The sequence below is a fragment of the Arvicanthis niloticus genome, chromosome X (genome assembly GCF_011762505.2).
Source record: "Arvicanthis niloticus isolate mArvNil1 chromosome X, mArvNil1.pat.X, whole genome shotgun sequence".
NCBI classification, from domain to species: Eukaryota; Metazoa; Chordata; class Mammalia; order Rodentia; family Muridae; genus Arvicanthis; species Arvicanthis niloticus.
Genome location: NC_047679.1, coordinates 63,339,624 through 63,461,519, shown reverse-complemented (window position 1 = coordinate 63,461,519; position 121,896 = coordinate 63,339,624). Strand labels below are relative to the sequence as shown.

Sequence of the window (121,896 nt, the reverse complement as noted above, 5' to 3'; positions counted from 1 at the left end):
ATATACTGTATGTTGTCAGTTGGGTCCATCATTCAAACTGATTACTCATATTGATATTTGTAGCATCTAAATGTTGTATAATTAGGGGGGAATCTAGTTATTGGTAGAAGGAAACTGGCCAACTGGCTGGTAGCCAAGAAGGTCTGAGCTGATGTGGAAGGGTATATTTATGACAGGAACTGCCCAAGGATAGAGACAGTTCTGAGATGGGAATGCCAAGAATTTAAATAAGAAAGGGTAAATGAATGTCCCAAGAGAAAATAGAGGAAGAGAGAATAATGTGGCCTATTTTCTTTTTCTGAGTCTGAGGGACATGTGAGGCTAGGTTTTGTAGGGGTTAGACTCTCGTTCACCATTCTGTTCTTCTTTTCAAGAAAAGAGGTAACATGGGTTGCTGTGGTTTTTAGAAAATATACTACAGAGTCCCCAGAGAGCAGGGGTTACGGTGAAATTTCAAAATTTTAGAACTCCCACCGTGTGTCTTCTCCTTCCTCATGTATTAAATTGCTTGCTATGTTTCACAAACCTTTCACTGTTTCACCCCTAGTCAATTTTTTTTTCCAGACAAACCCACTTTGAATCATGCTGAATTTTAGAAGGACACGGCACACACCATCTGGCCACAAGTCCAGTTCTAACTTGAACCTGTTCTGCCTTCCATTTTTTGGATGTCGTCGACGATCCAAGAGTCGGGTAAGAATATCTAGAAATATGGTATTGAACTTTCATAGGCTATGGCTAAGTAGTAGAAGGGTGTGTAATGTAGAATGTGGGATGACTGTGTGCAAAGAGCAGTATATTTGCTACTAAAGAATTTATATATGTTCAGTCCAGTCTGTCTTTTCAGAGTTGGGGTTGGGGAAATGGGTTAAGATTGGTATTCCAAACAATGTCGACAAGCTGATGTGGGTAAAAATAAACATGACAAAGTCTATTAAAGGCAAACTCAAATCCAGAGGAATACCAGATTATGGAAATGAGTACAAGATGGTCCTGAACTGGGTATGTATCAATATAACAAATAATTGTGTAAGGCCCATGAGAACTATAGGTCAAACATACTAATAAAACAATGTCCTATGGTCACAAACATGGTCCAACATATAGTTATATTATTAATAACATAGAGGGTCTGAGATATAGTCATGACATATTTTGTATCTAAGGTTTTATCATGCCTTTTACAGGAAGTCTCAGCACCTATGACCTATCTATGTAAAATATGGAGTATTTGGGGAAGGTCTATGGAAAACAAACCAAAAGGATCCCTTTCAAATTCTTAGAAAATTGTCTTTGTATAAGACAACAAAAAGACCTGAAGGGTTAACTGAATTATAAGTCCTTAAATAGTTGGAGAGGCATTATATGAGGGTAGAAGGAATGGGTCAGACAACTCCTAAACATTTCTATTCAAATCAGCCTTAATGAGATGACTGATAACATGTAGTAAGTCAAGGTTGCTATAGCATAGTACAGGTCTCACTTTAAAATACTGAAAAGTTAGTATTACTTGAAATATAGATGAAATTTCCCCCTTTGAGCTTTGTTAGAATAAGACAAAAAGCTACCATTATGAAATGATTTTAGTACAGACTAGTCATATAGCAAAGTGGACAGTGTATTAGTAGATTTTTAGAAAGCTGTTTAAGTAATATAAGTCTGTGAAATAAGGTTCATTCACCAGTTCAAAGGGGAAAATTGGATTCCTAAACATCCATTTTGTTTCTCATTATAAGTTTGATAGCATTTGCCCTTGGGGGTTTTTAAACAACTTCATAGACTTTAAGATTTCCCAGACCTCGTTTACATTTGTAAATATTTAACACCACCCTCATTCCGTGCCCCTGGTTTCCAGTGTGCCTACACATTTTTCATTTGTTTAGCTTAACATCCAAGACGTATTCTAGCAAAATGAAGATGATATATATGAAAATATTTCTAGTTAATCATCACATTTTTGTTTTATCAGATTACACTAGTTCTTACTTAGATAATTTTTCTCTGCATGCAAACCAAATGTTTGTGACAATTGGTTGAAATAAATTAGGCTGCTAAGCTGTTCTCATTTTTTATTATATATAGGCATAAGTTCTTTTAAGCATTTATTTTAAGAGATGAAACCAGAAATTGGAGGAAAGTGGCCATTTTTAGTGTGCTATTAACTCATCGAGTGCATATGATTGAAAGCTGTGGTAGGCATGCTGAAGTGATGTTTATTTTTCTTTCTCCAATTTCATCATAGATATGTCTAAATGTACCAAGGTTGCATGACCAAGCAACTGGTAATTTCAGGCAATTAGCTACTTGTTTGGGCTTAAAGATAATCAACACTCATTTTTGACTTTTTTTTTCCAGTAAAATGTTCAGTTGAAATTTCACTCAATTACTTACTTCACACAAAGTGAAGTGGAGAATTGAAGCAATTATCTACATGATTCAAACAAAAAGATGACCTCTTTGACCTCAATTATAGTACCTGGATATTTTAAGCAAACTGTGAGTTTTGCCTGAAAACTGGAAAAAATGTGGTGTTAAATATTTACAAATGTAGCATTTGTTCAGAAAACTGCTTAAATCTTCAACTTCTACTTTGATTTGGCCTGAACATTGACTGAATTAGTGATAAGTAATTAAATAAGTGATTTGCTGAATTTTCATAAGAAAAAATTCTTGAAAAATAAGTGTGAATTTTAAAAATTTGTTATAAGGACAATTAAGAAAGAAGGAAACATGACAGATTCCAGATGTTTCTTGTATTTATTGTAAAAATGTTTAAAGGTATACAATAACAAAACATGAGACTCCAAAATTAGCATTTAAAGTAGAAGCAAAACAAAGAATCTGGGACATACTAATAGGAAGCTGCAAACACGGGTAGGTGAATCCCTTCCACATTGCAATATGCATCTTTATTTATTTATTCTTATATATATTACATCCCCAGTTCTTTCTCCCAATCCCTCCTACCTACCTCTCCTCTCCCCCAGATTCACTGTATCTCTATTTCTCTTCAGAAAAGAGTAGGTTTTCCAGGGATATCAACCAATCACAGCATAACAAATTACACTAAGACTAGACACATAGCCTCATATTAAATCTGGAAGAGGAAACCTAGTAGAAGGAAAGGTTCGCAAATGCGGGTCAAGGAGTCAGAGAAACACCTATTCCTACTGTTAGGAGTCCCACCAGAACACCAAGCTACTCAACAATAAAATATATGCAGAGGACCTAGGTTGGACCTATGCAGGCTCCCTGATTGTCATAGTTCAGTCTCTCTGAGCTCTTATGAACCACACTTAGTTGATTATGTGGGCTGTGTTCTTGTGGTGTCCATAATCATCATCAGAGAGGCTTCATTTAGATATTGATAGGTGTAGATACAGGGACCAACAACCAGACATTAGGCAGAGCTCCTCGAATCCTGGTGAATAGGGGAGGAGATTATAGGAACCAAACATTAATTTTATTCTAACATCAGTTAGCTTAAATTATGAACAGAAACAAACCAACAGTAGTCTTTTATTGACAAAAGTGCTTTAAAACAATAGAAAGTGTAACATGATTAACTTTTTATCATTAATAAGAAAGCAGGCATCCAGGAAAGCAAATCTACCCTGATAATGTGACTATGGCACAAGGCACAGATTCACTGAATTTTAATTTTAGAACTGAGGATGTATTTTGACTATAAGAAACAGACCATATGACTATTTGGATTTTGTACATGTGTGATCACGCCAGCCAATGACAAAATGGATAGCCATTGGAATATTACACATTTATAAAATACCCTTCATCATCACCTTCCTTCTCTGCAAAGTAATGGTAGGCATTATCTTTTATAGTCCTCAAAATTACTCTACAGAATACTTATAATTAAATCAGTTTAGAAATTTAAAAAGTGAAAAGCAAGATAACAAAAGTGACCAAAGCCATACAGTATATGGTGAAAACAATTTGCCCACAAGTATCTCAGTACATCACCCTGCTGATGAGAAAATTGATTGGTTAGGTTTATGACACATTGAATTAAGTTGAATAAGTTTCTTTCATGTTTAGCAGACATCCAGAAAGCATTAGAACCCGAGAGATACTAACATATACAGAGAAACTCTCTCTCTCTCTCTCTCTCTCTCTCTCTCTCTCTCTCTCTCTCTCTCTCTCTGTGTGTGTGTGTGTGTGTGTGAGAGAGAGAGAGAGAGAGAGAAAGAGAGAGAGAGAGAGAGAGAGAGAGAGAGAGAGAGAGAGAGAGAGAGAGAGAGAGAGAGAGAGAAATTTAATGCTTATGTTTGAGAGATGCTTAGAGAGTCATCATTAATTAAAGACAGGCTGGGTCAGAAAGTTAGTAGGGAGAATGAAGGATTTACTGAGCTAGAGACTAAGATAAAGTAAATATTGTAATATGTAAACATTTTTTAGTCTTTTGGGTACAGTTTGAAATGGATTATTATGCTACATGTTTTGTTTTATTTTATATTTTGAGATGAGTTCTTACTGTGTACATAGGCTGGCATCAAACTCATGGATTTAAATGATCTTTAGTCTCAGTTTTCTAAGAAGCTTTGATTATTTACTTAGCAGATGCTGGGGACTGAACCTAGGCTCTCATGCATGTTTCTTAGCTGCATACTCAGAACTCATTTTTTATGCCTGGATAACTCATCCAGCTCCTGAAGTTACCACTGAATACTTTGACTATAGATATTCATAGTTATTTTTCCTAATGAAATCTGTAATCCTCATTTTTCTGAACTCTTTCTAAAATCAGTTCATCTCTAAATTCATATTTCATTAGTTTTGTTTGGAAAATTACCTGATCATTCAATCTGGATTAAATAGAATATTACAATTGTGTAACAAATACTGCTAATTTTTTACTTTTTGAGACAGGGTCTCTATGTAGTTCTGTCTATAATGGAACTCTCTATGAAGACTAGACTAGCTTTAAATTCCTAGAGATCTGTCTGCCTCTGCTTCCCAATTGCTGGAATTGAAGGAATGCACTACCATGTCCAGCTTTAATATGTGTTAATTTTAATATTTTAACTATTTAGATAATTATATGTGCTTTGAAGAACACAGCTGTCCTCAGTTGCCTTTGTGTAGGGTTTTTATGTCCATATTGGCACATTCATTGGTATCATCCTTATTCAACTAACAGTTTGTCCTGTTGTCTCGTGGTACCAGTGCCTGGCAAAATTGAATAAGTAACAAGAAGGAGTGCAAAGGGACTAAAGGAGCCTGGATCAAGATGGAGGAGGAGGACAGTGTCTGCACATGCTCATGAAATTCTGGTTGAATGGATAGAAGAATAAATACATATATTGTTAAATGATAATATGCAAAAATTATCAAATGTAGTGATGTTGGATTTTTGTCAAGACAGCTTTTATCTCTCAATATAACTAGAAAACAGACCTTTGACTTATTTACTTAGAATTTTATTTTTTGTATTTTAACATTTATGATTGAATATCCTATTATAAAATTAGATGTTCAAAGTGATCATGAATGTCAACTGGAATAATGATCCATTGAAACAAAAAAATTTAAAAAAAAATTAAATGGCAGAATACTTTCTTGAATTTGTCAGATGATATCCTTTGCAAGGCTTTTCCATGGTCTCTTCATTCCTTCCTCCTCTTTCTTCCTAATATGTCTCCTCCAGTTTCTTTTCACTCAATTTCTCTCGGCCCCATACTCTAGGCTCTGAGCATGCTGGGTTCTAAGTATCCTGCATTGCATGCTTATATTTTCTTAAACACAGAATCTATAAGAACAACACAGGGGGCTTGTAACACAGTAAGTGCTAGGATTTTTCCTTTGCATTTGATCTTAGGCTTGGTCAGCAAAGAGAAATGAACAAGGAGGAAAAGTAAATGGATATAGAATAAGATTTGACAAACATATCTTCTCTTGTTGATGTTTTCTATAGGAAGATCAGATGTTTCTAGATCAAATGTTGTTACGAATAATTTCCCCATATAGACAAATCATGCTGACTTATATTTGTAGTCAAATATTCCTGGCAAGAAGGTATCTAATTATTTTCTTTAACACACTCTTTAAGCGTTTGGAAACAATCCTCTCCTTCCCTCCCCTCCTCAAAAATATCACATAAGGAGAAAAATAGCACTCTAAAGATTCTGGAAGAGCAGGAGAGAGAGAGAGAGAGAGTTACTGTGCTGGGAGTTGTCAGTTGTCATTTTGGACCATGCCAACCTCTTTGCAACATTGTATTTGGGGACTATATTGATAACTTAGGTTCATTGGAGGAATATAACAGAAATGTAGGATGAGTTTTATATTCTTTATGTAAACCAAACTTGCTCATTTTGTTTAGTTCTTGGGCAGACTAAAGCAAGAAATAATCATAAATATTTTATCCAGAAATAATTCTTCTTGCCAATATTGAAAAAGAAACCTTGCCAGAGCCTGTATTGGTGATGATACACAGCTTATTTCTATAATGGGTATAAAGTCAGATTGATTAAATATTTTCTGGCACTTTGATTTTTATCTCAGAAAACAAGACAGGATTATTTTTCATGATGACTGGATATTTCTAAAGCAGATACTTATTCAAGTAAAGAAGATGTACCATATGTAATAGACCTAATTCTATTTTACCTAATATACATGGAAATAAAATGCAGATTATTTTTAGAAGTTCAGGCAGAAAAGCAAAAGTAATCTGCTTTTAAAATTGGGGGCATATTAGCTTCTATGCTAGATGGAAATCATGTAATCTAAACAGAGTCCCATGCCTCTAGTAAATGTTCGAGTGTTGGTTCTAATCAAATTGAGATCAATAGTGCACTGTTCCCTTTCCATACTGCACACTAAATAAATGTATGACAGTAATTCAAGTCTGAGTAAATAGCCATATTAGAGGAAGACAATTAGGACTGATAAGTATCATTATTTGAGATATTGACAGGAATGCAAACACTCACATATCTAGTCATTCCTGTATGGTTTATAAAGTAACAATGGCTTGAATTTGGCTGGAAAAGAATGAGAAATAATCATTATTCTATGAAGAAAACTGTGTGTGAGCAAATGGATGAGTCTGTCTGTTGTTTATAATAGATGGTAGTCAGGGGTGAGCTTATGTGGCCTAATACTCTGGCTGTCCCTACTTATTTGTTGATAGACTTAATATTTTTACTGGATAAATGTGTTGCATTAACTTTTTTGGCTATTGGAGCTTAGTATTGCCACACTAAGTGATTTACTAGAGATAATATGCTGGCCTGCATGCTTTCAGGGACTTGCATCAATGTATACTCAAAGTTTATCTATTTTTATAAATATTGATCATTTTTCTTTTTTCTGTAGCTTAGCTACTACTCACTCATTAATAAGTATACGAGAATATTTAGATTTTGTGGTACTATCATATCCACATGATATAAATCCTTATTGTAGCACATAAGAAGAATAGGAAAATTATGATATGTGATGAGATATTGGATGAAAAATTGGCTTGTTGAAATCAATATCTTATATTTAAAATCCCAATCCCATTCCTTGTACTAAAACCATGATCTTGGCCAACAAAGATATATATGCTTCCTGTCAATTTTATAAACAGAGTTTATCATATGGTAAAATTTTCTAGCACCCTCATTTAATATTAATATGTTGTAAGGAGGATAGCAAAGAATATATTTACTAGTTTTCAAAATCAGAATAGGAACTCAGTCAAAGGCCTGATGAGCCAAAGGCCATAAAATTTGAGTTGCTTGAGTTTCATACATCCAGTAAACTAGAATGTCCACTTTGGAATAAGTTCAACTGCAGAAATTAAAAAAAGACATCCTGAAAAGGAGGTTGAAATGTATACAGGGTGTAGTGCCAGGTGGTAATTATTAGTAAGTGGATCTTAAATTAGAGGAAAAACTGGGAACCAGGAAAGTGGACAAGGTAATAAAGGGTGACAGGAGGCAAAGACGAGGCCTGGTAAGGATACAGAGAGGCAGTAGGAAGAGAATGCAGGGAACAGAAATCGGGAACTTTTGAGGGCCAACAGGTAGTAAGTATGTCAAAAAATATTACAACAAGAAATGAAGATGGAGTGAGAGGCAGAAGCGACAGGGGCTTGGAAAGAAGGAAGAGAAGTTGAGGGAGTTGGGGTACTATGGAGGCATTCAGCTGGTTATTACAATTTGATATATTCCATGTAGAGGGGATGGATGATATCTGTGGATAATTTAACTTCTATTAAATTGAGTCATTTATTTAATTTCCATTTCTTTGCTCCAGTGAAGATAAACAATGTGGCTTCTTAAATTGTTTTGGGGCATATGCAGCCTAAGTAAATTACATATGTATATGCAAGTGTGTGACTATGTTAATAAATGACTACCTCTTCTACTACACATTTGCTTTCCAAAAAAACAGGTGTAATTAAGATTAAGCAATTGGATAATTAGCAATGGCACACAGCCACCTGATTGGGAGGTGTGCTAGTTACTGAACAGACTAGTCTTATGGCTATCATTTCTGTTTGAAAATATTTAAAGTATTACTTCTTTGGGGGAATTACTTCAAAAAGTCCATAACAGACCCAAATGGTCTTAAGAAATTATAAAAATCAGTGCAAAAGAAGCAGCATTATTTTGTACTTTTAGAGAACATATTTTCAGAATTAGTTCTATTTGTATTTACATAAATATCATATAGTGATACTGCATTTTAAACGATTGTTTTCCTATATATACACATTTTAACCACCTTTTTTCATATTAAAACAAATGAAGTCTAAGAGAACTCAAAGAATTATTTCCTTTTCTCTTGTATATTAAAGAAAAGCCAATGAAATATGTTTAAGAGATATAGGTAATTTCTCTACCACTTAATAAAGCAATTGAAGGAATATGTAGCCACATTCTAATAAAATATATAAGTTAAAATATGTAAATTTTAGTATTTTTTAAATTGTATCTTAAAATCTATCAGGTGGAGTGTATATCTCTAGGAAATATCATTTCAGGGCAATCATTCTAGCCTTCAATTTTCAGGTGCTCTGTATAATTGCAGGGAGCATGTTACTTGTGCTGCACAGAAACTCTGGAAGTATAGTGACTCAATATGTTAGTGGGAGGGGAAAATCAGGTGACAGAACAGGCTATTGCTAGACAGGAGTGTAAGTATGCTTATACAATTAGCACATAAACATCTCCACCCATAGCTAAGGTTGCAAGGGCTAATATGGTTGTAAACATCTCTACCCATTAAAATCTTGTAACTCAGAATATCTTTTTTCAAGTTCCCCTGTTTTTCTCCCTACTCTACCATCAATACTCTTAACATTACCTTTCATCATTTTTTGAGACAAAGTCTACTGTATAGTCTTGGTTTCAGAGACAGAGCCTACAATGTGATCTATACTAACCTTGAATTCACAATCCTGTCTCAGCCTCCAAATTACTAGAATAGCAGGTTTGTACTACTACATTGTTTTTTTTATTAAATTATTAGTCATACTTTGTGTATCTGGGTGTTCCTTTTGTTTATGCAATGCACATTCTTATAAGACAGACTTATTGAGAAATACTTTTGATATACTAAATCACATTGAGTAATGTAAATAGAACCAGAGAGTACTTTCATCATTCCACCAAACTTCAGGCCTTTGAGTAAGATTCATTTCTTTTAGCCTCTAGCCACCACTTAGAATGTTTCCTTTTCTGAATTTGCTATGTTCCAAGATCTTGTACATAAATTATACAGAGAAGCTTTTCATGTGACTTTTTTTTCACCTGAAAAAATGAATTTGTAATTTGCCATTTTTTTTTGTTACCATTTAGTTCCATCCTTTTGATTGTTGAATTTGTTCCACACATTGTTTATGTATTTTCAACTTGGGCTGTTTGGGGATTTCCAGTTTGAAGAATTATTGGTAAAACTGCTAAAAAAAACTTTCACATGCAGCCAAAGGTCATAGTTCAAATCTGTAACCCAAGTTAATCTGGAGGCTAAGGCACAAGGATTCTAAATTCAAGGCCAGTCTGGACCACACAGCATATTCAAAGCTATCATGGGCAATTTAGTGAGTCAATTTTTAAAAATTCAATGCGGTATAGATGCATCTTAATGATAAAGTACTGATGTAGCATGCCTGGGACCCTGAGTTCAATTTCTGGTACCAGAGAACAAAGCAAAACAAAACAACTAAAATCCTGTAAACATCCACATAGTGGTTACTGTGGGAACATACATTTTAATTGCTCTTAGTAAATGTGTAGGAGTGGGATGCTAAGTCAGACATCCGTACATTGAACACTTTAGGAAACAGGCAGACACATTTCTGAATTAGCTGTGCAATTAGCTCTTTTAGGAACAATGTAACAATGCTCTGTGTAGGCTCATACTATTCAGAACATTTTATTGCCTGAGTTTGTGGTTTGGTTTTTAGTTACTCTAGTAAGTATGTAGTTGTATCTTACTGTGATTTTAATGACTAATTTCTAATAATGTTTAATATTTCCTCATTTGTTTTCCTCTCATTAGTGTATAATCTTTGGTAGAGGGATTGCCAAGTTGTTTAAACATAAAGGTTACATATAATTTCAATTTACTTTTTCCTCTTAGGTCTGTCTTGTCTTTTTCTTAACAGTGTATAAAACCAAACTTTTAATTCTATGTAATTCTATTTGCCAATTCTTGTTAGTATTTTCCAAGAATCTGTTGTCCCATTCAGAAAGTTTCTATGTTTATAGTTTGAAATATTAACAAGTCTCTGGGTTTATATTAAGGGCTTTTTAATCCAATTTGAATTTATTTTTGTGCAAGGAGATAGATGTATATATCCAGTTTCCAGAACCACTTTTTGAAAAGCTCCTCCCCTCCGTGAATGCTTTTGGGGATCTCTCAAAAAATCAGTTAGCTGTAGCTGCATGGGTTTATTTCTAAATTCCCCATTTTAATATATTGGACTGTGTGCCTGATTTGTGCCCTGGCTGTCCTGGAGCTTGCTCTGTAGACCAGGCTAGCCTTGAACTTAGATACCTGCCTTTGTCTCCATGTGCTCAGATTAAAGTTGTGTGCTAACATACCAGTTTCTGGAAATTTTATATAAACAGAAAATTATTTACACCAAATGGATTAAAATTTATGAGCCAAGAAATACTACTTTGGGAGTTTTATTGAAGAGTAAGGTTTCATCTTTATTTAATTTTCATTGAAACACAATAGACTAGTCAAAAGTGTGTACATCTGAGAAGTAGGACTGAAGTTCTTTTAAAATAGAGGGCATTTTAAAGGACTATTTAAAAACTATTTGTTATAAAAATTGACTTTGAAAACATCTCAAAATTGGAATTTAAGTCAATTTTTTAAAAAGCCATATAGGTAGTAGAGATGTAGCTTAGTTGTAGAATGTGTACATAGTTTCTGAAAGGATGTGAAGTAGATGTGCAACCTCCCCAAACACATTGCCAAATGAACATTGAATTTCTACATATCCATGTACCTCTGCATTCATGGATTCTGTCTACAAATTCAGTACAAAACCTTGACAGGATTGTTATTGTACTGAATAAACTGAACTTTTCCATTTGCACTCACTAAGAAACACAGCATATGTATTTATGTAGCATTTACATTTCATGAGGTATTATAAATATTTTAGACATTGTTGAAAGTACATAGAGCATATATACACATTTTGTGCAAAGCTCATACAATTTAAATAAGAAACTTCAGTATTAACTTATGGAAGGTCCTGCACTGAAACCACCATAGATACCAAGAGACAAATATGTTTGGTTTTATAAAGACTTATATTTTAATTTTCTTCTTTTATTATCTATCTATCTATCTATCTATCTATCTATCTATCTATTTATCTATCTATCTGAAAGTCTTACTATATAGCATAGGCCAACTTCAACCTTGGTATCCTCTTGTTTCAGTTTACTACATGTCAAGATTACAAGTGTGCATTGTTATGCTCAACTGTACTCCAACCCCCATGCTTTTAAGACAAGGTCTCACTATAGCCCTGGCTTGTCTTGAACGTGCAATTGTTCTTCTTTTTTTTGGCTTTCCAAGTGATGGAGTAATATGTATATGTCACTCTGCTAGATTCAATACCTGTTTTGAAAGGTCTTGTTTTGTCTAAATACTCTCATAGGACTCTTTGGGATTATAGATATCTCTGTGTTGCTCGAGTTATGCTAACATATATTTATCATTTATTTGATATTCTAGATCAGAGGTTCCAACCTGTGAGTTGTGACTATCAGAAAACACATTTCCAATGGTATTGTAACTGAGACACCTCTCAGTAGCAAAATTACAGTCACAAAGTAGCAGCGAAAACAATGTTATGGTTGGATTTAGCACAACCTGAGGAACTGTATTAAAGGGTTACAGCATCAGGAAAGTTGAAAACCTCTGTTAAATACTTGAGAATGAAAATAGCTTTTAGTTTTGATTTCCTATGTACTTGGCATGACATACATGCATGGCCTTCATTAATATCAAACATTTTAATAAGGAAAATAAAATGGGTGCTGGTGGTATGATACTTAGATGAGTCTTGGACTCAAATCTGAGAGGCTTTCAAGGATCTATCCAGGGTGCTAAACTGCATCTCCCTGAAACCCTAATACTGGGCAAAATTTCAACCTGCTGTCTTCTGACACATTGGCCACAAATAACCATGTATCACCTGCCCAACCTGTTTCTAGTATGAATACATACATACATACAAGTGTGTGTGCGTGCGTGTGTGCACGCATGCTTGCATTTGTGTTTGTCTTCAATTTTGCCTAAATTCTCAGTTGAACTGATAACTATAAAGACACTTTTTAAAGTTATGTTCAGCCACATATAGTAATATAGAGTACCAATACTTTATACAATGAAATCTTAAAATGCATAAGTAGTGTTTGCTTTTATAAAAGATTTTGTTTGAAATTTCTTTTGTAGTTTAAATTTCTAGCAATTTTATAAATTCCTATTAGTTTTTGCTGTGATTTGGCTGAATTATCTATGCTTTTGGAACCAAAGCATTTTATAGGGTATCTTTTTTACTTTGACTAATTGTGACATAGAACAAAGTTCCTGGAGTCCATTCTCTTTGCTTCATCACAATCACAGTATCTTTTGGTAGAATTGTAAAATCTCAAACCTCAACCTGGATTTTATGTACCAGGAACACTGGGGAATACTCAACAATCTGTGTTTTGATAAGCTTTGCAAATGATCCTGACACATATTTACCAATCACTTACAGTAACATCTTAATACCTCTTAAATTATATGGTTCAGTTTAAGTTTTATTTATAAACTTAGTGAGTAGTGGTTAGAATTCTTTTCAATTAAAATTCAGATGTGTGTGTACATGCATGCATGCATGTGTGCAAGGTGTGTCAGAAAGAAAGAGAGAGAGAAATAGAGCGATACAGAGACAGAGATAGGGGAAGGGAGAAGAAAAGAAAGGAGAGGAAATGACAGGGCAGAACAGAGGTGAGGGGACAGGAGAGAAGAGAAGAAGAAAGGTGGCAGAGGAGAGAAGAGAGGAGAGGTAAGGAGAAGATATGAAGGAGAAGAAAAGAGAGGAGACAGGGGAGAGGAGGGGAGGGGAGGGGAGGAGATGAAAGGAGAGGAGAATAGGGGATGGGAGGGGGAGGAGAGGTGAGGAGAATAGTGGAAGGAGAAGAGAAGAGGGAAGAGGAGGGAAAAGAGAGGAGGGAAGGGGAAAGGAGGGGAGGGGAGAGGAGGGGAGAGGAGAGGGGAGGAGAGGAGGAAATAGGAGGGGAGAGGAGAGGAGGGGAGGGGAGGGGAGAGGTGAGGAGAGGAGGGAAGGGGAGAGGAGAGGAGGGGAAGGGAGAGGAGAGGAGATGAGGAAGAGAAGAGGTGAGGAGAGGAGATTCGGGGAAGGGAGGAGAAAGGTGAGGTGGGAAGGGAAGAAGAGGGAAGGAAAACGGAGGGGAGAAGAGGGGAGGAGAGGAGAAACAGATTGTATAGTCTAGTTTGGCTTATATCTCACAGTCCTGCCTTTGCTGAGTGAGAGACTTTAGGTAAGTGATTCAACATTGAGCCTCAGTGATTAGATTTCTTGTTTTTAAGATAGGGTCTTATTTTGTAGTCCTGACTGGCTTGAAACTCTCTGTGTAGAACAGGTTGGCCTCAAATCTACAGAGATCTGGCTTCCTCTGCCACCCAAGTATTAGGATTAAGGGAATGCACAATCAGGCTAGTGGTGAGAATTCTAAGCATATATTTTAATTTAGGTGATAATTTTTTGTAAATTATATGTAAAAGACAATCAGAAATGAGGTAAGTTGATAGAAGTACACGTTTATAAGTTTCATTATGTTATTATAGATTTAAGAGGTATGTTTGAAGTTCGTACAAGGTTACATAGGTACTCCCATAGTCTTAATTAAGGAGTTGTTCATGCTTAGGATTTTCCTCAATAAAGGTCAGGATTTAGAAGGGACTTAAATTGAAACTGTGAGTGTGGACTAAATGACCAGTCGAGTTTCCTCACTCAACCCCAGTGAACAATGCTGTAAAGGATATTGCCTCCAGATTAGCTTTATATCTGATGTTATTGCTTTGACTTATAAAAATGTATCTTTTTTGAAATATGGCTCACTATCATCTTTATTTTACATCATCCTAGAAATTCATTTCCTGTTCAGTAGATCAGTCATTTTAAAATTTTGACCAACCTATTGCCAGTAGTCTTGGAAAAACCTTTAATATTTCCACCCAGAAAATAACAAATATAAACATGTATTTTGTTCTGTCTTAAAGAGATTTAGAAACAAAGAGAAAACAAGATTTGGTTTTTATATTTTGCATATATATATATGCAAATATATTATATATAATATATATATATAATAAAAGAATTATTTCGTAACAGATACCACAATTAGAATGAAGAAAGACTGAATTTTTAGATAAATCACATTAGTATTTTTCTTAAAAATCTCAGTAGAATAGAAATGAGGGTTATCATTCTACTCCTCCACTCTGTCTCCAATAATGTAAAAAATTCCAATCCAACATAATATATACCTTAGTAACTGTCTAAAGATAAAATTTATTAAATTATCTTTGAAGTTACTTATTGTTTAATATCATCCATTTTATAATACAGACAATATAGTAAGCTTGCACTTTACTAGTGAGTTCTTTTCTTTGTGCAATTTCATTTGTAGTCGCCCAATATTAGCATATTTAGAGTAAAAGTTTTCTGAAAATGCTAAACTTTGCTTTAAAAATAACTTATTCACATTTAATCACTTAAAATTTCTATTTTTCTAAATACAAACTTCTTGTTTATATCAGGAAATTTCAAAACTAAAATATTTGAATATTTTAGTAGCATCTGTATATATTTGAATATTTTATTTAAATATATACTTCAATATTTGTATATTGAATATTTTAGTAGCTTCTTAATGATATATATATATATATATGCAATCTTTTCTAATTAGTTAGATGATAATATTTGTAGAGGCAGTCAGAGAATACTGCAAGATGATGTGGCTCTTTCTGTAATCATTTACCAAATATTACCTTGTATATGTCAAAGTTTAGAAATCACAACCACAGTGAACTGTGGGTGGTCTGTGATCTGGTGACCAAAGACTGTCGCTTCATATTTCACACCCCATCCCAGAAGTGGGGCCAAGAAGTGGGGTCAACTTTTTTTTCACTTAAATTACCAACTTTCACCTCTGACCAGGTCATCCAATGTGAGTCATTTGTCACAGAATAGAAGAGTCAGTATGGAGGTTTAAGTGCACCCTTTCTCTAATTCTAGAAATACTCAGAAAATACATTACAATGGTGGTAGAGACTGTAATGTCAACTTTTTAGAAGAACAATTTATTTAGAACAAGATATAGTGGGTTATAATCCCCAAATCACTAAAATATTTTCAATTGTTTAAAAAATTCAAATGCTATTCTATGTAATTTAAAACCTGAGAACACTTTCGGTCTGGGCCAGAGTACTGAGCAGATCCTGGGCAGCAACTCTGCACCCAATCTCATAGAACCCAGAGGAAGCAGGCCTCCAAGGAGCTCTAACCTGGGAAGTACCTTAGGTAAGGAGACAGCAACACCTGCCCCAGACTGGGTGTATCTGGGACCCACTAGGACCCAGGAATTCACTCCTGGCTGGAGTACTGGTTCCTTCCTGTCTGGGCCCAAGCACTGAGCAGATTTTGGGCTTCAGCTCTAACTTCAGCAGCAACACCAAACCCACACAGTTCTTACACAACCAAGATAATAGGAAAGACAGGCTCCAGTCAGAGACAGGGCAGGTAGCATGAAGGAGATCCAGATGGCAAAAGGCAAGTGCAAGAACATAAGCATCAGCAACCCAGGGTACTTGGCATCATTAGAACCTAGCACTCTCACACAAGAAAGTTCTGAATTGCCCATATCACTAGGAAAGCAAGATTCAGATTTAAAATCACTTCTAATGATGATGATGATGATAGAGGACTTTAAGAAGGACAAAATAACAGTCTCAAAGAATTTGAGGAGAACACAGGTAAACAGGTAGAATCCCTTAAAGAGGAAACACAAAAATCCCTTAAAGAATTACAAGAGAACACAACCAAACAGGTGAAGGAACTGAACAAAACTATCCAGGACTTAAAAATGAAAGTAGAAACAATAAAGAAATCACAAAGGGAGACTACCCTGGAGAGAGAAAACCTAGGAAAGAAATCAGGAGTCATAGACACAAACATCACCAACAGAATACAAGAGACAGAAGAGAGAATCTCAGGTGCAGAAGATACCATAGAAAATATTGACACAACTGTCAAAGAAAACGCAAAATGCAAAAAGTTCTTAACACAAAACATCCAGGAAATCCAGGACACAATGAGGAGATCAAACCTAAGGATAATAGGTATAGAAGAGAGTGAAGATTCCCAAATTAAAGGGCCAATAAATATCTTCAACAAAATTATAGAAGAAAACTTCCCTAACCTAAAGAACAAGATGCTCATAAACATACAAGAAGCCTATAGAACGCCAAATAGACTAGACCAGAAAAGAAATACCTCTGGTCACATAATAATCAAAACACCAATTGCACAAAACAAAGAAAGAATATTAAATGCAGTAAGGGAAAAAGGCCAAGTAACATATAAAGGCAGACCTATCAGAATTATACCAGACTTCTTACCTGATACTATAAAAGCTAGAAGATGCTGGAAAGATGTCATACAGACCCTAAGAGAACACAAATGCCAGCCCAGGCTAGTATACCCAGCAAAACTCTCAATTACCATAGATGGAGAAACCAAGATATTCCATGACAAAACCCATATTTACACAATATCTTTCCACAAACCCAGCACTACAAAGGATAATAGCAGGAAAGCTCCAATACAAGGAGGGAAATTACACCCTAGAAAGAGAAAGAAAGTAATCCTGTTCCAACAAATTCAAAAGAAGATAGCCACACAAACAATGCCATTGCTAATAACAAAAATAACAGGAAGCAACATTCTCTTCTCCTTAATATCTTTTAACATCAATGGAATAAAAAGACATGGGCTAACAGACTGGATATGTAAACAGGACCCAGCATTTTGCTGCATACAGGAAACCCATCTCAGTGACAAAGACAGACACTACCTTAGAGTAAAAGGCTGGAAAACAATTTTTCAAGCAAATGGTCCTAAGAAACAAGCTGGAGTAGCCATTCTAAGATCTACAGCCTGAGAACACAAAGGGAGGGACTCATGGCTCCACCTGTATAGGCACTTGAGGGTGTCCTTGTCAGGCATCAGTGGAAGTGGAGGGCCTTGGTGCCTGAAAGTTTGGATTCCCTAGTGTTGGAGAATGAGAGCAGGGAGGTGGAAATGGGAGGATGGTGGGAGTACACCCTCATATTAATTGGAGGAGGGGAGATAGGGTAAGGGATTTTGTAGGGGGAATGGGAGAGGAGATAATATTGAAAGGTAAATAAATAAAATATCCAATTAAAAAAACCCAAGAACAAACATATGGATGAATAGACAATTTCAGAAAAAAAATTTTTTTCTGAAGACTGAAGAGAAATTAAAAGCCTCCCTTCCATACACTTTGCAGAAGACTGAGCAGCTCAAATCCAATGCCATTCTATTTTCACCAACACTTCAAGGTCATTTGGGCTAGTAGAATTGAGGAAAGAAGAAAATAAAATTAAAAAGAGAAAATACCAAACCACATAAGGATGTCTGAGAAGGGAAAGAGGCAATAACATGTGTATGGATTTTACTAGAATATGTCACCATGAATGGTGAAGTTTAAGATGAAGGCAGATAGCAAAACATTTACATTCAGAGCTAAGAGATTTGGACGTTTTTATGGAGATGAGGGAGAATCTTTCAGGAACTTTGATCACTGGATTGACATACAAGAGATAACTTAAACTTATATCCCAAAAGATCAGTTAAGGAGGTACATGGTCAATTAAATCAAATATTATGTGTTAATCTGAAGTAATTCCAAGGGCTGAGAGCAAAATGAACAATATTGAAAATAGGCTAAATAATTATCACCCCCAGTCTAGTAAAAGTAAAGGATTGAGAAATATATATACATTTGTGTATATATATATATATGTATATATATGTGTTATATATATATATATACATATATGTATATATATATACATATATATTTGACTATGTGCTAAAGAGAATGTTAAATGATGAAACACAGAGCGAAGTTAAAATTTATTTATTTATTTGGTGGTGAAAATTGAACGTAGAAAAGTGACGTATGAGCAGCAAACTTGTTGAGTAGTGGAGGCCATTAATTATCTTGTGGAAAACTCAAAGGTACAGATTTGTTGGATTGAAATTAAATTATTTTGAGTAATCTGAATTTGAATGAACTATTAGATATTTATGCACATACAGATCTGGATAGAAGGAAAGAACTAACTAGAAAACTAGGAAAGACAAAAGTCAGTGGTTGAGTATGGGAGTATCAGTGGTTGGAGATTATAAAGACAAAGAACAATATAGCAAACCAGCCAAGATGCAATCAATGGTGTAGGAGGAATATGTACAAGGTTTTATTTTGAATGCCAAATGAAAAATATTTAAATTAATAGAGAGGTATAAAATGCATCAAATGATAGTAAATAGAAGTTAGAAACTTTGTTTTTGCTGATGGTAACAATCCAATAGGAGAAAAAATAGGTGATTCGGAAAAGAGGAAAAAGTTCTGAACTGAGATGGTAAGCAATAGAAACATGAGACTTGACTCAGAGCTCAATGGAATGGAATTAACACTCAGCTTTGCCAAACATAAATCTATTTACTTATCACACACATACACACACACACACACACACACACAGAGAGAGAGAGAGAGAGAGAGAGAGAGAGAGAGAGAGAGAGAGAGAGAGACTTTCAAGATTCAAAGCCTCATGTTTTCATTCAAAGGTATCACTGTTGTGGAACCACATTCCTTAAGGTTATTATTCTTTGGATTTTAAGCAGAGTCAGAAGGCATTATTGGTAATTCTTATTTGAATTCACTGCCAACCTCTGTGGCCTCTTTGGTTTCTTAGCACTCCACACCAGATGGTGACATAAATTGAAGGCACAGTTCAGTGTTCTTTAGTAGCACAGCACAAGAGCTCTAGATGTAGAAGGGAAGAGGAAGTGGAGTGTTATATGCAGTATGTTAGAAACCTCTCCAAGGTACTGAGCTAATTTTGCCACTGTAGTGATTTCTTTCAAGCCTCTAAGTGTCAAAAGGTGGAATAACTTTATTTTTTTACTTTAAGTACTAAAATGTTTTGCTGAGGGTTTTGATCATCCTCCCAGTGTGTAAGATGGAACTTAATTTATCTGTTACATTATGAGAGCCAAAGAACAGCAAAGGAGTAAAGCACAAAGTGAAGAATAGCATTATTGTCACTGCAGATTTTTTTTTCGGGGAAGGCATTTAGCATTAGACACCCTGACTTTGCTGCTATGGCTAGAGTCTGCTTAGTGGTGTGTGTTGGGTGCACTTGTTTGGGGACATGCATGAGATCAAACCATTGTGAGTTCATCAGTACTGTGAGGGCAACCCTCAAGAGTGTGTTAATTGAGACAAATCTGGTAGGGGTGGGAAGGTGGAGAGTATAGTTCTACTGAGTCCTTTTAAATAGATTATCTGCTGCCTCTGGCTTCTAGGTAGCTAACTTGAGTCTTAAAATCCCCGCCCTGATAGTATTTGTTACTAGGTATTGAAATGGGCGTGGCGCAGAATGTAAGACAGGCGTGTTTTCTTGGGCCCAAGAAGCTGGCCCTTGGGCAGAGTCAGGACTCCTGAAGCACTCTTCAGAGTCCCTGAGTTCCCGCATCCTATTTGGGAATCCTCCCGCCAGCCAGGCAGTTCGGTAGTCTTGGGAGGGCCTGCTGAGCATGTGTAGGGAGCATCGCGCATGCTCGCTGGAGTGGGCAGGTTTAGCAGGCGCTAGCTGTGGGCTTTACTACTGTTCGCCCGCCTCCCCCGCGCAGCACGCCCCCTCCCCGTCTTCCCGCCCCCAGCACGCGCTCCCCGCAAACCACCCCGCCCTCCACCCCCGGCTCCCACCCCCCCCTCCACTTGGGGCTGGGGAACCTCCATTGACGTGCGGGTGACGACGCCGCGCCGCTGCCGCGGGGGGTTCCAGGCGCCGCACAGGTAACGCGGCGGCAGCCGCCATATTGGCGGCGCAGAGAGCGGGGAGGGGGCCGGGGAGGGGGGGGAGCGGCGCGGGCGGCAGGGGGGCGGCCCCGCGGAGCCTGGCGGGGCGGGCAGCGAGAGCCGTGCGGCTGCTCTAGGGGAGGCAGCACTGAGTTTGTCTTCTCTTTCTGCACCCCAGCAGCGGGCGGGGACCCCTGTGGTCTCTCTTTTGAGGTACCCGCCGCTGGCGAGGTCAGCAGTCACCCAACGGGAGTCCTGGTCCTACGAAGAAGACCACGAGCCGGCTCATCCGACGGGATGCATGCTGGCGCTGGGGGCAAGCAGCTTCTTTTTGAGTGCTCCTGAAGCGGCGATGCTCCCATTCGTGCCTGCGGAGGATTCCTGGGACGAAGAAATGGAGGTGTTCGGCAGCACGAGCAGTAGCGAGGTTAGTGTAGTGGGCGGGACCGGCTTGCAAGTCTGCAGCCCGGTGTCCGGGTGGGCGGGAGAGCGGGGTGCCTGCTAGCCCCCACCCCACCCCCTTCCTGGGGGCCCAGACCTAGCTCTGGCAGAATGAGGGCGGGAAAGGGGTCAGGACAAGGAGCTCCAGCCTGCAGAGCTGCCTCTTGGCCTCTGGAGCTCCGGGAGGTGCAGCCACGCCGGAGTTTGTTCTGACTAAGTTTCTTCACTTCCAACCCGAAGCGGGACTAGGGGACACGCGGGGTGCCGTGCCTGACTCTGTGCGTTCCTCTTGCACCACGCTGCCTCTGCTCTCTGAGAATTGGAGCTGAGGACCAAAGCTTGCTGTTGAACTCCGGTGCTTTATGAACTCAGGGAAACAAAAACACACCAAGGTGACTAACTCTGGGGACTTTCACCCCAGGAGACGAGTATTCCTTGGTAACAGCATTCTCATTTCTTTGCAGCCTGCTATCTTTCTTCTTTTAATTTCCTACCTGAAGTAGAGAACTGACAGCCTTTAATCCATGTGCAGGTGAATGGCTGCTGGCTGTTCTCAGTTCCCCTTACTCTCCTTCAGTTTTACTTCAACCCTTCGCCTTTTCCCAGCCTTCATACCTGACCAGATGGTGGGTACCAGAGGCCGAGTGCTGCTCAGAGCATATGAGACCAGTTTTAGTAAAGCTTAGCCAAGTTGAACCAAAATACTTCTGTTCTCCCTTTTCCCGCCGTTCATTCTTCTGAAATTGTACTGGCTGTGCTTTGCAGTTGGGCTGCGAGAACTTAGATGTGCACAGGTATTTTATTGTTTGGCTACAAAAAAGGGGCAATATTTGAACACAAAAACCTACCTATTGTGATATAAAGTTAGATCCTTTCGTAGCCACTTAATCATAAGCATAGTATTCCAGTAGAGGCCACCATACACCTCCTAAAATAGTTGAATGCCAGTGTGATTCACAACAGAATGTTTTGAAGACTCAGAATCCTCAAAATCTCAAGGGTGAGCCTTTGTCTTTAAATATTGTTCCATCTTAAAAAATATATACCTTGGATTATTGTATGATTACTTGTCATTTTCCCTTTATGTTATTTTAAGTTAAACTAGGGTTAGATTACCTGCTAGAATAACTCGAAACAAGAGATTTTGTGGAAATAAATTGAGAAATATTGTGGAATCCTTTATACAGATAAGAAATATTTCTATATTAAACTGAGTGATTACAAAATGTTTTAATATTTTACATCTCTTAAGAATTAGTTAAAAATGAGATGAATGAAAATGTTAATTTCTTATTAAAATGTGGACATTCTAACTGCATGTATAAAATGTCTATCCATACTATCCGGGGGTGCGATTTTTGTTTTATTAATGAATCACAAGATATATATATATATATATATATATAACCTTGCAAATATTTTGGTTTTAGTTAATTTTGAATGCAGTATCTTCTAAATTGTAATTAGTACACATGATTTTTTTAAAATTTTGCAGTATGCTTTAGATACTGTAGAGATTTAATAGTAGGTCTCTTTCCCTCTGCAATTTGGAGAAATGCTCCAGTGGAAACCATTAAAACCTATGAAGTAAAACAAAAGGTGAAGGTAATGTGATGAAGATAGTATTTCTGCGTTCTTTGTTTAAAAGCATTATGATTGGTTAGATTTAACCCTGCAAGTTACTTTATTAAAAATATTCTGCTTGAAATTTTAGCACTACATGTTGGCAGACTAATTTTGTTTTGTTTCTTATAATGATATTCTGTTCACAAAAAGCAGTTTTCCTTTATAGAATTTATATTTATTTTCATCACACCCTTTGATAGTGACTTTAGAAATTCTGGCTTTTAAGTTTTAACTTTATAACTCAATTGTGGTAGTTTTTAGAACAAAGGTGTTTTCATTATATTACATATCTGAGCATATTATATATTATTATGTATAATGGAATATAAAAATTTCTGGAATGCGTGAAGAAAATGTAGGTGTATATTTGTTAATTTTGATGTCAAAACAAATAATTTCTGTGTGTTGACTACAGGTAAAACTAAACATGAATTATTAAATTATAGTCACTCATGTAGTTTAGAGTGTTTTTCTGTATATTTTGCCTTTCTTGCTTATATGTACAGTAAAGAACTTTAGAATTACTCTTTAAGCAGTGTGTAAATTGGTTGTTTGAGAATCTTAACATATTTTCAAGAAAACCGTAGGCAGCAACCATTTTAGATCAATGGACAATGGCAAGCCATAGAGATGATGAGCCTAATTACTGTTTGAAAAATTTTTGTATGGGAAATGTGTCAAGGTTTCAATCAAAAACTAGTTTGGTTCTGGGGAATAGTAGAAAATGGGCCTGCAGAAGGGAAACATGGGCTCCATTGGTTCTTGGGGAAAAATTCCTGGAAACAGGGCTATAAGGTAAACAAGAAGTTCTGGTTGTGAGAGTCTTTCAGGGACTGTCTCAATTAGGTCTGCTGGGAATAACAACTTCAAAGGGCATCACCCCTCTGGCAGCTGCAATTTAAGCTCTTGCCTGGATTCTGTCAAGATCAGGAAAGAGGTGTTACTTGAGATGGTATTGGTTGTTCCTGGGCAAGGGTCATAAAGAACAGCCTGTTTGGGTACTATGAATTCTTCATGAATTAGTTCCATGAACATTATAGTTTGCAAGAATAACTTTTCTTTATTGTGTGTGAAGGAAAATATTTAGTTCTTTTTTGGAAGAATTGATTATAGTATCTTGAATTTGTATGTCATATAATGAATATTTTACTAGAATTTTGGTACTTCTATATTATTATTATTGATATGTTTGTTTAAGGAATTTAGTTTGGGGAGTAATTTAATTCATTGATGAAAGGAGTTTGAGGTTAAAGCTGTAGCCATTAAAATTTTCACCAGGATAAATTGAGAAAACTTGTCAAGTTTTAATTAATTTTTATGACACTCTGTAGTAATAAAAGAAAGAATATGAGCATTGAAAGCAGATGAATCTGTATTCCAGCACCCCAATAAATATGTGATAGTACATGTTATCTTAGTTCTTTAGATTCGAACTGCTTCATCTGCAAGTGAGAAAAATAATATTTTCAAAGTTGTTATGTAAAAGAAATTCAGCACTGGGCTTAATATACTTAGCAAGTTGACCTTTGTATAGAATGTGTCTAATAAATAACAGCTACCTTTATTTTTTCATTAAAAATTGAATTCTTGTTATATGTGTGTGTGTGTAAAGCCTTGGAGTTTAGATAGGGATAGCCATAGCCCCAGGCTTTCTACAATGATTTTTTTTAAAGACCTCCTTAAATTTGGTCATTTCTTCCAAAGTTATTGAAGTTCTCATTTTGCATCTTTTTAATCACAGGATGATACAGAAATAAATGGGAGGTCATATTCAGGGATACTTAGAGGGATTTTAAAAAAACCACAAATTTTATTCTGGCAAGTAGTTAATTAGGCATTTCATTTATATTCTGTTGTTGTGTTTGGAATTCTTACAGTGTATATGGAGTACAATAATGTGAAATGTCCAAAAATGCATTTCTGAATCCTATCTTCTGAATCATAATCTTCCCTCAGTGATTTAAGTTAAATGAACAAGACAGGAATTTGAGAAATTGTTGCTGTAAATGGCACAGGACCATTAAAGAAGGGGTGTGGTAAGGGCACTCATTGTTTACGGATATAGATCTGATAAGGCCTTATGAAGGAGGTTGCATTTGATCAGGGTATTCTAGAGCAATAATATTTTCATTGTGGTGAAAGAAACAATTCAAATGGATAGAGACAGTGTAAGCAAAACTGTACTCACTTTGGAAAGGAGAGATGTGTATCACTGAGATGTAAGTTTATGTTGGACTATTGTGTGAAATTGTATGAGTCCAGATTGCATTGGTTCTTTTAAAGCAAGTTTATGGGTATAATTTTATTTTGTAAATATGAACTCTCTTAGAACGTTAAGTGGCATCACATTTGTGCTTTGAAAAATGACTAGTGATAGTTGGAGGGGGATTGATTGGAATAGGGAAAGTACTAAAGGTGGTGAGCGTCAGTGAGGAGACTGTTATAGTCATAGATTTTGTGGAGGAGGACTGAAAAGGGGAGTTGATCAAAGACATCTTACAAAGAATAGGTAGAACATAGTAACTGATTAGGTGTTGGAAAAAAAGAAGGTAGACTGAAGAGCTGGCATTAGGGGTCTGATAGGAGGAATAAATTCAGTTTAACAGGTAGTTAATGTGTGCTAGCTAATCTAAATCTATGCTAGGCAGTAGACTATTACAGAGAAATATATCTTTGAAGTAGTAGATGATAGAAAAGCAAGGTAAACTTCCTTCCTCTCTTGTATTGTCTTGAACAATACCAGACTATTCTTAGTTGGCCATTTTTGTTATGGTTTAAAGTATTTAGTACTGATGCACTTATTAGCTAAAATTATTCTTGCTTTAAAAATTATCCTGATATACATTATTATTATTTCATGAAGATTCATTTAATGTGGTAAATAGTCATGCATGCAGAATGCTTTCCTAGAATCAGGGAAATAGAGTCAAGAATATCCGAATTTCTCACTTGATTTTGCCATGTTTATGTTGATTCTACCCCTCTATCATGTAGCTTCTTTCCTGATTCTTCCAAATTGACTTTTAAGCTAGTCTGGTCTGGAAATATTCAGGTCAGTTCATTCTAGGGCAGGGCCTCTACATTTCCCTACCTTGACTACTTCATCAAGAGAAGTAATTATGACCTTGATGTTCCATAATAGGGCCTGAATGATGCAGCTGCTTTCTTGGAGCACATTATTTAAAACTACCCTACACCTAGTTTTTCTCATTTCTAACCTTGAGAAGTATGTCAAGGTATTTTTTTCCTGTGATTATTTTCTTGGTTGGTTTTATCACTCACTGTATTTAGTGGCAATTCTAAGTAAGACTGAGTAAGCACATGAAATTTAGAACTTTGTCAGAATTTGACCTATGTGTACTTACATCATTTCTAAGGATTATTTACTGTCCTTGTTGATAATTATTTTATGTGTGCATTCTTAAATTTGTTTTTAGATGGCTAAAGAGTTGCATAGATAAGAGACCTGAGAGGTAAACTACATTATTAGCTTTTGCTGATCATAGAGATTTGTTCTGAATTTTTATGCAGGTGTCTTGTGTAACTGATTTTTCTGCCATGTTTTAACCTGCACATTTGAAGTCAGTCTCCCACTTCCACCTCTATGTGTGTGAGACAGAAAGCTAGTTTGCTGCTTACTGTTTATTTCATAGAGTATTTGAGATGGTTTACAGGAAATATAATTAATAAACTCTTACTAGCTCCTGAAATGGAAAGGAGAAAATATAGAAAATGCAGAGGGAGGGTGGAAGTAGAAGGTGCTACACAACACAGCTTAATAAACTTTAGGCTGTTCTCTATTTTAATAAAAGCGAATTATAAACTTGGCCTTCAGTTTCTTTGTTCTCAATTTTGGTTGTTTATTAGATAAACATGGGCTTTTGTTTTCAAGTTGCCCATGCCAGTGTTGTACTCTTAGGCATGATGATATTTTAACTTCATTGGAAAGGACCTGAGCATCATTTTCTAGATAATTATGATATCGAGACCTTGTAAAGAAAATAAGTCTAGGCCAAAGTAAAAAGAAAAATAGTCCTCTAGTTCTTATTAGCCAATAAAAGAAAAGGTTAATTCCTAGGATAGAAATTAGAAAAGTAAATTTTCTGGAAATTGGGATTTGGTTCTGAGGTTTTTTTTTCTGTTGTTTTAAAGATGTGATTGGGATTGAAGCAGGTGTTTGAGCTGGTTTATATAATAGTGCTGTTTAGTTTTAAGTGATTTGCTTTTTATTACACTAAAAAATTTTTTTAGTATTCTTGCTTATTTAGATATAGTGTAGCCATATAATTAGAATGTCGTTATTAGTCATTTTTCTGCCACTTAATAAAATACGTGAAAAAATAACTTGAATAAAGGGAGGATAGTTTGCTTCACAGTTTCCATGAGTTCAGTTCATAATCATTTGGTCTCATTGTTGTGGGCCTTTGTCTAGGTAAAACATCACAGTGAGGGGCCATGGATAGATCAAGGGTACTTTCTTGTTGTTGCCAGGAAGGAAAGGAAGGAAGGAAGGAAGGAAGGAAGGAAGGAAGGAAGGAAGGAAGGAGAGAGAGAGAGAGAGAGAGAGAGAGAGAGAGAGAGAGAGAGAGAGAGAGTCAGAGTCCTACTTCCCCTTACTATGTGTCACGTCCTTCCACCTGCTTCAAAGAACACTATTACGTAGTAACTAAGTCTTTAGCATATGGATTTGGGGGTTCATTCCTGATCCCAAACACAGTTAAGGAAGAGAATGGTGGCCATTTGATTTGTAGTAGCTCCTAAACAAGTAGAGGAATCAATTGTTTTAACTGACACTGTCAGGACTTCCATCTGCCATGGCAAGGAAGACATGCTAGAGAAGCTCGGTGTGTCGCTGTGAGAGTATGGCAAATCAAGACTCTGCAAGAATAACTAAGTCTTTGAGAACCGTTTAGAGGAGGCACAAATGGATTTCCAGAAAAGACCAGCTCATGTAGTAGAGCAGATCTTTAAACAGTGTTAGTTTGATTTCATTTGTTTTTGTACATGTGTCAGATCTTTTTTCACTGTTGTGCATTGTTCTGATATGTGAATAAGTTTGGCTTATCCATTATTCAGTTAAAAACATTAGTTTGTAGTAATTATGACTGCTGACATAATTTTGTGTAGTGATACTAATTTAAACAGAATTTCATTTATTTTAGGAAAATCCTTATGAATGAAGTTGCCATGTGAAAGTCAAGCTTCTTTGAGTTTTTCTTAGTCCTTGATATTGTCTGTTAAAGTTAAAATATTTATTAATTCTGATAGGTGTATAGTGGTATCCCATTATTTTTGAGCTTCCATTTGCTTTATTACAAACATTGATGGAGATTTTGTTGAAACACTTGTCATGTAAATGTTTTCTCTAGTGAATTGTCTTTTAATTTTTTTTTATTTTTAAATTGACTCTTAGTTTTCTTAAGAGTTTTAAGATTTCTGGAAACAGGCCTTTTATCAGATATTAATTAACATATAACCTTTGCCTTTCATTCTGTGGTCTGTATTTTTATTATATTCTCTTAATCAAGAGTAGAGGTTTTAATTTTAATGAAGTCTAGTTTATGAATTTCTTCTTTTGTATAAGAAAAAGTTACCTGAATCCAAGGTCACAAAAATTTCCCTATTTATTTTATTGATGTTATCTGAAGTATATGTCAGGTTTTTTTGGATTTTTTATCAACTTCTGATTGATTTTTATAAATGATGAGTAGTATGGATTATAGTTCAATGTTTTCCTATATTGATATCCAGTATTCTTGTTTAAAAGACTACTTGTTCTCCACTGAATACACTATTAATAAATTAATAGATTTTCAAATTAAAAAATTAACTATTAGATGATTTTTGTACATGATAGTTTTTAAGTGTCCTATGTAACTATGAAGTGATTATAACTTTTTTCTTTTAAGGTATTTTATTCACAAAGAGTATTTCTTTAATATTTGATTTTCTGTATGGCTTGAATTTGTAAACCTTTTATTCTCAAACTAATTACAGTAATGCTTCTTATCCATTCTACAAGAGGCTGGCGATGTTTTTGTAGAACATCTATTTTCTGTTATCTCATATTTTTTTCTATAGACAATTGAGTCATGATTCCCTCCAGTTAATATTTGACACCAAAGTTTACTAATGAAAAAAAACATTTTTGGTAATATTTTTTCTTAAGCTAATAGTTTGTAGTAGCTTTCTGCAGAAACTCATCTTCTTTTTAAAAATATTATCATTTTTTCTCTATTTTTTTTCATGAAATGAACAGAATTTGGTATAGTATGTTTACAGACTGAGTTGGGGGCAGATTTGGTTTTATCTTGTAACTAATTTGCTGTGAGTTCTTAGATGTTAATGAATTTGACATTTTTTCATTTGTAAAATGGAAATTAGCATATTTATAGTTATTTTCAGATGGAAATACAACAGTTATATTTTATATATGCTTGATAAGAACAATACAGTTTTTTGAACAAAATAAAAATATATCACTCATAAACCAAATTTTTTAACCTCAAGAAATAACTCAATGGACAATTATACTCATTTTATATTCTCAAGGAATTATAATGTAATTATATGTATATTATATCTATAAGAGGTTATTTACAGTGAGAAGAATTTTTACAAAGAATACCATGTATATAAAAAGGTTTTATGTAAATGGGTACTCATGCCACATATAGTACATGTTTTTTTGCAAGTAAATTTTCCACATGTGTATGCTGTAGCTCTTAGGAAATTAGCAAGGTGTTGTATGCCTTGACTTTGGGAATACATTGACCTCATTCAGACACATTCAAGTCATTAGCTCTGATGTCAGCTAAGCATAGTAAACAAATTCCTGCCTGGATAGAAAGAAGATCAATTGTTTTTTTCTGTCATTAAATTAATTTTAAAACCAAAACCCAGAAGATCCACAAATATATTTGGATATATATAGTATGGATATGCTCAGTATAACCCAGGAGCAACCTAGTACTGCTGTAAGTGATAGTATTTTTGAAAGGATAATTGTTTCTGGATTGGTTTTAATTAGTGCTAAATGCTATTTGATTTTCATTTATTTATCAAATGAGTAGTATCTGCTTATGATACATAAGGGTAGTTTTTTTGATAGGCTTCATTGAGTAGTGTTCTAGACTCATGCCTTTATAACTGAAGAACAGTGATGTGTGTGTGTGTGTGTGTGTGTGTGTTTGTTTGTTTATAATCACAAGAAAGTGTCTAAATAGGATATGGTAAAAACACCAACACATTTAGGCCTAGAGAAAGCTTTAAAAATATTTTTCTGAAGTGTTAATGTTTTAGTTTTTATGCCATTACTCACAGACTAAGTGATACATTTTATCCTTTTGCTTTTAAACGTAGTAGTAATAGTTGTTTTCTTCCTACTTAAATAATCTGTCAAGGAAGTAGAGCTTTAAAAACAGAAAACAGTTTCAGTGTGCATCTCTCAGTTCCCTTTGTGCCTTATTACTATTTTCATTATTCCTGAGAGGGTTTAGAAACATACCTGTCTTGATTTTTCAGTATTCTAAAATTATTTCTGCTATATAGAAAAAGTTATTTTCACTAATGAATGCTTTTTAAGTATTTAATTGAATTACTTGTGAATTTGGATCTTGTATTATTTACTTAATAAAACCAGTACAAGAGGACAGTAAATGCCATAGATCTGGTTTTCTCCTTTTCTTTTTTAAATTCACTGGGCCCCTAAGAAGTGCCACCCACTTCTCAATTAATCCTGTCTAGAAACACCCTCACAGATACACCTACAGGTATGTCTCAACAATCTCCTATGTGATTCTAAGCCAGGCAGGTTAACAATGGAGATTGATTATCACAGCTTTTGTAGGTACATTAGGCTTTTTGCATTGGATAGTAAAACAATAAGAGTTCTAGGTTAGATTTCTGAGTTAGCAAGCTATTCTAGAATTAATGCTAGCTCTGAATTTAGTCATGTTTGATTTTTATATATACCATATCTAATTGGAGAAGTGTATGCTGAAATTATGGCAGAAGACATAAATAGCTGTTGTAGGAATTGCAGTACATTTTAAAATTTATGCTGAGTTTTTAACTTTATAATGAAGTTGTTAAAATGAAGTTGTTCAAAACAGGCTAACAATATGAACAATGACTTTTTAAAGGGAGGGGAGGTAACTATGTTGCTAGAGTGATCTTATTATCCTTGGCTCACATGATCATTCTACGCAGCTGAAAGAGTGTTGTATGACACTCTGCTGCATTTATTTATTTGGGGTTTTCTATTTTTTATTTTAGAAGCCCTAGGTATTGAACCCAAGGCCTTGAGAGATATCTGTAAGCAGTCCTTGGTAGACATGGTCTTGGTTATGCAATAAAAAGATGATTTTTTTATTTCCACCATTTTATTTCGACTAATAGGTTCTGTGGATCAGGAAAGTTATTAAGATTACAATAACCATTTTCCCTTATAAATTACAGCATCTCTGAAATGTGAATTGCTGTAGTGTTTTGGCAGTAGATAGACAAATAATAAAAAAATATAATAATCTTTTAATTTTAGGTTCTATACTGTTTGAAAGCAGTATGCTTGGCATTTTTGGTGTTAAATCCTTTTTGAAATTTACAATGCCACAACTTAAATATTAAAAGTGATTTGGCTGAATTATGTTGTTTCCAAAAATTGATTTTTAACCCATTAGTCTCTTAACAACTTCACAATCTATTGTACACTTGCAAGTTTCTCCAATTAAAGATCTGGTTCTCTAGCATTCAAAATGCACTGAAACTTAAGAATCCATTTTGGTCACTTTTTTGGTGGTGGAGGTGGTGGTGGTGGTGGTGTGTGTGTGTGTGTGTATAACTTTTGATATTTTTGACGGTGTTTGCCACGTACTGGGATTAAAATCAGTATTTCTCTGTTGGGCAATATTTATTAGAAAAACTGCAAACATCTAAGAAACACTATAGAAAAATCAGTTTAAATTGAAAATACTGGTTGAGCTAAGTACATGCCTATGATCTCAGCTCTTGGGAAACAGATGCAGGAGCATCATGAATTCAAGACCAACATGGAATACATAGAAAATTCTAGGTTGGCCAGAATAACATAGTGAGATGCTATGTAAAACAAAATTTAAAAGAAAAAATAACTGGATATGATTTGTGATGGCACACATACTGATATCTGAGTGACAGAGGCAGGAGGAATTCTGTGACCTTAAGATCAGTCTGGGATACATAGTGAGTGCCAGGCCATTCATGGTTCTTTCCCTCCCTCCCTCCCTCCCTCCCTCCCTCCCCCCCCTCCTTCCCTCCTTCCCCCACCTTCCCCCCTTCCCTCCCTCCCTCCTTCCCTCCTTCCCTCCCTCTGTCACCCCCCTCCCTCCCTCCCTCTCTACCTCCCTCTTTCTCTTTTTCAGTTAGGGTCTCATACTACCCCAGGGCAGTTGGAACTCATTATATAGACCAAGGTGGCATTGAATTCATAGTACTCCTACCTCAGCCTCAAGTGTGCTAAGCCTACTAGTATGGGCTACCATACCTGCTTAAATTAAGTGTTTCTTGATAGAAAATATAGCAGTTACCATGAGTTTGTGTAGAGGGAAAAGGAGAACATGTAACTTTGCAACTTGATACAGATGAGCAGGCATGCAAAGCACAGATAATGAAAGTGGTAAAGACTCTAAAGACCATATATGGTCTTTAATTTTGTTTTTGTGCCTTCAGTATAGTTTATCAGTGAATTCATTTCACAGCAAAACCTCATCATTGCTTTTAGATATCTAAGGAAATATTTTAGAGGTGGTATATTTTCATATTGTATCCTTAGGTTCATTTTTTCAGATTTTCAGACAACTTTTTCATATTAATTTGAAACACAATAGCCCATTTTAAAACTCACCCCAAAGCAATTACCATGCTTGATGGGTTGTGTATTTCAAATGACTACAAATTTGGAATAGAAACTATATAGGAATATAGTCTAATTAAAAAGCTGGAAAGAATATGGACAAGTTATTTAAGTGAGTATCTAGCTTCCTACAGTAGTCTTAACTGTGGAATTTCATCTAAAAGATTAAAATATAAGTGTGATTTAGAATGGTTTAGAAAGATGGTGCAGTGCATAACGATGCTTGCCTCTAGGCCCAGTGACCTGAGTTTGATCTATGAGAACCATGCAGTGGAAGGAGAGAAGCTCCTGCAGACTGTCCTAAGACTTCTACATGTTAGCTGTTATGGCATGAGCTTGGCTAACCCAATGGTACTAAAAACTTACAAACAGATAAATAGCTACTGAAGAAGTCATTGGAACTATCCATAATAAACAATTCATCCACTATGAATCCTAGCCTCTGGTAATTGGCATTATTTTTTTTTTCTGTGTGTAGGATCAGCTTTTAAAAACATCTACATATGACTGAATTCATTTTTTTTTTTTTTTTTGCTTATTTAGACCAGGTTAGGTTTGAGCTAATAGAGAGCTACCTGCCTTTGTCACTATTTTATCTTCTGTTTATATGAATTTGACCTGTTTTGGCACTTCATATGAGTAGAATTATAAAGTGCTTGTCTTTTTTGTGAATCTCTTATTTCACCTAAAATAATCTCTTTACAGTTCGTCCATTTGTAGTATCTGTCAGAATTATTTTTTAAGGCTGAATAGTATTCCATTATGCACTTATAGTACAGTGTTAATTATATAAGTGCTGATATATGCATTGGTTGCTTCTCTCTTCTTCCCATCATGGTTACTACTACTGTGTTCATGTGGTATACAAAGATTTCTTTCAGACTCTGCTTTCAGTTCTTTTGATTTTATACCCAGGAGTAAAATTATATATAATATGCTGATTCTACTTTAATTTTGTTGAAGAGCAGTCATCTTATGGCAGCTATGCTGTTTTATATTGATAGTTATCAGCACTATACAAAGGTTCCAGTTATTCACATCTATAGCTGTGGGAGAATTGTCTTTAAAAACCAAATTTTAGGATATGGTCTGAAGTCTGTTGTAAATTGAACTTGTATTTTTGTGATTTTTTATAATTCATATTTCAACAAATAACTAGAAGTAGCAATATGTTGATGATATTTCACTTTGTAGACCTGTCGAGCCTGGAACTTTCTGTATAGTATAGGCTGTCCTCAAACCCATAGAAATCCTCCTGCTTCACTTTCTTAAGCATCTCTGACTGTAAAAGGAATATGAATTTGTGTTCTATATTGTGTTTATTAAGTTAGAAACTTTTGTTTTTCAGAAAGCATCATTAAAGGGCAGTAACATAGCTTTTTAGCCTTAACTATGAGGCAAGTAGTTTGAAATTTTAGCTTTAACTTTTTTCCTAGGTTACTTAGTAAGATGTAACATACAATTTCTTCTTTGTGAGAGCAAAGATAGAGGTTTATAAAGAGATTTCTAAAGGATTGTAAAAATCTTCCCTAAGAAATTGTTTAGATGAGAACTTTTAATCCTAGACACTTTTGACCAGAAATATTGATTATAATAAATATCTGGTGCTACATAATATTGTCATGTGAACTTACAGATGAACTAAAGATATTTATTATCTCACAGTTTATATGGGCTAGAATCTGGGCATGACTCAACTATGTCTTTTGCTTAGTCATACAAACCTGTAATCAAAGTTTCAGCTCTTCTGCATTCTTATCTGGAGGCTTCATTGGGGAAGGTCTACTTTTAACCTCTCAAAGGTTTTGAGCACAGTTCTAGTCCATTCAGCTGTAAGGTGGAAAGCCTGGCCATTTTGCCGAGTATTGGCTGGAGGCTTCCCTTAAGTCCTAGAAGTTGCTTAGTAGCTGCTACATACATGTTATAGTCCTTTGTCATGTGGGTTTCAACATGACTACTTATTTCAATCAAGATAATAAAGAGACTCTATAGAGTTGGTTTTTTTCTTCATAATGTAACCATGTAGGTGAAATCACATCACCTTTGCCATTATTTTTTTTTTTTTTTTTTTTGAATCCAGCCACAGGTTGTGTTTACCATGAAGACTGCTGCGACGGTTATTCGAGAGCATGAACCCAAAGAGGTGAGGCTCATGGGGACTTGTCTCTGAGTTGTCTGCTGTGCTGAATGACTTGGAAGTTTCTCTGTTTGGTAAAGAGTTTGACTCAATAAATATACAATTATTCTAGGTATTGGGAACTTACCTCTAAATTTGGATCTAATTTATCCTAGTTGTTTTAAGTGGAGAAAGAGGAGAGGGAGGTAGAGGAGGAAGAGAAATAGGACCAATGATGATGATGATGATGGTAATTATTTCTTTTTATTATTGACTTCCTCCAGAAGTCAGTACCCAATATGTAGTCTTGAAATGTTATTTGAAAACAAAATTCCATTATTATGTTAGATTCTTAAGTGTATTTTTAATATTGGGTTCTATATACATATAGTCGTTTTGCTTGATAGGTGTATTTTAGGGGATCCTACAGACTACTAACTAATAAGTTAATAATACATATTTGTTGTGAAAACTGATGGCTTGTGTATATTTTGTTTATGAAATTATTAATTTACATCACCCATTATTTCTTACATTCTCATTGGCATTTTTCTTATATTTGTATATATTTCTTACATTTGTATATATCTTTATTTTTTTTTTTTTTGGTGTTTCCAGGCTAGAAAAATTAGAAAAGGCTTAAATTATTTTCTGAGAAAATTAAATTAAATTAAAAGTAGTTTTATTAGACCAATGAGAGCTTGGTTCACTTGTTTTTTTATACTAAATTTATTTATTCACTTTACAACTTAATATCAGCCCTTCCTCTCCTCCCTGCACCCTATCACGTAAGTCTTCTTCCCATTCCCCTTAAATAGGGAAGCCCCACACCCTCCCCCACCCTACCCCCACTCTCGTTTTTTTAACCATTTAATTCTTTTGTTGTTTTGAGAGAATATCTTTATCTTTAATCTTTTTTTACAGTCCAATCATTATCCCTCTTTTGGTCTGCCCTCCAACAGTTCCTCATCCCATTCCTCCTCCCCTGTCTTCAAGAGGATGTCCCCACACTCCCAGATTTTTAAAAAAAGATATCTTTTTAAAATAAAGTTTTATTTTCTTATGCAATTTTGAAAATATTTTTTCACATGAGTGAAAATGACTTGGATTTTAGTAAGCACCAGTGATTTCTGTGGTGTTTCTTAGAATGGATATTTTTATATTGAAAACCTGCTTTTTGAAGGTCAATGAAGTAGGAAAAATTAGGTGTTCTGTTTGTGACTGGGATAATTTCCAGGATGCAGTGATGCTTTTTGACTCATCCCAGTTCATTTTATTTCTAGTTCCTCCAGACTAACAGCTTCATGATAAATTAGTCATAAGATGGTATGACTAGGATGTAACCAGTAGCTAGGTAACAGGAACGTCATCTTTTTCTTTTCATATAGATAATCCTTTTCTATACATACCTCTTTATGTATAGAGAAATGTGAGAATTTCTCTATTATAAGAACTTAAGAATCAGAATGCTGTCTTCCTGGATTTGAATTGTTTGTTGAAAGCTGCTTTGTTAATGTCAAATCTATAGTTTGTTTTTTAGGTACCACATTGCCCAATGTATAGAGATAAGGTATAAGACAGTGGTGTCATATACAGAAATTGGGAACCCTGGGTGAAGAACTGATTTAGAATAGCTTCCTGATTAACTTTTATATTGTTTATCTTTTATTTTTTCTCCAGTAATTTGCCTTTTTTTTTTTTTTTTTTTTGGTTTTTTGAGACAGGTTTTCTCTGTGTAGCCCTTGCTGTCCTGGAACTCACTCTGTAGATCAGGCTGGCCTCGAACTCAGAAATCCGCCTGCCTCTGCCTCCCAAGTGCTGGGATTAAAGGCGTGCGCCACCACTGCCCGGCCTGTAATTTGCCTTTTTAACATTTAGGAATTGACATCTTAGGGTTGACAAATGTATCTAAGCGTCATCTGAGCTGTCAGAAGTATTAGTAGTTCTTCCTTGTTGATGTTGTATAATCTTTTATTGCTTATCCAGGACTATTTGAAGGACACACAGATTGTTTCCAATTTATGACAGTTACTAATAAAGCTGCTGTATTTTACACATAAGGTCACTAACACAAGTCTTAAATAAATGTTCTTTACTGTTATGGTTAATCTGAGTTTTGAATATGATTAATATTGTAGTTTAGTTACCAAAGAAGTTACTATATTTTGATATTGTAGCCCTTACATGTCTTGATTGTTGTTGCCAATACTTGCATTAGTTCAAACATAGATTCAAGGCATAGTTCACCATAAAAATAAACTGAAAGGAAAAAAAAATCACATGATCATCTCATTAGATGCTGAAAAAGCCTTTTACAAAATCTAACTCTTTTATGTTAAAAGGATTAGAGAGATCAGGGATATAGGCACATATTTAAATATAATCAAAGCAATATACAGCAAACCAACAGCCCATATTAAGTTAAATGGACTTGAATCAGTCCCACTAAAATCAGGGACGAGACAAGGATGCCCACTATCTTTGTATCTATTCAATATAGTACTTGAAATTCTAGCTAGAGCAATAAGACAACAAAAGGATCTCAAGAGGATGCAAATTAGCAAAGAAATCAATGTATAACTATTTGCAGATGATATGATAGTATACATAAGCGACCCCAAAAATTCAACTAGAGAACTCCTACAGCTGATAAACACGTTCCACAAAGTGACTGGATATAAAATTAACTCAAACAAATTAGTAGCCTTTCTCTACTCAAAGGATAAACAGGCTGAGAAATAAATTAGGGAAATGACACCCTTCAAAATAGTCACAAATAATATAAAATATCTTGGATGAATCTAACCAAGCAAGTGAAAGGTCTATGTGACAAGAACTTCAAGTCCCTGAAGAAAGAAATCGAAGAAGATCTCAGAAGATGGAAAGATCTCCCATGCTCATGGATTAGCAGGATTAACAAAGTGAAATTGGCCATCTTACCAAAAGCAATCTTGAGAGCTCATCTGAGTTGTTTTTCAAATTTTGGTAACTCTCCTTATTGTTACTGTTTACTGAGTTCTGGGATGGCTTCTAGTAATTCTTAAATTCTTAAAATTCTAAATAGGATTTTTAGTTGATAATCAGGGAGAGAGAGTTAGGCTTTAATTCATCCTTCTGTCTGTCTATTCGTATACTTTTACTTTTCTGTGATGTCTTACTAATGAGCATTGATTAAATTCCTTTTCACTTAGACCAACTTGCTATTATTTATTTTTGCAAACTCATGTAAGTGAATGACAGAATTTCTCCCTAAAAGGCCAAGCAATAAACATTAGCACCTTGTTATAGTGTCTCTGTCACAACTACTTAAGTTTGCTGTTTTAATTTGAAAGCCATCATAGATAGTAAGGAAACAAATGAGTAAGACTGTATTTTAGTAATATTTCTTCAGGAACAGGCAGCCAACCTGATTTGGCCCATGGGTCATAGTTTCTCATCCCTTGATCAAAGTCCTCTCTATATTTAATATTATTAATTTATTATTAATGCTCAAATACATGTAAGTTTCCACTAAGCTTTGGATGTAAAAAACTTTCCATAGCTGCTTAAATCTCCTATAGTTTAAGCTTTGTTCTGTATGTTATCTTATGAGTTTAAAATTGAGTCATAGATTTCCCATTGCACATTCATATGAAATTGTTCCTATTCTGACTTTCTTTGAATATACCAAAATGAATGTCTGTGAGATTTATTTATATGTATAAGGTCATCAGTCATGGCACAACCTTAATAAATATGTAATGAAACATAAAGCTCTAAAAATTAAGTTTTCAAGGACAATGTGTGAACTATATTAACAATTTTCCTTTTCTAAATGCTTTCTTTGGCTCCCTTGACCTTTTGTTTCTCAGTAACTTGTTTGAATGGTAAGGGAAATGCCTCGGGCTATTTTTTCTTAGTTATTATTCTTGTTTTAATACTATTGAACCTCACATTTTGCACAACGTTTTTCAGGTGAATGATCTTAAAATGGTTGATGAGCCAATGGAAGAGGGAGAACCAGTTTCTTGCCGGGTAAGTACTCATGTTAATTTAGTAAACGTCATTGGTAGCATATGAAGAAGGCGAATAATTGGACAGGAGAAAAGCTTTTATCAGTTATAGAATTGTATTTAAGTAAGTTGGTGATCAATGTAAATTTTTTGAGATAGTTTCTTGTGGCCTACCTAGTTGGCCTTCAACTCAGTGTAGCTGAGGCATCTTTGAATTCCTGATGTTCTAACCTCCACCTTCTTATGTCTGGGATTATAGGCATGTGCTACCTACCACACCTCATATCTGAAGTTTTAAAATTTTAATATTTTCCTTTTATGCAGGGACTAGGTAAATACTGTACCACAGAGCTCCATTCCTAGTCTGTAATTTGTTTTTTAATGAGATAGAATCTCATTCTGTAGTCCAGGCTCACCTTAGACATGTAACACTTCTGTTTCAGCCTCCAAATACTAGGATTGTGGGCCTTAATCATTAAGCCTGGCATGTATGTGGTTTTTTCAAAAAAAAGAGCTTTGTTGAAAATACACAGGCATAGGAATCAGCAATTTTAAAATACATAGGCCATAGGAATCAGCAGTTTTAACAAATGCTATTTTTACTTGTTAGTATATAAGAAATGTGGGTATTTAAATGTACTGTTCTCTGGATTAAACCTAAAGAGATTATCTTTAACTTTAGAATAAAAAGGAGATCTATCTTTGACAAAATTGGACTATAAAAATAGCTTGAAATATTTACAATCTATTTTCTCGCTATCAGAAAGGATTGAATATAAGGTATTATAGAAGTCCCTGACTAGTTTTCAATGTTGCTTAACCATTAGGTCATTGTATTTAAGGTCTATGTAAAAGACTTAATTTATAAGATCTAGATTTGGGGAAAAGTATTCTTAAGATTTTATGGAAGGTCAGACTAATGTAGGCATTTCCATTATTATTATGATTTCATAGTTACCATCTTTATAGATGTTTTCATAGCCTTACTTTTAGAAGGAACTTCAAGTATATTATTCTGTTATTTTCATAATATGGATTTGTTTATTAAGCTTTAGGGAGGTTGTGGCTTTTAGCAGGTTGGTAAGACCAGTGAATATTAGAATCTGTCTCCTGTTAGGTTACTGCAGTGCATAGATAATGAGGACCATTTTCTTATTTAGTTGTAGATAATGTCAGGAAATATTTAAATTGAATTTAAGACTGTCCTTTGAAATGTTCTTTATTATTAACTCACTAGACAGTGACTTTGAAACATCCCTTTTAGTTGGGGTTGACAAGATGAAGGGTATGATGTCACTTTGGCATTTGCAAGTTAGTAACATTTTGATATCAGTAACATTTTACTTTTGAAAATAATAAAATGTAAACTTCTATCAAGAACATCTAAAGATGTACAGATAATATGAACCTTAAAGGGCATAGTGATATTCATCTCATTACTTTCTAAAAGGATTGTAAGTATCTACAAAAGGCATTGGAGAAGAACAGCTCATAATTTAGCAATAATCAAGCAAGGAACCACCAAGCTCCATGCTACGGGACATAAAAGTGTGTAGATTCATATATTTGGGGGCACATGTACATCATATATATGTGTAGTTAACATAAAGTTGAGGACATAAACCTATAGGGAGTGATATTTGCCCACCACCCCTTTTTATTGGTTTTTCAAGACAGGGTTTTACTATGTAGCCCTGATTATCCTGGAAGTCACTCTGCACACCAGGCTGGCCTCAAACTTAGAGATCCACTGGCCTCTGCTTCCTGAATGTTAAGACCAAAGGTATGTGCTACCACCACCCAACTGATATTTGCCTTTATAATTTTAATATGAAAATATACTTTTAAGTAGGAAGACATTTGCTATACATAGTGTATAAGACATACACATACATAAATACAAATATGACTTGTAGACTGTTGCTCTCAGATTGTATAGAGATTTGATTTACTTTATGTACCAATCTTAAAATCCTGTTTTTTGATAGTTGATTGATAAAACACTCAGTCCGCATCAATAAAACTACAGATAATAAGGATGCCATATAAATTTATCACTATTTATGATGTTTCAATGTAGAATAAAGAGCTGTGCTTGTGTATTTCAGTGGATTGTTCATAGCTATTTTTGTGGTTGACTTTTTGTCATTTTAAAATAGATTGTAAATGCTGGTGTTCGAAGTATTGATTTTTTTTTAAAGGTTGTTCTTTAAATATGAACCTGAGGGGCTGAGACTATAACTCAGTGGTAAAATATATGCTATTATTCTAAATCATTGTGTTTCATCCCCAGCTCCATATGCACACGCACAAGTGCAGGTATGCATGCACTCACACTCAAAATTGAATTACTGTTATTGCCTATGTGGCCTAAAACTGTTTTGTGTTTGAGTCATTTAGAGATCTAAGTTATTCTGTCTCTCCTATTGGTACCTTAGACTTTCACATTCACTAGATGTCTTTGATTCAGTTAAAAGAAGAAAAATTTAATAAAATGCTTCTCAGAATCTCTAAATAATCTGGTGTATATAAACGGTACCTGATATAACATTTTACCACCTATTCCTCTGCTTTTAACATTATCAAAACTAATAAAAAATAGATAAGCATTTTTTTTCATTAGCAGATGGCTGACATGAATTAACTTCATACATGCCGTCAAAATAAGCATACCTATATGTATTTGGTAGTTTGTCATTTGCTTATGTTTATTTTAAATGTGATATTTTAGATTCATTTATTTTATGTGCATGAGTGTTTTGTCTGTATGCATGTATGTTGACTCTGTGCATGTCTTTGGAAGTTAGAAGAGGGTATCAATTTCTATGGAACTGGAGTTACAGATGGTTGTTACATACCATGTGGGTGCCGGGAATTGAACCCAAATCCTTTGCAAGAACAAGTGCTCTTAACTACCAAGCCATCTATCTAGTCTGATTTATGTGGTTTATATTTACTTTTTAAAGCTTCATAAAATATTTCTTATTTACTGCTAACAATGCCTTAAGGATTTTAAAGGAGATTTTTTTAAACAGTTAAATACCTTGTTGATTCCACTACTACCAAGTAACATATTTAGTTTCTAAGTTTATTTTTATTAACCAGAAATATAAATGTCATGTTTAACTAAAATATTCTTTAAAACTCCTAATTAATTCCTCCATATTTTAGTTCCAAATTCCACAATTTAAAAACCATGTTTGAAATAATTCTCTTATACAAATTCTTTCAAAAACTCTTTGTTATATATGTTTAATTTAAATGAACATAAAACATTAGATAGATAAAGTATTTCAAGCCTGTAATGTGTATTTCATTTGTGGTAGATTTTGCTTCCCTGTTTTCATTTCTGTTCCTCTTGGGGAACATTGAAGATTTAATCTAGGAACTCATTTCTGCTTAGAAGGTGGTAGTATTCTACTATTGAGCTATAGACCCAGCCCCACTTTTACCTTTTATCTTTACAGATACATGCTCACTAAATTATTCAGGTTGGCCTTGAACTCACTCTAGCTCAGGCTGGTTTTGATTTACCTGTGGTGATCTTGGTTTACCCTCGTGTGTAGATGGGATTACAGGCCTATGCCCCTGAGTTTGTTTGCCTTTCTATTTTCATGGACATTAAGCCTTGGTGTGCTTCAGTATTTTGTTTTCTTGCAGTGCTGGTAATCAATTTTCTTTCTATTCAATGACCCTTCTTTAAAGACCTCAAAAACTTTTTTCTACAAGTGTAAAAACTTCATTGATGAACAATCACTACTCAATACTCTTAAACAGTTACTGTTAGGTGGAATTTATACTTCTTGCAAAGATGATACAAATAAGTTCAGTAACTTAATTTTATAAAAATTTTGTCTTTTTTTAAAAAAACCTATGTGACTGAGCTCTGAAATGTATAAAGGTTTCATTTCCATCCTTATAGATGAGGAAATAAAGACTGCTGTAATTAGAATAAATCACCCCAAGTAAGAATGAGTTGGCTGCCGTCCTTTAGGTTTTAATCATCAGTATAAATTTTGCTTATTTTCCAATGTATTCATTATTTTAATGTGTTTAATTCAAGCTAGTGTCACATAGTTATTTGCATTATTATTATTGTTAGCCTTTGTTCAAACAATGTTGATATCTGGCATGACATTCAGTGACATTATATTATTCTCTACATGTTCTCCACATGTATTTCAGCAAAATGGTTTTTTTGAATTTTAAGGCTTTTTTGATTTTTGTGGGGTCTTTTTTGTTCTTTTTTCTTATTCTTGTTTGTTGTTGTTTTATCAAAATAGCCTTTCTGCCTTGAAATAAAACAAATGCTTGAATAGATGGATACTACATTATTACGTAAACCCCAGTATATTTCAGCCTTAGACATCCATCTTTGGTTAGCTTTTTGTTCTATAGTATTATGAAGCTGCTGTATTTGAGTTGTAATAGATTGCTACTAGATTGTGGTCATCTCTTTTTTCATGCTAAATGCTGATTTCCTCTCCATAAACAAATCACTTGTCAAATGAATGAAGTAATATTTGACTAATTTGTTTGTGCCTACCAAGGCTTTTTTTTTCTAGTGGTATAGTATTCTTGGCCAGAATATAGAACTTATGGTTGAGACTTTTAAAATTTTTCTTAATATTGAATATATTTTAGAGATTTGGAAAACTATCTAACACTGGACTCACTTGTGCCTCAGATTTGCCATTTAATATGAACTCTGGATGTTATTAAGTTTTTATTTTTCAATAACAACTTTATTTTCACACATCAACTCAGAGTAGGTATATGTTTTCTAGGACTGCCCTAACAAAGGACCACAAACTGAGTGTCCTAACCATCAGAAATTAACTTTCTCACAGTTATGGACTTCTATTAAGTCTGACATTAGGTGTTGGCAAAATTGATTTTTTTGAGGGTTTTCTCTTGGATTTGTAGATACTTTCATATTGCGCACATCTTCCTGTGCGTGTGCGTGTGTGTGTGTGTGTTTCATGGGCTTTTTAAAAAAGATTATCATCAGTCATTTTGGAGTAAGGCACAACCATAAATTATTATATTATCATAATTATCTTCTTAAATGTCCCAGTTCAACACATCAAGTTTGAAAGGACTCAATTTAGCTTCTCATATACTTCTTTTCCTTTTGTTTCTTTGAAGGGAAGATATTATATTCTAAAAAAGTTGGTACTTTCAAGTGTGAATTTTGCCTGTGTGTCTCTAAGATGTGGTAATACAGATTATTAGCTAGGAAATACTATGTTGAATTAGTGAATAATTAAATTATTATATATGAAAATATTCAAACATATGTCACAATTTCTACTGAAGTAGAGAAATTTTGATACATTTATTACAAGGTTTATTTTAGTACATATTCACACAATTACATTGACCAAAATGGATCTACTGTCTTCCTAGTTCTATTATATAATAAAAATATAATTCAGTATAAAATATATTATTTTTGAATACACATAACATATATTTATTCTACTTTTGTAGACTTAAAAATACAGCAGTTCAAGGGCTGAGGCTGTAGCTCAGTAGTAGACGACTTACTTGCTCCTATGCATGGTACCTTAAGTTCAAGCCCCATTAAAATATTCATATTGAATTTTAATATTTTTATTTTATTAAAAAACTAAGATACTTACTTTATAGGTTAATTTACTTTGTGTTGTAAAGCATGCTTTAATTCACTGACTATATAAGGGGATTTGTTCTATTTTGATGTATAAGACATCCATTAATATTCTTTCAGAATTATTAATCATTTCTAATTCTTTTATGTAGAGACTGCAAATACTTAGAATTCCTCTACTGATATACTTATCTTGAGAGTGAATGTCTGAGTTTTCTGTGTCATTGATATTATTTGGGGCCGTACTCTGGTCCACATTAACCACAGCCAACATTGACTGATTAACCAGAGAATCAAAGGGCCGATAGATAAATAACATTTGATTTTAGACATTATAGAACTGAAGTGTTGAAAGTATTGATTTTGTTTTCTGGACAGTGAAAAGGATAAATCAGATATTATGTCTTTAGATTTGCTGTTTTGTGATATGGAGTTCCTGTGAATTTTAAAAAATAAAAATTCTTTTAGTTAGTTTAGTGCTTTCCATAGGGACTAGAATTACAACTCACTTGTGTGTAATTTTAAACCTGAGAGGAGTCTTCTATTATAGGGTAGAAATACTACCTGGGAGGATTCCTTTCTTTCTCATACATATGGTAGGAGACTTCTATATAGATTATATTCAGATTAATTAAGGCTAGGGATCATTTTGAGTTCATAAATCATATTTTTGTAAATTTGCTTTGCATTGATCTGACTAGTTAGATGTTAAAATACGTAAGAATGGAGTAAAATACTATTTAAAAGGACTTTTGAGATTTTTATGTTTGCAGTGTCACAATTTGCAAGGTTTTATCTCTACTTTCTCTGCCTCTGTCTCTTAAGCTATACTTTAGTGAGGATTGTGAACAGTTTGAGGCCCATCTGATCCACAAAGGAAATTTCAATCTATCTGGGTAGATATAGCAAGACTCTGCCTCAAAGAACAAACAAAAACCCACAAGAAAGGAAAGTATATAGATATATACACAGAGCTGTTATGTCAGGAGATGAGAATATCAATAGTCCATAAAATGAAGTGCTTGACTTACGGAATTTAGTATTGCATAACTTATGGTGATTTTCTTGTTGTTGTTGTTTTGAAATGGAACTAATTGCAAGATGTTGGACCTGCACATGAGTATTTGGATTTTGTTTTTGTTTTTATTAGCGGGAAGATTTGGTTAAAGAGATACCTATTATACAGCATGTTAAAGAAGGCTATGAGAAAGCAGATCCTGCACAGTTTGACTTGCTCAAGGTTCTTGGTCAGGGATCTTTTGGAAAGGTAATAAATACTTTTTCTACATTTGTTTTTCTTGATAATTAACAAAAATGTGTATACACATGTACAAATTATTTCTATGGGTCTCAAAGGATGCACAAAAGGTGACATTTTAGTTTGTTTTATTTCTGTTTTTATTCAGATTTCTTTATACTCTTCTATAGCAGTCAAGGTTTTCTAACCCCTGAGCTTATATTACTCTATGTAAAAAACATGGCATGTTCTTTGTTGGTTGTCTAATATATTTACTTGATTCTTATGAAGATATTTTTATGTTCTTTTTGTGATTTTTCCTGGTCATTTTTGTCTCTGTAACTTAGCTCTGCATGAAAATTTAGAATTTATGCTGTAATTCATGTATGGACTCATAAATTAACCCATCATCTCTTACAGCAAAATAGAACTAGCATAGGTGATTTAGGAATCATGTGAGATTCTTGCTTTGAAGAATCTTTGAGAAAATTAATTCATATACTCATTATTTATTAAGTATTTTGTAATCTGTTTCTTGGAAAGGAAGTATATGGATATGGATCCTGAATCTTGTATACCTATAATCTAGAACATGAAAATTATTGAATTCATATAATAAGTAGCTGTTAGAAAGACAGAAATAATCACTATCTGTGGGAAAGAAAGAAAATATCACAGTAGCTGAGATTTAGTTACAAAGAGGAAAAGCAAGGTAATCAGGTAGTGAATACGGTGGTGGAAACATTTGTAAGGAAAGAAGTTTACTGAGTGTGTCAGTAGTTTATATATATATATATATATATATATATATATATATATATAATCTAGACATTAATGATTTGAATTAGTCTGGTATCTATATGATATAGGGTATATCATAAACACAGAAATATTTGTAGGACCGAAAAGACAAACTGAGATGGCTTTGTCCATGAATGATTTAAGGTAAGTATGATGGATGATCTTGGTTGCAGCTTGAGACACCTGGAAAATGGAACCTCAGTTGAAACACTGCATCCATCAGTTTAGCCTGTGGGCATGATTGTAAGGTATTATCTTAATTAATGGTCAGTGTAGGAAGACCCAGCACACTGTGGGTGGTACCATACCCAAGTAGGTGAGTCTAGTCTATATAAAGAAGGTGGGTGAACAAGCTGGAGGAAGCATGCCAGTGAGCAGCATTCCTACATGGTCTCTGCTTTATTTCTTGCCTTGAGCTCATGTCCTGGCTTCTCTCCATGATGGACTGTAACGTGTAAGCCAAATAAACCCTTTAACCCTCAAGTTGTTTTTGACATGGTATCTATTACAACAGCAGAAAACAAAGTCAGACAGAGACAGAAACCAAAATTAAGAGGCTCTATTAAGTTGCTGGTGTTTGTAGACGAAGTATTATTAAAGTAACTTGTAAATTAAGTATATATATTCTATATAATTTTATTTTTAATGTTTCTGAGTATATATTAACTTAGAACAGGGATGAAGTTTTTAATATCAAATTAATAAATGCTTAAATATTTGACAAATATAAATCCACAGAAACATTTCAGGTTATTAAAAGTCATTATATAGCTTCATCTGAGAATTTATTTCTTGCTTTGTCTTATAAAAGATTTAAGAATTCCATAGATAAATAACAATCTAAATAGAAAGCAAGTTAGGCATGCTGTTGTTTGCCTGGAACCCTAGCATACTGGCTGCTGAGGAAGAAGGCTTCTTTTGAGATTAAGCCCAGCCTTGGGGCCGCAGAATGGTTTGTGCCCAGCATGGGTACATAATGCAACCCATTCTCAAATCCAAACATCAAAGGGAGGATAAAACCCAAAAACTGAAACAAGAGTATAAAAGCTAGTGGCAATATAGACAGAAACAGAAATAATAGAGTAGGAAAGATTACACAAAACCTAGAATACACATTGTTATTTACAATTGTATCACATTGGGCCTGAAAGTCTAAGTAGGCCAGGAATGACATTGGAAAAAATTATAAAGAAATACATTAGTATTAACAATCTCTATTAGGTAGAAACCTATTAAACAGACAAGATAAACTTTTATTATTGATCTTCATAAAGAAAATAATGTAAATGGTTAATTTTCAAGAACATCTTCATATTAAATATAACACTATGCTGTTAAAAAGTTGTACGTTTAGTCTGTAAATTCATAGAACACTTTGTATAGGAATTTTTAACAAATAGATCATTGAAACCCCTTTTAAATTCATAGTACTAAGATACAAAATAGTGAAGTTTATGTAGTTTATCAACCAAAAAATATTTAGAAGGTAGCATTTGTTTTGCTTCTTAGGATGTGAACATACTTGCTTGTCTGTATTGCATCATTTGTGTAGGCATTGTGTGGGTGTGACTTGTTATATGGTGAACATATTCAGGAATCTGGCCAAGGCTGTGAATCAGATAAGTGTAGGCCCAATTCCAAGAAACTTTGGGATGTACAGACTTACTGAAGTATAAGCAATAGGAGTTTTAGATCATGTAGTTTTATGACATTAAATGTTTTAGTCTATTTAATGGGAACAAAATCCTACTAATGCCAAAGTCATATAAAACTGTACATTAGTGAAACAAGGTCTAATGAAATGAAGATTAAAAGAACAATTCAAATAAAAAGTCATATGAAGCACAATTGATTAATTGAGAAAATTAAAAATGGAAAGATATTTAAGCTCACTTGGTAACATTAGGATTTATTGTTCATATTTTTATTGAGATACTTTTTACTATCATGATTAATTTTACTTGGCAGGTAAACATCGCCTCTGATTATTCTTTGTTATAAAATAAAATGCCCAAGAACTTCTAAAACAAATGAATATTCATGGCAATAGCATTTTTTGTTCTTTATTAAGGCCTAAAATCTATGTTTGATTTTGTTACTAATCTCTTAAATCACAAATTTTTGTATGTCCCAAAAAGCTTGTCTACTTATATTCACAGTTTGATTTGCTGAATTAAGGAAAATGTGAGCAAATATAAAGTGCCTAATTATAAATTGTAGTATAACTACATTTGTATGTTTTTATAACAGAGGATGAAAGGGCAAAAATGTATAATTAGGGCACAGAAAGCAAAAATGTCTTCAAGTTTGGAGGGAATACTAGTGAGATATAGAAGGATTTGGAGGGGAGTTTGTGGAGGGGTGTGCTTGATTCAAATATATTATAATCTCAAAAAAAAGAATGATTTCATCCCACGTTTTGGGTTTTTGATATGTACACTCCTTTGTTATCTTCTGACATCTGTAATAGTAACAAACATAGTGTAAGAGCCAGGGGTTGAGGAAGACTACTATGAAACTGTATTTTCTGGATATGATAAAATTGATCCATACATGAACTCATAGGAACTGTGGTTTTCAGTATAAGACATGCTCTGGATCAAGTCAGTCAAAATTTCACAGAGATGTGGTTGGGAGGGTGCTGGATTTCTCATAGTATGCCCTAAACTCATGCACATGCTAGAAGCGCTAATTGGCTAAGTTCTTTATTAAAAGAAAAAATGGCATTGGGAGAAATATAATATAATGGGGTTGGAACAAATTGGGGAGAATAGGGGTGTATATAATCAGAATACATTGTATAAAATTCACAGGAATAAATAAAATATATTTAAAGTTGTAAAGTGACTGGAACTCCAGAATTTACTTAAAAATATTCCCTTTACTAGGTTTTTCTTGTTAGAAAGAAAACTGGTCCTGATGCTGGGCAACTCTATGCAATGAAGGTGTTAAGAAAAGCTTCTTTGAAAGGTATGGAATTAGAAAGTTTATTAGAATAGAATTTAGCAAAACATGTTTTAAGAAATATGCTGCATATTGCTTGTAAGGGGAATAGTTGTAAGGGGCGTTGCTTTTAGCAGTGTTAATTATTACAGTTTTCTAGTTATCAATAGATACTTGTGGGGTCCTCTATTATTATATAACAATATCAGGTTTTTTTTGTTGTTTTGTTTTTGTTTTTGTTTTTCTGAGACAGGGTTTCTCTGTATGGCCCTGGCTGTCCTGGAACTCTGTAGACCAGGCTGGTCTCGAACTCAGAAATCCACCTGCCTCTGCCTCCCAAGTGCTGGGATTAAAGGTGTGCGCCACCATGCCCTGCTGTAATAACAATTTCTTGAATGTGTATCTGAATAAAAGTTTAATATCAGAAAGTGTAACATAATTTCATTCAGTTTAGTCTGTAGTTAAACATTTTAAAAAATCTTTACTCTTTCGACATCTTTATTTTTTACTTTTTGTCTGGGTGTTGCACATTTAGAAAGCCCAACTACTTCCTACAATTATATACTATCTTTTAGATTTATAAAATTAATACTGACCCTGATGTATTATGTACTTATAATCCTAGCTCTAGAGAGATAGAGTTCAAGATCATCCTCCCCTATATACCATATTAAGATCAGCATGGAATTCATAAAGCCCAGGGAGGGAGGGAGGGAGGGAGGGAGGGAGGGAGGGAGGGAGGAAGGAAGGAAGAGATAGAGAAACAGAGACACAGAGACACAGAGAGGAGAGGGACAAAGAGAAAAAGCACAAAGGATACTATTAAGTTCAGTTTTACTTCACATGAAAACTTAAAGAAATACATATTAGCCAAATATTGCCACTTTAGCTTATCTCTAGATTTAAACTAAATCTGTTGGTGTTGGTTTTTGAAAATGGTTATTATTATCTAGGAATATCCAGACTTAATTAAATTGTTTACTTATGAAATTATTTATATATTTATATTTTGATTAGTAAATGACAGGTCTTTACTAAGATTATGAATAAGTATAATATTTCAGTCCTTATGATTTTAGTTCGAGACCGTGTTCGCACAAAGATGGAGAGGGATATCCTGGTAGAAGTGAATCATCCATTCATCGTCAAACTGCATTATGGTAAGCAATGCTTTTATTTATGGAATTAGAGAACTGTAAAGTTTTTCAGATACTACTATAAACATTTTGTAATATATTCCACAATATAAAATATACCTGAAACATGTATTAATAGCTAGCTTTTAGTTAAACTCATTGTCTTAAGTTAGTTAACTTAATTAAGGCAACATGACAATGTCTTCCAAAATCCCATCAAGTATTAGGGAGGAGGTCTTGAAGTCTCACCTCATGGCTGATGAATCCTTGACAATTGATAGCTGTTGGTAGAGTCAGTTTTCTTCAGCAATGTAGTCTCTTAAGAGTATCCATACTTTGGTAGATGGCCCTACACCCATGCTTATACTAGTAACTCTATGTGAACTTGAAACTTCAAATGAGCATATAAAAGTGGGAGGCAGTATTGGTGGTAGGCTATGAGAGGAATTGGAGAGAAGGAAACACATTATATACATATATGAAATTCATAAAGAATAAAAATGTAGAAAATGTAGTATTTCTAGGTGAGATGAAGGAGTACCTCCAGTGATCATAGGCTACTATAATAATTTATATAAAACATTCAGATGTTTATTTACAAGGACAGTATTTTTGGCTCTAATCAAGAGAGCTAGCTATGTGGTTATATAGTTTGAACTATTTTGTAATACTTAAGAGGTGAGATTAGTAAGAAGCAGCAGGAATAATGCAGGAGGGAAGTTTGGAGTCAGGCATTTTATGAATTTGAATCATGTCTCTGTTGGTAATATATCAAAGAGATTTATAGATATGATTTTACTGAGGAATAAATAGATCAAAATAAAAATTAATGCAGTTTACCATACTATTTAATTTTGTGCATTTAAAATGTAACATATACTGATTTATTTTTACTGTAACTTTGGACAAAAAGTCTTTTAAATATTTATCCAATTTATATAAATTACAAGAAATTTTGTCTCCTTAAATTTTTTTCATTATTTAGAGAATACTTTATTAGTTTTTGTAATGAAACCCACGTAGATAAGACCTTACATATTTAATACAGTGCATTACCCCTGTACAAATGGAAAAAAAATTAAGTTCAACATTTTTAGACTAATATGGCTGTTAATTTCTGTACAATGCCAACTCAACACAGTAAACTGGGATAATTGGCTCCTTAATTTTTAATTCTTTCATAATGGAATAAAAGTAGCAGTATTTTGGAACCTCTTTGAATCACTGACATGCCATGAGATTTAGAATAAACCCCTATTGTAGCAAAATACTGTATTAAATGAAGTGGGCTGCAGAAGTGAAACAAAGTCATAATTTGTAGTAATGTAAAAAGTGAAACTGTAAATGAATATGCAAAGGAAAGTGAAATAAATACCACAAAAGAGGCAGGAAGCACAATTAAATCTCAGAAGTCATCGTAATTTTGATGGACTGGAGATTAAAGATGCTGTATGGAAATGTGATGAGTTGGGAGGCTCAGTAGAGGAGGTCACCATATTTATGAGCTTTGTAGAATGTAATAGATAAGATTGGGAGACAAAACATAGGCAGCTGCACTAGAACAAGATACTTCATTATCAGGAAAATTTTTGTGGCAAAATATTTATGTAAAGCCACATTCAAGATTGAATATGTCCTGGAAAGGAATATATACCTATTTTAAACTGGATTAAATAGTGGGTTTTATTTTGCTATATTATCTGACAATGGGCCATATTAATATATAATTATTTTATGATATTTGCTAATAAAATTGCAAACATGTTTATATAAAACTATGGCAGAGTTTAACTGCTACACCATTGTGGTTTCTAATTAGCTTTTCAGACTGAAGGGAAGCTGTACTTAATATTGGATTTCCTCAGAGGAGGAGATGTCTTCACAAGATTATCCAAAGAGGTGAGAATTTCCTTATAAATTTGTTAGTGTATTTTATTCAAACAAACCTAAAAAGTTATATAATTTTCCAGTAGAAATTTGAAATCTTAAGCTTTTTATCACTATATATAGTATTTAATGATATATCAGTTGATGCTTTATTATGTCTTTGAGATCATCTCAGACTCTAAAGTTACTTTTCTCTGAGATGAAAGATCATTATAAAGAACTGAGTGATGTAGATAGGAACAAGCATAGACTTTGGCTACTCAAGCTACCTAAATGCCTCTTGGTATAGTGTTTAGCTTATTCATTTAAAATGGACTTACTGAGGCATAATTGACATACAATAAATGTCATACATAAATGACATAAAAATAATAAATACATTTGATATATTTTGCATTTTCATATAACTGTGAGACCATTATTAAAATAAAATATATTATTCCCGAAAGTTTGTAATGTTTCTTCTCATCCCAACCCTGCTCTTTCTGCTGTAACTATTTGGTTTATATTTTCTAACAGATTATAGAAACAAAATCATAATATATTTTCTTTTTGTCTGGTTTAAATCATTATAATTATTTTGATTTATCCATGTTGTTTGGTGTACCAGTTCATTCACTTTAATTGGTGAGCAATACCCATTGTATGGATGCACTATGTTCTGTTTATTTACTTGTTGATGAATGTTTGAGTTATTGCAGTTTTTGGATAGTACCAATTAAGCTGCTGTAAACATTCATGTACAAATGATTGTATTGACATATGTTTTCATTTCTCATGAGTAAATATCTAGGAATATAACAGCTGGGTCACATGGTAGGTGTAAGTTGTAACTGTGAAGACATAGCTGAACTGTTTTTCCAAAGTGCTTATATAATTTTTACACTTCAAACAGTGTCATATAAGAATTTCAGTTGGCTTCACATCCTTGCCAATACCTGGTATGATCATTTTTCTTTTTTTTTTTTCTTTTTTTTTTTTTTTTGTCTTTTTGTATATGTAGTTTTGTTGAACATCTGGTAAATATATATGTTACCTAATTTCTGAATTTCATCACTAAAGGCTAATGATTTGGGCATCTTTTTCTGCATTTATTTTCTGTCTATCTTCTTTGATAAAATGTTAAAACATTTGCCCATTTTAAATTGAATTGTCTGTTTTCTTCTCGAGGTTCCAGAGTTCCTCATGTAGTTTAGATGTAAGTCTTTAATAATATATGCTGTTTATACAGGTTTTCTTCTGGTTTATACTTTGCCTTTTTTGTCTTGTATCTTTTGACAGCAGAATTTGATAAGTCTGTTTTATAATTTTCCCATTAAATTAATGGTTTTTAATATTCCATTTAAGAATTGTTTACCTAATTCTAAGTGAAGATTTTCCTGTGTATTCTAGATGTTTCCATAGTTTATATTTATAGTCTTAGTTCACTAGGGGTTATTTTAATGTATAGTTGTGTGCAGAAGTCTTTTTAAAATTGATAGAAGTATCCATTTCTAGCATCATGGTTGGGAAAAATTATCTTTTCTTCACTGAATTACCTTATAATTTCAGTAAAAATCAGATTATCATATATGTGAAGGCCTATCTTTGGATACTCTGTTCTGTTCACTGATTCATTTGTCAATCTTTATGGTAGTACCCCTCTGTCTTGACTACTGATTCATTATGATATATATGGAAGTTAGTGATTACAATCCATAAGCTTTACATTTCTTGTGAAAATTGTTTAGGTTCTTGTAGGTCATTTACATTTCTTTATTAATTTTATAGTCAACTTTCCACGTTCTAAAACAATACCTACATGAAATTGGTTGGGGTTTCACTCAACCTGGAAATCACTTTTCACAAAACAGACATCTAAAATACATTGATTTTTCTATAAACATGGTTTCTCTTCCCACTCTATTAGCAATTGCCTAATTTTAGCAGTGATTTTTCCAGCATGTAGGGCTTGTACATCTTTTATCAGTTATCTTTTAGTGCTTCCTGTTTTAATGATGTAAGTAGAATAGTTCTTTTAATTTCATTTTCAATGGGAAAAACAATAGCCTTCCTATATTGAGTTTGTATCTCATAATCTATTAGATTTACATATTCTGGCTGCTTTTTATGTAGATGTCAAAAGCTTTTGTGTTAATTACTTTTGACAAGGTGCTTTACTTCTTTCATCTTTAGATATCATGTACTTATTTCTTTTATTTGTGACTGGTTAACAGTGGCTTGAACTTTCATTCTGATGTTGAATAAATTTGATGGGAGCAGACATTCTTATCTTCTTGCTGCTTCAAAATAGAGGGAAGCTTAATTTCAGTATAAAATGTAAAGCTGTATATTTCTGTGTTCTTTTTTTGTGTTGAGTTATCATCTCATATTGGGGGGGGATGTTTTAATAGATGTTACATATTGTCATGTGCATTTAATTGAGATTTTTTTCCTGCTTAATTTTTTTTTTTATTTCTGAAGGAATGCCACATAGACATCAGGTATAATTACTTAAAAATATCATTGGATGTGTGCTAAATGTTTAGTACATTTTGTGTTTATTTTTAATTTTTTCTTCTGTTTTTATTATATGTGGGTGTTTTGCCTGAATGAACGATTGGGTACCAGGTTGAGGTAGTGTCCGTGGAGACTGGGAAGGGTATAACATCCCCTGGAACTGTAATTACAGATAGTTATATACAGCCATGGGGGTTTTGGGATTCCAACCTGACTCGTGAAAAACCAGTCAGTGCTCTTAACTGCTGAGCCATCTCTCCATACCTGTAACTATTTTCATAAAAGAGTGTTTATTTTGTTTTATGTTTCCATATTTATTTGTTTGTTGTATCAAGAGTAATTCCTGCTTCATAAGTTGAATAAGAATTTTCCTTTGAATACGATTTTTCTTCAACTTTCCAGTAGAGTTTATTTAGATTCACTATTAATTGCTAATAATGATTGATAGAATTAATATGTGAAATCACTTCCACTGGTAAGTTGTTTTGGCCAAAAATGTTCTTTTTGGTATTTAAACCAAAAGTCATTTTATATAACAGATTTAAAACTATTGTTTGTTCTTGTGAACTATGTATGAGCTTGTGTCTTTTAAGGAATGTGTTTGTTTCATCATATTTGTAGCTATAGGTTTTGTATTAGTTATTTTGTTGTTGCTTTTGCTGTATTAAAATGTAATTACCAAGAGGAACTTCTAGAACAAAGAGTTTATTTTAGCAAACAGTTACAGAGGGAGAATACATAACAAAAGAGGCATGCAGCAGGGGTAGGGAGCAGAAAGTTTTTGTCTCATGGTGGAAGTGAGGCAAGGCTATAAATGTGCAAAGCCTGCCCTCATATTTTTTCTCCCGCGAAATCTCTTGTCAAAAATGGTTCATAACCTTTTCAAACAGTGCCAACAGCTGAGGAGTAAGTGTCAAATACACGAACAGGTATGAGATTTCTCATTCAAGCCACCACAGCTGTTTATTATATTCCCTTATTATCTTCTCTCATCATTGTAGAATCCTTTCTTATGTATGACTTTTGCTCCTTGTGGTGGTAGTTTGTCTTCTCATTGGCCCTCGTGGCGTTGCTAGAAGTTTATCAGCCTTATAATTTTCTTCTTATAATACAAGCTTTTGGCATCATTGATTTTTGTTATAGTTCTATTTTTTTATTTCTTTTATTTGTATTACGACTTACTTTGTAGTTACTAACTTTTGCAGCTATTTAGTATTACAAACTAAGTACTGCTTTAATTTTATTCCTGATATTTTAGCCCTTTTACTTTGTTTAATGTACTTTAACATTTCTTTTATTTGACTCATTGTGTATTTAAAAAGATGATATTTAATTTATGCATATATGGTTATTTTCCAGACATTTGTATTTGTATTAATTTCTAACACAATACTACTGTAGTCATAAAGGATACCTTTTCATAGCCTGACTCCCCCTAAATTTGTTTAGACTTAGTATATTCTTTAGAACAATATATATATATATATATACACACACACACACATACATATATATGTATATATATACACATCTATGTGTGTGTATATATATGTAAATGTTCCATTTGTGTATAAGGAAAATGTGTAATCTCTTGTTGGGTGGTGGAAGGTTCTTTAAATATGAACCAACCTGTTGGATCAGGTTGGCTAGTAATGGTTGCTTTAGAAATTGAGAATGTAATATGTACTATACTTGTTTTTATATTTTAGAATCATCAAATATTCTAATTACATATTTATATATTTCTTCAATTTCTATCAAAGTTTTAAAGAAAAATTTATGGGTAGTATTCTTTCTTGATAAGGAGATGATACCATTATTAAATGATTTACTTTGGTAGTTTGGTGATTCTTTTTAAAAATCAGCATTAGCTCAGTATAACCTTTTGGTGTCTTCTCTTTAATTATGGTTTATTTTTAGCAGTTAAGAAGTACTTATGACATTCTTGATTTTTTTTCCAATTTGAAAATGTGGGCTTTTAGCCTGACTGTGGTGGCACATGCCTTTAATCCCAGCACTTGGGAGGCAGAGGCAGGCGGATTTCTGTGTTCAAGGCCAGCCTGGTCTGCAGAGTGAGTTCCAGGACAGCCAAAGCTACACAGAGAAACCCTGTCTCGAAAAACCAAAAAAAAAAAAAAAAAAAAGAAAAAAGAAAAGAAAAGAAAAGAAAAAGAAAAAGAAAATGTGGGCTTTTTAAAGTGAGTTATTAGACTTATTACATTTAATATATGTTTGTATATTTTGATATGGTGGTCTTTAAGCCTACCATCTCACTTATATTTTAATCAATTACAGTAATAATTACAGTTTAATTTTTGGTTCTGCTGCTAGCTTGGTAGCATTAATGGACTCTTATTTTGTTATTTTGTATTTCTAATAAGTTTTATAATGTGAATTTTTAACTTGGAGTCAGGGACATATGGTCTTAATACCAGTTGCCATATTCATTAAATATTTTTCATGATTTATTTTATAGTTCAGTGACAGCATTGCAAGGGTTTTTTCTCCCTCTTTCCCTTCTTCCCTCCCTCTCTCCCTTCTTGCCTTCCTCCTTCCCTCTCTCCCTCCCTCCCTCCTTCCCTCCCTCCCTCCTTCCTTCTGTCCTTCCTTCCTTCCTTCCTTTCTTTTTCTAGACCTGGTAGATATTATTGTGTATCCCAGACTGATGTGAAGCCAAGGCTTTCCATTTCAGCCTTCAACATGTTGGGGTTAAAGGTGTGTCCTACTGCATAGTTATGACTTTGTATTGGATGTTAGGTAGATACTGTGAATTTAACTTTCTTTCATGATAAATGTTTTGTCATTTTGATCACATGGGTTCTTTATATCTTTAGCACTGAAGAATAAAACACTGAGCCTCTTATATGGTAGGGACCCACTCTCTACTTTACCTGTACCCCCCCAACTCTAGGTCTTGCGTTTAAGCTTTTTCACTTAGGACTAGGACAACATTTAGTATGGGGTTAATTTTCCTCACTATTCAAATGAAAGCCTTTCCTAATTTCTTTAAATGGCATCCTTGGAATTATGATTTATTATCTTATTTTCCAAACAAGGCATGTCCTTTATCTTCTTGAGCTTAGTGGGTTCTTTTAATCCTTTAAGACTATATTTCCTGTTGAGCTCAGGTAGTTTCTATTGATCCATGATTGAGAATTTCTTATATATGGGCAGTTTAGTGAAATTTAATGTACTAGATGATGAATATTTTTGTGCTTCTGGAAATACACTGATGCTTGCTTGAAAATATAGAAATAGTTTTATCTTTTCATGTCTTCTTTAAAATTTGTTAGAGTGGACTTGAACACTTAATTAGGATTAATTTTGACCTGCTATTAAAACAACTTCCTTCTGGTTATTCCAACTGTATGTGTGTGATGTTTTCTGCTCTAGTTGAAGATAACAGCAGCTATTCATTGCTCAATGTGAGTTGCAAGGATTGTGTTCTTGATCCTTTTTCTGACTCAGCATAGTGTCCTCATTCACATGTTCTATGGACCCCATCTATATACATGGAACTGTTTACATATCTTGGAAGGTTGTTCTGCAGTTTCCTTTGCTTCGGTACTCTGAATTCTTTTCTTCTCCAAGACTCTTGGCTCTAATTCATTACTTCAGAAAACCTCTGAGCTTCAATTGAGCTAGATATCCCTGCACTACTGCTTGGAAACTTTCCAGGCAGTAAGCTAATAAAGTCATAGGACATATACCACATTTGTTACTTATATCTTAGTATTTCACTGTCTCTTGTTTTACTAGATGTCCAGTGTCTTGAGAAATATCATTCCATCTATTTTGTCCTGTGTTTTGAATGTTTCAGGCAGGAAAATTAGCTTCTGTTCTTGTCTGTTTTATTTTGTCTTGAAATGATAGTCTCTTAGCAAAGTTTTAATTGGATGACTGTAGTTCAACATCCAACTTCCAGAAGTTATAATGTTGCATGTAGGAAAGCATTGATACCCAGAGCTCAAGAACTTGTGATAAAGGAACAATGTATTTATGGCATGCTAGTCATTGGTTAAGTGGCTGAGGTCTCTGGCTTATATCTGTCTACCTCCAGTGCAGAACTTGGCATGCATGACCATATATTTTGTACTGTAGGACATAATTTAGTATATAATAGGGTCTATGACCCTCATCCAAGGGAAAATTTTAAAGAAACTTATAGAGGGACAATGGTATATCAAGGCTCCAGCATTCATTATTTCTTATGTTAGATTATAAACTGTCACAAATGTTTATGAAAAATTCTTACCTGTAGTCATTTCTAATTTTCTTTTAAACTCTTCAGACTTCCATTCTCGATGTGGGACTATCTAAACTCATACTAGCACAGAGATGCAGTCAGTAAGTTTTCATTCCTAAGTCTGGAATATTAGGTAAGAGCAAGCATTTTAAATGCATTTCCCAAAAGACAATAAATTAGTTTATTTATTGAATAGACATTAAAAAACTGATTCAGTGATTAATTCTATAGGCAGCTTTTTATAAGTAGTTGATTGTTGGTTATACTTCACTTGTGAATAAAAAGTTGAGAAATCCAAACGGAAGAATTATTTGTGCCTTTTAAAATTCATTTTAGTATGTATTAAGAAATTTTATAATGTTTGTTCCTTATATTTTAATAAAAGTACCTGCCTTATTTTTTCTCTCTGAAAATGCACACAAACACATACACTCAAATAAATTTATACATAAACACTTACAATTTTGATCCAGAACATTCGTTTTTGCTAATATCAAGAAAATATCTTCAATTTATTATTGTAAAGCTAACATTTAAAAAAAATCATTCACTAGTTTATCACTAGTTTAATAAAATTTCAGACAAAATCTCAGTAGAAATCTGTGTTTTGTGACACACTCAGTATTTGACACATACAAATTGACAGTATAATTTCGCAATTTATCTAGATAAGGAGACACATGCCAATAACGTCATATGATATATACTTTCTTAAAGTTTACTTTTTAGTCATTTGATTTTTTGTTTTTTGAGATACTTTCTTAAAGTTTACTTCTTCGTCATTTGGTTTTTTGTTTTTTGAGACAGAGTCTAGCTATTAGAGCTAGGCTGGCCTTTAACATAAAATCTTTACTACTTCAGCATCCTTAGTGTTAGTATTATAGCTGTGTTCCATCATAACTTTTTTTAAAATATTAGAGAGTTTCTGTAAGCAAAATTTATAGTTTAAACACATGATCAAGAACATACTGTATAGCCTATGAATATATATATATATATATATATATATATATATATATACATATATAAATAAACACATAAGATTATGAATAAAAGATGAACCATATATTTTGGAAAGGAAATTGTTCAATGAAAACAATTTATGAGAATTTGGTTAGATATTTCAAAAGTAATATAAACACTATCTGGACCACACACCAAGTGAATTTTACCTATATAATAGAACTATATCTTAGAAGTAATCACTATATTCTAAAATAAAGTGTAGCTATATAATTTAGTTGTTTATTATTGAATGGGCATTTGGTAAGCTTTAAAGTAATAAGGGAAAAACAAACAGATAAAATAAATTTGACTATATAAAATTAACTACTTATCAAAACCAGCACATATTAGAAAAGCACTTGTAATTAATGTGATAAAGACATTTTTAAAGATTTGTTTATTTTATGTATAAGTGTTCTTATCTGCATGTACACTTGCATGCCAGAAGACGGCTTCAAATCCCAGCATAGATGGTTGGGAGCCACTATGTAGCTGGGAATTGAACTCAGGACCTCTGTAAGACATGATTTCTTAATACTTTAAGAGCTTAAACCTATTGCACAGAACAGTAGGTTAATGGAAAATAGACAACAAATTGCTGGTACTTCATGAAAACTGGAAAGGCTACAAGGTATAAAAAAATCTCCTTGGTCTATGAATACATTTAAATTAAATGAAAATTGATATTCTTTTATATCAAATTAAAATTTCATTAAAGGATAATTTGGTTCTGTAATAGATGTAGTATGGCTAATATATTCAAAAATTGCTGGTGGGCATGCAAGCTATTGTAACCTTACTGGAAAGTAATTTTATTGTATAAATCAGGAATCTAGACTATGTTTCTTGACCCAATATTTACTGTTTTATTACTTAGAAATACATCCTGGTGAAATACAAAGATGTATGCATATATGAGAATATTTATTTATTTATAATGTTTATAGGAGTAAATACTTGAAATAACCTAATTGTTCAGAATGAGAACATTTGTTAAATCATAGTGAGCTGATATGATTAATATGCACTAATTTAATAATGATCATAAACAAGTTTGAAATGTATAGGAGTATGCTTTCGATACTAGAAACAAAGGAGATTTCTATATATGCAGTATCGATTCAAGTATCTTAATGTATACAATTCCATACACATATTTTATTGAGCTACATTTTAATAATGTTTTTCTTTTAACTGGAATCTTAGGTGACTTTTTATTTTGAGAGAGGTTATGAGTAGGATAGTTAGCAAATGTGAAGTCATTATTAGCCATGAACCTAAAATATGTGGGAAATATAAGTGAAACACAAATGGCTTCTGGGGAAAAGGTCATATTTTAGGGACAGGTATTCCTTAGTTTATATGCTATGTTTCTTACTTACTAGTTTTTACTTTGGGCAAGTTACTTAGTCTCTCTTAATCTCATTCTCCGTGTGTAAGATGTTAATAATGGCATGTTATAGTTTTTGGAAGACTGTAACAAAGGAAGGAGTATATAGTCCTGGCACATAATTACGTCTGGTACATAATTACTTTTTAGTAGGTTTCTTATTTTTGTGAGGCTTTCTACAAAGGCAGCAACAGGATGAGGTTGTATGTTTGACATAGTGTGTAAGTAACCTAAGTGATATTTAGAGTTTTGTCATATATTGGATCTCAGTGGCCATTTGATTGTTCTTCCACAGAAGTTAAATGAGTAAAAAGTAGAAGTCAAAGATAATATTTTAATACTTTGATTATTAGAATATTCAAAGAAATATCCTTGAAATTTAGATAATGAGTAATATTAACTCTGTTTTCTTCAGTTTTACTAGTAGCATGAATCTGCATTGTGAAATCCAGTGACTGTAATCTAAATGGGCAAATTTAACTATGGTATATTATTCAAATTTGAACCTTCCAAATAGGCCACATTTCAGTATTGAAAGCAGAACATTTCTAGAAAAAGCTATTTTGGTCAATCTGAAAACCCTTGATAACTCTAAAATTTATGTGTAATGATTGAGTAGTTGCAAATGTGTGTATAGATTAAATACTCAGCTATGAGTGAATATTGATGTAATCCTGTACTAGTATCTCCATATAGTTGTACATTTAACTCCATTTAAATGAACATGATTCTTAGAATCATGTTCTTAGTTTAATATAGTAGCTATTGGTTGTATTTTAAAGATTTAAAAACTCAGGTCCTGAGTGTTAAATGACATGCCTAAACCTCTAATTCTGATTTTAAATTCCATATGCTTTTTACTTTGTCTTAACATCTTTATTCCCCAACACACAAATATTGAGAAATCCAGTGCTATTAAATCCATAAACTTTACTTACAGGTGAGAAGAGTTGGATCCCATTTAGGTCAGATGTATGCTTAAAATTCAAATTTAAAGGTTATTAATTTCACGTGTGGTAGAGTAGAAGTTTTGAATTAGTGGATTTAAAAGGTGAAATTCTGAGAAGTGCTAGTAGGTGGTAAAGGAGAGAATAGTAGAAACAATGAAAGTACAAGTGTTGAAACAAAATATCCCTAATATTTCAATTAACCCTGATTGAATACAGTCACTATGCCAATGCTATGTATCAAAATTGATATTGATGTTATGAGACTCACTAAAAATCCAAATTCTTTGAAGTGCATTTAACCTAAGATGATACACAAACAACATATGTTTCGGAAGAATTATGTTTAAGTTGCTAATATTTGTAAAAAAGAATTTTCTCCAGACACTAATATCATTTATCTAGAAAAGTTCTCTGAGGATGCTAGAGGGGTGAGGCAGGACTGGGTGGGTGGGAGAGCACCCTTTTAGAGGAAAAGGGGCTGGGAATGGAGTGGGGGGGTTCTGAAGGGGAGACCAGGATGGGGGATAACAGTTGAAGTGTAAACAAATAAAATGATTAGTAAATAAAAACAAAACAAAAAAGAAAAATTCTCTGCTACATAAATGGTTGTACCAATCACAAAATTTAACTATGCCTATTTTCTTATAATTCATCCAGATTTGTCTGTCTACTGGTTTTTTAATGAAATAAATTAAAAAGTACATAATATAAAAGAAAGATCAAATGATAAATTATTCTTTTATTTTAGGTTCTTTTTACAGAGGAAGATGTGAAATTCTACCTTGCAGAACTGGCCCTAGCTTTGGATCATCTGCATCGATTGGGAATTGTTTATAGAGACCTGAAGCCAGAGAAGTAAAGCTTTATTCTCCATTTGTATCCAAGCTATCTATATTTGTTTACTGTGTGTGCTTCTATGTGTAATTATGTACATGCATATGCTGTGGCACATATACCGAGGTCAATGGACAACTTGTAGGAGTCAGTTCTCTCCTTATATTATGTGACTTCCAGATATCAAATTCAGTTTGTCAAACTTGATGGCAAATGCCTTTATCTGCTAAGCCATCCTGCCACTTTACCCATATAAGCATTATATGGGTAGATATATATATGTATGTGTGTGTCTATATATGTGTGTATGTATATCATTTTTTGAACTGAAATATATTTAGACATCATTAAGCTTTTATCAATTATATGAAAATCAGTCATATGAATGATACAGTTGCATAAAATTTACTTGTACAAAATAATCTTGATAATATGCTTTAGTTTTAAATTAATAATTTAAATTTTTCCAGCGTGTCAAATAGTGCCTAATTTTATATTTATGCTTCTATTATTTGTTTTCATAATATTGAATGTGAATCTTGATTTACAGCATCTTGCTTGACGAAATAGGACATATCAAGTTAACAGGTATGTAAGTTTTCTTATATTCTACTAGGCTCACATGTAATTATTTTTTATCATTCTAGTCCATATTTTTCTAGATCTACTATCATTTTTTAGCCTTCATTTGTGTTACGTTTCTTTGTAGTTAGTGGACCAAGATTAATTTAAAGGTTACACAGTTTCAATGTATTCTGAGTACATTTAAAAAATCTATAGTAGAGGCACTGTCCTAATTTAAAAGTAATTTATGTAAAAATAGTAGATTTTAGCTTTATTCTAGACTAAAATAATTAACTAAGTACATGATGTTACATCTGGAAAAAAAGCAATAAGCTTTTACCTTCCAGTAACTTCTCAGACGCCTGTTGTTCTCCATCCTCATATTTTTTTCAGAGTGTTCTATAATCTAATTTTATAAAACCATTCAATCTTTGGACTTCTAAGCATATTTCTTTACAGTAGCTCAAGAGTGGAAGTAACCTTAATATTTTAAAGAGATTAATAAATAAACAAACTGTAATTTCCATGAGATGGGCTACTGAGCAATTAAATGATAGAATCATTAATTTCTCTATAATTTGGGTAGATGACAAGGACATTTTACTGAGAGGCATAATCTCAAAAAGCTACATATGATTTCAGGACATAGTACATTCTATATTTAAGTTTTAGAAAGCTATAATCAAGGAACTGAAGAGGTGTTTTTTACAGAGATGTTTGGACTAGTATAGTTTAAATAAAGTAAGTGACTCTAAATTAAGGGATATAATATTTCAATGTAAAAATAAAGGATCAAGCTGTTAACTTACAAACTGAAGTAAATGTATCAGCAAATGTGTACATACATTCAAATACTTCAAATATATCTTATTCTATCTCTTTCATAGATAGATTTTGAGACAGGAACTTGTAGTGTTCCTGCCTTTGTCTTCTAAGTGCTGTAATTAGAGGCATACCTGGGCTTTTTCCTCTTCTGTAGACTATATATTCTACTGACCTAATTTTCAAGAATATCTCTTATTATATTTCATTTTTAATATAATATTTTAAATGTCTTAAGAGAATGCATATAGTATATTAAGATTAAAAATTGTACTTAAAGATATAACAGAGATATATTCTGCATGTTATATTCTAATTGAAAACATTCAACATGGTTTGAAAATCAGTTTTGAAAGAGTCTGAATTAATTAACCAAAGAGAATAATGTTGGGCTTATATTTTTTTTTTCATTTTGGAAATCGGGAGTAATTTGCATACTGTAAAGCTCATTATTCTGATTTTTATGCTGATAAACTTATTACTATTTTCTGTTTTATAGAGGGGAGGAAGTAATTTTAATACCCTATAGCATTCAGTTTAACTAATACATTTCAGAATAGATACAAAAGAATTTGAAGATTCCTAACATGAAAAATAATTGAGGAAACGAAAATGCTACTTACTGTAATTTAATCATTGCTTACTACATACTATCAAATTTACTACCATAACCTGTCAATAAATATTTTATGACAATTAAAAATTTAAAGGAGATGAAATTTTAAAAAGAAATTCAATATGAAGTGATTACAATGCATGGAGGAGTCTTAAACATCTGTTGCTAAATTGAAAGGAGCCCTGGGAAAGGTCACACACCATGTTTCCAACATGGCACACGGTGGAACCAGAGCTTCTGGGGAAGTAGAAAAGATCCCTGTTCTTCATGGAATGAGGGAGTGGGAAGTAGAGAGGCATTAGCAGGTGAAGCACAGGATTTTCTGGATAATGAAATTGCTATGAATGACACACCTCTAGTAGTTAGTTAGGTGTCATCATTTATCTTGGTTATATTAGCATACAGATACATTCATGAGACAAAATCCAGTGGTAATTTATATAAAGGGAGGGATGAAAAACTATAGCATAAGAAATTTATATCATAATTCTTGAATAGTACCACTAAAACTACTCAGATCCCCAAAGTCTCCTATGGTCAGTCATCCAGGCTTTAGGCTAACTGCCAACCACTTTCTTATTCCTACAGTTTGGTTTTCCTCAGTGTAATCTAAATGTGCACGCACCATATAAAGCCTCTTAAGTCTAGCTTCATTTGTCTTAGGATAGTGCATTTGAAATGCATCCATTCTATTATGTGTATTACTAGTTTGTTTTTATTTTAATTATTTACTAGTATTTTCAAATTGGAATTTATGGTGGTATCTTGATATTTTTATCTTTTCCATTTAAGGGGTACTTTTTGATATTTTGCATAGTGATTAATAAAATTATATTAAGCATTAATGAGGTTTTGGAGTGAATGTAATACTTAATTAAATATTACATTCAGTAATTTGCCAAGAGCATCATTACTTACTTCTATGGTGAATACATATTTAGTAAGAATCTTCCAGATTATTTTCCAAAGTGCTTGTACATTTTCCAAACCTACTGAATGTGTAATAGTCATTTTAGCTATTCTAATAGGCAGGTATCTCGACATGTTTTTTTCTTTTGTTAGTTACTAATGATACTGCCAATTTCATATATTTATGTCTTTACAAAAGTGTTTGTTCAGATCTTTTGAACACTTGTAAAAACTGGATTGTTTCCTTGTCAACCTTTAATTCTTTATGTTCTAAATACAGACCTATCTTTAGATAATGATATAGATTAAATAATGCTAAAGATATATTTCTCATCTTGTTTTTTATTTTATTAATATATCTTTAAAAATTATTAGGTCTTTGAAATTTTCATGTTTTTTTTTATCATATTCACTCTCTTCCCCTGACTTTTCCTGGGTCCATGGACCCATCCCTATAAAATCAATTTTATTCCCTTTCTAAAAATATATCATTCAAGACTATTTTGTGCTGAACAAATAAAATTCTTGGATATGTTATTTTCCACTGGAGAGTGGTTGACTTACTAAGGGCTAGACTTTTTTACTCAATTTAATTTTTTACTTAATCACTGTACATTCTGCTAATTGCCCACATTCCCTGTCACACCCTCCTACAATCCTTCCACCATTCCCCCCTTCATTTCTCCTTTGAGAGGGTAGGGGTCCCTTTGGGTATCTCCCACCCTGATACATCAATTCTTTATGAGGCTAGGTGCTTCCTCTCCCACTGAGGCCAGACAAGGCAGCCCAGCTACAAGAACATATTCCATAGACAGGGTTTGGGGGATAGCTCCTATTCCAGTTATTCAGGACCCACATGAAGACCTAGCTGTATATCTGTTATATTTGTGTGAGGAGGCCTAGTTCCAAGGGGCTACATTCTTAAAGAAGGCTGTCTTCACTTCTCTGAGCAAATTAACAATTGCAAATATCTCTACAGTTATCATTTAAGCATAAGGTTTTTTTTTTATATTTTGGTAATACTGTGTGTTAATTTTTTTCCCTGTGGATTATACTTTTGATGTAATACCCAAAATGTCTTTCTTTATCACTGAATCAGAAAGATTTTATTCCTTTTTTTTTGTAGTTTTAACTTTTGCATTTAATTCTGTGCTGCAGTTTCAGTTACTATTTGGTTATAATATGAGTATAATGTGTTTTTTATACTTATATCCAAATTTGTTCTGGCATTGTTTGTTGAAATGACTGTCCTTCCTCAATGGAATTGCTTTTTATTTTCTTTAGAAATCAAGCCACTTCTTTTATATGATAGATAAATATTACCTTAATCATTTCATTCTATAAAATCACATATTTTTTAAAAGCTATAGGACTTAAAAGAAAAAGAAAAAATGGAGTCACCACCAAAATGTTTACTCAGATTCACGTAATGAAAAAGTAGAAAGAAAATGGGAAAACACTGTTTTACATGTTTCAACAACTGACTACACAAAAACTGTAGTAAACATGGTGAATTACCTTGAGAAAGATCTAAAGTTTACTTGTAGATATAGATGTCAGAAAAATTTCAGTTTGTAAATTATAGTAAAGATATGTGGGAAACATTCTTTTACCAGTAGACAAAAGTAGCTTGTACTAAACATCGTGAGCTAATATAGTTGGCATATGTTTAAACTTTCTGTCTTCTACTAATCTTCTTTTATACAATTAGCCAAGGTGAAATCCATGTTGTGCTCAAATTGCTTTCTCATATATAAACTTAATTGGATTTGATTTGCATTCTGAAACAAGATCATAGCAGAACTATATTTTGATATATTAATTTTATACCATTCCATTGAAATATGTATGTATATATATATCCAGCTTTTATGTAATTGACTATATTTATTATAATAGCTATCTAATAAATATTTAAGATAATATACATAATTCAAATTTTGTTAGTTTTTCAAAATTATTTCAGTATTGTTTTCATGTCCTTTAATATATATTTTAGAATCAGGTTGTTGAGTTCTTCTAAAGAAATTATACTAGAAATATTGCTAATATTTCTTTGATTCTGTGGGTCTATAAGAAGAATTATCAAGTTAGCAGCATCAAATCATCCAGTGCCTAAACACACTTTATCTCTCCATTTATTTAGAATGATATTTCTTTCAACAGTGTTTCTAGCTTTCAATATCCATATCTTGTATATGTCTTATGTATGCTGATAGGTCCTTGCAAGGTGTTTAGTGACACTATAAGTACTACTCTTTTGTGGGGCAGTGGGCTGTGAGAAGCAGCTGGGTGCTTGGTCGAGCAGGAGCTTGGAATCCCATCCCGGACCCTTATTGGATGGCAGGAGTTCACTCTGCTCCCGGGCTCTGGTTCTTTTCATTTAGCTTCAGCCCTCCACAGCCCCTCCCACAGAGAGGTCTATGGCCCAACAGTCATGAGGAACAGGCCTCAGGCTCTCCCACATGCAGATGAGGGAAATTTTCATTTTTCCGTTATTATGATGGAAGAACTTGATTTTTATATTGATACCATTAGTTCTTGGAAGGTTGCAGACACAAATACAAATATTGTGCTTTTGTCATTTTTTAAAATATAAATTGCTATATCTGTTTATACTTAATATATATGATAGCATTGGTTAAATTTTTCATTCCTCAAAATTGTTATAGACCTGATAAAATGTATTGTGAGAGAGAGGATTGGCTGACCAGTTTTTAAATGCACTTAAAGAGCTTCATCTTGCAATATAGACTGATATCTGTTATTTTAGCAAATTAGCTACCTCAAGAGTAAGTTAGGCTAATGTAAATTGTTTGAACTCATTATTTTGTTTTTCGTATTTCCTATTTCCTGAGATTTTAAGCTACTATTTTGTTAACACTTATAGATTTTGGGCTTAGCAAAGAGTCAGTGGATCAAGAAAAGAAGGCCTACTCATTTTGTGGTACTGTAGAGTATATGGCCCCTGAAGTAGTAAACAGACGAGGCCATTCTCAGAGTGCTGATTGGTGGTCATATGGTGTACTTATGGTAAGTTGTATTATTTTCTTTAATTATGTCAATACATGGCTAATACTATTAAGGATTTTAGTTTTAAGTTTTGGCGTCAGCTCAGGAAAGATTTTTCCTAATAATTCATAAGTAATGTTTGCACTATGGTGATTAGGAAGCAACTAAACAAGGGGTAAGGTTTTAATGTTCTCCTTTTAATGTTGCTGAAAAGGTCAATGGCAAGACTTTTATATAAGCTTTTCATATCTGAAATTTAGAAAAGTTTTAGGTGATTCTGAATTTAAACCAACACATATGCTATGTTATTAGGTATCACAGAATTTATTACCTTCATCATATTTGTCCAATCATTTTACACCTTCTCTAGCTGTTGTATCTTGTAATTTTTTTTATCTCCGTAACTACTATAGTTGCATTTATTTAAATACTAAATATAGGTGTGGTTATTGAATCACAGCAGTTTTGTTTAAAATCTAATTATCTATTTTTCCCCGTATATCATGGAAAATTACATTACATTGCTATATACTAAATGTCTTTTCAAAGGAGGTGTTTGGGGAAGGCAGTAGTTAATTTAACTAAATTACAATTACCAATACATTATAGCAATTAGTTAATTAATTAATTAAATTACAATTACCAATACATTATATTTCCACAATTAGCAAACATATAAACATATGTTTATAATATTATTATAAACATATTAGCAAACATATTAGCAAACACATAAACATATAAAGGCTGGAGAAACAATTTAAATAGCTAAGAAAACTATCTAAAAGTACCTTAGAGTTTGAGGAAAATTCATTTAAACGTCAATGTAGATTGGAACTTAAGCTTTGAAGGATCAATAAAATTTCATAGTTTGTCAAGAAAACTGACTATTGTGATATTTACAAGTTTTGGGGAAGCCAGTTTGATTAGAGAAGTCAAGAACAAGGGGAAAATGGAAGAAGTGCAGCTATAAACCTATAAACTTTTCCCTGTGATTCTTTTGGTATTTTTAAACAATTATGATCTGAATCAGGATGGTGAAGAAAGGTTATATTTTCGGAAGATTAACCTTTGCATCATTATATAAATGGATGGAAATTAGAGGGATAAAATCTTTAGAAACAGGAAAAAACATCTTTCAAGATTGTCATAAGATTTACCAAAAAAGGGAAAGTTTACCAAAAAAAAGGAAATGTTGAAGACATTTCAGATAACATATGATTAATCTTAGTAGCTGATTAAATGACAGAGAAAATAGAGGAGGTGGTTCGAAGGGCAACCCCTCCCATAGTTTCTTTGTGAGGAGGTAGTATTCATAGATGCAATCCCTCTGTTTTGTGTGTCTACTATCATACCAACTATTACTATAGATTTGGCTGAGAAAAATAGTGCTTAAGTGAGGATGAGGTTGGAACAGCAGATTTTATGTTATCATGGTACAAGAGATTAGTGTATAAGGTAATTGTTATGAGTTCAGCCTAAATGAGCACAGGACTGATGCCAAACCACTTATCAATCTTACTTTGAAATATAATTAGTAGTAGTATAATTTTTGCTTGTTTGTTAATGTGTGTATGTGAGGAGGGAAGAACAGACCTGAAGTTGACAACTTGCAGTAGAATTTCACTTTATTTTTGAGAAAGGGCCTCTTATTGCACCTAGAGCTCAGTTTGGCTAGACTGACTAGCAAGCTTTAGAGGCATAATTGGAGATCCATTTGTTTTTGTTCCAGTAGTACTGTGGTTAAACATTCATGTCATACTCAGATTTTATCCAAACTATGTGGCAAATACCTTATACACTAAACCACTTCCCTAGCCCTCCTATAAAGATTCAATGAGCTAGTAAGATCTTTAAGACTTTTCCTTCCTTTCTTTCTCCTTCCCTCCCTCTATACCCTCCTTTTCTTCATCCCATTTTTCTCCCTCCCTCCCTCCCTCCCTCCCTCCCTCCCTCCCTCCCTTCCTTCCTTCCTTCCTTCCTTCCTTCGTAATTAAGCATTTAGCTTAGGACAAACTAGACAACTGTTCTACCATACAGTAGAATTCTCACACTTAGATCTAGTCTTTTAAAAATAATGGTATACATTATTTTTTTTATCTTGTCATTCTCAGTTAAATTTCTATTCTAAGATGTTTTGTTTACTCTATGTTCAAATGTTTCCATTTTATTTTCTAGAGGTATTATTGTACACATGAATATATGTGTACCATTATTTTTAAAGGTCTTATATATGCTAACAACTTGTTCTACCACTGAGTTGTGACACAACTATTAAAAAATGTTAAAAAAAAAAACCTGACTTTGAGGTCAGGTTCTACTAAGGTGTCCAACAGTTCTTAAACTGACTATGTAGCTCAGACATTGAACATGTAATTCTTTGGCTTCATATTCTAGAATAAATGAAATTACAGGAATGCACCACCATCCCTAGCCTTACTTCTAATTTTGGGTTTCTGTTTTTCAATTTATTTTTATTTTTGTCTTCTTGTTAGAAGGGATTTAGAATGGTTACTTTTAATTTTTTTCTTGGTATGTGTGAATCCCAGATACTTTAGTGTATATTTTCTTTTCCTATTATTGTTACTTGCCTTAAATGTATTATCTTTGTTTATAAGACAATTTATTTTCAGATTACATTTAGTTTGAGAAGTTAGACATGTCAGAAATAAAGTAAAACTGATTGGTTTTATCTGCTGCAGTTCAACTCTGTCAAACTACATGGAGATAAACATAATAATCTTCTTTAAGTGACCTAATTTCTGATTGTCTTTAGAACCACCATTAACTGAATTCTGCATGATTTAATAATCATGTACTATAAGTCTTGTCAAATTTAATTATATGTTTTAAGTTGTAATAAATTATGTTTTTTTATTTTATTTTTCTAGTTTGAAATGCTTACTGGCACTTTGCCATTTCAAGGGAAAGACAGAAATGAGACCATGAATATGATACTGAAGTAAGTAGAAAAACTATTGTTCTATTTAGGGAAAATATTCTTGCTTCTAGTATTGAAATCTTAATGTGGTTTTCAATAAATAAAGACTTAAACTGTTTTTTTTTTACTATCTTTTTCTCTTCTTCTAACATATAAAGGACTTATTACAACTTTTAAATTCACTTTGAGATTTATTGGTTTATACTGTCTAGATTTAAGTGAAAAAAATTTCCATTGTTTTTCAGAGCAAAACTTGGAATGCCCCAATTCCTTAGTGCTGAAGCACAAAGTCTTTTAAGGATGTTATTCAAAAGGAATCCAGCAAATAGATTGGGTATTTTTTTAATCTTCTTTAACCTTTATAAAAATATACTGCATATACTAGCTAAATAACTGTGTCTTAATATCTTCCAGTTTAAATTCATTTATGGTTGTTGCTTATTTATGCTTTGTATTATGAATTTTTAGTATTTTACATAAAATATTTTTATGACAATATCATGGAATAGTCTAGTTAATGAAAAGGTTTGTTGTACATGTAGTTTATGTACAATATAGGGTTCGCATTTGAAAAACATGCAGAGTTTACCTATATTGATAATCCTTTTAGATAATTTTGAGAGTGATTATTTTGTTCTCCTAATATACTTGAAAGTTCTATTGTCATAACTCTTCACTATTTGACCAATTTTCAGGAATCTTTTTCTAGATCTTGATGTGATTTTATGGTCTATAGCCTTATGTTAAATTTATAGTCTATTTGCCCTTTTTAGATTTAACCTAGTGTATGAATATGAGGTATGAGTTGAATTGTGAAAAAAAATAAGTTAATGTTATATTAAATAGAAATTGTATTTGTTAGGAGGCATTTTAGTATTTGATATTCATTTTGTTTTATACAGTTCAGTTTATGCATCAGGTTTTTTATTAATAGTAGATAAAGAAAAAGTTAATACAAATACCAGACAAGAAATCATAGATATTTCACTATAAGGAATCTAGGGAAAATGTACAGTCATATAGTTTATGAATGTACAGTCTAATAGTTTATGAATCAGCTAGCAAGACTAGAAATTAAAATTTAAATTAAAATTTAAGCCATTAAAATTTATTTTTATATCATAGGATCAGAAGGAGTTGAAGAAGTCAAAAGACATGCTTTTTTTGCTTCCATTGACTGGAATGTAAGTTGAATATTAGCTTGTTGGTAAATAAATGATATTTGAAATGGGCAAAACTCTTTAGAATCAGAGGTGATATAGAGCATAATCCATTTATTTTATATTAAATCTAGCATTTTTGCTTCTAGGTATTATATAGTATGGCAATACTTTGAAGTAGTAGATGTAGTAGATTTTTGCTTGTCAGTTATAACTATTAAATGAGATTAATGCTAGACTTCCATTCTAGATGGATAGAGGAGGAGAAAGGGAAAAATGGGTGGAGTTGTAAGAGATTCTTCTAGGTAATAATGATAAACCCAGGTATTATTAAACTTTAGATTGTTTATTGCTATATATATTATTAGAACAAATTAAATTTAAGGAAAAATTTACTATGGGTTCTTTCTTAAAATTGGGGATAATATTAAACACTTTGAGAAATTCTGCTATAAAGATTTTAATCTTGATAAGCATAGGCATTATAGGTATTATTTTTGTTACTTGTTTCACCATTAGTTTCAAATTTCCCAAATTCTGTTTTTTCCTCTTCTCAATTCATTAGTTGTTAAAATGTAGGATGTTTGATTACCTTGTATTTGCATACTTTCCAAAATTTTTCTTTTTACTGGTTTCCAGTTTATTGTACTATAATAGAAACTGTACTTGATATGTTTTTAGTGCTTCCAGATTCATTGAGAATTGTTTTGTTGTCTATCTTGGAGAATATTCAGAGGGCTTCTGAAAAACTTAAGTGGAATTTTTGCTAGGCATATGTTTGGTCCATTTGGTATAGGGAATGTTGTTAACCTTGCTGTCTTTGTTGGTTGAGTAGAGTGTTAACCTTCCTGACTGTTATTTCAGTTGAGCCTTTGTCTCTCTTTTGATCAACTAGTATTTGTATAAATGTTTAATATTTGGTATCATGTACATTTAGATGTGTCTTTTTCTCTTGCTGACTTGACCTCTTTCTCATTATATAAAGACCTTGTTTGTTTTTAATGCTAATGACTTCAACTCTATTTAATCTGATGTAAGGCCACTCACTCTTTACTTTAAATTGAATTGGTATGGACTTGACTGTCATTCTGTGCAGGTTGTGAAATGGATTTGTTGGATACAGCATGCAGTTTTCCTTCCTGCCTTTTTCCACAATGAGTCTTTTTTTTGTGACACTAAAATCAGGCACTATGGTCACTAGTTTGATTTCCTTAACTCTGTAGAAACTAGTTTGATAGGTGAATGTCTGTTCCACTTGGTGAATTTATGGATACAGATTGTCAGAGCATCATGTTTAACTGCAATCTTGATTACCCATCTGTGCTTTTTAAACATACACAGTTTAGGTACTTAGATTATTAAGTACAAACAGCATATTTATTGTATCTTATATGGAAGTGAACTATTTTAGATGAAATATTCATTAAAAATCTATTGATTTTGTTATTTCAGAATGGATAGTTACTTTGTGATATGCTTTGGATGCTCATGGCTCTAGGGAGAATTTATTTTGATATTCAGAACTAAACATTTTTACTCCTTTATATTGCAGACTGTGACATCACTCATATATGTTCTCTGACTTCATTAGACTTCAAATATTACACCTGAAATGTAGAATTTGGTTAACAATTATCTGAAACATATGTATATATTTCTAATCTGCTTATTGATTGCCAATTTTATGTGATACTTTTGCTTATTAAGTATAGGTTGTATATCTGAAAAGTTTAAGTTTTTTGGGGGGTTTTGGGAGTTTGTGTGTGTGTGTGTGTGTGTGTGTGTGTGTGTGTGAGTGCATGTATATACATGGTAGGAAGTGAATAAATTTGAAGATAGAACCCAAGTAATATGAAATGCTTTGTGTTTAATATGCCTTATTCATATAGTTTGAAAATAATTTTATACTATATATTTAGTGTACTTCTGTTTTGGCTTCAGCTTGTACACTTATACTATCATGTTGTCTTTCTAAATACTTTCGATGTCTGACCATTTGAATTTTAGATGTTGTGCTAGGAATGTCCAACATGTATTAGTAACATTCAAAATGTTAAATGATTTTTCACTACTCCATTACCTCTAGAAACTATATAAAAGAGAAGTTCAGCCTCCTTTCAGACCTGCGTCTGGAAAACCAGATGATACTTTTTGTTTTGATCCTGAATTTACTGCCAAAACACCTAAAGGTAATGCATATTTGTTTATAATTAAGGCTTTTCTAGTAATTACTAAATATATTAAACTTCTTCAGTGAAATTTTAAAAACTGTACAAAATTAGTTTGGGTTTTGTGACAATGTAGATTCTATGTATAGGGTTGTTACTATCTGTAATTGTGAAATACAGAAGTGTGGGGAAAGGTACAAGATGGAAGGGTGCTGTGCTTTGCAAATTTTTTGACAAGCTGATAATTTTCTGGATAGTGGTACAAGATAAGACATGAGACAGACACTGGCTCAGTTTAGAATTTGATCTAATTGACATTTAGTGACATCATTTTCATATATTCCTTTAATAAATATTTAATCCTTACTCTGTGTTTGATAGTGAGAATTTAGCAGTTAAGAAATAAAAAGGTTTGATGACATAACACAGAGATCTACAAAGAGTGGAGAGGAAGTATGAGTCATATTTATAGTGTGCCAGGCTGTAATATTTAATGGTTTCATATACATTAAAACCCTGCTGAAATTGTAATCATCTGTACTTCTAGTAAAATATAACTGTTTAAATATTAGATTCTCCAGGTTTGCCAGCCAGCGCAAACGCTCATCAACTCTTTAAAGGATTCAGTTTTGTTGCGACTTCTATCGCAGAAGAATATAAAATTACTCCTGTTACAAGTTCAAACGTATTACCAATCGTTCAGGTAAGTTCTGTATCATCACAATGTTCAGTTTCAGGATAAGTATTTCTCTCACTCATTAACAATGAATGTTTAGTAGTTATTAAAAGATAATTGTTAATGAGTTCATTTACTTCTCAGTATAATTGAGTTACAGATCTTTATATTATATGTCTTTTTTGGCAAGAAATTGATGGAGGGAGTTATCAATTAGTCAGTTTATCATATTGTTTTGATGTTTTAGAAAGCCTACAGTATAGAGAATTGTTTCAAAATTTATATAGGCAATTTTTAAATATTGGTAAAGTTTGATTTTTTAAAATTTTAACTTTTTTGCTATTTCTTTTTTTCTTTTTTCTTTTTAAATTATTGTTTATTTTTTTATACTCCAGATTTTATTCCCCCCTCTATCTACCCTCCGACTGTTCCACATCCTATACCTCTAACCCGGCCCCCTGTCTCCATGAGGTCGTCCCCACCCCTAACTCCCCACCCCACCTGACCTCTAAACTCCTTGGGGCTTCCAGTCTCCTGAGGGTTAGGTGCATCATCTCTGAGTGAACCCATACCAGGCAGTCCTCTGCTGTATATGTGTTGGGGGCCTCATATCAGCTGGTGTATACTGCCTGTTTGGTGGCCCAGTGTTTGAGAGATTTCAGGGGTCCAGGATAATTGAGACTACTGGTCCTCCTATTGGGTTGCCCTCTTCCTCAGCTTCTTTCAGCCTTTCCCTAATTCAACCACAGGGGTCAACAGCTGTCCATTGGTTGGATGCAAATATCTGCATCTGATTCTTTCAGCTGCTTGTTGGGTCTTTCAGAGGGTGGTCAAGATAGGTCCCTTTTTGTGAGCACTCCATAGCCTCAGTAATAGTGTCAGGCCTTGGGACCTCCCATTGAGCTGGAACCCAATTTGGGCCTGTCACTGGACCTTCTTTTCCTCAGGTGCCTCTTCGTTTTCATCCCTGTAGTTCTTTCAAATAGGAACAATTATGGCTTAGAGTTTTGACTGTGGGATGATAACCCCATCACTCACTTAATGCCCTGTCTTTCTGCTGGAGTTGGGCTCTATAAGTTCCCTCTTTCTAATGTCAGGCATTTCATCTAATGTCCCTCCCTTTGAGTCCTGAGAGTCTGTCACCTCCCAGGTCTCTGGTGCATTCTGGAGTTTTTCCCCAACATCCTACCTCCTGAGTTGCCTGTTTCCATTCTTTCTGCTGGCCCTCAGGGCTTCGGGTATGTAATTATTTAGGACAAAAATGGAGAAAGTATGAAATTGCTTCATTTTCATTAGTGTTTATTTTTAATAAACAGATAAATGGAAATGCTGCTCAATTTAGTGAAGCTTATGAATTGAAAGAAGATATTGGTATTGGTTCTTACTCTGTTTGCAAGCGATGCATACATTCAGCTTCCAATGTGGAATTTGCAGTCAAGGTATTGTTTCTGAGCCTTGTTTTCTGTCGGATATAATTTGTATTATAGAGTAGTTCATATGCAGGTTTATTGAAACAAGGAGATAGAAGATGATGAGAAACATGTTTGCGATTTAATGTTTTCATTTTTAACTTCTTTGCAAGGCTTTATTTTGATGAAACCGCATTATTTTGTTATTTTTTTGTTTTCTGTCTAATCTTTAGTGTAGTATTTAAGATTAAGCAACTGTAAAAATTGCATAGTATCATTTAGTGTAGTTTCAGTTAAAGTTTTTCTGTTAAATTTCCATTGTAGGGAATTTTTAAATGTTAAAACAGTTAAAGAATGATATTCTTAAATTCTTAAATATTTCTTAATAGTTTACCGTGATTGAAAGTTGACATGGCACAGGCATGTAATTTGAGTACAGAGCTTGTCATATATTTGAGGCCAGACTGGGCTATGTAAAGAGTTCTAAACACCTTGGGCCAAATTGTACAGTCCATCTCAAAGCAATAACAACAAAATGTTAGAGATAGATATAAATGGAAAATATTTCTTTCTACTTAGATAAAATCAGTTGATTGTTTTTGAAAATTTTGTCCATTTGTTTCTTAGGTCATTGATAAAAATAAGAGAGATCCATCAGAAGAAATTGAAATTCTGATGCGCTATGGACAACATCCCAACATTATCTCTTTAAAGGAGGTAAGTATTTCAAAATCTGTCAACTAAGTTAATTAAGTTATGGACTAGATCTTTATAGCTGTGCCCTTAAAGCTCAATTTGCTGCTTTCCTTCTCCAGTAATTCTATACATGTTCTCTTCTTAAGGATTTTAGTAAGGAACAATGATTCTTGATAAAACAATATCCCACTAATCTGAATATAATTCTGAATAGTTAACTCAGCAATATTGCAACTAGAAACATTTTTTTACTCCTATAAATAAAAAGGAAATTGATTCTGGAAAATTTACTTTCTTGACTATAGAGAATAGGCTGTAGAATCATGGATCAGTCCTTCAATGAAATAGTATTAGCCTATAGTTGTATAAAATAAAATTTTTATATATACATTGATGTGTATCAGTGAATGATGACTTTTATATGAGAAAATAAGCTCAGTTTTGTAAATATTCAAAATATTAACCATCATCTTGATCAATCTGTTTTAGGTAATATGATATAATTTGATTTATTATATTTAAACAGTAGTTTGTGTGTGTGTATATATGTGTGTCTGTGTGTGTGTGTACTTATATGTATATATAAAAATATGTCCTATACTGAGTATAAATGCTTTTATCTATTTCTTATAATACACTATTTGAATTCAACATTTGTTTATGATACCATACTCATCAATGAACTAATAAATACTGTGTTTACTATCAAATATATGGTTACTATTGAAGAAGTACTTGTAGTATAATGAAAATACAATATACATGATATTTGAAAGGCACAGAATTTTACTCTTTTATTTATGTGATTTGATAAAACTCTAACCTTCAACCTCAAAAACTCCATATTATCAAACTCCATGTTTGATGTGAACTTACAGAAGTGTATAACAGATAATTTATTTAATTCACCCTGTAGTACAGTCTGTACTACATTAACAAGAAAGAAGTTATATGTGCATTTTGATTCTAGAAGTTGTACTAACAAGGCAAAGTAAATGTAACTTACAGAAATTAGGATAATAATTGTAAGTAATAAAACTTTAAAAACACATTCCTTTTTAGGTCTTTGATGATGGGAAATATGTTTATCTTGTTACGGACTTGATGAAAGGAGGAGAACTTCTGGATCGTATTCTCAAAAAGAAATGTTTCTCAGAGCAGGAAGCTAGTAATGTGCTGTATGTAATAACCAAGACAGTTGAATACCTTCATTCTCAAGGAGTAAGTAATAGTTGCACTCTTTCTTCAATTATGGGACCTATATTATGTTTTGTAATATATTTTTAGAGAAGAAATCCTAATAAAACTCAGTGTTCTAGTGAAGTTTATAGAAAGTAGTGTGAGCTATATACCTAACCTTGACCCTGAAATTATCAAGCCTAATCAAACTTTAAAGTCAAACATTAAAAAAAAATCCAAGCCAGGCATGGTGGCTTGTACCTGTAATTTCAGTACATGGTAACCAAGGCAAAAACTAAAACTAAACTCACTAAGTTACATAGTGAGTTCCAGACAAGCCTAGACTTTGAATATCTAACAAGAAAAAAATATTCACAATATATCAAAAATTATTAGAATTATTTTATTATTGTTAATTCTAGCACCAAATGACTATATATTGACTCACCAACTGTCCTAAATATGGGAGTAAGTTTTTATTCTAAACATGTGAAATATCAGTATGTTAAATTTTGTGGAGAAGAAGACTTCTTTGTTTTTGTCATTTCGTATATAAGGCAGATTACTTGAAATAAAAATATCAACTTATTCTCATATATGTATCTCTACTTTAAAAATTAGGCAATAATTTATTTATTATTTTAGATGGAATCATTTGCAGCTGAATAATACCTATGAAATATAAAGAATGAAAATTGCAATTCAGAATTGATACAGTAGAAATTGCATATAAGCCTTGCCTTTAAAATAAAGTAATAATACTGTAGTGACCTAGGAATAAGATTACAGTAGTTGTCAATAAATTGTATAATACTAAAAGAATAGAGTCATTATCGTATAATTTAATCCATTGAATCTCTTTGCAAGCACCAAAAAAGATAACCAGAATTTTTCATAAGGCATGATAAACCAGAAATTTTGTTTATACAGTATGATTGATTTGTCTCTTCATAAATCTTGTTTTTAGACAACTTGAATAGCAGACATTTTGAACACTTATACATGACAGGCACTTTCAGGGAAAGGTATTACAGATTCAATTACTAAGGAAGATTTTGTCCTTATCTGTAAAGAGCATACATTGTTGTGCATTGATAAGAAAAGGTTATGAATATACCAGAACTAGTTCACCAAACAAGTAATTTTCAGTTCAAACTCAGCAAATATTATACTTTAACAAAATTATAACCACTGGAGAATAGTAACAGAATATAAGTATCTTCATAGCTTAATATCACTATAGGATACAATCCTTCTGTATGCTAGAATTAAATTGAATCGATAGTGGGAGCAGAAGAATCATCACATGAAGAATGCCAACAGTTTTATCAACTCAATTCTGGCCTTCTTCATTGTTTCTGTTTTTCTACTGAGTTTGCATTTTTTTTCTTGAGCGTTTTATGCACTGTAAACATGTTTTCTTTTAATTTTTTGAGATTTTTTTTTATTAAAACCACTTAAAATCCAATACATTCTAACTTGATTCATCTGAGAATCAGAACTATATTATTTTTTTACTTTTGGTTGTGTTCAACTTGTCTTGTTTATGTAAGTCAGATGGTTGGGATTGTGTCCTATGGTGATAAAAAGTCATGAAGATATTTATATTCTGTTACTATTCTCCAGTGGTTTAAGTGTAGGTTTAAGTGTAATTTTGGCTGGGTTATAATTGAAATTTCCTTGTTTGGTGTACTAGCTCTGATATCTTCATATTTATTTTCATCTAAAAGCTCAAACCCCTTCTAAACATTTTTTGTTATATGTATCAGTTCTGGTTCTTTTCTTTACACTATTCAATACTTTGTATTTGTGCTCCTCTCAGACAGAAAAACTACTATTTTCAAATGAATATCAACTACCCTTAGTATATAATACAGACTGCTCTGTTTTGGGGGGTTAGAGGGTTGGGTTGGGTTGGGTTGGGTTGAGTTGGGTTGGGTTGGGTTGGGTTTTTCAAGACAGAGTTTTTCTATGTAGCCTTGGCTGCCATGGAACTAACTTATAGACCAGGCTAGCTTCAAACTCAGAGATTCCCCTGCCTCCGCCTCCGCCTCCCAAGTGCTGAGATTAAAGGCATGTGTCACCTCTGTCCTGCTATAAAGACTGCTCTTAATTCTAAAGTAAAAGATACAGATAGAGAAACCTACCTGTAACTCCGTTTCCTTCTTCAACCAATGTGTGTTACTTATCAGTGTCTGTCTGATTTTCTAAATTATCTTGGACCTTCAAGCTTTTACCTTTTTTATATTGAGTAAATAGTTGTAGTGGGGGTGAGGCACTAGGTAAGACCTTATAGTAGATTATACCTAAAAGCAGAACCAAGATTTGAAGTTGGAAATGCTTAACAAAACTGGTAGAAATTAAAGCAGAACACTTGTCTCATTCTTGATGACATAGGTTCAGAAACAATGAGATTTTTTTCTATAAATATATGAGCTGTTAAAATAAAAATGTAGTTATACAAATATAATGCCAATTTCTTTTATGTTCAAGGTTGTTCATCGTGATCTGAAGCCCAGTAATATTTTGTACATGGATGAATCAGCCCATCCAGATTCAATTAAGATCTGTGATTTTGGGTTTGCAAAGCAGCTTCGAGGAGAAAATGGACTTCTGTTAACTCCGTGCTATACTGCAAACTTTGTAGCACCTGAGGTATTTTTTAACTATTACTGTTGACCTTTCCTTTTTTTTCTTAGATTAAGTCTTTATGGCATCAAGTATGTTGGTGAAGACAGGTAAAAGCAGAGTTGCCTTTTTTCTCAACTAAGAAGCTCTTTTATAATTTTGAATTATAATAATTCTTGATTTAAAGAGTTAATTACTAGCATCTAAAACAAATGTGTCTTATAATCAGAGTAATCTGTTCTATTAGGCTATTTACTAATATAGAAATCATATGATTTCAAAACAGGGTTTCACCATATACCTCTGGCTGTTACTGTAGCTGGTACATACAGCAGCAACTCTCCTGTATTTGTCTCCTTATAGCTGGGATTACAGGCATGTATGGCCATGCCTTGCTGAGAATCATTTATTTTAGGACTGAGATACAGCTTTAGATTGCCTTAGAAGGTGTATTTGCTTTGTTTTTAAATAGAAACATTGTCTTTTCCTGGTAAACCATTTCTTTTTCCTGGGGGAAGATTCAAGAAAGATGAAGCTAGAAAAGTTTAGGAATACAGATTGCACTTTTGGGATGCTCTCTGATATTAGTACCTCCTGAAGCATTGAAGAGAAGATCTGTAAAAAAAAAAAAAAAAAAAAAAGCAATCAGAGATTGCACTGACTACATAAATTTCTTTATAATAGTTTATAACTCAAGAATTATTCTTTTTTAATTTTAATTCTTTTAAATTTATTGGATATTTTATTTATTTACATTTCAGATGCCATCCTCTTTCCCCATTTCCCCTCCCTAGGAAACTCGTATCCCATTCCCCCTCCTTTTTGCTTTTATACCATTTTAATTATATGCAAGTATTAAGGTCAATTCTATGTTGAGGAACTAGCAATACAATAGATGCAAATAATCAAGGAATAAGCAAGACAATAAACACAAATTGTCAAAGAAACAGCAAGGCTTTAAACCCAATTATGTGAACACTACCATGATCACTGTTTCTAAGGGCTTATCAGGGTGACCAAAATATCTGAGCCAACTTTCTGTCCTAGCCCAAGGTCATTTTCATGTCTGAAGCCTACACTTCCTTGTTCTAGCCTAAAATTTAAATACCTGCCTGAAATTACTTTGTTCTAGCCTAATATTTAGATTTCTTCCTGAAATTACTTCTTTGTTCTAGCCTAAGATTTAGATTCCTGCCTGAAATTACTTCTTTGTTCTAGCCTAATGTCAGATTACTGCCTGAATGTTTTAACTTTGCATAGTGAGCTTATGAATTTAATTATGAATTAAAGAATACTTCTCTGATTAGCATTGATGTGGTAGATACTGCTGATAAAATTACCCATGGCCTGAGGTCAGTATTTCTATTTTGGTCAAGCTTCAAGAATGGCATATATAGCTTGATCATGCTAGCCCTTTTTGTCCTGGGAATACTTTTATTCCTGCCCATCGTGTTAAAGCTTTTCTTTAACAACATCAACATGTTGGCAGCCAAGTACATGGCTTGAACCTGAAAATGGACCCCCAGACAGAGTTATTAAATTAACAGTCTTGCAAGCCAAAATGGGTGTGATTCTGCACAGAGCCTTACCAACCTATGACAGAAATGCCTTGCTTCAAATAATGTCTGTTTCATGATGGGTAAGGAAGGCATTCTTGTCAGAAAGACCTAAGACAGGCTCAGTATTGTTTATGAAGTTAAAAAGGGGGTGAGGCAGAGAGCTTTTGGGGCTGCTTGGCAAGAATCTGACATGGGACAAGTACAAGGAAATGGGCTGCTTGGCAGGAATATGACATTGGCCAAGGGCAAGAATTGTTCTTAATATGTTATGGATGTTGATAACCAATGGGAATCTTTGCATACTAATCCAGATATCTACAACACTCATTTTGAAAATTTGAATTTGCCAAACCACAGAAATGTACTAAATAATCTAAAAGTGAATTTTTGTCTCACATATGTATTTTATATTTTTATCAAATAATTGATAATTTTAAGCAGATATTATATATACTGCCTATAAATCAATATTTTAAATTAGTTGTTAGGAAAATTATTTTCCTGTAATAAAAATGAAAATAAAGTAAACTTTATTAAGAAAAACTTTCATTTATTTTCTTCTAAATTTTGCTTTAAAATCCTATTATTGAGGATTGAAACAGTGTTTGCTTTCATAAGTTCTTTATGATATGGTTTGGCCTGTTACAAATTATATATATATCTACAGAATGGTTTATTCTGTACTTGATGAAACTCATATATAATGCACCAAAGGTACAATTTTTACTGAATTTTACTGGGTAGAAAACTGTTCTTTTAAAAATTGAATTTGGGACAGATAATTCCCAAAAGAGGTTATTTTATTTGGACTACCCTCATGTGTGTGAGATAATCCCTTTCCCATAAATATTTTGAGATTTTTTTTTATACTTTGGCTTAGACTAAGACTAGACTTAAGATAGGAAAACAGAATATTTGAAATGTGGTATCTTTTGTTAAATATAAGCTACATAGTCACCATGAATATTGTAAATTAATTTTTAATACAAATAACAATGAACTATTAACTGTTTATTTTAATGTTCAAATTCTTAATCTTGGCTTTATTTTGTATAGCTCCACTCTTTGATATAATGGAAACTTACTAGAAAAAGTTAAATGTGTCCCAAAAGAACACCAAAATTTTTAAATGAATAAACATAGTGTATATATGCTTAGATTAATGGTTAGATAAACATTTTAAGATTAATGGTTAGGCAGTCATTTGAAATGAATGTATTACACAGCACTATACAGTACTGCTGCTTTTTAATTCTAACAGACTTCCATTGCAGTAAGATATTTTGTTTATTGTAATAGCAAACGTTTTTAGGTAGGCATGTGGACACCATTTCTCCATAACTGGCATTTGAACTACTCTTGGGTTGTACTTGTATGTTTTGAGTGCTTTGAAATATTTTATCAAGTGCTAAATACCCTGCCAAAAGTTAGTATTTCTAAATTGGTATGAATTAAATACATTAGTCTTTTTTTCTAAAATTTCAGATTTTTTTAAAGTATACTATAGAACTATATACAAGATCATAAAGATTGAATTAGCCATGAAACTATTTTAAGAAATAATGGAAATTTATAGGGTGTTACAGAATGTATTTAAGTATGTAGGAAATAAAAAAAATTTTTTTTACATGATCAGCCGTAACATTTTGACACCTACTGCACAGCTATGCTATTCTAATAACTTAAAAAAGCTATGGAGATAGTGAACCACCATTTGGGTTTTTTTGTTTGTTTGTTTTTTAAGCCTTGGGCTTCTGCATTTAAGTAGTTTTCCTGCCTCAGCTTCCCAAGTAGGTAGCAGTACAGGAGCAAACCACTGTTGCAGCTCAAGCTGGTGGCATGAACCTGGGAGAGTGGAGCCTAAAAATGAGGAGTATAGTCTCATACAATTGCCAGGTTTATTCAGAGCATCAGACAATTAATATTCTAAGGGCTAAGCAAGGTTAAATGAGAAATGATCACATGAGTTTAGGCTGTATACAGTCACAAGGTCAGCCTGTGCTTGAAAACATCATTCTGAATGATAATGGATAAGATGATAGTTAAATAAAGTAAACCCATGCCTATTCACTACATCTGGGAGGGGCGTGAAAGCACATTCCAATAACAAACCATGTTATAGAGAAACTTAGGTTACAAGACTTTTGCCTTGTTTCCTTGGAATTACCATACAAGCTCTCAGAATTCTCCTCATGCAGCTTCATTCATGGACCGTGTTCTGAAAAACCACGACTTCTGGTAAGGCTGTGAAAGTACAAATATGAGTAGGAGAAACTGAGAAAACAAGGGGATGCTTAGAACTGTAAGGTGATGAGGAATGAGGACATACCAGAATAAAAACAATGCTGTATAGCTTTAGGTTACACTTATTAGGGCCTTTGTAGTTCAGTCTTCCATAGCCTCCCAGTTTTACATATGTGTCCTTTATTTGTTCTAAAACAATGTGTCATATAGCCAATCCTGGCCTTGTCCTTGATATTTATGTCACTAAGACTGGTCTTGAACTCCTGATCTTTTTGCTTCTACCTGATTGCCAGGATTGCAAACATGCACCACCACACATTACCACTTATGTGTTCCTATAAATGCATTTGATTATAAGTATATTTTATAGGAATTATAAGTACATTTTAAGCAAGTTATTTATCGTATGTGTCTGATAATTATGAAATCCAAAACTGTAATATATTTTAGCCTTTTATAGATGAAAAGTCTGGGCTTATGTTTGCATAGCTTCCAATGTTAATGAATTATTTTTTTATTTTGTTTCTATGCCTATATGCTTTAACAGTGTACTTAATTTTAAAATAAAATATGCCCTCATTTTATTTGTATTAATTTTAAAAATCACATTGACTATTCTATGTGTTTGTGTGCATGAAAAGAATGTGTATGCCATGGCATACATGTAGAAGTTACTGGAGTCAGGATTGAAGTTAGGTCATCAGACTTGGCAGCAAGCACCTTTGCCTATTTAGACATGTAACTGCTGCCCCCCCCCAATCCCTTTATTTTTCTATGCTGTTGTGGTTCATAGAGAAATCTTACATTAATTCATAGTAAAAATATTGTTTAATTTTTATTAAAACTGGTTCCCAAACAAAAGTAGTTACACAAAGTATTATATATATAAACTCACTGTTCTTTTTAAGACACCAGCCTCATGTCTCAAACTATCTCATTAGATCACAACTTTTTCTATTTTTACCAATTTTATTAGAAATTTATACCCACATTACCTGGAAACAAGTCATAATTGGAGTTCATACTTGCATAATATGTAGTCTCTTTTACAAAATACACACACACACACACACACACACACACACACACCCCACTAGCAAAGAGTTATCCAAGCCCAATGTGATGAGTCCTGTGTGATAAATTTCCAGCACTTGGGAGGTTGAAACAAAATGATTGCCACAAGTTTAAGGCCAGCATGGACTATAAGAATGAGTTCTTAGGCATGCTGGGCCATAGAAGAAAATACTCTCAAAAATGAAGTGATTTCATAGATACAAAAAGCACTGGCTTTTACTAAGAATGCTTGTTATATAGTGCTGACCAGCTTTATGATTAACATTTCTCTTGTATCTTCATAATTAATGATAATTGAAGTTCATAGCTGTATAATATGTACTCATTTTACAAAATATTCATATACATGTACAATTATTGGAATAATTAATATCTACTTCATAGTCAATATCAGAATTAAAAACCTTAGTACTATTTATAGTTCCATTAAACACTTGCACATATTGATCTTAAGTTTAGATGTCTGTATATCTAATTTGCAAAGATGAGGAATGAAAGATTCTTGAGGTGAAGATTTATAGCTTTTAGTACTGTTGTTTTTGTGTGTAGTCCATATTACTTAGCATATAATAATGACAGTTTATGCAGTGTTTGCAAATTGGAAAATATTTTACTTTTGCCCTTCAGTGCATAAAATAATTTTTTAAAATTATATTTTTATATTGTTAATATTTACAACATTATTAGAATAAAATCAATATCCTGGTGTATAAAAAAAATCTTAGGTATATATTAGTTATATTTTATACCACGAGTATTTTTTTCATAGGTTCTCACTCAACAGGGATATGATGCTGCCTGTGATATTTGGAGCTTAGGAGTCCTTTTATACACAATGTTGGCTGGGTAAGATATTTACAAACTCTTCTTATTTGAACTTTACCTGAATATCTTCATCTAGAAAATGTACAGAAAAAATAATGTTATGAAACACCCCGTTCACATTTTTAAACCTATAATTCATATTTGTAAAATGAGAAAGATATAAAAATAGAAAGGTTTTTATAAAGAATAAATGTTTAAGAATAAAAATTTTATTATTATATTAAGTGTTTTACTTTTTAATGGCATTTATTGGACAGTTGTATATTATCATAGGAACTCATCCACTGAAGTTACTAATATTGAGTTAGTTATTTAAAAAGTACTTTAATTCTGTCTATTTTGGCTACAAATTTATTAAGATGATGGATAACAAAAACAGTACTAAATAATATTAGACTAGAGAAGCATGCATATACATGTCTACTATTAATAAGATGAGGATAAGCTCAAAGCATATACAATAACATAGACTATATTAATGTTTAGTACTTTTATTTAAAAGTAAATATTTGTGACTGTATAAATTATTCAATAACAAAAAATAAGAAACGGTTTACTAGTAACTATTAGACAGTTAGGTATGACATTTTAAATAATAAATTTAACTGCTACATAAAAAATAAAATATCAGTTTCCTAACGTGATTTAAACTGTTAACTGGCTTTGTATATAATTGCATATGTCAGGATTTTAAACATTATAAGCTCTTACAGACTGGTAGCCTTAATCAGATATAGTCAACATTACAGATTTTAGACCATGGGATATAATTTCTTGCTTGCTGTTTTCAAATATTTGCTTTATGACTAGACAAGAAATTATTATATATAAGTATGTGTTTGGTATTAGAGAAAGTAATGAAACATGACTGCACAGAGCTATCTTATACTTTTAACCATGAATCCACCTTCCCATTCCGAAGTATAAAGGAATGTCAGTTACACCTCATGAAGTGCTACAAAAATGATCACTTTTTGTCAAGTTAATTTTTAAAATTCACCTTAAATTTATGAACTTACTTTCAACCCATAATTTCATGTATATAATTTAGTGGCTGCAGTTTTTATATTTACATAAATATTAAATGCATATATTTTTATTGATATTAACTCAAAGTTGTAATTTATTTCCACTAGTCATATTCATAAGAATAATATATTAATGAATAAGCTGAATTAATATATTACAGATATGTAAGAATTGAAATAGTAGATATATTAACATTTCCTTGCTAACTTATGCCTATCAGAATAGAATATTCATATTTTATTGTGGTCTCATTATAATACTCTGTTTATATAAAAGTCTACTCTTATTTTGCATTTATTAACTGATCAAAGAAATAGTAAGAGTCTTAACTGCATTAAATAACTTATTAGGATTAAACTCCCTGTTTGGGATTTATAATTTCATATTAATAGTAGAGAGGAATATTAGGTAATGTTCTTGATGGCTTTTAATATTTTATATAGTGATCACTTTTAATTATATATAAAATGTTCATTTGCCTCTTATGTTTATTAAAATTTATTGTATTAACAGCTACACTCCATTTTCCAATGGACCCAATGATACTCCTGAGGAAATACTTCTGCGTATAGGCAATGGGAGGTTCTCTTTGAGTGGTGGAATCTGGGACAATATTTCACGTGGAGCAAAGGTATAAATCATAAATATGTTCAGTTTTACTATGTTGATATCAAATTATTAAACTCTAGATGTTCTATCCCAGGGTGCAGTTGTTGTATGTCTTTCTTCTGTTGTCATATCAGGATCTGATATTTTACTATAATTAGTTTATTTTTCCCTTCTCTTTCTTTTGTCCAACTCCTCAAATGGAACCCATGTTCCTCCCTTTCAAATTCATGGTCTCTTTCTTTACTTGTTGGCTGTGTGTGTGTGTGTGTGTGTGTGTGTGTGTGTGTCTGTGTGTCTGTGTGTGTGTGTCTGTGTGTGTGTGTGTCTGTGTGTGTCTGTGTGTGTGTGTGTGTGTGATTCAACCCACTTAGTCTGTATAGTGTGTTACCTGTGTATGTATACAAAGTTTTACCTGTGTGTATATGTTTTCAGGGCTGACCATCTAATATTGGATAACCAATAGGTTTGCTCTTCTCTAGGGGGAGAATATTTCTCTTGCTCTAACTATTTCTTTATTGCTTGTAGTTCTTGGTGTGGAGGGTTAAGTTCTTAGGTTTTTCTCTTTCCATGTTAACTTGTTTGTTGGTGTCATTCTCATTCAGGACATATTTAGAGAGCCATGTTGGTGAGATGTTATGGGTTTTGCTTCTATTGTACATCATATGTACCAGATGAACTTAAATAGAATCATAATGATGAGTAAATAGAATAAATCAAAATTGAAAGCTTATAGGTTGTTAATGAAGCCCTAGTTGACCTCAAACTCATAGAGATCCTTCTGCTTCTCTCCCAAGTGCCAGAATTAAATCCAAACTGCCTTTGTTCAAAACACGATTCCCATTACCACTCAGAAGAGAGAAAGCAGATGACAATAATTAAAAAGCAAATTCATTGTTTAAATGTAGGACAAGGCAATTAGAAATATCAAGTACAGTATACCAGGATAGATAAGCAGGAGATAGGATAGTTAGGAATCTTACAGAACAAAATCTAGGAATTGAAGAATTACTGAAGGAAGTTAAAAATGTGAATAATTAAAAACTGGGTGGTGGTGGCACACGCCTTTAATCCCAGCACTTGGGAGGCAGAGGCAGGTAGATTTCTGAGTTCAAGGCCAGCCTGGTCTGCAGAGTGAGTTCCAGGACAGCCAAAGCTACACAGAGAAACCCTGTCTTGAAAAACCAAAAAAAAAAAAAAAAAAAAAGTGAATAATTAAATAGTGAAAAGATAGAGGAGCAAAGAAGGAACTGAGGAAAGAGAAAAAGCATATTCAGGATGAAAGCATCAGAAATAATAGTACAAGGGAAAGTTATTTATGTCTTTCTTAAAGTCCTCTATCATCACCATGAGAAGTGATTTTAATTCTGATTCCTGCTTTTCTGGTGTGATGGGGTGTTCAGGGCTTGCTATGATGGGGGAACTGGGTTCTGATGATGCCATGTAACTTTGGATTCTGTTGCTTACGTTCTTGCGCCTGCCTTTTGCCATCTGGTTAACTCTAGTGCTACCTGTACTTCTGTCTCTGATTGAAGCCTGTCTTTCCAGTTATCTAGCTTGTGTCTGAACTCCTAGGGGTCCAGATGTCTCTGTGATTTTTTTCCAGCTGCCCTAATTACAGTGGTATCTCTAGGATGCCTCAGGATATGGTGCCCCCAAGGTATTTCTGATGGGGTTGAAAACATATAGTTATTGACCTTAAGAGAAAAGATTTGAATGGATGGTCGTCAGCTGACATTCATCCTAAAGCCAGGTTCAGAACTAAATGTTCTAGTTAGAATAGATGACAGAGGAGCTGGTTAGTCAACAGATGGACTGGGTATTAGGACTATCCTGTACTTCACTGGTACAAATTGGCATAATTATGCTCTAATTGTATTTTGAGAGAAAAGTTTCATTTTAACAGGAAGGGTGATGTGTAGGAGGAGCTAGGGTAGGAGGAGTACTGAGAGGAAGAAAAGGAGTAAGAAGAGGAGAAGAAGAAGGAGAGAAGAAGCTAGGTGATGAAAGAGAGAAAGAGGGGGAAGACAGGGAGGCAGATATTCATGTATCTCCACCAGTCAAAGATAGTTGTTATATCTAGGTCGGTCAGTGGGTCACACCTCTGATTGAACAATTCCAAACTTATAAAGCCTATGATTAACATTTTTTTAAAAATATGTATAAATGCAAAAAGGAGAAGGGGGTATGGCATAGGGGTTTCCTAAGGGGGGTTGGGGGGGAATGGGGATAGGGGATGCCATCTGAAGTGTAAATAAAATATCTAATAAAAAAAAGAAAAAAAAGATAAAAAAAAAGCTAAAATTTTAACAATAAAAAAATAGTACAAGGGAAAAAAACAATAAAAAGCTAGTATTTGTCACTTCATGAAGATTATAGTGTAGTGATCTCGGCCTTCTTATGTTTCAGTTTACTTGCTATAGGAGGTGTTTGGGCATTTAATTATTTTCTCGATGGTCAGGCCAAAAAGAGCTGTAAAGTATTTTGACCTTGGCTCAACTGAATTCCTGGAAATGCTTTTTTCATCCAGGCTAGGCAATACAGGAGTATTGGTCCTCCCCTTAACCTATCTGCTAGATGAATCCACAGATCTATAACAGTTGGATACCCCTTTACACCAAACATGTTCTGCCAGTGCATGTGTGAGCATGAAAAAATGCCTGAGGCGAGCTATGTTTCCACCAAATGTTTCCAGTGATTTGAGATTATGTTAATCTATCAGACTAAAGCAATATGTATTTAAGGGTCAGGTATGGAACACTGACTGTTCCTACATGACCTAGATATACTGGTCTCTGCTAGTATTCTCCCACAGCTGGTCTCTTGCCACAGGTCCAGTTGTAGACCTCCAGATGTAATCAACTTGGACTTTCTTTTCTAATCATTCCCTTATTTTTCCACCTAAGCAGACCTGTAGCTGTGAATTGCATCTAGGTTACAACCAATTTCCTGGGCTGACACTGATTCTTGGGATACTTACTTGCCCAGTTATTGGAGAAGGGGAGATTTTAGAGTTTGAAGATAATAAAAATAAGTATTTTTCTGATCTCTCTGGTCAAATGTTTTGACTGTAAAACTGCAAAGAAGACCTGTAGTTCAATGTCTGCTTGCTATGTTGGTTGTTGATTTCATATTTATTTTTTATTTTCATTCTCTCTCCTTCCCTCTTTCCTTTCTCCCTTCCTTCTTCCTCCTCCCTCCCTTCTTCCCTTCTGCCTTCCTTCCTTCCTTCCTTCCCTTCCTCCCTCCCTCCCTTCCTTTCTTTCTTCCTTCTTTCCTTCCTCCCTCCCTCCCTTCTGCCTTCCCTCCCTCCCTCCCTCCCTCCCTCCCTCCCTCCCTCCCTCCCTCCCTCCCTCCTTCCCTCCCTCTCTCCCTCCCTAAAGTTCATATGTGCACCTACAAAACTGATAGACATTTTCTTTTATCTCTTTTGCTTAAAACTCTGCTGAAGGGAATCTTCTCCTACTGTGTTAGAGTTGGATTTCTAATCTAAATTTCAACATTCCTGAATTCTGCCTCATCTCTTTCTAACGTTTTCTAGTACCCTCCCTTACCTTTTCATGTAATCATTTTTTCCCTTTAGCCACTACAGGGAAATTAAATGTTCAGTTGTAGATTTTTGGAGGAAGAGTTATCTTTCTTTCACAATCTTCCTGTTTAGTTTTGAATATGGCTATATTAAAAAAAATAAGTGTTTAAAATTGTTTCTCCCTTTCAATACATTAAAGGTGTTATTCCACAGTATTCTCATTTGAAATATTCTCTGAAATGCAATTGATATTACCTTCTTCTGTCTGTCTGTCTGTCTCTCTCTCTCTCTCTCTCTCTCTCTCTCTCTCTCTCTCTCTCTGTGTGTGTATGTGTGTGTGTGTGTATGTAACGTGTTTGTAATTTTCATTAATTTGGAAATCAAGGGAGCTCTTCTTTCTCCTCTGGAGTTCCAGTTGTCCATGTATGTTAGGCCACTTGAATATTCCCACAGTTCACTAATGCTCTGCTCTTCTGCATCTTTGTTTAATAGTTTCTTTCATTTGGGGCAATGTCTATTACTTTGTCTTTGCCAGTCACCTTTTCTGCTATATTTGCTGTTATATTTAGTTTATTTTTAACTTCATTTTCAGTATTCAGATTTAGGTATTTGATGGGTCATTTTTTTTACATCATGTGTCTCAACTTTTGAATATTTGGAGTACAGTTATAACTCTTAAAGTTTCTGTCTATAAATTCTAACTTGTCAGTTCTGGAATCAGTTTTTTATTATTATTCATTGTACTTTCCTGCTTTTCTTGTACTCCTGCTAATTTTGGACAACATGGCAAAAATAGTGAATTTTACATTGGTGGGTATTGGGTACTTTTCTATTCCTTATAAATATTCTTGACCTTTGGTCTAGGCATCAGTTACATTTGGAGGAGCAGTAATAGCTGTACATCTTTATTTTAGAGAGTTCCTTAGAGAAGACTACAGCAGTGTTTAATCTCAGGCTACTCACCAGTTAGGTGGAATTTCTATCAAAAACCTTTTAAAACTTTCAATGTTTTCCAGTAAAGCTGATAGAAGCATAGCATAACTTCTCAGGTTTTTTTCTCTAGTTGTATTTTTGTTAATATGTGTATATACGATGAAAATAAATTATATCTAAAAAAAACAAAGATTCTTTTAAAACACAAAAATTATGTTTAAAAATTTATACTATAAAAATTATAATAAATATAATCAAAGTATTCTTCAAATATTATGTTCCAAAATTGCGAATGAATGAAATGTAATACTTGTGAAAAACTGTGGACACCACCATGTAGTAGTTCTGAGTTTAATCCAATCTTTTCAGATATATCTTCTGAAAATCAAAAGGTTTTCCTCATTTGTGAAATACTAAACACATGAAGGAAATAACCTGTAGATTTTTGTAATTTTTCATTCTCTTCTACCCCCTTTCATAACCCATCTTCTGACTCTATGTTGGTCTCTGTGAATGGCACTTCTGTCTTCTTAATTAGATGTACAGGCTGTCTCCTTACCTGCACAGCAGCCAGAACATATTCAAGGTAGTATGTTGGGGTATTCATGATGCTCGCCTGATTTCTTGCACATCTCTTACAGGACATTTTTCTCTGCTAACTTTGTTAGTTTGTGTTTTAAATGTTTGGTTTTTCTATTGTAAAGTATGGATTGGTGTGGGGGATTTTTTTTTTCCTTTTTAAGACAATGCCTTGTACAGCCCAGGCTCCCTTGGAAACTTGAAATATAGCCAAAGATAACCTTAAACTCCTGATCTTCCTGCTTCTACCTTCCAATGCTGGTGTTACAGGTATGTGACACTTTACCAAGCTTATTTGATATTTGTTTTTAAATGACACATAAACCATAAAATTTGTTCATATTAATGATATAACTTGTAGTGCTTTAATACATATATACATTGTATAATTTTAATGTAGGTTAAATATATCACCTCAAATACCTATCATTTCTTTAAAGTGAAACATTCAAAATTCTCTGTTCTAGGTGTTTGTTATTATCTGTAATCATACTTGTCTGTGGTAGCATACCAGAAATTCTTGATTCTATCCAACTGTAACTAATCAGACTTACCCATCTCCCCTCCCCACTATATTTCCTTATGTCTCTTAACCCAGAATCATGAGTTCATTCTTAATTTTCATGATTTATTAATTAAGTCTGTTTTAAAGATTTTCATGCAAATATATAATATACATTGATCATATACCCCCCAAACCCACTCTCCCCTTTCTCTTCCTGGTATTTCCTTTGTTCCCCTAGACAATTTTGCATGTTTCATTTTTAATATGAAATTTCTGTTTTTGCAGTTGTATTTTAGTCCAAGTTCATTATTTTGATTATCTAAAGCACTGAAATATTTTAGCAGATATATTTTTTCTTTTCTGTTTTTATTTTAAATAGGATCAAACTTAGTGTTATTCCCAAACTTATTCTAGGCTGGCCTCTAACTTGTTACAGTCTTCCTGCCTAAGCATACGGATTTGGGAGAATACATTAACATTATTTTGTATCTGTTGTTGTTACCATATCATCTGTAGTTTCAGTGTTTTCAGTAATAAAAGATTTTACAAATTATTTTTCTTTATAAGAAAATTATTGTTGAGAGTTCACTTGTTATCCTAAAAGTGGTAAGGATAGTTTACTCAAAGTATTACATAAGTGATTTGGTATTTTAAATTTATAATATCTTGCTATCAAGTTATATTCCATCACAGTTTCATTATAGCAGTGATCACATATTCATAGATAATTTGATGAAGATTTCTGATGCCTGAACCACTATCATAACAGTAATTTCTTTACATTAAATTTATACTTTGCTGACCTCAGTGTATAATGCAGAAAACCATTACTTACAGAGTTGATTAACTAACACACAACTTACCCTTTGTGTTTTAGCTGTATAGACAGACCATTGCATCTTGGAGTCTAATTTATAACAATGTTCTATAGCTCTCTTTTCTCTTGCCCATTTAAAACACTACAGGCAAACTCCCGCTACCTTAAGTATTTTTCCCCCTCTTTCAGTACTAACAAATTCACTGTTCTAAAAATTTGGTACATAGTGATTTACAAAAAATTTTTAAAAACTACTGTATAATGAAAAATCTGTCTCAAGATTATCTTTTTATTTGTTTGAATTTCATACATGAGCGTCTATGCCATTCTTGCTCTCCCCTTTTCCCCTCCATCTTCTCCCTTTCAAATTTGTGTCTTTTAAAAGGATTTTGCTGTTCTGTATATATTCAGCTAACTATACAGAATATAGATACTGTTTTTTTCCTAAGTGTTGATAAAACAAAATATTATAAAACCATTTTTGATGCTTTCATATTTTGAGGAAATCTAAATTATATATTTTCAAATTAATTTTTGTATCCATTTAGGATTTGCTTTCTCATATGCTCCACATGGACCCACATCAGCGTTATACTGCTGAACAAGTATTAAAGCACCCTTGGATAACACAAAGAGAACAACTGCCGCGTCATCAGCCAAACTCAGATGAGCCACCACAGGTTGTTATGGTCAAACAAATACATGCTTAATGTGTAGTGAGGCTCTCATGTTACCCTCTGATGATTCTTAAATGACTATGTAAAATATCTTTATTTCTTGAAGATTTTTTTAGTTTCTTTTTTAACATTCATGAACTCATTGATTTTTACTATGTCTTTTCTGATAAAATCATATTTAACTTATATAAGTTTCCCAAAATAATGGGTTTTATGGTAACATTTTATTATATACATATGATGTATTTTGATCATATATACTCTCTTATTCCCCTGATATCCCCTTCTGTTATCCCCCTTATCTTGCTCTACATCAGTAATGGTAATAGTACTTTTGTCTCTTTTTTTTTTGGTTTTATTTTAAAATTTTTTTTTAAATTAATCATTCCATTTGTTTATATCTCAAATGATATCCCACTTCCCAGTTACCCCTTCCACTAACCCCCATCCCATGATATCCCACTTCCTGGTTACTCCTGCACCAACTCCCCATCCCACATCTGCCCTGCCCCCTCCCCTTTGCCTCTATGAGAGTGCTCCCGTACTCACCCATACTCACCCACCCCACCGTTCCAGCATCCCCCTATGCTGGAACATTACACTTCCCCAGGACCCAAGGCCTCCCCTTCCATTGCTGTCAGGCAAAGCTATCCTTTGCTACCTTATGTGTCTGGTAAAACAAAGATGCCATATATGAGAAAAAGTGTGTAGCATTTGTTTTTAGAATCTAGGTTATTTTGTTTAACATGACTATGTTCGTTTCCTACTCATTTTCTTGTGAGTGACACAATAAAACTTCTACTGTGTAAATATTCCAAACTCTATCTCTGTCTGTCTGTTTGTCCGTCCATCCATCCATCCATCCATCCATCCAGGCAACATGGTTGATTCTGTATCTTGGGTCCTTGCTACAGGAGCTTATATAAAAGGGTACATTTCATAGATAGAGGTCTTGTTTTGTATTATGAAATACTTTTTATCTCAGAGATTGTTACTGAACTTGTAACGTTTTGTCATTATTTTAGGAAGCAGTGGCTGCACCATATTCTGTCTTGGCTCGGACCCAGAACAGGCATCATCCAATCCTGGAGCCTGTTACTGCTTCCCGTTTAGCTCAGAGACGTAACATGAAAAAGCGAACATCAACTGGCTTATAAGGGTCTTAGTGTTCCTCAGCTAACTGGATGAAGAGAAAATTAAATGTGTGTTGTGGGTTGGCTTTGTTTATTTTGTCTAATCTCATATCCAAGGTATTTTGTTTCCTGCCACATTACTTGAATATTCTGTTTAAGCCTCTTTGGAGAGGTTGGAATTTTAAATGAACATACATAGGTCCATAATATTCATACTACGTCATATTGCAGTAGTGTTCAAACATTTAACTATATAATTAATTGATGTCCACAAGGTCTTAACTTCTCTGCACATTAACTTCCCAAAATCCTTTCAAACAAAGTTAACCTATTTTTTATTATTTTACACAAAAATGGTTTAGGAATTCATTATTAATAATCAAGATACTTTTCATATGTTATAATGCTAAATAATCATCAGTATTTTAACATCATTTCCTAAAATGTAACTTTTGTTCTTAAAAGAACAATAGAAGTATTCTAATAGCTTGTGCATAGCCAACACACTCCATTCATTTGAGTCTGTTTAGATACTAAATGTATAGTAAAAGTAGTTTGGTGCCTGAGCAAAATACATTCGTGCTAATATATGAATTCCTGATATGGTCGGTGCCAAAGTTTTGATAGAATAATTCAATCACTAATAATTTGTGCAGACAGATTTGTATATTATCCATAAGTGGCTTCATCTAGAGAAAGTTTTCATAAGCCTTCTAATGTTTTACAGCTAATGAAATTGTAGTGAATGTGAAGATGTTTTTATCCAAAGGTTTCATGTTGGTGTTGTAATCTCCTAAAAATGTCATAGTTAAGCCTTTGAATATGCACTTCATGGTGTTAATACAATCTTGGTGTTATCTAAGCTGACTTTGAAGTTAACCAATTGAATTTAACCATCATCTTTCCCCTTTATAAGTGAAGCTACACTGCTGTGTTCCTGATTTCCATGTGGTGTGAGCTACAGTGTAGCATATTGATCTACCTTGAATCGTATGGTGATGTAGTTGAAGTTTTATTATAGTGGACTTCTGCACTTAGCACATATGATACAATATAATGTATTTCATTAAGCATCAGATAATTCTACATACTTCAAGAAAATAATTTCACATTTTAAATAGGAAACAATATTAATGGTTGACACAGAAATTTGAGTACATTTAAAAATCATTTATAATAAACTGGCCAAATTGGTATTATTAAATTTATAATGCAGAACCAGTGTGTAATGTGTATTGATTTTTTTCAAATGCTGAAAATTTTAAAAAGTCATTTTATATTGTTAAAGAAAATACCATTAACTACTACTACTGACAGAAAAAATTCATGAATGTAAACTGGAGGATATCAGTTTTGTTTAGTGAATAGAAATGTGTTACTTGTGTGTGCTAGGTGTACTCTTTGATGTGCATTTTACTTTGCTTAGTTCAGAGAGAACTGATTACTGAGTATGTGATTTAGGCTAGGAGACATGTAACGTTGGAATTTGATAAAAACAAACTGTATGTATTCTCTTTAAAATGTAAGTGATCTTTATCAATGCACAAATATCTGTTTCCTACATGTGATATATAAATTCTGTATTCTTATTTGAAGTGTCTTTTTTTTAAAATGATTGGACAATATTAAACAACAGCTCATCTGATACCACACAATTATCTAGTCTTGGTGTGATATTTTGTGACTTTAGTGTTTCAATTTGGTTAATTTTCCTTTTTTCTTTTTGTTTTATTGCAATAAGTACCTGCATTTAAACAGTTGTGTCCCTACATTCTAAATTAGTATGCTCCTGTCATGATCTTCTTTGTGCTGTTACACATCCTTACGAGTTGTTTTGTTGAAGTCAAAGACATAAGTTTTAGGATACATACTATGTTCATATGTGCTTTCCATCTAATAAAATTAAAGAAAATGAACCTGGAGAATGAAACATTATCATAAAATACCTTTCAGCCTTTGTGTAAACAATAGGTTAAAAAATTATTGTAACTTTCAGTTAGCTCTATCAGAGATCTGTGTTGGACAGCCTGATATGAAAGGAACATTAAGGATTAACCAATGAATATCATGCTTTCTCATCCTCCAGTGAGTATTGACTGTGCAAAAGATACAGGCGTGCTAATGCATTTGCCTGATTGTGGAGTAGAGAGACAACACTACTGTAAAGAAAGTCCTGGCCACACCCTTGTTTAGTAGCAGTAGGATGCCTACCATGTCTTCTTCTTCTAGAATAAATTTGAGTGGAAGGAGTGAAGGTTCAAATACTTTCAAAAATAAGGCTTTTATAAATGAGTGACCAATTAAAACAAACATTCAATAAGACTGTAGCATACTATAGTTCCTAATGGATTCATGATCAGTTATTTTGTACTCTTTGGTATTATTTAAGAGCAGCACATTTTTGAGGTAAAACTTTGAGGTATTTTACTGTCCTGGGTGGAAAGGATATTGAACTTATTTTTGTCAAAGGGAAAACATTAGGTCTGCTAAGGTAGACTAAGAATCCATTGTCTGGAAGTGGATATTAACATTTTAGGAAACCATTTGCAAGAAAATTAGAATGTAGTGCTGATGTCTGATTTCCTGATATTAGACTTTTAACCTATTAGGAATGTGTAATTTCTTTTATTATTTGTTTTTGTTTTCTGATTTCCTGGTATTGAACCTCTTAAATACCATCCCTGGGTAGGTTGGTGTGATTTCATTTGTTTGGCAACCCACAAAGTTAACAGATACTTGGTGTATCTGAAATATGCCCATAGAGACTCATTTATATCACTTAATTAATATTATCCCTAACTAGAAGAGATCCTTCATATATAAAGAAGACAAAAGAAAACAACAGCTTAAGGCCTTAAGGTACACTGGAAAATTGTACTTTAAATTAGGCAGTTTGTCCATTTCCTTCATTCTCTTCATCTGGATTTCTAAACCCTTCTACAGTCCTACTTGATTGCCTCACAACATTTCTTCACCATTAAGACTTACCAAATCATCAGAAGGATTCAGTGCTCCAAAAGGACTTTACTCTTTTTTTTTTTCAGATCAAGATTTCCATTTCAGAACAGCAGAGTTCAGCTAACAAAACAACAGAGAAGCTATAACACTAAATTAATGCACATTTTCTTATTAGTGGATAGTTGAGAATGAGCACTTTGCAAGGAATAATGCTATTAAGTAAATGTGTTTCTAATTGGAGGAGTTACAAACAATCAAATCAAATTGAATAATTTTAAATTCAGTTATTGTTGAATTCTCTGGATTAAGGAACATACTCGGAAGTTCCCAGAGTCAAGCCATTCAATAAAAATGTTTCCTAGTTGTGGAGCTCCTTTCTTTCCATGCATTCTATATTTTGTCTTCAAATATTCCAAGTTTTTGTATATAATGAAAAGAGACATCTCTATAACAGTTGTAGAGGGTGAAAGGTATTGGCAGCCATTTCTTTACCTGTTTAAACTCACATTTACCTGTATTTTCATTTCTCACAATACGTAGTGAGTAACATAAGTACTTTTATTCAACCCATAACTGTATTAATAGAGAAAAAAAGCACAGAAATTCAAATGAAAACTATACATGGATCCCATGTATACATAAATCTATACTCTCTGTCTAGATTTTAGGAAGGACCCAGAGATCATTTTATCACGTTATTTTACAATAATAGTTCAAGCTGTAGTAAATCCAGGTTAAATAATTATGATTAAATTTATTTAGTGGTTGGGTTTTTTCCTGTTCAATGCTTATTAAGAAATTTTTAGTGTTTATCTTGAGATCAGTGATTGCTGAGATGATTTGAATGGTTAAGTACTGTATTACCTGCAGGAACATAAGTCCATTAATAGTGATTGCTCACCACATCTGTTACACTTGTGGAGTCTCTGTTCCTGCTTTTAGTCTTACAGACTAGTGGAGTCTAGTCTATAATTTGTGTAAAATGATAATGCTTGATTATCAAAAATTCAATATGATTGCTAATATGTGGAAGCCCTCTACTTGGATATACTAAATCTTATATAATGAGCATATGTTTCTTTGAAATATGAAGAATATTACCAAAGAAAAGTACTTTTGGAACAAAGAAATTTAAGATTGCCTTCATTACATTAAAAAAATATATGTTTCAGTTGTTGATTAGCAAAAGTTTGAGCTAAATGTGCAGAAGTATATGTCTCTGTACACATATATACCAAGTAAAGGTTTGTTCTATATTACTATTTCTAAACCACAGACAACACAGTCTTGGGAATGACTGCTTAATAGGTATCAGTTATTCTTGAAAAATAGCTGTTATTGAACATCAAGTTTTATGTGGGACAGTTCTAGAGAGTATATCAATATGTGCATTTATTAATATTTGACATTTGACCAATTTGTTGTCTTTTTTCTTTTATCAACTAATATGGATCAGATTATATTTTCTCACTTATAATTTGTTTCTGCAACTGATACCTACTACTTATAGCAAAAGCATAAGATTTTCTTAGTATAGTAAAATTATTTTGAATACCAGTAACCTAGGAATAAACTGGCACTTTTATAAATTATATATAAACTTTTAATTAATGTCATTGCACTCCTCAACAGAAGTGCTGTTAAATAGAAATTGTACATAGATTCACTTCACAGATACTTAAAAATCTAAAAGCTGAAATTAAAGGAGAAGGTTCCCTAGGTTTCTATAAACTGTATTTTCCCCTATTATACATTTTATACCATCACTTGTTTTGTAAATATTTTCTTTAAAACGCTGTTCTTTTTGACATGATATTTTCATTCATTTTTCATCATGAGATAATATTTAGTAGTGCATTCTATAGTGTTTTTTCCTCACAGTGCTGCTAAAGAAATCACTATCCTTTTGAATTTACAACATGCCAAAGATGACAAAGTTATATTTATTTTTCTTCCTGTTAAAACATTGAGCAAAAATTATCAAAAAATTATGTTAAATTACTGGCATTCTCTGGGTACTAAATAAAAAGGCTGTAACTCTCTAACATTTTATACTTGTCCTTGCTTGAGCATCTTTGGATGTAAACCTGTCTTATTAAATACATAACTAAATTATGCAATTCATGGAGTGGAGAGAGGGAGATAAAGAGGGAGAGAATATGAACGTGTGTGTATACACAAGGTTGGGTGCCAAATGTAGCAGGAGTTTAAATTACTGTTTGCTTATACATGCTCCTTGATATTTCCAGAACTATATTTCCCCTCAAGATTCTTCTAGCATCCTTATAAGGTGAAATAATACAAGAAAATAGGCGTACAAATGTTGGGAGCCGACTTTTAGCAGAAAGCTGCTGTCAGCTTTGCAGCCATCTTGAGCCATATACCCTGACATGAGACTTGGATTACAATAGCCTACAACAGCTGAGCACACTCCGATAATCTTGGCTTAGATACCTTGAGATTAAAGGTGCGTGAGATTAAAGGTGTGTGAGATTAAAGGTGTGTGACTTAAGAGTATGACTTAGAAGTATAGAGATCAGAGTTAGAGACAAGACCTAAGGGCATGATTAAAGGTGTAACTTAGAGGCGTGGCTTAGAACCAGACTAAAGAAGACAGAACCAGACATCAGACGAGAGAGAGAGATTCATACACATCAGACATTAGGTAGAATCTGCCCTCACCCTCGCTCTTGCTGAAACCCGACCTGCAGACCAGAGCAGCAGCTTGGGCCGGGATACAGTGGCCGCCCAAACGTGGGTCAGCCCAGGCCTCAACATTTTGCCAGGGCTGCAACATTTATTTTGGCCGCCCCAACTTGGGGCTAGTGCGGTCCCCAACATTATTTTGGGCGCCTGAACAGGGACTCGAGCTTGGGCCCCAACATTATTTTGGTGCCCGAACGTGGGGCAGCAAGAACGAGAGACCCAGTGACGGACTTTACTGGAAGAAGGATCTGTTGATTGTCGCAGGAATCTGCCGCGTTGAGAAAGGTAAGGAAATGGGACAAGAAATTAGTCAACCTGAATCCAACTCTCTGTTTTGGTTTGCTTCAAGAAAGGTAATGAAAATGGGACAAGAAATTAGTCAGCCTGAATTCAACTCTCTGTTTTGGTTTTGTTGTTTGCTGCTCACATGTGTTAATTTTCTGCTTTTGTTCTTGAATGCTGTCTTTTTTTGTTCAAAATAAAAGGAAGCATAAGTTAGAATCCAAAATACAACCAAAGGTTGATGACAATTTGTCAGAGCCAGATTGTGCTGACCAAGAGGAAGAGGAAGTCAAATTTTATGATGCTGAAATGCCCCCTCCCTATGCACCTCCACCTCCAAGTGCTCCCCCAATGGAGATGGTGGTTATAGATCCCATTAGGGAGTTACAGGAAAAAAAATCTGTTCTTAAACAACAAATAGAGTTAGAAAAAGAGTATCAGGATTTAATTAATCAGCTACAAAAATTAAAGACAGGAAAGATGTCTCAAGAGGTAAACTGAAAATCCCCTGGCTCCTTGCATTCCTCAACCAGGAATCCAAAGGCAGTCCCTATCACCTAGCTTAAGATTAGCCACAGATCAGCCAGAGGAGGGAAAGGCTGAGGCTTTCCCTGTATCCGAGACTAGAGACAATCTAGGAGTTGCTTGGAGACATCACACAGGTTTTAATTTTCAAATTATTAAGGAATTAAAAATGCAGTATCTCAATACGGTGCCACTGCTCCTTTTACTCTTGCAATTTTAGACTCTGCCGCAGAGGAGTGGCTAACTCCTAGTGATTGGAATACCTTAGCGAGAGCAGTTCTTACTGGTGGAGACTATTTAATTTGGAATCAGAGTATCATGAGAATTGCAAAGAAACAGCTAGGAGAAATATTCAGGCAGGTAATGGTTGGTCCTTTGATGCCTTAGTAGGAGAAGGGCAATTTGCTTCTAGTGATAACCAGATGCAATATGACCCAGGTTTATTTGCTCAAATTCAAAATGCAGCCATGAAGGCTTGGTGTAAACTTCCGGTAAAGGGAGACCCTGGTGCATCTTTAACAACAGTCAGGCAAGGGCCTGATGAGCGATTTTCTGATTTTGTTCATCGATTAATGACAACAGCAGGAAGGATTTTTGGTAATGCAGAGGCAGGTGTAGATTATGTGAAACAACTTGCATATGAAAATGCTAATCCTGCCTGCCAAGCGGCCATTAGACCTTATAGGAAAAAGACAGACCTTACGGGGTATATCAGACTTTGTTCTGACATAGGTCCCTCTTACCAACAGGGCTTAGCTATGGCGGCTGCCATGCAAGGACAATCAGTAAGAGATTTTTTGGCAAGTAAAGACAGAAAGGCATGTTTTAAATGTGGTAAGCCTGGACACTTTGCAAGAGATTGCAAAGTAGAAAATGAGTTAAGCAAGAGACAGCCCAGAAGACAGCCTGGGCTCTGCCCAATTTGCAAACGTGGAAGGCATTGGCTAGTGATTGTAGGTCTAAACAAGATGCACAAGGTAATACCCTTTCCCATAATCAGGGAAACGGGAACAGGGGCCAGCTCCAGGCCCCGAACCGACGCAAGCCAAAACAGGCTTATGGAGCAGTCAGTGTCCTACCAGGGAACACCAATCCCTTTCTGAACTTAGTCGAGCAACACCAGGAAGTGCAGGACTAGACCTCAGTTCTGCCACCCACACAGTATTAACCCCAGATATGGGACCTCAGGCCTTACCCACTGAAGTGGCTTTATCAGATTCACAATCTAACTTGGATCAGGCCATAAAGGCTCATGAGTTACATCACCTTAATTCTAAAACTTTAAAAGGTATGTTTAAAATTACCAGAAAACAAGCTAGACAAATTGTCAAACAATGTCAATCATGTGTTAAACTTTTACCAGTTCCTCATTTGGGTGTAATCCAAAGGGACTGATACCAAACAGTATCTGGCAAATGGATGTTACTCATTATAATGAATTTGGCAAGCAAAAATATATACATGTATGTGTAGACACATACAGTGGTTTCATCTATGCAACATTACAAACTGGAGAAGCAAGCAAGCATGTGATTGCTCATATGCTTGCTACAATCGTTGTATTGGATGTGCCTAAACAGATAAAAACTGACAATGGCCCAGGTTATACAAGCTCCAGTTTCCACCAATTTTGTGAAAGATTGGGAATACTACATAAAACGGGTATTCCATAAAATCCACAGGGCCAAGGTATGGTAGAAAGGGCTCATCAAACTATAAAATGTCTATTTGAAAAAATTAAAAAGGGGGAATGGTACCCTACCAAGGGATACCCCAGAAATATCCTTCATCATGCACTCTTCATTTTAAATTTTTTAAATTTGGATTCTGAAGGAAAATCTGCTGCAGATAGATCTGGCATCCTGATACCAAAAGAATTTTGCAACAATCCTCTGGAAAGACCCATTAACTGGAACCTGGAATGGGCCAGATCCAGTGCTTATCTGGGGAAGAGGTTCTGTTTGCATATATTCCCACACTGCAGATGTTGCACATTGGCTGCCAGAGAGACTGATTAAACAAATAGATAACAATAACAAATCCAGGGAGGAGAAACCCCCTGAGAAGCGTATTTTTTCTTCACAGGAAACATAAAGATGCTTCACAATTGCCTTCAAACTGGAACAGATCAACGAGTAAACCTGACTTGGGAAGTTATCAGTGCTGAAGAAGACATCACCACCCATATCTCCAGGGTGGCTCTATTGGACTCTTGATTCCCTGACTTATGATTTAGTGGGGAACTAGATTGTTTTAGATTTAGTGGGAATTTAGATTGTTTAGACCCAGGAGAAACCCACTACCACAATTACTATAGTTGTTTTTTGGGTTTTAGATTGACTAGAGCAGGAACAGGGATTTCCTTAGTTTTCTTTAGATCAAAGCTATGATCAGTTTTGTATTTATATAGATTTAGATTCTGGTATAAGACATTTATAAACAGAATAGAAGAGGCTTACACTTTTTACTCCTCTGATAGAGGGAGTTATATGTTGCCCTTTAAAAAGAGTGTTGCTGTCATACTAACTATTCAGGCGTTGTTAAGTCTCTTGTCTTTTGGGTCCATGCAGTTCAACAAACTGATGGCTTTTGTATGAGATGCTATTCAAATGAAACCCACACAGGCCCATTATTACAGGCTGGAAGTAAGGGATTGCAAAACCTCTGTCATCAAGACTAATGAGGTGCATTCCCTAACTTACGCGCTAAGCTGGATAGTCAGTGACGGGTAAGAGAGCATGCCGAGACCCTTGCCCCTAAAAGAAGGGAGGCCTCACCATCCTAAGACAGGAGCTCAACCAATGGCTGTTGAGTATCTAAGGACGGGAAAGGGAGGCTGGGGTCCTTTGCTCCAACCTAGGACAGGCACGGTTTCCGTAAGTTTTCTCAGCCTTTCCTTTTGAAAAAAAAAAAAAATTTAAAAAGGAGGACCTGTTGGGGGCCGACTTTTAGCAGAAAGCGGTTGTCACCTTTGCAGCCATCTTGAGCCATATACCCCGACATGAGATTTGGATTACAATAGCCTACAACAGCTGAGAACACTCCGATAATCTTGGTTTAGATACCTTGAGATTAAAGGTGCGTGAGATTAAAGGTGTGTGAGATTAAAGGTGTGTGACTTAGAAGTATAGAGATCAGAGTTAGAGACAAGACCTAAGGGCATGATTAAAGGTGTAACTTAGAGGCGTGGCTTAGAAGTAAGACATGTAAAATGCAGAGGCAGACAGTAGGATTCAGACATTAGGGAGACTATAGAAGACAGAACCAGACATCAGACTAGAGAGAGAGATTCATACACATCAGACATTAGGTAGAATCTGCCCTCACCCTCGCTCTTGCTGAAACCCGACCTGCAGACCAGAGCAGCAGCTTGGGCCGGGATACAGTGGCCGCCCAAACGTGGGTCGGCCCGGGCCTCAACATTTTGCCAGGGCTGCAACATTTATTTTGGCCGCCCCAACTTGGGGCTAGTGCGGTCCCCAACATTATTTTGGCGCCTAAACAGGGACTCGAGCTTGGGCCCCAGCATGCAAATACGCATTCCTTTAGGCCTTCTCAAGAGAATGCATGTATCTGCAAGATAAAGTGGCAGACTCTTCTGCAGTAGGAACATTTGTCTCCAAGAGCTGACCAATTCTTTTATGCTTAGAAGAAATACAAAAATTTAACTGAAGAAAAAATTCCATGGCATATGACATTATAACAACTATGTACACAAAATGTGAGTTCATATGTGGCAATCAAAATCTTCACATACCTTTTATTTCAGCTTCTTAGAAGTAAGCATGGCCCACCCCAGGTCAACTTGAAGTTGTAGAAATTGCTTTCCCACTGGCTGTATTCAAACAAAAAAAAACAAACTCTGCTTTTGTTTCTCTTATGTGAAATAAGACTCAACAAATGTGTCCTGTATTTTTGTGTCAGATACTATTGTTAATTTTCTTTCTTAAGCAGAAATTACAGTTTTTCTTAATACGGTATTTAAAAATTGAAACTCTAAAACATCTATGACAACAATAGGTATGCTAATATCTACAACTATGAGATCATTTATTTTGAACATTAAATTTAGATCTGAACTCCCTGATAGGAAAGGCAAAAAAATTCAATAGTTATTTGACAAGCATCCTAAATTTTAAGATATACCTTTGGCTAATCTTAAGATTTATTTATTCATTGTATATACAGCAGTCTCCTGCATGTATGCCCAAAGACCAGAAGAGGGCACTAGATTCCATTAAAGATGGCTATGAGCCAGCATGTGGTTGCTGGGAATTGAACTCAAGACCTCTGAAAGAGCAGTCAATGATCTTAACCTCTGAGCCACTTCTCCTGCCCTGTGAGCCACCATGTGGTTGCTGGGAATTGAACTCAGGATCTCTGGAAGAGCAGTCAGTGCTCTTAACCACTGAGCCATCTCTCCAGCCCTGTTAGACTGATTTTCAAAAGATAAAATGTAGTAACAATCTGCTCTTAGAGCCTTGAAGAGAATAATGACTTAAACCATTTTGTTACAGCAAGTATATGAAAACCTCTTGGTTACAAATACTAACTTGTGTATTGAACATTGAAAGAGAATTTACTGTTTGGCTTTCATGTCTTGATCCCTGTCATGGAACTAGATTTTTTTTTTTCCTTTTTTCAAACATACTTTCAAAACTAATCCATTTTGAGACTCTATATGATTCCAAAATGGAAATAACAGGTCTGACCCTTTTTTCTTTATACTTAGATCCTAGGAGTAGAGTGATATGCCTAAGCGATACTTGAACTGAAATTGGAATGAGCTAGGGCACTTCTGGTGATATGTGATACATAAATAAGGGCAAACGGGGTAGATAGCAGCAATTTTCTTTTTGGCTACCCAAATATCTTTCCTGTATAGTGGTAGCTTGGGTGAGAAAGAATTCCTACAAGCTCAGGTATTTGAAGACTTGACCCCCAGGTTAGTAGAACTGTTTGAGAAGTTTATAGGGATGTACAGCCTTGTTGGAAGGAAGTATGTCCTGCCACTTGCTTCCATATTTTCCCACCATGGCAGTCTCATCCCTCTGGAAATATACAAGTCAAAATAAACTCTTCCATACGTTGTTTTTAATCACAGTTATTTCATGACTTCAATAAGAAAATTAAACAGTAAACATATCCATGTCCATTTTAAATATATATATATATATATATATATATATATATATATATATATATATGCTTTTTTATAAAATTCATATAGTATCTCACTCTTCCCTAAAGAATACATACATTCTCATCTATTTCTATAATGTAACTTCAGGACCAAGAACTCTAGGTGATATGCAATTCTCTTAGTTAACCTTTGTGATTCTGTCTTTTGTATGTTTATAGTTTTCTATTTGAGGTTAATCTCTGTTTCTGATGTTTCTATACTAACCTCCGTTTCCTGTTCATTAAAGCTAATTGTTTATTTGATGTAGATATGTAGAAAATGACATAGTTCTGAAGGCTACTACTGCATAGATAAGTATACTAAACATGCTGCCAATATCATCTATACTGTATTCTTACACAGCCCCTGTAGGTAACGTAATGTGCATTACTATAACCCAAAACTCTGATAGAAAGAGCTCCAAAAGAAGCAGAGTCACAGTTTCAGAGGGATTTCAATCTATGACTGAGTATCTCGGTTTGTGCCAATGAGAATCCAAGCCAAAGCTCCTCACATCCTGGTAGACTAGGAACCAGGGGCTGATAAGGCATCCAGAGGCCAACTCTTACATCTATCAGTCAGGCCCTGCTTCCCAAAGTCTACACAGCTTACAGTGGGGCCAGAAGCTGGAGATAAAGTACTAAAAACATGAGCTTATGGGGGACCACTTCAGATTCAAACTGTAACAGTAACTAACTTGGTTTTCTGATTTGTGTCCTTTATATAAAGCTAAACACTCACAGTTTCCTTTTTTGATAAGCAAAGGGCCTCTACTTTATACTCAATTTAGTTTGGAAATTATTAGCTTATAGGTACCATTCTTATTTCAGTCTTATGTGTTATTAAGTGTACTTCTTATACTTTATTTAAACTCCTATGCTTTGATAGTTTCCAATGTTTTGCAACCACAAATAATGTCAGAGTTCATACATACATGTTTTTACTATTTATTTATTTATTTATTTATACTCCAGATTTTATTCCCCACCCCATCCAACCTCCAACTCTTCCACATCCCATACCTCCTCCTCATCCTCCTGTCTCCACAAGATGTCCCCACCACCCGCCTAACCAGACCTCCCCACTCCCTGGAGCCTCCAGTCCCTTGAGGGTTAGGTGTATATTCTCTGACTGAATGCAGACCCAGCAGTCCTCTGCTATATATGTGTTGGGAGCCTCATATCAGCTGGTGTCATACATATATTTTATATTCTTGATATATCCATGGTTATATATCATTTACCCTAATACAAAAATTTAGAACCAGAATTTTTTGATTTAATAAGTTCTGTCTTGGTTGCTTTTCCTTTTGCAGTGATAAAATGCCCCGATAAAAGCAACTTAAGAGAGAAAGGCAGTGGTAGCGCACACCTTTAATTCCAGCACTTCAGAGGCAGAGGCAGGTGGATTTCTGAGTTCGAGGCCACTGGTCTACAGAGTGAGTTCCAGGACAGCCAGGGCTACACAGAGAAACCCTATCTCAAAAAAAAAAAAAATGAGAGAGAGAGAGAGAAAGGACATGTGTTGGCTCATCATGGTAAAGTTGAGGCAGCACAGACTGGAGACAGCTCATATGTATCCACAATCAAGCAGAGAGTAATGGATGACTTCTCTCAGCTCAGTGTCTCTTTTTATGTAGTACAGGATCCCAGGCCAGAAAATAGTGCTACCCACAGTGGATCTCCCTCAGTTAACTGAGTCAAAATACTATCCCTATCCCAAGACATGCTCACAGACTCTTGGCTCCCTGGTAGATCTCATAAAAATCATGATTGAGATTAGCCATCACAAGTAATTGTTCTTAATATATTGCCAAAATCTCTTCCATTGACATTTAGGCTATTTTGTATTCTTCCCAGAAATGTCAGAAGCACCTATTTTTAGACTAGTTGTCAGGAGCAGTAATTTCATCTGGGAATTTACTAGAAGTGAAATCTGGAGCTGGGATCCAGCAACCTGTGATTTAATAAGGTAATTCTTTAATTGAGTTTAGAGTATGCTCATTTTTCCAATCCCAAAATTTGCTAAATCATACTTAATCATAGAATACAGCATGGGAATATGTTGTTAAATGAATTATTTTTTGACCTCAATTATTGATACCTTCACCTTTCCAGTATAAAGGTGGTTATTTTTAGTAGACAAAATATAAACAAGATGTTAGCCAAGAAAGTCATACCATGATTTAAGTTGTATGATAAGCAACGTGTTTAATACCCCTTACCTATTTTAGAAAGTGCTAAGAAACACAAGTGCACCAACTATATAGTAACAATTTTGTAAAAATTAATACATATATACATTTTATCTTGCTCATTATCTACCTTCCCCCAGTTCCCTTCCACCACCATCCCAGCATCTCTCTCCAAACGTCATGGTTTTAAAAAAAGCCCACCATGTCTAATTAGTGATGCCTATACATGCATATGTTCAGGGTTACCTACTGGGCCATCTCCACAAAGAAAAATAACTCTCTCTCAGAAGCCATCAACTGTCAATAACTCTTTAAGTAGGGGTGGGGCCTCAGGAAACCCCGCCTACTCCATGTTGGAAATTTTTAACTCTTGATCTTGTGGAGGTCTTGTGTGAGTAACCAGGGCTGCTATGAGTTCATGTGGGTAACAGCTATGTCATGTCCAGGGAACCTTTCACAGCACGACTCATCTTCTAGCTCTTCTATTGTAACCATTTTTTAAAAAGAATTATTTAAAATTTAAATTACATTTAAAATGTATCCTGGCTAAACAAAATCTATATACTGCATTTCAGCAGGAGCGTGAGAAAGATGGAAGAAGGACATGGTGGGGGAGTAAACAATTGATTCATTATAAGTATGGAACTCAAGCCATCTACAGCTCAAAATGGAGCCTTTGATTTTCCTTAGTTTTTGAACGTAACATTTTATGTACATATAGTCACCAAAATCTCCCTTTCAATCATTTTTTTAAATTTTTGATTGTTTTAGATGACTTTGTAGTATTCATTGCATCTTTCTTTCATAGTTTATATATTTTGACAAAATTAAATGTGAATTTTTCTAAGATGACTGTGTACAAGCACATAGATACATGCATGACTGACTTCCAGTATTTTCTTCGCTCAATATCACAAATGTCAACATGATATGACACCTGTTTCTCAACATTCGTACCATTTTCATGTGACTGACTAGTTTCCCCCTGATGATCAAAATTTAATTTTGAGTGTCAGATTTCTTGTGTTTCTGTCTTCTGAAAGGTGAAATTTTCACCTGGGCAAGTAATGAGTTTTTTTGGAGCACAGTTTTTAATGAAATGAGACTTCACATTTGACATCTTCATAAGAGGTGACATTCTCTGTCGAGGTTACACTACTCCTTCATATCTCTGTGTAATCTTAAGAAACCAATACAGATACCTTTAGTTAGGTTGACTATTCTATAGTATATTGTAACATTCTTTAGGAATTAGCTTTATCATTCACACATACATAATCAGGATTGGCACCAGCTTTTTTTTTCATTATTATATAGGTATATATACCAGCCAAGGTACAGAGGAGGCTCTTTCATGAGTTTTCTGTTACTATTGATATTCAAGGAAAATTTGATTGCTAGTTTTTAATTTTATAGTGAAGATCACACAGCATGATGCTTAAGAGTGTTTCAGAGCTGTATGAAGCTATGAAACACAAATGTATTTCTATCACATTTAATTAGATTGGGTTTGAATAGGATATTAACTTTTGATTCTATAAGATCTTCTGTTTCATAAATATAAATTGTAGTGCTTTATAAGTACATTAGAGTCTATAACATATAAATTATTTAAATTTTGAAACATCTCTAAATATTGTTCTAAAACTAACAGTATTTTCCTTAAAATAACAGAATTTATTTGCAGTATTTTCTATTTTATTTTTTTCATGTTTTTCCGTATTATTGTTCCAAGTTTAGTTTAAAGGAATCTAGACCTAATATCTTCTTCCTATAAGATTACATAATGCTCTTAGATCATGTTTCATCTATGTGTTTTTGTAGATTTAGTAGCTGGAAATAAGTTTAGATAACCTTCCAGTTGTGCTGGCTGGTTTTATGTCAACTTGACGCAGGTTAGAGTCCTTTTTAACTGGAAGAATGTATAAAAGACAATACTCCAATTCTCTCTCCCAAAGACATTCAGTTTGTTTACTCATCTCTTCAAAGTAAACTAAGAAAAAAATCAGAAAATTTCAAATACATATCCTAATAGGTACTGCAAAAAAAAAAAAAAAAAAAAAAAAAAAAAAAAAAAAAAAAAAAAAAAAAAAAAAAAAACACCTGATGAAAAAGTTTTACCTTTAGGAGGTAATATCCAGTAGCTAGGCTTCACAAGTCTTAGCAAAAGTCTGCTCTTTATCACCGAAGTATCAGGAAAGGAGAAATTAATAAAAGACAATCACAAACATTTCCACCCCAGATGGGACTCAAACCCACAATCCCTGGCTTAGGAGGCCAGTGCCTTTATCCATTAGGCCACTGGGGCTGACACTGTAAGCACTTACAGAAGAAGCCTAATATGGCTGCCCTCCGCTGCCCTCTGCTGCCCTCGGAGTTCTGCTACTCTCGGAGAGGCCCAACAAGCAGCCGAAAGAGTCAGATACAGAAAACTTACACCCAACCAATGGACAAAGATGGGTTTCCCTGTGATTGAATTGAATTGGGGAAAGGCTAGAAGTTGAGGAGAAGGCGACCCTATAGAAAGACCAGCAGTCTCAACTAACTTGGAGCCCCGCCCCGCCATACAGCAGGGGACTGCCTGATGTATATTTGCAGTGAGAGAAGACTCACCTAATCCTGGAGAGACTTGAGGCCCCAGGGAGTGGAGAGGCCTGGTGGTGTGTGAAGTGGGGGTGGTGGGGACAGGGGAGGAGGTATGGGATTAGGAATAGTCAGAGGGAGGACCGGTAGGGGATAATGATTGGACTGTAAATAATAACAATAACAACAATAGTAATAATATAATAATAATAATAATAATAATAATAATAATAATAATAACAACAACAACAACAACAAAAGCTCTGTGCTACGGCTGATTACCACAGCAAGAGGAATGTAGAAAGTCTAGCTGTTCTCCTTCCCCGTGCTGTACAGCACTACAAAAACCCTACCAGGATGATTTTTCAGTAGAGGTGGAATGGAGAGACTAGACTTTCATTTCCTGCTAATCTATGACAACTCACTATCTGTGTAGCCCACTTAGGGAGATGGAATTCTATACTATCATTTAAATCTTGAATCGATGATGTGACCTCACACCCAAAGGATGGGTAATTTTAGGAAAGAGACTGTGGAGAGACAGACTTTCTACCCTCAATCAGCTGTGATGAGACAATCCCACCTCCCGTTTTGGTGTTAGAGAATGTTACATGTGGACTATTCATAACCCACTCTAGCCAGTGTGGTAGACATGTATGAAGGATCAGAAGTTCTGTGATTTTTTTTTTTTACATTCAGAACTTTACTTTGTGCTGTCTTTATGTGTGTACATGTATGGCTGTACACATGCAACATCGTATTTGTGCGAGTTGGTTCTTTTCTTTTTCCATGTGGATCCCACGGATTGAACCGAGGGTGTAAGGCCTTTATTTTTTAAGACATCTCACTAGTTCAAGCGCTATACTTGTTGCTACTCCTAACCAGCACTATTGAGGATTACCTTTTCTTTGGAAATCATAAGAGGCTAAGGGGGAGACAGAAGGTTTGCCTTCACCTATCACTGAAGAGGTAGCACATTTTACTTCCTCTGTTGGAGTCATGTTAAAAATCCAGCTAAAACAAATGGTTTAAATCAAATCCAGAGCCTCACAACACAATAAAAACATGCAGATTTCAATAAAAATTCCTCATATAAAACAAATCATCAAGTTCATGGAAAAAGACAGAGGGTAACATCAAGAAAGCAGTGCTATGAGACCTGACACATCTAAAGAGCCATGATTAGAGTAAAATGATCCACAAAACAGTGATAAACAGTTGGAAGAACCATGAAATATTATTAGGAAGACAGAAAGAACACCGTAAGCAAAAAACAAAGGCTTAAGTACAATAGGCTTAAACTCTCTAAATTATATTTTATGGTTGAAGCAAAATATAACACTGTCATATGTGATTATAAAATTAGATAAAAATATTGAGGAAAATTATAGAGCACTAATTGAAATAAAATGAGGTTAATTTTCTATACTTCATGATTTTTGCTATAGTGAAATTAGCTTAATATTAAATTATATAGATGTAATGCATAGAGCTATCACTAAAATACAAGGAGGTACACTCAGAAACACTATAGATAAAGTGAAATTATTAAAGCTATATACAATCCAAGAATGTTGGAAGAAGAAAACAGATACAAAAACAGAATGATCTTCTAATAGTGTTTTAACAATTTAAGAAACTTAAAGGTAAATTAAATGTACCAATTAATTAGCAGATTGTCAATGTAGATTTGGAAACATTACTCAACCATATACATTGTCTGTACCATAAAAAATTTATTTCAGACATGATGGTATATGTTGGTGTATGTTGAAAATAAAAGGCTGGATATATATATATATATATATATATATATATATATACACACATACATATATATGACATTAAATACACTATATTAAAAAGGCAATCTATGCATAGAGAAATATATGTCATATATACATGTATCAAATAGTAAAATTGCAAAACACAGGGAATAAAAATTAATGTAACATAAAAGAATTATAGAAAATCCCCAATTACATTTGGAAATGCCAGCATATGTCACAGAATTTAAAAGGACAAGTAAAAATTACCAAGTGTATAGGCAAACTCAACAGTGTCATTAGTCATCAAAGTCTACTCTACATTTAACAACAAGCACTCCATCCTCAAAACTGAAGAGTAACATTCCTTTCAAGTATCCCCAGAGTATATATCCAAATTAGAGCATTTGTTCCATTTATAAAACATACCTCAAAACATTTGAAACCATTAAAATAATTCAAAATATGTTAACTGCCAACCAAAAAATGAAATAACATTTGAAATTATTAAGGAAAATCTGACAGGAAGGTTTAGAGAAACAATTGTAAACAACAGAACACATGTAGGGTATTTTATTTATTGATTGATTTTTTTTAAATTTCACATCGTGCACCCCAATCCCACATATCTCCTTTCCCTTCATATTTGCCCTCAGCCCATGCAACCTCCCCCCTCAACAAAGAATAAAATAAGATAGAATAAAAAAAATCTTTTTCCGGAGGCTATAGTGCGTCACAGTGTGTTACAAAGTGTACTCTTTTGTCCATACGTCTTTACTTGCAAATATTCATTGCAATGAATGAGTAGTCACAGGTCTGGTTTGAGGCCGCTGGCTTCTGCTACACTATCAATGTTGGATCCTCATTTGGACTCCTCTTGGATATCCCATTATTGCCCTTTGTCATGGAGACCCTGCAGCTTAGGATATTCAGCACTGGCCCTTCACACACGCCAGCAGATCATAAATAGGATAGATGCTGGGGTGAGCCAAGTCAAAACCCAGGATCTGGGCCTGGGAGGTAGCTGAGTTAGTTGTTCAGCCTACCAGCTTTTCTGGGCTCTCACCACCAGGGGGAGCTCTCTAGCATTGCCCTGACTAGTTCACCAAATGCATCAGCTGGCAAGGAGCAGGAGCTGCTCTCTTGCTCTCCTTGGGGGTTATCTCATCTGCACATTAGCTCTGCTGTGCTGCCCACGAGAGTCACAAGGACACTCTCTTGAGTGTTGCAGCCAGTGAGGGGTGGGGTCAGCTCTCCTGTCTGCTGCAGGCAGTGAGGGGTGAGGTGGAGGGATCTCTACCTTGCCTATGCCAACAAGGGGGTAGTTATTGATAAAAATTGTGAACATTTTCACAGTAGAGAAAATAAATAAAATTATTGATATATTTTGATTTGAACATTATATAGTGCATGAATGATTGACAATAAATGATAGCTCATAAATACATACAATATTATATACCAGTTAAAAACTACTTTTAATTTAAAGATAAACAATTCATGGACCAAAGAAGAATCTGGAGGGAAACTGAAGAATTCATTGAAGAGAGAGAGAGAGAGAGAGAGAGAGAGAGAGAGAGAGAGAGAGAGAGAGAGAAATGAGTAACACTGTATGCATACAATAGAGGCCTAGGTCCAGTCCATGCTCACTTTTTGGTTGGTAGTTCAGTATCCGAGAGCCCCCAAGGGTCCAGGTTAGCTGACTGTTGGTCTTCCTGTGAATTTCTTGTCCTCTTCGGATTTCTCCCTACTCTTCCACAAGCCTCCTGAGGTCCACCTAGTGTTTGGCTATGGGTCACTGTTTGGCTATGGCATCTGTTTTGGTCATTTGCTGGATGGAGCCTCTTAGAGGATAGTTATGCTAGTCTCCTGCCTGCAAGTATAACAGAAAATCATTAATAGTGTCTAGGATTAGTTCTTGCCCATTGGATGGTTCTCAATTTAGACCAGTCAAAATAGACCAGTTGGCTACTCCATCAGTCTCTGCTCTATCTTTGTCACTGAATATTTTGTAGACAGGACACATTTTACATGGAAGGTTTTATGAATGTATTGCTGTCCTATCCCTCCACCAGGAGTCCTGCCTGTCTACAAGAAGTGGTCACTTCAGGATCCATATCCCCCAATTCTAGGAGTTTCATCTAGAATCACCTCCATAGCCATAGCCACCCTGGGTCCTTGTCCCTCTCCACTAGTCTCTGTCAAGTCCTAGAGATGTCCCACCCCCTGAAAATTTTCTTTCTCACTCCCCTGCTTTTCCTACATCTGAAACACCCCCTCTCTGTTCCCCTCCCCAACCCCTTTTCCCTTCAGCCTCCCTTTGGTTCTCCTTTTAGGGTGTGTGGGGGAGGCAGCCCCAGTGGTTGCTCTTTGTTTTTTGTTTTGTTGCTTTTAAAAAAATAGGAATTACTTAACCTATGGTTAAGTAAGGTTATGAACCCACTGTCACTGTTTATAGACACACCAGAAGGTGGCATCAGATCTCACTAAAGATGGCTATGAACCACTATGTGGTTACTGGGAATTGAACTCAGGTACTCAGGAAGAGAAGCCTATTCTCCTAACCACTGAGCCATCTCTCCAACACCTTCCTTCAGCTTTCTTGTTTGGTTCTTCTTGAGACAGCAGAGGGGAAGAGGAGCATCAGCAGGCGTAAGACTTGATCTTTTAAGATATTTAGGGTTGCTGTATAATAATAAAACGTTTTCCTATCTTAAGTCTAAGTCACTTAGTTGTGGTAGCTAAACTGCCTTTCTGAGTTCCTCTGAGGCAGAAACTATTTAGCACTTCATCATAAAACAGCAGGGGATAAGTGAAAAGATTTATTGCTGGTGCTCCTTTCTCTGGTGAATCAGCCAGAAACCTCTCTGGGTAAACCAGTTAACTCTTTATGAACCAGAGGGAGGAAAGGAAAAGAATTAAGATGCTGTATACAGGCAAACATGCACAGACACATATAAATTCAAACATTTATACACCTACATTCTGGCCGGGCCCGACCATCTGTCACAGTCAACTCCACAAGTATCCATGCATGTTTTCATACATACACATATACCCTACACATAAACATATAGGCAAACAGACATACACATTTGGATGGATGGATGGGGCAAATCTCCCTAAGTTAAACCATTCAACTGATCACTTTATTTCTTTTCTCTGGTCTTTTTATTCCTTCTTAGACAAATAGTTCGTTAGAAAATTACCTCAGAAATAAAATGTTACATAAAATGAGAGTTATAGGAGGGTATTAATATTAAGTTCAAAACAGTGTTTCACTTATAATATACTCATTAAAAGTTCAAAGTAACAGTTATTACATGGCCTTGTTTTATCATACTGCACACCTGTGACTTTATCCTTGGACCTAAATGTTTTTCCTTGTACACAAATTTGTCCCAAGTCTATTTCTCTTTTTAGTGTAATTATGAAAGTTCACTGTACACAGCCTTTACACTATTCTGAGGAGTAGGCACATTCTATTCTTGATTCTAACTTTATTACATCTTTCCAGCAATTAAGCCTATCTCTAAAAACGTTCTTTTAAAATTATTTGAATCAAATTAGGAATTCTATAGAATTATTATCTATTTGTCTATATAGCATCACTACAAAATAGTACATTTTCATTGTTCTGCAGAGATCCGTTCTGCAGATTAGTGTGGGTTAATACCTAGTAATAGTTATATATTTAATGATAACAGGAAAAACATACTAATAACAGTATTCTTTCATAAAATGAATTTCTTGTGGACCTTGCCAATTGGAGAAAATCTGCCGTGGATTTTAATCTAAGGCAGACTCATCTCAGGAAGGTCACCTACTAGTTAGCTTCTCCTGTGATGGCTCCTGACACCTCCTTGTTATTAGCTTCTTTCGGTCTGTGGATTGTAGCGTGGTGATCCTATACTTTATGGTTAATATCCACTTATAAGCCTCACCAGCATTTTGTTTTGTTTTTTGTTTGCCTGTTTTAATCTTTTTTTACAGTCCAGTTGTTATCCCCCTCCAAGTCTACCCTCAGACAGTCCCTTATCTCATTCCTCTTCCCCTGTCTCCAGGAGGATATCCCTGTTCCCCCCAATTCACCCCATCTGACCTCCCCACTCCCTAGGGCCTCAAGTCTCTCCAGGGTTAGGTGCATCTTCTATCACTGAGGCCAGACCAGGCAGTCCTCTGCTGTGTACATTGGGGGGGCTTGTATCAGCTAATGTATGCTGCCTGGTTGCTCACCAGCATTTTTAAGTAAAATAACTGGAATAGCTAAAATAACATGAAAAGGAATATTGCAGTGGGAAAGATTTAGTTTGAGGCTTATTATATTGATCCAGTTGTCAGGACTGCATTGTATTGGTTGAAGAGCACAAACATAGATGAATAAAAAAGAAAAAAGAGAATCCAAAAGCAGAGATACAAATATGCCACTTTTACAAAGACCCATATCCAGAAAAGTGAATAAAATGAAAAAAAAAAAGTGTGTTTGTGTGTCTGGAAGAGGGAAAGGGAGAAAGAAGCCTTTTAAAGCTTCTCATACTTTATATAAAATAAATGATATTAAACTCAAAAGAAATCATGGATGTTGTCTTAGTCAGGGTTTCTATTCCTGTGACAAAACACAATGACCTAAAGCACCTTGGAGAGAAAGGGTTTTATTTCCTTTTACAAGTCTCAGAGCACACTGCATCACTCAGTGAAGTCCTCTGGAAAGACTACCAACTCGTTACTCAATATCAAATAGTCAGTCCTGAAAAAATATATACAAGCAACATTATATCGATCAAGTAGGCTGTACTTAAAGTTGTTTGTTTTCTTGTTGCACCTAGGACGACCTGCTCATGGGTGGCACCATTCATGGTATTTTGGGCCCTCCCACAAATCATCAATCATGAAAATGTGCAGCAGGCTTGCTCAGAGGCTAATTTAAAAGAGACATTTTCTTTGTAGAGGTTCCCTCTTTCCAAAGGATTGCAGCTTATGGCAAATTGGTATCAAACTGGCCAACACAGATGTATATTTTACAAATAAAGTATATTACTATTTTTAAAAATACATAGGAAAAAGTCTTTAGATTCTATACCTAGGCAAAGATTTAGACCTTTTAACAGGAAAATTATGATCAACAATAAGGAAAAATATCCTTGATTTGGTTAAACTGATCTTCCCACACTCTCATCTTCCTGTCTGTCTTCCACATCATTCCCTGCTTAAAGCTATCCAGCCCCAGTATTTTCCCTCTACATTTTCATACTACCTATATACTAATTCTCCCTTTTTCCCTTTTATTCACCCCCACATAATGGCCTCTTTCCATTGACCGGTATTCTACAAGTATACCTGGATACCAAAAATATAAGTATACCAAAAATAGAAACTCCAAGCTAGAAGGACATACCTCATTTGTCCTTCTATGTCAAGGTTCAGTATAGTTTTTCCTTATCAATCTATTTTCCTGCAAATTTCATAATTTTTTCTCTTTGCAGCTAAATAATATTCAATTGTATAAATCACAGTGTACCATGTTTTCATTGTTCACTCTTCACTTGTTGGGCAATGAGGCTGATTCTACTCCTTATTTATTATGAATATAGCAGCAATGAACATTGTTGAGCAAGTTGTAGGCTATAGAGTCCTTTGGGTATATGCCCAGGAGGGATAAAACTGTGTCATATTGCAATTGTATTTCAAGTTTTCTTAGAAATCTCCAAATGGGCTGAATGAACTACTCTGCACTCACACCAACAAAGAATACAGGTCCCTCTTTTCCCACTGTTGGGAGCGGCTATCATCTTTGCAACCATCTTGTGCCATATACTCTGACAAGAGACTTATTTTCCAACAGCCTACAACAGCTGAGCACACTCTGATAAACATCTTGTTTATCCTACATAGCTTGTTTTGCTATTTAGTGCCCCCAGCTGCAAGGCACACGTGGTAAAGAGTCTTCAGCTGTGTTCCCCTGCTTGTGCTTATATATACCCAGGATTTTCTTTCAATAAACAAGACTTGACCAGACTCTCTGTCTTGCTAGAACCAGTTGACTGACCCCCGCGGACCAGGTCATCTGCCCCTGACAGCGGGGTATAGACCAGAGCACTTAGCCCCCAA

General features: G+C 34.0%; 1 protein-coding gene and 1 non-coding gene across 4 annotated transcripts; one reads left to right on the top strand and one right to left on the bottom strand.

The window, feature by feature from the left end:
* The first annotated feature begins 581 nt into the window (after positions 1 to 581).
* Rps6ka6 (ribosomal protein S6 kinase A6) lies at positions 582 to 99,247 on the top strand. Of its 3 annotated transcripts, none has more exons than XM_076919114.1 (24): positions 582 to 693; positions 20,854 to 21,102; positions 34,715 to 34,777; positions 38,705 to 38,764; positions 45,525 to 45,641; positions 49,301 to 49,382; positions 50,435 to 50,515; positions 52,311 to 52,390; positions 63,217 to 63,323; positions 63,853 to 63,890; positions 69,104 to 69,246; positions 72,117 to 72,187; positions 72,412 to 72,500; positions 73,292 to 73,350; positions 75,413 to 75,515; positions 76,067 to 76,197; positions 77,487 to 77,609; positions 78,207 to 78,296; positions 79,338 to 79,496; positions 81,948 to 82,109; positions 87,729 to 87,805; positions 89,327 to 89,444; positions 96,331 to 96,462; positions 97,485 to 97,755. In XM_076919114.1, exons 1-24 carry the CDS (start codon positions 583 to 585, stop codon positions 97,614 to 97,616), a joined length of 2,577 nt encoding a protein of 858 aa, XP_076775229.1. In that variant the 5' UTR covers position 582; the 3' UTR covers positions 97,617 to 97,755. The 3 variants fall into 3 exon arrangements, with proteins under 3 accessions (XP_076775229.1, XP_034342006.1, XP_034342007.1); XM_034486115.2 differs by lacking the exon at positions 582 to 693 and adding an exon at positions 20,437 to 20,672 and having other exon boundaries at positions 97,485 to 99,247; XM_034486116.2 differs by lacking the exon at positions 582 to 693 and adding an exon at positions 20,440 to 20,672 and having other exon boundaries at positions 87,744 to 87,805; positions 97,485 to 99,247.
* A 14,426-nt stretch (positions 99,248 to 113,673) lies between these two features.
* On the bottom strand, positions 113,674 to 113,747 carry Trnar-ccu (transfer RNA arginine (anticodon CCU)). Its single transcript has one exon. It is a non-coding gene; the product is annotated as a tRNA-Arg (tRNA).
* Positions 113,748 to 121,896: the final 8,149 nt, after the last annotated feature.

Excerpts from the sequence above, each read along its gene's own strand:
- Rps6ka6 (XM_076919114.1), top strand. The coding sequence starts at position 583 with ATGCTGAATTTTAGAAGGACACGGCACACACCATCTGGCCACAAGTCC. Across the intron at positions 63,324-63,852 it reads AGAGACCTGAAGCCAGAGAA|CATCTTGCTTGACGAAATAG; the intron begins GTAAAGCTTTAT and ends CTTGATTTACAG. Across the intron at positions 72,188-72,411 it reads ACCATGAATATGATACTGAA|AGCAAAACTTGGAATGCCCC; the intron begins GTAAGTAGAAAA and ends ATTGTTTTTCAG.